Genomic DNA, 109,037 nt, shown 5'->3' on the forward strand with positions numbered 1-109,037 from the left:
GGATTCACGTTGTTAAATTTTGAATATAGACTAGGAAACCTAGTCAAGAGAGAAAGACTTGCTCAATATAAATATACCGTTATCTATATTATATGTTATAATAATTATAATATATTATAGGAATCTGATAAATTAAAGATTTGATACTATAAATATTTATTTTGTTACACGTTTTTTTAAGCAATCCTATTTTAGGTACTGTTGCGTACTGAAATATTAAATGAATATGATGAGTCATGTATATTACTTCCTCTGGAGTATATGTTTGTTATATTCACAAAAAAATACACTAAAAAAATTTGATATCGTCTAACATGATTTTATTTTCTTTTTGTCACTTTTTTTTTTATCTATTCAAACCACTAATAGTATTTATTTATTTTATTTTTTCATTTCTTTTGTTGTCCGGTATCTTATAATCCAATCACACACCGCTTTTGAATTACATTGCAAAAAATCAACTAAAGAAAAAGAAAAAGAAAAAAGGTGACCTTGAAGTTAACGTAAGGACAGCTCCAATCTCCAAAGAATATGGTTCTTCTTCTCTTTATAAATTAATTCTCTAATTTAAATTCTAGAATTCTCAATTTTTTGTTCCATTTTCCTATAATAATAATTATTTATTTATTACTACCGTAAACTCTTACACACTCCGCTTTTCAAGCACAAAACATCCATCGCGCTCCGCTCCGAGAGAGAGAGTCGCTAAACCTCCGATTGGGCACAAAATAAAAAAAAAAAGAAGAAAAAGAAAAAATCCAGAGAACAAAGGAAAGAAAGAGAAAGAAGATTTAGAAAGAAAGGTGTAGTAGAATAATCGTTAGGGTGGGACATTCATGTAATGCATCAGAAGAAATCAGAGGTTCAGATCGGAAAAGAAAGCGTAGGCGTCTCTTCCGATTTCAATCCGCAATTCCAAAAACACCCCTACCACCGCCACCAGCAATTCTACCCCCAAATCGAAATCGATATATCTCCCCAATCCCCACCGCAGCCAACCACACCTCCTCCTCCTCCTCCTCCCCCTTCACTCTCCAAACAGAAACACATCTTCAAGCCCCAGAACGCCGCCTTCTTCTCCGTATCCGTCGCCGCTAAGAGCGCCGCGTTCCGCGCGCTGCGGCGCGTGAGGCGCCAGCGCGCGTTGCTCCTACTCGCGGTCCCCTTCCTCTACCTCTACTTCCTCATCTCGCGCTCCTTCCTCCTCGACCTCCTCTCCGCCATCGCCTTCTCCGCCGCGCTCGTGTTTTCTCTTAACCTCGCTTTCCCTTTGCCTCTCCGTTCGGTTCGCCTCAAGGCGGCGAAGAATTCCGCCTCCCGTCCCGCGCCCGCTCTTCCGGTGTTCTGGACGATCGGGTCGAGGCCGAAGACGGAGAAGCGCGCCGCGGCGTCCGGGTGCTGGGTGCAGGTTTGTTTGTTTATGTATTCATAAATGTTATGTTAGTTGTTACATTCTTTGTTTTTTTATATTCGTTAATTTGTTAGTTTTTATATTATAACTCGTGTGTGTGGCTGGGTGTAGGTGTTTGGAAACGGCGACGTTTACGAGGGGGAGTTTCATCGGGGGAAGTGTTCGGGGAGCGGGGTGTATTACTATAGCAGGAGTGGGAGGTACGAGGGGGATTGGGTGGACGGGAAGTACGATGGGTATGGGGTGGAGACGTGGGCGCGTGGGAGCCGCTACCGTGGGTGTTACTGGCAGGGGCTGAGGCACGGGTTTGGGGTCTATAGGTTTTACACCGGGGATGTCTATGCTGGAGAGTGGTCTAATGGGCAGAGCCATGGGTCTGGGGTTCACACTTGCGAGGATGGGAGTCGCTATGTTGGGGAGTTTAAGTGGGGGGTCAAGCATGGCCTTGGCCATTACCATTTCAGGTTAGTTTCTAAATTTTAATTCAATTCCAATTCTCTCTGCCAATGCTCATTTTGGATCGTTGTGTTCCTGTTTGTGCATGCTTGCTTCCACGTCGTATCGTATAAGAATAATCAATTGAAAATTTAGGATGAGATGATGTTAAAGCCTTAAGGATGATAGCATAGATAGGAATAGAATGAGTCAGTTTTGCTGCAACAGTATTGACAGCCAGTTAGGGAGTGAGAAACAGAAATTACAGGGTATATATTAAATATTGAGGGTAACTTTTGGTTTTGGAGTAGAGTTTGAGAGGGAAATTTCCTGGAGCTGTTAGATATTTGACTATATTTCTTCTATTTCATCTTCCTTCTTGATTCTGCAACCATTTTTATTCAGATTCAGTAAGGAGAGTGATATTCAATAAAAGCCCATCCTTTTTTTGTTTAGTTTATCGTTTTTGGTACAGTTTCTGTCAGACTATCTGTTCTCTGATGATTGCACTTGGGTAGATACTGGGTTGAACATCTGAAAATATACCGACTGCTTTTCCCTCAGCAAATCCCCAACATTGTGGTTAGTATCAATGTCTTGGATCCGTGACATGTAACAATTGGTTCTTAATCATGTTATGCATCAATGTGTCCTGATTTCTGACAAATGCTGGAGACCTTTCTTCTGAAGAATAACTATTACGTCCTTATTGTTAACTTGAATTAGAAATGGAGTGTCTTTGTCCTTTTTCTTTGCCTACCATGAAAAGTTTAAATGTTGCATTTTTGGTGGAACTAATTACATCTGTTTAATTAGAAATGGAGATACATACGCGGGTGAATACTTTGCAGACAAGATGCATGGTTTTGGCATATATCATTTTGCGAATGGCCATCGTTATGAAGGAGCCTGGCATGAAGGCAGAAGGCAAGGACTTGGAATGTATACATTTAGAAATGGTGAAACCCAATCTGGTCACTGGCAAAATGGAGTCCTTGACATTCCAAGCACACGGAACACCACTTCTCCAGTTTCTCCTGTTGGTGTCTATTATTCCAAAGTACTCAATGCAGTGCAGGTTCATTCTTTATGTTAATGAGTTATTTCCTTTAGTTATGTTAAATATTCTTTCCTGTTGGTGTCTATCATTTTATGTTTGTCGACATGGTGTCCCAGGAATATCAGTCTGGAATCAAACAAGTCTGTCATTTCTAGTTGCTATGAATATATTATTCCAAAGATTAGTATGATGTCCCAGTCTTTCGCTGATTAACTTTGCTTGGGTAGTATTCTTGATAGGGTGTGCTTCCCTATTAGGGAGGTCTATGTGAGAAGGAAGACAAAAAGGAGTTAGGCAATCATTATTTGTACCTTTTTCGGATATATTATCTTTACCTTTTTAGAAGATCATAATCTTTTCTGTTATTAGGGAATTCTTGTTTTTGCCTTTTCTGTTATTTGGAGATCATTATCTTTATCTTTTTAGGATTTAATTAGGATATTTATAAATTACACTAATTATAATTAGGATTGAGGATGAGGGCGAGCCCTGGTGCAGCGGTAAAGTTGTGCCTTGGTGACTTGTTGGTCATGGGTTCGAATCCGGAAACAGCCTCTTTGCATATGCAAGGGTAAGGCTGCGTACAATATCCCTCCCCCATACCTTCGCATAGCGAAGAGCCTCTGAACAATGGGGTACGAAGTTTTATAATTAGGATTGAGGATGGGAGGTAGAAACTATATATAGGAGTAGGAGATAATATTTAGGAGGGGGTGGGGGGATATTTGAAAATTGTTTAGGAGGCTCTGGGTTCCTCAAATTACCTGGGTTATATTGTTTCTTTTGTTTCTTTATCATCAATATAAATCAGTTCTGCTCTTCTTAATTTCTTGGTTCAGGTTGCATCAATTCTCAATTATGATTATTACATGATTCATTCCATTTGTGTGTTTTGAAAATTTATGTTATTAGCAATTCAGGGTTTTGGTTATCCCTTGCCTTTTGCTTTTAATTTTTGTAGTAAAATTATTTCATTGTTATATTTAGCCCTTGATTTTGAGTAGGGAGGAGTTGATCATGGTTGAGGTTTAAGGTATAATAGATATTTGGTGCCATTAAGCATATGTTTCACTTAGAATAGGTATTAGTTAAGTATTTGTTTCAATTTGAGTCTTTACTCTTTAGCTTAGAAATTGCCAGAAGGAAAATTTTATTGAAGTTGAGGATACTGTCTACTTACAGATTTTTGTACTTGTCTTTTGTGCATAAAATTAGGCTCAATCTTGTCAATGGAAAGAGAAAAAACAAATTGCAGACAGTTATATAATTTACAGCATTGAGAGTCAATTTTCACTATAAATTTTGTGTTTATTTGTTTAACAAATAGGAAGCAAGACGAGCTGCCGAGAAAGCCTATGATATGGCTAAGGTAGATGAAGGGGTGAACAGAGCTGTAGCAGCTTCTAATAGAGCAGCCAATGCAGCTAGAGTAGCTGCTGTAAAAGCTGTACAAAAACAGAATTATCATGTTAGCAGTGAAAGCTTCTCAATTCCTGTTGTGTAAAGAGTATCTCAGCTGCTTTTATATTAGAAGAGAAGCTTGAGATTGTAGAAGAAAGCAGCTTCACTAGGTGGCTACACTAGTTTAAGCAGCTTCATGCCGACTGCAACATTTGCTTTTGGCATTATGCTTTCTTTGATTTGATCTTTTTCATTATTTGCTCCTAGCACCTTACCACCAGGTAGCTGGCTGGAAAAAAAAAAAGAAGCAGATTTGTTATCTGTATCTGCTGTGGTCCTTGTATAGAGGGAGGAAGGGTGATGGCATCCATATGGTAAAACTATCCTATAGATAACTTTTCTTTTTTCCACTTTTTGTAAATTTATGTAAATGCTGGTGTGTTGGTGAAACCTACAACCGGCTACTGTTGTATAATGGCTTGGTAAAATAAGGAGAGGAGGAACATACACAATAAGGGTTTTTTTTTTTTTCCCTAACTAAGTTATTTGGGTTAGATTTGGGAATGATGTTTTGTAAATTTAATTAACTGAGAAAAACAGTTTACCAATCTTAATAAATAAGTTAAATGGTACAGATAAATAGTCTAGTACTTTGTATGGATAATTTTCTCCTTGATTGGAAAGTTGGATGTTCTTGATTGTTGATTTGGGTTGCCTTGAAGCACATTACTGTGATTTAAGTGCTACGAGTGTCACACTGTGCTCAGAGAGGATGTCACAAGAGATAATTGAAATTTTATGAAAAAGGGCAGTTGTCACCAATTTTATTAAAATTTTGAAAAGTATTTATTAACTAAAATAAAAAATTCTAATTACCTTTATCTTATTTTATTTTATTTTTTCTAAAATATTTTTCATTTAATCGAAATTCTAGTTTTATTGACTTTATAATTTTTCTTAACTAAAATTTACGTAATTAAATGTAATTAAATAAATTTTATTAATTAATGTATCATGTTTTTTTTCTTTTTATATTTGAGATGAAAAGAGTATAATATAGGTATAAATATTTACATAAAAAAGTTATAGATATAAAAATGCAATTTGAATTCCCGAAAACTATATATAATGCAGCTTCTTCAGCTCCCGAAAAGTGACCGAATGTGACACCCAGAAGGTCAAACCCATCTTCGAATCAAATTCTAGGAAAGTACCAACGCGTCGCTCCTTTTGGCTTTCAGAAACAAAAAGCTTTTGCGTTCGATTTGTTTCTTCCTAAAGACTAATATTCTCATTCTCCCCAAAACCTCTGCTAGTTTTTGGTTTTGCTTCAACACCCTCGTCCTCCTTCTTCTTCACACTCCCCCAGAAATCCCAATTTTGCCCCTACCCTCTTCCCCAATTTACCTACGATGTACAGCAACATGCTGGTCAACTGCTCCAACTGCCGCACCCCTCTGCAGCTGCCACCTGGCGCGGGATCCATCCGCTGCGCCCTCTGCCACGCTGTCACTCTCATCGGCGATCCACGCGCCCTCCCTTCGCAGCCACCGGCCTCCACCCACGCGCCTCCTCCTCCGTCCTCTCCCTACAGCCACGCGCCGCCCCCGCCCAACCCCCACGGCCGCAAGAAGGCCGTCATCGTCGGCATCTCCTACCGCTTCTCGCGACACGAGCTCAAGGGATGCATCAACGACGCCAAGTGCATGAAGTACCTCCTCATCAACAAGTTCAGCTTTCCAGAATCTTCCATCATCATGCTCACCGGTACGTACGTCCCCCTCGTCTTTCTTTCGCTTCGATCGCTTAGTTTTTGTGTTCTAGATTCCACATCAACTAATGATATTGATATTTTTTTTCCTCCGGAAATGTTGGTTTATTAGTTATGTTAGGAAATGTCAGTTGGAGGATTTGAACACACGAACTCCGATCTTATCCCTAATTAAAGTATATAAGTTGGGGAATAACCCTCGCCTTACCTTACTAGCCAATGTTGTATGGATGAGTTAGGTCCAAATCCAAATTCTAAGATTTTGTTTGCTTCTCGAAAAAGCAACCGACAGAATGGCAGAAATTGGGATTTTTTTTCTTCTTAAGAGTGGATTTTGTTCTTATCAATAATTCAGGTTTTAGTAATTTTTATCGATTAATTTCGTTTTAATTATTTAATTCGTGCTAATTGAGGGATTTTCTAAATGCGGCTTCAATGCAGGAATTCTTCTTTTTGTTGGATTTCAGAGTAAACAATTTTTTAAAAATTTCGATTAGGTAGTATTAGTTTAGGATAAAACTTAAATGCAGTTCTTTAAATAAATGTTTTATCTTTCAATCATAGAAAGTGACATTAATTTATTCTCTTGCTCAAAATCTCTGCTAACGGTATCCATCCACTCCAATTTTGATGTGTACTTTTGTTCAATCTTGCATGACTTCATCTTCACCACGTTTGGAATTGCATATCCAATGTACTTATTTGACTAGACGTTAAAAGAATGCATTTTAAGTGTTCAGACATATAATTTATCAGATCTTTGTTGTATTTTTATTGAATTTGGTTCATATGTTAGTTTATACGATAAGTGTTTCAATACTTTGTGTGGATGCAATACTCATATCCATCATTATCTAGTCCTCACTTTGATGCTTTAAACAATTTGCCTCAAGAGTATAGTTACAGTAGCTTTTATGAAAATTTGTTATCAGAAACTCCTATATGGTTGTTATGAATAAAATAAATATAAAAAATTGAGTTAATTACTTAGTTTAGACTTCACATTGAAGAATGAAAAAATTAGATACAGCTCTCTTCCTTTTACAGAAGTTACAATACAACTTATCTTCTGGTAACTCAAACGAAGATTCATTAGCTATATATGTGATTTAATTGATTTTACCTCTTGGTGTGTTATGAAATTCTGATTTCATGGTTATTCATATAAAACGAGAAAATATAAAGTGTAAATGCATGATTTTTCTCCTTATCATCCAAATGTTGGAGAGTTAAATTCACTTATGTGACACACTCAATTTTTGGTGAAAGAGGAGGGTAATTTTAAATAATAGAAAATGTCATCATCACTTTTTTTTTAAGTTTCTATCAAAAGCTTTAGGGAGGAGGAGGGGAAGGAGATGATTCCTGTGCTAAATTTATCATACATAAGGAAGTATTTATACTTTTTACTCACAATAGTATCTGACCTGAAATCCATGTACATCTGTTATCTTCATTCTTGGTTTGACTGGTTCAGACAACAGTCACGCCATCTCACTAAGCAACTCTTGTGTTGTGCCCTTGAGGATTTGGGCAAAATCTTATTACTAGTTTCAATTTTACATGCATTTACACTTCTAACAATTAAGTAATTAAGTCAGTCCTTTGCAGTTTCCTGTTTCTCAAATACAATTTTAAGTTGTTGACTTCATTCATTTTCATGAATGTTAATCAATCCAAGACACTGGTGCTTATTGGCCAACCTTCGTGGGATAATGGATAGTAGGATAGCCACTATACTGAAGTTTATAATACAAATTAAATAATTTAAACTATGCACTTGTAAATGCTTAAAAATAAAAATTCTCAAAATTGAAGACATTCATAACTAATAGTAAAAAATCATAGTCCTAAGGTACACTGTAATAACAGCAGATACCTCCCAATTTTTTGCTACTTTGAATTGTCTATCTGAATACAGTTTAGGAATAATAAAAATTTGAGGAAAAAAACATAGACATGCTGAGAAAGAAGGAAAAAAAAAGAGAACAGAGCAGAAGAGGCTAGTGGGTTGGCCTAAAATGCTGCAGGAGTACTGAGGGTTGGCCAGAAACACATAAGAGAGCTGTGGTATAGACAGTTTGTGTTGAATAGAAGAGACACGGGAAAGAAGTTTCAAACTCTACCCAATGGAAAAAGGGGGAAATTGCAGAATTATCCCCAAAAGATTGGATGAACAATTAACAATCAGGTGAAAAAGAGGGTTCTTTAACCCCTTGTTACCAATCAAGGTCACTAATACTGTAGCTGCTAATTCATATGATTCGGGATTTTGGGGTATGACAGGTCCTCCACAAAATCACAACGCGATGGATTTCGTATAGTGGATCAAGGCCATGATGCAAAATGATGCCTACAATTGTGGCACTATTGCATGCAATAAATAACTGTGTTTTCATGTGATTATAACTTTCACTAACTGTCCAACATATTTTCATTGTGCATTTTTATAAACTCAGATAAAATGTGAAGCTCAAAATAGATAAAAGATATGACAGGAAATTTTAGTTATCACACATTGGAGATTGGTACAACTGTTTAGATGCATGCTATGTTTTCGTTTTCTATAAATCCTATAGGTACATAGAAGAAAAAAACACGTCAAAGCACTTGCATACTTTTTCACTTTAGAGGAGCCAAATGCAATATTAAAATTTGACATGCAGGGCATATTTATGATTTAGTCTAAGAATTTGGAAGACTTAATTATGCTATGCTACTTTTGTTGAAAAAAATAAGAAATTCATAAAGCATATATACTAGTACTCATCATTTGAATTTCAAAATGCAGAAGAAGAAGATCCCCATGGCCCCAAATTTCCAACGAAGCACAACATCAGGATGGCAATGTATTGGCTTGCACAAGGATGTCAACCTGGAGACTCCCTGGTTTTTCATTATTCTGGTCATGGATCACAGCAAAGGAACTATAGTGGTGATGAAGCTGATGGATATGATGAAACTCTATGTCCCCTTGATTTTGAAACACAGGGTATGATTGTAGATGATGAGATCAATGCCGCACTTGTTAGACCTATTCCTCATGGAGCTAAGCTACATGCACTAATTGATGCCTGCCATAGTGGCACTGTTCTAGATTTGCCATTTCTTTGCAGAATGAACAGGTTACCTTCTAAAGAAAGTCTGTTATAGTTTCTGCATGGTTTAACTTCCTGAATTTTGGCTCTGTTGACTTTAGCAATGTGATGGCCAATGAAAAATTCTTAACAATGCAGTGACACTTTATCTAAAGGAAACACATATCTTCTGCTAAAAAATAGAGTTAAGTCTTCAAGAATACTTTTAAATCCTTCTTATTATGTTTTCACAATAATAAATTTATGTACTTTTTTTGTTTAGTACTTTATTAGTATTATGAGGATTAATAGTGCGTATGAGAACATGAAGGTGGATGTCTGGATATGTAACTTGAGATAAGTGTAGCAAATACTGTTTGCCTGAGAAAGTTGGAGTGTCACTTATTGAGTAAAAAATGAGAGAACCTGAGGTGGTTTGGTTACATGAAAAGGCAGATTGACAAGATTTGATGGTGTCTGTCCATTGAACTATATGTAGCTTACTCTACTTGTGTGATAAAGCCTGATTTTTATTATTTTAATCTTCTTTGCTTACTTGTATATATTCCTTGAAAAATAGAGTCCAACATGGGAGAAGAGTTTAGATGAAGGCAACTAAGATATGTATTGTATTTTGCATTTTCTTTCTTTTTCCTGGGTTTATAAATATAGTTTTCACTTTATTTTATTTCTTGGGTGTAGTCTTTATTTCCATAGAACATGTGTAGTTCTGTGGTAACTTGATAGAAACGCAGAAAAAATAAGATTGAAACTAGAGAAAAACTGAGAAAGAACCAGAAGAACAGAACTTTATTGACAAACAGAACAGGAAATGTAGAACAGAATTCTCCTCAAGGGTTTCCCCTTCACCAAGGATCTCTCCACCTGCAGAATCTATCAAATTCAAGAATACTTCCCTCTAATCTGATTTCCCCTATTTATAACCAGTCTCTTCTAACTAACTAACTAATTAACTAGTCATTATTGACTCTCATTATAAACCCTAACTTACCTTTTATTCACACTTTGTTTATATCTTTGTAACAGGAGTGGGCAATATGTATGGGAGGACCATCGCCCTAGATCCGGTGTATGGAAGGGATCTAGTGGTGGAGAAGTTATCTGCTTCAGTGGATGCGACGATCATCAAACTTCAGCTGATACATCTGTAAGTTTCAGCAATTTCAAATTGATTTGTCTCTTGACTGTTTCAATCTAGACCTGTGAGATCTTTTTTCTGAACATATGATCATTATCCCTCTAAACAGGCTCTATCAAAAATTACATCGACCGGGGCAATGACATTTTGCTTCATCCAAGCCATAGAGCGTGGCCATGGGGCTACCTATGGCAGCATTCTTACTGCAATGCGCACTTCCATCAGAAATGTTGGCGGCGGCGGCGGCGGTACCGGGGGTGGTGATGTGGTAACATCCCTTCTCTCCATGCTTTTGACTGGAGGGAGTCTCAGCGGTGTCGGTGGACTGGGACAGGTAATATAGTTAGATTTGACAGTTACCTGATCTGCTGATCATATTACAAAAGTTTTGACTGTTTTATTTATGTCAATTGCTCGATGATTCGAACTCATTAGTTCATGTATACCACCTATATCAGTGCCTTTTATGTTTGTGTCCACTTTGTTTCCTATTGTTAAACTGACTTCTGCTATTGTTTCTTCTTCCTATTTCCTTTTGTTTCAACAGGAACCACAGTTAACAGCTTGCGAAGCATTTGATGTGCATAGAAAACCTTTTTCATTATGATACTCAATATTCTTTATTCTGCAATTTGTTTTCCTAGGCTCTGCCCCTGTATACGACTACATTGATTACAATGATTAATATATTATAAAGTAGAGAGGATTCTTTTTTCGTAAATCACTGAGGATGTGTTTGGATGAATTTATGTCTGCCCTTGAGAATGTGACATGCTCTTGTAATAATGACTTTGGTTGCTGCTGCAATCCTTGGACGAAAATGCTGATTCGACTCAGATTTGAATTCCACATAAGAGGTGAGCATCTTAACCCTGGATAAATTAGGAGGTGTGCGTGTGACCCCAATTTTACTTCGTGAAAAGTGTCAATAATGACTTGAAAGTGATGGTCTCGTACTGATCATACATCATGTGCATAAATTTGATGTAATTACTTGTATAGTATGTTTTTGGAACAACAAATCTTAGGAATTGATTTGATAAAAGGTATAAATTATAAATTAATTTGATTTGGTTATTATTTTGATCAAGTTCTGTGCACTTAATGATTGACTCTAGTATGATTGGGTTTTAGTGATTTTTTTTTTTAATTTTTATTGAAGTGAAAGTGTTTTAAATTGACAATTTAACCTTGCACCCGTTGTATATTCTAAAATAAGAGTATTACGATATGTTACTTTAATATTGTACATTTCATCCATTTAATTTTATATTTTAATATTCGAAATACGTTATTTAGCTGTTCTGGATTTATACGAAGATTGCATCTGGAGACAAATGTCCGTGCAAATAAATTGTTAATGTGCATCAGATAATAAGTGTTGCATAAATGAAATACCGTAGGATAGAACTGTGAATTGGATGGACTAGGGAGTTAACAAAGTGGAATGATAGTTTTAAATATGAAGTAAAAAAACTGACTAACGGAATCATCATTGTGTTGCAGTATGAATTGAAGTTTGAAACGACACGTTACAATGTGAATAGAATACAATTTCAAACTGAATTGACATAATTACCGTTATTCTGAAAATGAGAAGAAAACAATATTAATTAATGGAAATAAAACATTTTATAAATGTTACTAGAAACTTTCGAATACTTTTAAAAAATATAAGTAATGCATTACCTTTAATCACGATTTCGTCTTATAGGGTTAAACAATGTTGATATATGAACATCACTGATAAAATTGTTGTAATTTATTTTCTTATAAGATTCTCCTTTGCCAATAATTTATTATAAATATAGCATAAACTTTTTTTTTCTTTTATATTTTGGGCTTTGTTTGGTGAAATTTTATAATACATCAGTTGAAATTGAAAATAAAAAAGCTAATTTAGTTAAAAATGAAAATTAGCTTATTGAATTGGAAAAACACAGTAAAATTATTTGTTGATCCAGTTATTAAATGTAAAAATATAAGAAATTTAAATGATTTTTTATATATTATAATTACTTTGTAGGTAAAAAACATGTTTTTGGGTAATCATACCTTTTTGTTTGTTAATGAATTTTACACTCTTATGTTTTTTGTTTTAAAATAAATTATTTTATTAATAATTAAAATAAATAGTATAATTAATTTTGCTAATATCTAATTGTGCTTTTGCTATGAATAGTGTGTTTGTTTCAATCCTCGATTCTCATCAACTACTGGGAAAGTGGATCTCTGACACATTTCCACACGTATGGCTCGACTCCTTCCCGGCGTTGGAGATGCCGGCGGATTAAGTTTAAAAATGTCAATTCTCATTTTAATATATTCTTTCAAGTATTACAAAATTGAAAATACAGTAACTAATCTGGACCGTTGACTATTTTAATTTAAATCCAACTATACAAAATTCATGACTCACCGGTGAACCACGTAGATAGATACTATACATTATAATATTATTGCCCTAATTCATCATGCATATTTTGTTTTCCCAAATGATGATACACTTTAAAAAAAATACAAAACTATAACTGATATTAAAATTTAATAATTAAGGTTGTAATAAAATACATGTTTATAATATAAATTGTGAAAGTTTTTAAATATAATTCGTTATTTTAAATTATTATTTTTCTAGTTAACAATCATATTTTTACATTTTTCTTTTATAATGCTTCTCCTTTTACGAAATCAAAGAATATATAAACATCTAACGAAAATGGACTAATTAGAGATTCAATAGAAGTCTAAAGTGGTGAATTTAATAGGGGGAATCGAATGCACGAAATATGATTTGTTAATTCGTAGGCAGCTAGCAAGGCTTTCTTGATTTATTTAATGTTGTTGATATTTCTTCTGAAGCATGTCAGTATTTCAATCAGCAGTCTATCAGCCAACCAAGTGTCTTTTCGTATAGAGAAGATCATCCATAATTCACATAATTAATTAAGCAATAAGTTACACACACAAGGACGACCACAAAATGCTTGGCTTTTGTTCATACACGTAGACGATTTCAGTTTTTTATTCATTTTTTAGTGAAGCATGTCAAGTGTATCAATTAATCACCCATATTTGGCTTTTGTCAGTTAATTGTGTTTCCCTTCTAATGATAAAAATAAATCTTATCCTTAAGAAAGAAATTAAAATAATTTTTTTTATTGGTACACGTAAAATTATGTTGCTCATGAGTTAACCAACAAACTAACATACATTAATTATATATACTACTATTCATCAATATCAATATCATAATAATTTACCATATCATAAATTCAACATTCATATATAAATCATAATTATGAACCATCAATAATTAAGCATAGTAAGACATTTAACACCATAAGGATGTAACACTTTTTCTTTTATCGCATTTCTTAGTCTTTCTAAAAAAAAACAATTGATCTTATTTAAGCATAACCTAGCAAGAAAATAAATAAAAATGTTGAATTATTCATTACATTTCAATCAATAAAATAAAAAAATGCAATTAACTTCAATTATTTTTAAAACAAAAGTTTCCAAGCTTCGTTTAACCTGACATTCTAGTGTAAAGAAAGTTATTTTTTTTTTGGTTTGGTATTAACATAAAAGTTAAAAAGAGATATTAATAAGGATATAATTTTATTAATTTTTATTATTCTTAATTTTAATATATATATATATATATTATGATTTTATAATTATTAATTAAAGAAAAGATAAAAATATTTTCATAACTCAAATATAGTCTTATATATTTTCCTTTTTGAAATACATATTTTTTGAGGAATATTTTTTCATTAATCACCTTATTTATTTTATTTTATTGTTTTATTCATTAAATGGTAACAAAAATATTTCAACATTTTTATTTAGTTTCTTATTAGATTAACTTAAATAAGATGATTTTTTTTTATATATTTCTTTCTTTTCAAAAAGACTAAAGATGAAATTAAAAAATATAAGAAAACGTTGTAATAATGTTATCTACACATTTTTTTTTGCTTTTATCACACATTTTAATTACGGTACAATATATATGTAAATGGAGGGAAGAATCATCAGTTTTTTTTTTTTAATACGTGTAGATGGAGAAAAGAATAGTGGATTTACTTTTTTTTTTCTTTTAATCTTAATTAACATTTTGGCATTTTTTTATTTTATTAATTATAATTTTTTTATTAGTTGTGCATAAGGATAAGGTGTTGATTTTTGTCCTTAATGAGCATGATCCAACACCTGCTCATGCGAGAATTTCTCTGAAGTATATTGTTGGCATTATTTTATTCTTCATAAAAACTTTGTTTCTTCTAGCGTCTCCATTGATGAGTGTTTTTATTTTTTTTATATCCATTTCCATTGTAATCTGAATATGGGCTGTCTCCAAGAGTACATTTATGCATGCATTGGTTAGATGGACGGTCTACTGTGACTTGAGTCTTCAGGTTGTTGCCTACTTGCCTTGTAGGTGATATTTGTGGTCCATGATACATGCATTGGTTAGATTTGATGGCCAAATTTCTTGTTAATGTTTATATTGTTTTTATTTTATTAAATAAACTACTATATATATTATGTCATGTATTATATTATAAAATAAGAGTCAAAACAAAAAATCTCATCCTTATTAACAAAATTATGTTATAATTACTATATTACCTATATTAGGGTCGAAATTAGTTTGTGAATAAATTTTATTCTTAAAAATGTTTTTTCTTTCAAATTTGAGACACTTTTATTTTTATTCCTTAAATTAAAATTTGTATTTTTTAATTTCTCAAACTCGAAAAATACTGTTTTCAGTCCCTCCATTAAAATGGTGTTAACGGAACTTGCAATATGACAAACTGTTTTACATTATGTGAAATTGTCAAGAATTATTAATTTTAGAATTTAAATTTTAAATACAAATTTTCATTTTAGGGAAAAAAACAAAAGTTTCCCAACCTTATCCTATTCTTCATAATAAAATTTTCAAATTCAACATTAATTGAATTAGTGAGATTAATTGAAACTAGAACCATCCAACTGGGCTTTGCACAGACATCACAGTGAACTAAGAGAAAGAGAGTACGTGAGAGAGAGCAAGTGTAGTGGTAAAAATAAAAAATACTCTAACTTCCATTGCATGAGTAACACTTTTTTTTTTATCACATTTCTTAGTCTTTGAAAAAAAATACAATTTATCTTATTTAAGCATAATCTAGCAAGAAAATAAATAAAAATGTTGAATTATTCATTACATTTCAATCAATAAAAAAATAATGCAATTAACTTCAATTATTTTTAAAATAAAAGTTTCCAAGCTTCGTTTAATCTGACATTCTAGTGTAAAGAAAGTTAATTTTTTTTTAGTTTGGTATTAACATAAAAGTTAAAAGGAGATATCAATAAGGATATACTTTTATTACTTTTTATTATTTTTAATTTAATATATATATATATATATTATGATTTTATAATTATTTATAAAAGAAAAGATAAAAATATTTTCATAACTCAAATAGAGTCTTATATATTTTCCTTTTCGAAAGCTATAAATATTTTTTGAGGAATATTTTTTCATTAATCACCTTATTTATTTTATTGCTTTATTCATTAAATGTTAACAAAAATATTTCAACATTTTTATTTAGTTTCTTATTAGATTAAGTTAAATAAGATGATTTTTTTAAATATATTTCTTTCTTTTCAAAGACCAAAGATGTAATTAAAAAAATATAAGAAAACGTTGTAATAATGTTATATATACATTGTTTTTGCTTTTAGCACATATGTGTGTGTATGTATGTAAATGAAGGGAAGAATCATCACTCTTTTTTAATACGTGTAGATGGAGAAAAGAATAGTGGATTTACTTATTTTATTTTATCTTAATTAACATTTTGACATTTTTTATTTTATTAATTACAAATTTTTTATTAGTTGTGCATAAGGATAAGGTGTTGATTTTTGTCCTTAATGAGCATAATCCATCACATGCTCATGCGACAATTTCTCTGAAGTATATTGTTGGCATTATTTTATTCTTCATAAAAACTTTGTTTGTTCTAGCGTCTCCATTGATGAGTGTTTTTTTTTTATCCATTTCTGTTGTAATTTGAATCATTGGCTTCGTGTCCAAGAGTGCATTTACGCATGCATTGGTTAGATTTGATGGTCAAATTTCTTGTTAATGTTTATATTATTTTAATTTTATTAAATAAACTAATATATATATCATGTCATATTTTATATTATAAAATAGAATCAAAAGAAAAAATTCATCCTTATTAACAAAATTATTATAAAAACTACAAAAACACGAAGGCAAGTACTGCAGGTATATAATAATATAAAAATATTTAAAATTACTGTCATAAATAGTAACACTAAACTTGTAGAAGCTGTCCACTAATGGAGAGCTCTCTTTGCCTAGCTTATAGAGAAATTCAAATTTTCTCTTTAAAAATACTTGTAAAGAAACTTATACAAATATTAATAACCCTAATGACAAGTAGTCCAATACGTACGTCTATAAATAGATTCTTCTTCCAACGTTGCTTATTCATGCAACTGAATAATTAAGAAAAGCCATTTCCATAGCAGCCTAAGAAAATGAAGAGCACTAGCTTGTTCGCTATCTTTCTACTTTGCGCCTTCACCTCATACCTACCTTCCGCCACCGCCCAGGACGTGCTCGACGTGGATGGCGATCCGATTCGGAACGGTTTCATATACTACGTTTTGCCGGCAATAAGAGGAAACGGTGGCGGAATAGAACGAGCCGCACTCGGGAAAGACACTTGCCCTATCACTGTAGTGCAATCTCCCAATCCAAACTCTAAGGGGTTAGAAATTAAGTTTGAATCTGCATACCCCGCCTATTACATAAACGAAACCCTAATTTTGCAAATAAAGTTCAGTTACCCACAGCAGTGTGAAAGAAAGAATCCTTGGTGGGCCATTTCTAAGGATATATCTGAAGGACCACCTGCTATTAAACTCTCTGGGTTCCATGGTACTGAACTCGGTTGGTTTAAAATTCAGAAAGCTTCCAAATCCTGTGACTCTAATGACTACAAGCTTGTGTTCTGCCAGTATGATGAGACCTGGTGTTTGGATGTCGGCATTTACGTCGATCGTCAAGGAAACAGGCGTTTGGTGCTTGCTGTTACTGGTGAACCGTTTTTGGTTCACTTTCACAAAATTAGTTCTTCAACTGCATGAAGCAGTACCACACTGGCCCAAAAAAAAAAAATCATGTGCTTAATTTCTAGTTGTGAGAGACAATTAAGTGTATGACCAATAAAATGGTTTTGTTGTAGGACCAAGTCTGAGAGACGCCAAGCACCACATGAATAAAATAACCAAAGCTTGGTTTGTATTGTAGCCTTCTCTAATGCTATTGGTCTGGTTACATCATCTTTAATCTCCCTTTATATATGCATATGTTTATTATTTATTGATTTATCCATAAAAGATACCGTGCTAGTAAAACACCAAAGTACGGTACAATTTAACTTTCAATTTTTTATTTTATCTTTAATTTAATTAAAAGATTTAGTTGTCAGACAGAACGAAGGGTGAGATAATGATGATAGATCATCCATGGGCCGCCGTTAATAGCCTTATTCAGTCTCTAAGTCAAAGTTAACCCTACAGAATCCATGTCTAAGTCTAACAACCATAAGGTCAAAGCCTCCGTCAATTTTCAGATGCGATTTCAGTTTATTCCTCATTGTAATAAACCCTATTTTCAGAGTAACTTGAGGATCACGAACTTCCTCCATATATGGTTGACATAATTTTTCAAATATTTTGAGATGCTGCTTTCATTCTCAATTTTTATATAAGTGTCTCTCAACTTTTAAAGTAAAGGGTCAAATTTGTTATAGACCTTATTTTATGTTAGGCTGGCTTTGAGTGCCAGTTCCAAAAGGATATGGAAGGACAGGTCAGGAAATAAAACAATTCGAGGGATGATTTGCAATGCTTCGGTTTACTCTTAATAAAGAAGAGGTAAGCTTTTGAAAGGTAAAGGTTATATTATATATGTTCATACATCCTGTCTACTATTACTATGCGGAGACCTTTGCTTTTTCTACTATTACTATGCGGGGACCTTTTCTTTAAGAATTACGTTTTTTTAATTTATACATAAGAATTACATTATTCAAATCCTTAAAATGATTTATTAGATGTAAGTAACATTAAGACTTTGTGTGCGTGCACTTAATTACTTCTGCTTAGGTTCTTATATAGATATAAAAAGAGAGAAAGGGAGAAAAAACAAAATAAAAGTGAGATGAAGAGAAGTTAAGTGTATAAATATAATTACTAATTCACCTGCAAACAAGCTAGTTTTTATTTATTTAATTTTGGCACAGATCTTTTTTTCTTCTTAATTTTTATTCAGGAAACTAGCTAGATTGATGAAGTATATTGTTAGCATTCCCTTTATTTTATTCTTCATAAAACTTTTTTTCTTTTGTTATGGGTTCTCCATTGAGCTCCTTTAATTAGGTTCACATCTCCATTGTGATCGATTTTGAATCGTATATTCTCTTTGTGTCTCGAAAGCGTGGATTTAGGTACATGCATTGGTAGGATTGACGATCTATTGTGTCATGACTTGACCCTTCAAGGTTGTTGGTGATCTATTGTGTTCCATGGTTACATTTGATTGCCAATTATGTTAGATATGTATATCTACATTTACATTTTTTATTATTTTATTAAATAAACTACAGTATATATAACCAAACTGAACAAGAAAGCCTTTCCCAGCCGCTTTAGAAACGAAGAGTACAACGTTGTTTGGTCTCTTTTTCCTACTTTAATTTGCACCTTCACGTCATTACTCTAACGACTATAAGCTTGTGTTCTGTCGAATTGACGCGAGAACATGTGGGGATATTGGGATTCATGTCGATGATGATGGAAACACCCCGTTATTGGTTCAGTTTCAGAAACTAGATCATCATCAACTGCATCAAGCCCCACTGGCCTGAAAAATCATGTCAGTGAGACACAAGTGTAAAACTGAATAATATAAATGCTCTGATTGTAATAAATAAATTATTGCAAGACTAAATAAAATAATCAAAGCCTTATGCTTAATTTGGTTGCGAGGAGTTATATATCTATATTTTTTAATTAAACTTGTACCTTCTTGGAAGCTATTTTACATCTTTCTCACTTTACATGGGAGATATGAGCTAAATTAAAGTAAAATTAATTGTTTAATTGTTTTTACAACTTTTGAAGATTAAAATTTATTATTATTATTTTTATCTTTCAGATACAACTTTATTAGTTTCATACACTTTTAGAAGTAAAAATGACTATTAAAAAAAACAACACCTGTCTTAGAATTGACATTGATAATAGAATTTCTGACAAGATGGTGGCTTATTATCTCCAACATTGTTCAACTCTTAGAGGAAAGAAGTTCAGGAACTTTTGGCATGCAGTAACGGACTAACTTGGTTCATTTAGTATATTCTATTATGTCAGCATGCCACGTCAACTATCAGCTAGAAACTTAACCAACAAATAAAATAAAATATACAAATTTCTTAAAAATAAAAGATAAAATATGTTAAATTAATCTGTTGGAATTAAAATTTAGTATAAAGTGAAAAGTAGGAAAAAAAGTACAGTTAAATCTTAGAGTTCGTGCAATCCACTTACAAGGAAAAAGCTACACCTACCTACATACAATTCAATTTAGAGTTAGCATTGTGTATATTTTATTGACTTAGATATAATTTTAATCTTTTAAATTTAAGATAATTTTAATTTTGATAACCCAATTAAAAATGTTTTTTTAATCTCTCAAATTTAGAAAATATTATTTTTAATTTCTAAAGTGAATTTGAAAACTAAAAATATGTAAATTTTTAATTTTTAAAATGAAGTTTAAGAACTAAAAATAACACTCCTCATATTTTAAAGACTAAAAGGGAGCAAATTTTTAATTGACGTGCAAAAATTAAAAGTGTCACTAATTTAAAGTACTAAAATCCTATTTAAGTTATTTTATTTTTCATAAAAGTTTTCTTTGTTTTGGGTTCTCCATTGATTTTTTTTCCATCTCCATTGTGAATTGAATCATTTGCTCTGTGGTACCAGTGCATGTAGGGACGCTGATGATAATTAATCAGTTTCTTGAATCTCACCTACAAGAATAAAAATTACACCTACACTACTATTTTATGACATCACACTTACCACGGTTAGATGTAAAACGTCGTAGAAATAATAGCGGTAACATTATTGTAGAAATAATAGTGTGGTACACCTTAATTTATGTCATGATTTGAGTACTCCTGAGGGTCGTTGGAGACATATTAATATGTGGTCCATGGTTGCATGTATTGGTTAGATTTGATGACAATTTTGTTGTTAATGTTCTAATTTATATCTATATATAATATACAATAATTTTATATTTTTAAAAAAATAACCAAAACAATTTTTTTTATTAACAAAATTATGCAATAATTACTTTATTAACTAACATAAAAGGATAATCTAACTTTTGCAAAAAGTTTAATTCATAATTTATGGGCCATCCAAATTTCATTTGTTTCTTGGTCTTTGATGAATTTGAATTCATAACACACTTTATCGTCACAACATAAAATATACTAGAAAAATAATACATAAATTTTTAATAATATACCGTACTCCATATATCCTCTCTCTACTTAAATTAGAATAAATATCTTAAATAACACTCAAGAGCATTAGATTTATATATTTCATGAATATATTTATTAATAGTATTTTTTAAGGACAGAAATTTCAAAAGTTGTTAAATTTAAAGATGTTTGTATTTGTTAGTCATTTTAGTTCCTATATTCACATGAGTATCAATTTTATGATAATTTTGTTCATGCATGTCATGTATGCGAGTTTTTTAACGTTAACAAATAAAAGTTTACGGTGAGACAAATTTGTCTCATTTTTTATACTTTAAAATATTAAATTTTGTTTTTCATTTTTAAAGAAAGATTTGTGAGTGCCACACACTTTGAAGAAAGAAAATAACTATTCACCCCAAGAAAAAAAAAAACAACACCTGCTTTGGTGCACGTCAATTTATGCCATGATTCTAGAGTCTACACGTGCGGTGCATAATTTTGGAATTTTTTTAAAAATACACCTTCTCTCTCATCTATTTTCTCAATATACACCATTTTGAAAATGAAATCTAGAAATGCACCTCTTTGTGCTGCTGGTGAGAAGTTAGGATTTGAGAACCCGACTTCTCTAGGGTTGTTGTTTTTTTAATATTATTTTTTTTTGTTTATGCCATTTAATTTTTTTTAAAATGATAATATTTTTTGTTTAACAATTTATTTATAGAAGAATACATTACATTGTAAATAAAATATATAAATAATAATATTTTGTCTAAGGAAAAACTGAAGATCAAGGTAAGTTTGGAATTTTTTTTTTCTTGTTATGCTCTTGTTGCTAGTAAATTTCATATTTTTTTTCTAGTATATATCCTGTTCCACTGATCTCTTTCATATTCTTGTCACATTAATTCGTGTGATAGTAAACCATAATCACAATCTTGGGATTGTAATATGACCCTAAACCTTCTAGGTGGTCTAGGTATTTGAAGTAGGATTTGCATCTTTGTTACAATAAATGTGTGGTTGTGTCTGTTGAATTCATTAACAATGTGCATATTTGATTCTTGCTTACCATTATTCATTGCCTCGGAGACGATTTCAAAATATTGTGAGCTGAAGTTGATCATTTCTTGGTTTGTCAACCTCTAAGAGCAAAATTATTTGTGGTCTTGAAGTAAGTCTTCTCAACTAACGAAGACACTGACAAATGTCTTGTGCTTTTGAACATGGAATTGACTGACTTATACAAATTTATAGTCATATGTCCCCAAAGTCTCCTCATCGAAGCATTGTACCCAATATTTTTTGGGTAACTGATCAAGCTATTCAGCTGTGCTTGGCTTGTTCGCACTGATATCCCTAAGGTGTCGGCAATGCATCTTTTTTGCATATGTGTATCTTGTAAATATTCAATCAATTTAATATGTTATGAGACTTGATTTAAAGTAAAGTTTAACAAAAAAATAAAATATTATAGATTCTCACGGGCCTACATGAGTGGTTTCTTCAAATTTTTGCAGTTCGAGTATCCACAAAGGAAATTTTGTGTAATGTGGTGTAGGAAAAAGAAATGGGATGTGTCCTGACCCCACAAGTTACTTTGGGTTGTTGTAGGTGCTTATAATTGAGGGGTGCCCATATGAAATGAGAGAAATGTTACCTTGAGAAGTAACGTGTCTTCTCAAATTCTTTAGAAAAAACCAAACCCCCACGCTGAAGTTGTCTATCGTTCTACAATGGCGTAGACAATCGGGAAGATATGGTTAGCATCGTCTTGTGATGTAACTATCAATAATGTGTCAGTATACTTCCCATAAAGTCATTTATCATCCACTTGTACAATGAGTTTGCAGTATGCAAACCCATTAATGCATGAACCAAATGATCACACGTTTACACATTTTTTGCCAGGTACCATTTCTTTTCTTCAAACACAGCTGTTCGAGCAACGACCACAACCTTGGGAACACAAGATTGCAAAGCTCCCAAAACTTTTGGCAGCTTGGCACATGATTCTTCCCAATTTCCATGAGTTATCTCCAATGCTCTTTGCTTTGCTAACCAATGTCTCTTTGTAGGATGGAGTATAATTCATGAATGCTTTGATCTCTTCAATCAACATTTTGATGGAGATCGGTAGGTTCATTTTAACAATAAGTTAGATGATTTGCGCTATAACGTGTTTGTTGAGTTACCGACGATCCTGTCTGAGCATTGGTGCATGACAAGTGTGATGACCTCTGATACTATTGATAATACATTTCTTATGTCTCTTTGAATTGCATGTACCTAAGCTTCATATACAACCATTTTTATGTAATTTACACATAAAGTTTAGCCTTCTCTGATAAGAATATATTGTTTTGCAATCAACATGATTTCTAATGTTGTATTCTTTGACTGTTTGAATACATTGTGCTTCTTCATCGAAGGTCATGCAAACCTTAAGTGCACTGGTTAGTGGTTGTACACAATCTTGTTGCTAAACGAAATGATGTTGACCAATGCATAATTCAATTTTGGATTTTGCACAATTTTTTCTAGCAAGCCTCTGCGATCGTCATTGTTATGTAGTCGTGGTAAAAAGAAATGTGTTTGGCCATGATGAAATGAAATAGGGACACGATATAACAATTAAACAACTATTTCAATAAACCCGAGTAAGGAGATGATTGTTAATTTTTTGAATCAATTGTCTTAACATAATAGACTGACTCACATGGTGGTGAATAACATTCAATATTTCTTTAGCTAGAGCCATGAGTGGTGTTTGTGGGATGTGAGTGGAAAATTGTGAGTTAGGAACATAGGAAACTTTTGTGAGAATGTTATTGTCTATTATGTGTCATGAAATGGTAAGATTACATATAGGGTGAGAAAGTTTGGTACCGAGGGTTAGGTGAGAATGTTAGATAGGAGAGTTAGGTGGGAATGTTGTTGCTTGTGATGTGTTGTGAAATGGTAGGATTACATATAGGAAAGAAAGTTTGGTACTGAGGGTAAGGTGAGAAGGTTAGATAAGAAAGTTAGGTGGGGGGTTTGGTAGGAGAGTTAGGCGAGGGGGTTGGGTGGAAGGTTTGATAGGAGAGTTAGGTGAGAAAATTAGGTGGAAGACATAGATAGAAGAGTCAGTGCATATGAGTGAACAATGTGCAGCTGTGCACATCAAAGACGACAATCTATCCGTTGCATTATGATTGTTGACCGCACTATTCCACATTACACATCGAGCTCACACGGATTATTGAGATTCACATCAATGCGATTATCGGTGCATGTGAGTGAACAATGTTCAACTGTGCACATCACAAATGACAATTTTTTTTTGCATCATGACTATTCACGACATTGTTCCGCATCACGCACTGAACACACACAAATTATTGAGATTTGCATTAATGCGATTGTCTGTGCATGTGAGTGAATAATGTGCGGTTGTGCACATCACAAATGATAATTTTATTTTGCGTCATGATTGTTCAAAGAATTGTTTTGCATCGTGTGTCGAGCCCATGTAGATTATTAAGATATACATTAATGCGGTTATCAAACATTTATGATCATGTTATTAAAGTTAATTGAAAATAAAAACTGAAAAGCATGGAACAACTACGATTACATAATAAAGACTAACAAAAACTTAAACACAATATAATAGCAAAATATGTTAAATTATTTATTCTAATTTCAGGGAATTGTGTAGCTTATGCTCCTCCGCCGAACTTAGGTCATTAACTTGAGAAGACTATAATGAATTATGAACATCAACTTTAAGTTCCATACATATTACACTTGCCGTATTTGTAAATGTATCGAACATGTGCCAACCACCTTCTTCGTCAATAATTTGAATTGCCCTATACTCAACACGACCATTGAATTGGTATATATGACAATGATACCAAAGTGTAGTAATTATAGGCATAATATGATTATCTCTAATTGATGACAATATTGTGGTGATTATGTTTGGCAGCATCATTGTTGGATTCGATGGTATCGATTTTGTTTTCTCACTTCTGAAAATAGCATTTGCACTTGAACTGTGAATGATCTCACCGTTGATATAAATATACGCACAAATTGGCTTCGAACTCATTTTGCTTACTCTTTTTTTTTTCCTCGTACAATTTGATTTGATGCAACTATGCATAGTCTGTGGTGATATGATGTCTTTATATATACAATCAATCATGGGTCCATGGTTCACATGAATTGAAATCTCGATGTGTGACAGTAACATAGTCGTGTTAATACGCTTTTGAATCTTGAGGCCTTACAATGAGACAAAGTGTAAATGTGCTTTGAAATCTCGACATAGTTTATATTATAAATAGATGTGAGGTGCATGTCAATATCATATTTTCATTGCCCGATTTGTACCCGATTTACCATTTAACCTCGTTGTCATGGCTCATATACCTCTATTGTATCATTAACACGTTCACCGTTCATGTACCACAGATTACACCATTATTATCATCTACCGGGTACCAACATATTGCCCTAATCGAACAGTGCATAATTGATCTTGCATTAATCACTGCATTGGTTGAACGATGAAGGCCTGAAACACACACCTTTCACCTGCCATGGGGTGAATGTATCGCCACACTCGAAGATGTTGCATTGCATCTAGGAGTTAGGGTCGATGGTCATGCTATAATTGAACCTAACTTCTTACATTGAGATGAGTTATGCAACGAGTTACTAGGCGAAGTCCCTCCAGATAATGCACGTAAGAAAGCCGCACTGAAGCTGACATGATTGCTTAGCATCTTGTGCGCACCATTGTCTGAAGAACCAACAATACACAAACTATAATGTAGGTGTGGTGCATACATAATGTACATGATTGGTGGTGCTTTAATACCTAATAAATCTAGAAATAGAATTCATCTAATGTATTTGAACCTATTACATGACTTCAAAAACATAAAAAAATATAGTTGAGGTTTTACTTGTTTAGCAAACTTGTACAAAAAACTGCGTTAGGCATCATCCAAGGTTGGTATAGTTATGGGTGGTTATACCCTACTATTACAGTCATGGGCTTGGTACCACATGCCTTTTATTGCATCAAGAGTCCCATGGCCCGAAATAACTTACCCACTTGCTGAAAGGTTATTAGAAATAGTGAAATCTAAATTTTTAATTTCAATGATGCACATTATAACATTACAATGAATAGTAGTTTTATTTTGTTTACATTTCAAATGGAGTGGTGGTACATTAGAACATAGGGACACACCTCATGATGACTTGGTCCAGTATAAATCTCCTATAAATTATATGGAGAGTCATCAGGTATAATACTATCATAAACTACACCATGAAAGTAATAATTAACAGTCTAGTGCGTCAAGTAGTAAGGTAAAATCACAGTCTAAAGTTATAACACTTTGCAATTTACCTACATCTATGAAAAAACAATAGATGTTTCTCCAACAAAACTGACATTTAATAGATAATTCACAATTTAAATTCAAGTATGAAAGTAAAAATGAATGTCTGGTGCACCAGGTAGCATGATAAAATCATAATCGAAATTCACAATACTATGTACTATATCGATAAAAGCAAAATTAAAATAATGACATGTCTCAGTAAACATCAAGAGGGCAAATACTCAAACAACTATAAATAACACCAAACACCCTCAATACAATCACACACTTTCACATAACATACCTTTACAAACCATATTCAATCTCAATACTATGACATTCTTTGGAGAAATAAACACAGATCATTTCTAACTCGAGATTAGCATTCGCTTTTTCAAATGGATCAATCATTCACAACTAAACTGGTGTTTATTCTCAATGTCCTGCTCTAATACCAATGCAAGTTCTTGATGAGTGTTCTTTTGTGACACTCAAGAGTAAAATGCAACACTCTTTGACTAACCAATGGCCAATTAGTGAATGAAATCTATTACCAACAACCATCCATAAATGTAAATTAACAATCTTTTTTTCATTCTCTGCAATTGAAAAATGATGATGATGATGTTTGCACAATGTTAATGTGCAATGAGCATACCCATGTGTTGGTTCTATATAATTCTTATGTACCATTAACAGAATACTCAGCAATATAAATTCCACCTATTTCGATCCATCATCACTCTTACTCAGGATGCAATCTTGTATTACAACGACAAGTAAAAAATATCACGACAAGACAATTTTTTGGGTTACTCCTTCACTGAAACAAACCTAATAAGATTTGAAATTCATTCAAGATGTAGCATAGAAAAACTCAAGGATATCATCAAGTAAATTTTGCCTATAAGGGTTTGTCTTATGGAATTCAAATTGGTCAGACAATTGTTCTTTTGATAATCGGGTCATACAAAATATTCAGAAAAATTAATCGAATATCAAATAATAGAGTAGAAAAACAATGTTGGAAAAAGATATGTCCGCTGCACAACATCTTTCAAACTATGATTAGTTTTATCATTTTCATGTTTGAATTATTATTGTTAGTACATTTCATTATTTTTGTTTTATTATGTTCCATTTATTATGTTTCAATTACGTTTTATTATTTTCAATTGTTATTGATAGTATTTTTCATTATTTGAGTGTTTTAATTTCTTCATATAATATAATTAACATTTGATAACTATATATTTATTGTGTTCTTTATAAAAAAATATTTAAAAAAAATCAAAAGTTTGAATGTCTTGTATAAATTAATTATTATTAAACCAAAAAATATTATCAAATTTTAATAATTAAATAATATAATGAAATATTATATTTAACAAGATCATTTTCTTAAAAAAGTAAATATTATTTTTAAAAAATAAAAATAAGTTTTTAGATTAATAAAAATTATTTTTCATAAAATATATCATTTTAAATAAATAAAATTGGAAAGTCAAGTAGTGAATTCTTGACTTCTTAGCTTTCTTATATTATGATATGATAACTGCTAAATAATAGTGAATTAATAGTGGAAAATTGGTCTAAAATTAACTTAGAATTAATTATTTAGCAGTTATTTATGCTTCAATTTGGAAAGATTTAATTAATTTCGAATTTTGATTGCAGATATAAAAATTGGAGGTGTAACAAGCAAAAAAGGCAAAAAAATTGAAGAAAAGAAGAAAATTTGAAGAAAGCCCAGCCCAATACGAGCGCTCAGTGCGCGTCACGGGCTAAGCGGGCCAGGAAGTACATGCGCTAAGCGCGGGTGTCGCGCTAAGCACGCCTACATAGGCCCAAAGCCCACTTCAGCAGCTATGAATAGAGAGCTAGTCCAAGGGACAGAAGACACCACCACAGAATCCCCTCTCCTAGGGGTTTCATTTACTTTCTTTCACCCCTCTTCTCATTGTAAAGTCCTTATGACTATGAGTGGCTAAACCCCCTAGCTAGGGCCTGACAGGCCTAAAAAGCCAATGATGTAGGGAGCATTTCAAGAGTTATTAATAAAAAGAGGAATTCTCTCCAGGTTTTTTTTATTTATTTACCGTTCTTTCTTTTTACATCCTGTATCTTGGAACTTGCTTTCTGTTACGGTTTAGTCCACTCGGAAGATGGTAAAGCCTAATTAGGGGTAAGGAATGAATATTTGAATCTATTTTAAGGGTTAGGCCACTTGGGAGGGTAACGCTTAAGAGAACACTAAAAGGAAGAAATTATCGGGTTATCTTTTAGAGGGTTTTCCTTTCATGTTCGTTTATCTGCTTTTCTTTCTTGCTTATTCTGCATCTCGGACTTTGTTTTCTGTTAGTCTTTAGGTCACTCGGAAGAGGGTAAAGCCTAATTAGGGATAAGGAATGGATGCGTGAATCAGTTTTAAGGGTTAGGCCACTCGGGAGAGGGTAACGCTTAATAGAACAATAAAAGAAAGAAATCATTGGGTTAGCATGACTTAATGCCTCAATGCCCATGCTTTAGCAAAACATCTAGAATGTAATCTTAATGCATTTTAGTTATTGAGTCTTCGCAAATAGCATTTGGAAGATAGGTAATTAAGGTAGGCTTGTCATCGTGAGGCATCAGAAGTAGTTATTCCGTGTTTTACTGTTGGGTTTTATTAGGAGTAAGTAGTTAGGCTTAGTAGATTTAGACTTTATTTGAATTTCGTAGAAGTAGTTATCTTTATTGCAATTTAAATATTTTATCTTCTATTTTGATCTTTCAATCTTTTATCCTTTTCTTTTATCTTCTAATTTTATCTTTAAATATGTTATTTTTTCATTTATCTTCTAATTTTATCTTTAAATATCTTATCTTTTCTTTACCTTATCTTCTATCTTTCTTTATCTTTTATTTTAATTTCTTATCTCTTGCTTTTTAATTGAGTTTGCATTAATCTAAGTATAAACAAAGTCCATGTGGATTCGACACTCGGACTTCCGAGAACTTTACTACTTGTAACGATTTGGTACACTTGCCAATGAGTTAACATAATATTATAATGTTAACTTAAATTTAAATAAAAAAACAACCTGAGAGAAATGAGTTTACCAAATCCCCACTTCTCACCACCAGTTAAAAAAAAGGTGCAAGGTGCATTTCAAGAGTTAATTTTAAAAAAGATGTATATAGTAGAAAAATAAAACAGAGAGAAAGTGCATTCGAGAAAAAATTCCCATAATTTTCATATGTACGGGAATCTTTTCCCTAACCCGAGTTTGAGTGTGAAAGCCCCATTTTCTTTTCATTATCAAAAACTAACAGGTCTATAAATAGAATCTTCTTCCAACGCTGCTTATTCACGCAACTGAAAAAGAAAAGCCTTCCACTATTCCATATATAGCAGCCAAAAAAGAATGAAGAATACTGCGTTGTTCACTATCTTTCTACTCCTTGCTTTCACCTCATACCTACCTTCAGCCACCGCTGCTAGTGTGTACGATACGGATGGTAATATTCTTCAAAAGGGTCGCACATATTTTGTGTTGGCAGCAACAAGAGAAAACGGCGGTGGAATAGAATTTGCCGCAACTGGAAACGACACTTGCCCTCTAACTGTCGTGCAATCTCCCAGTGGCGACTCTATTGGGTTTCCAATAAGGTTTTCATATCCATTTATAGAAACGCTTGATGATATCCTTGAAGGCTTTGGTTTGGAGATTCGTTTCGCTTATCGACCGCCGTGTAGCCCCAGTTCTATAGCCACTACTAAGTGGACTATCGTCAATGATGCTGTTAAGCTTACTAAAACTTCATCATCGATAATACCCGGTTTTTTTTATATTTGGAGGGCTTCACCTAACTCTGAGGACTATAAGCTTGAGTTCTGTGATCTTGACAATATCAAATGTGGGGATGTTGGGATTCATACCGATGATGATGGGAGCAGGCGTTTGGTGATCACTCAGAACGATCCATTACTAGTTCACTTTCAGAATACTAGATCATCATCTGCATGAATTAAGGCACCACTGGCATAGCACTGAAAAAAAAATTGGTGCTTTTTTCTTCTAGTGAGAGACTAGTATAAGACTTAAATAAATGCTTTGGTTGTAATAGCATTATTGTATGACTGCATAAAATAATCATAGCTTATGCCTTATGTTGTTGTAATTTAATTCGTACCTTCTCCCCGAAACCTATTGATCTGGTATACATAACACGAATCGATGACAAAATTTTATGAAAAGAAATTGAAATAGAATTGATATTAATGAAATTTCTGACAAGATGGTGGCTTATTACCTCCAACATTGTTCAACTCTTAGAGGAAAGAAGGTTAGGAACTTCCGGCACATCATATGGCATGCAGTAATTGACTAACTTGATTCAATTAGTATATTCTATTATGTCAGCATACCACGTCAACTATCGGGTAGACAATTAACAAACAAATAAACAAAATAAAATATAAAAATTTCTTAAAGATAAAAAGATAAAATGTGTTAAATTAATTTGTTGATGTTAAAATTTATTATAAAGTAAAAAATATGGAAAAGAAAGTACAATTAAGTCTTAGAGTTTGTTGAATCTCACTTACAAGGAAAAAGCTACACCTACCTACTTACAATCCAATTTAGTGTTAACATTATCTTTATTTTATTGTCTAAAATATGATTTTAGTATCTCAAATTTAAGATACTTTTGATTTTGATAATCCAATTAATATTTTTTTAGTCTCTTATTCATAAAATATTATTTTCAGTTGAGAACTAAAAAATGTAAATTTTTAATTTTCAAAATGAAATCTAGCAAATTTTAAATTTTAAATTTTAAAGACTAAAAGGGAGTAAATTTTTAATTGACTTACAAAAATTAAAAGTTCAACTAATTTAAAGTACTAAAAACCTATTTAAGTTATTTCATTTTTCATAAAAGCTTTCTTTGTTTTTGTGTTCTCCATTGAGTTTTTTTTTGGCTCCATTGTGAATTGAATCATTTACTCTCTGTTACGGGTGCATATATATAGGGACACACGTGATAATTAGTCAGTTGCTCGAATCTCACCCACAATAATAAAAACTACACCTACTGCATGTGGTACACTTTAATTTATGTCATGATTTGAGTACTCTTCAGGGTCGTTGAAGATCTATTAATGTGGTCCATGGTTGCATGTGTTGGTTGCAATTGATGACAATTTTGTTGTCAATGTTTCTAATTTATACCTATATATAATATACAATAATTTTATATTTTTAAAATAATAACCAAAACAACCAATTTTATTGTTATTAACTAAATTATGCAATAATAACTTTATTACATACCCAATATAACAAGGATTATCTAACTTTTGCATTGCACGGAAAAACTTTAATTCATAATTTCTCGGCCATCCTTAATTTCATTTGTTTTTTGGTCTTTGATGAATTTTAATTCATAACACACTTTATCCTCAAAAATAAAATATACTAGGAAAAAATACATAAATATTTAACAATATACCATCCTATATCCGCTCTCTATTTAAATTAGAACAAATATCTTAAATAAGACTCAAGAGCATTTTTAGGAATTATATTAAAAAACATCATTTTACAAGTTTTTTCTTCATCATCTAGAGCATTTTTAGGAATATTTTTTAATCTCTCATACCTTTCAATTTCTATTTTTTTTTTACCTTTTATCGAGTTTTAATACTTTTAAAAAAAATTATTAATAGCTAAAAAAATATTATGTCATTATATAACTTTTTTTTATCATAAATCTAAAATATAATATATATGTTAAAAAATTGTTCAATTATATTTATAAAACATTTTTTTTTATTAAAATACTTATAAATCTAAAATGTCATGTACATTGAATAAGGATGATATTGGTGCCAAGTAATCTCCGTCAAAAGTGATTACTAATCTTTGTTGGAAATTGTGAGCAGGCATGAGATGTGTATTCTTTTTCAAACAAGATTTATTTTATATACAAAGATTAACTAAGATTTAAATCCTAATTCACTTAATTAATTACTAATCTTTGTTGGGAATTGTGAGCAGGCATGAGATGTGTATTCTTTTTCAAACAAGATTTATTTTATATACAAAGATTAACTAAGATTTAAATCCTAAATCACTTAATTAAGAGACACAGTCATTACCGTACGATTATTATTGCAAAAGGTAATACACACAATAAATGTTTCTATAATAAAGAAGAGTCACTAATATAATAAGTCTTTTCTAAGTCGGTCATCTTTTACCTTCTAACTCAATTTTCAACCGTCTTAGATGAGCATGTCGTAGAAGGGTGTTACCTCTACAACGATGATTATTGAACCGTCTTAGAAAGTTAAGTATTTTAAGACGGTTACGCAAATAATTGTCTTAGAATTTATCATTTTCGAAGGCGATTTTCAGACATAACCCATCTTAGTACCATCTCTTTTCAAAGACGGTTATAAAAAGAACCGTCTTAGAATGATAGTCATACTAAGTCAATTGCTGTCAAAATCGTCTTAGATTGAACATTGTTTTGTTGTCTTTCTACGATGGTCATATTTATAACCGATGTAGTTTGTCACCAATACTATGTCTTGTTGTCAAAACCATCTTAGATTGAGCTGTATTTTACGACGGTTATATCTAGCCGATGTAGTTTGCCAACACATTCTAAGATGGGTATACAATAACCGTCTTAGATTGGAAACTTTTTTTTTTATTTTTTATTCGGTTTTTTTCCTTGTTATGTTATCTTTTGAGTAACAAATGAAAACTGCACTGGAAATCTAAAAATCATTTTCAACAATTATAAAATCAATTTATTACATATTACCACAATTTACATCATAAATTAATGAGACAAATATTCTATGCTTCATGTTTGAAACACTACTATATACATATCCTATCTAATAGGACAAGCATGAGTTTGGTCTCTTTGGTGTCTCCAAAAAAACAAATGTATCCTAATTAAATACAAGACATTTATAACTAATAAATATGTAATAATAGTTCCAAGAAGTTGAATAAAGAAGGTAGACACCATAGGCTAAGAAACAAGGGGACCCAACTGATAATGCTTGAGATGCACGCTCACTCCCTGCCAAATGAACAAAATTCTGCAGAGAAAAAAAAAACAAAAATAATAGTAAAATGATCTATGATATGAGTTAGAATACAACCAACTCAATGTAATAAAATCTCCATTATGAGTACAATACCTGAAAAGTTTAACCAAGGTCCATAGTATGAGTTAGAATACAGCCAAGACCTTTATATCTCCGGACTTCACTTTTCTGATTGACTGCATTTTCCCACATGAATCTTATTCCAGCAATCTGCAAATGTGAAACATATTAAATGGTAGAAAAATCCAAATCCAAAAAGACTAACCAACTCCATGTAAGAACTTCAAAGATGCTTGAATACATGGCAATAACCCATACAAATCATCAAATAAATAGCAGTTTTTGAGATTAAGATACCCATTCCAAAAATCATGAGAGAACGAAAAGTAAGATGCTTTTCAAACCACCTTTATTTTGTTAATCATCATTTGAACATATTAATACAAGAATGACCATAATGAAAAAGCATGTACAGAGGTAAGCATGACTAGCATTTAGTCCTTGACATTTGTTGCTATGTCTCAACTATAAAATGGTCAATAATTACAGTTAAGGAGCATAATCAGTAAAAAAAAACAAAAAACCAACAACATATAAGCCGTGATGTTGGAGGAAATCAAAATACTCATGTTGGAGGAATAGAATCTTGGTTTAACCCTATAGTCTGCCATGCATCTTCTTTTCTTGTTCAGTTGTTCTATGTACTACAAAGTGAGTTGTTACAATCTGCACTACACTTAAGTTTTATGCTTGCCTTTTTCAGTTTCAAGTGCTGAAAATTCAGCAATAAATTATTCAATTAGCAACAATTTTTTTAATCAGATTCCAATTTTTTTTGCTAATTTGACAAACATTTATTTTATCATTTAATTTGTATCCTTTCCTGATGTCAATGTCAATAATCATTAACATACCCAGCATACATCTCTCAGAAGTTGAACCAACATAAAGCACCAAGTACAAACACCTACATTATCAATTAAGACTATACATAATCAAAACATGAAGATCTTTTAGTAGTATGTATACTACATAAATGGAAAATCCATGTTTACCTTCTTAGCATCATTTACAAGGATATGCAACCAGACACACAACAGTTTCCCCATCCACGGGCTACAACAGTAGCATTAGATGTCATGCCACCTCTAGCAGTCAAGATTCCAGTAGCTGCATGCATACCCCCAACATCCTCTGGACTAGTCTCATTCCTCACCTTCAACAGTTCAAGAGTGCATTAGCATTTAATGATTGCTAATGGGTGGTTTGTTCAACCCAATCATGAATGATACTAAATCAAGGACAGTATTTACATCCTAGCCATAAAAACTCCAATCTTACGCAAAGAAGTTTTCACCTAAGTCAACTTTGGATTTTCCCAGCTAAAAGAGGACAGGTGCCTCCCCAAGAATAGCTTTTGTGATAGTCAAAGTCCTTTACCTATATTATTAATTAGAAGCCAGGCATTCAGCTGCTAATAATAACACTAACTAAAATATGAAAGCAAAATATGCATTTTCCTTACCCTTTATGCTTCTAAGATAGCACCACTGATGCAAATGCTCAATAGTCAAATGTGAATAAACTTATAATTAGAGATAAGTCTTATAATGGTTTATTACCTTATTTACAAAATAGAAGATCATGAATTTAAATCTTATCAATTTTATTTTTATTTTATTTAATCTCATTCTAAAAAATTAAGAAACACAAAAGGGAAAGTGTTAGAGTATCTCGAACCAAGAAGCTAATTGGGGTTCTTGATATTCTTTTAACATACAATTAGAAATAAAAGCCTTATCAATATGATTAAGAGATATATTTATCTTACACTAAATTGAAAAAACACATACAAAGTTGCACTGCAAATATAAAATACCAGAAGCGCATTATGAGTTTTTTTCTTAAATGTTTTTAGTTGCACTGCTTTAGTTCTTATTATTAAGAAGAATATAAGATAAGATGGGAAAAAGTCTCAATACATGCAAATCTAGCTCAAATGAAGATGAAAGAAAGAAGCATGATAAATGACGACAGCCTGTCTAATGCTTAGAACAACAAATCTTAGGAATTGATTTGATAAAAGGTATAAATTATAAATTAATTTGATTTGGTTATTATTTTGATCAAGTTCTGTGCACTTAACGATTGACTCTAGTATGATTGGGTTTTAGTGATTTTTTTAATTTTTTTTTATTGAAGTGAAAGTGTTTTAAATTGACAATTTAACCTTGCACCCGTCGTATATTCTAAAATAAGAGTATTACGATATGTTACTTTAATATTGTACATTTCATCCATGTAATTTTATATTTTAATATTCGAAATACGTTATTTAGGTGTTCTGGATTTATACGAAGATTGCATCTGGAGACAAATGTCCGTGCAAATAAATTGTTAATGTGCATCAGATAATAAGTGTTGCATAAATGAAATACCGTAGGATAGAACTGTGAATTGGATGGACTAGGGAGTTAACAAAGTGGAATGATAGTTTTAAATATGAAGTAAAAAAACTGACTAACGGAATCATCATTGTGTTGCAGTATGAATTGAAGTTTGAAACGACACGTTACAATGTGAATAGAATACAATTTCAAACTGAATTGACATAATTACCGTTATTCTGAAAATGAGAAAAAAACAATATTAATTAATGGAAATAAAACATTTTATAAATGTTACTAAAAACTTTCGAAGACTTTTAAAAAATATAAGTAATGCATTACCTTTAATCACGATTTCATCTTATAGGGTTAAACAATGTTGATATATATATGAACATCACTGATAAAATTGTTGTAATTTTATTTTCTTATAAGATTCTCCTTTGCCAATAATTTATTATAAATATAGCATAAACTTTTTTTTCTTTTATATTTTACGCGTTGTTTGGTGAAATTTTATAATACATCAGTTGAAATTGAAAACAAAAAAGCTAATTTAGTTTAAAATGAAAGCTAATTTAGTTTCAAAAGAAAATTAGCTTATTGAATTGGAAAAACACAGTAAAATTATTTGTTGATCCAGCTATTAAATGTAAAAATATAAGAAATTTAAATAATTTGTTTATATATTATAATTACTTTGTAGGTAAAAAAAAAAACATGTTTTTGGATAATCATACCTTTTTGTTTGTTAACAAATTTTACACTCTTATAATTTTTGTTTTAAAATAAATGAATTTAACTTTTCAATTTTCTCTTTTATTATTCTTGTCATATTCTTTTAAAATCATATCATTTTCATAATTTTTAAAATTAAATGTTATTATTAAATATTAATACTTATTATGTAATATTATTTTAATAAGACAACACAAGCATAGTTAAAAGAAAGAACTGAAAAATCAAATATAGGGTGTTTGTTTCAATCCTCGATTCTCATCAACTACTGGGAAAGTGGATCTCTGACACATTTCCACACGTATGGCTCGACTCCTTCCCGGCGTTGGAGATGCCGACGGATTAAGGTTAAAAATGTCAATTCTCATTTTAATATATTCTTTCAAGTATTACAAAATTGAAAATACAGTAACTAATATGAACCGTTGACTACTTTAATTTAAATCCAACTATACAAAATTCATGATTCATCGGTGAACCACGTAGATAGATACTATACATTATAATATTATTGCCCTGATTCATGGTGCATATTTTGTTTTCCCAAATGATGATACACTTTTAAAAAAATACAAAATTATAACTGATATTAAAATTTAATAATTATAGTTGTAATAAAATACATGTTTTTAATATAAATTATGAAAGTTTTTAAATATAATTCGTTATTTTAAATTATTATTTTTCTAGTTAACAATCATATTTTTACATTTTTCTTTTATAATGCTTCTCCTTTTACGAAATCAAAGAATATATAAACATCTAACGAAAATGGACTAATTAGAGATTCAATAGAAGTCTAAAGTGGTGAATTTAATAGGGGGAATCGAATGCACGAAATATGATTTGTTAATTCGTAGGCAGCTAGCAAGGCTTTCTTGATTTATTTAATGTTGTTGATATTTCTTCTGAAGCATGTCAGTATTTCAATCAGCAGTCTATCAGCCAACCAAGTGTCTTTTCGTATAGAGAAGATCATCCATAATTCACATAATTAATTAAGCAATAAGTTACACACACAAGGACGACCACAAAATGCTTGGCTTTTGTTCATACACGTAGACGATTTCAGTTTTTTATTCATTTTTTAGTGAAGCATGTCAAGTGTATCAATTAATCATCCATATTTGCCTTTTGTCAGTTAATTGTGTTTCCCTTTTTTAATGATAAAAATAAATCGATATTAGTTAAGAAATTAAAATATTTTTTTTTATTGATACACCTAAAATTATGTTGCTTGTGAGTTAACCAACAAACTAACATACATTAATCATATATACTATTATTCATCAATATCAATATCATAATAATTCACCATATCATAGATTCAACATTAATATATACATCATAATTATGAACCTATCAATAGTTCATTAAGTATAGTAAGATGTCCAATACTATAATTTCTTATTATTATCTCTTCAAAATCCTCGTATGAATGTGAATTACACGGTATTAATCATAAAATTAATTAACTTTATTCCTTTCATAAAAGTACATAAAGCAAATGAATTTAGAGTTGGATTCCATTTGAAGGGTCATTTTAAAGTATTTTAAGACTTATAGCTCGCTTAAGCTTGCGATTATTGATATGTTTAAGCGAGCACATGATCCAACTAGCTCATCCAATAGCATGCTTAAGGAATCCCTAAATATACATGTGTATGGTGTTGACATGATACTTTGATAGCCACATTAGCAATCCACTAATGGCATTAGATGTTTGGACCAAAACATATGTTTTTTTATTTTGCGTGACAAAAACTAGACAATTTTTGGAGCAACAGAAATTGAATTTCAGTTATTTTAGAGGAAAAAACACATATTTGCCCAATATGTTTTATTCATAACTACAAGAAAATCATGGATTAGTGAGGGAATGTTTCCTTGCAAATCCTCGCTAATTGGTGGCTAATCTATTTAACAGGGATTAGCAAGAGAAAGTTTCCTTGCTAAAGTCAAGTCGCTAATTAGTGACAAACAAAAGTCCCTTGCTATTCCTTTGCCATTTTTATCATTGTTCCCTCCAAATGACGTCTAATCCGCCTCACTCAACCCTCCTTCCCTTGCTAAATTCCATCACGATTTCTTCACTAATGCCTCTTAATTAAAGCTGTCACAAGATACCCCTCACCCTCGCTACTTTGTCGCTTTTTAGTTGCAATTTACTACTATTTTATTAGTTCCATGGTATTTCGGCGCTGCTTGCTTACAAAATCTCCTCGCTAATCCTTGGCCATAGCCTCACAATAATCCTTTGCCATAGCCTTACTAGATATTCATTGCTTTCCTTCACAAATTGCACGTTAATCCCTCGCATTTTTTGGTAGGTTATCTTGTGAATCCCTCAAAATTAAGGTCAAAATTAGTTTGTGAATACTTTTTAGACTTATATATGTTTTACTCTTTCAAATTTGAGACACTTTGGTTTTTGTTTCACTAAATTAAAATTTATATTTTTTATCCCTCTAACTCAAGGAATACTTTTTTCAATCTCCCCATTAAGATGATGTTAACTGAGCTCGCAATATGACAAACTGTTTTACATTATGTGACAATTTTTAATTGTCAGAATTACTGATTTTAGAATTTAAATTTTAAATGCAAATTTTAATTTTAGAGAACAAAAACAAAAGTGTCCCAATCTTATCCTATTCTTCATCATAAAATTTTCAAATTCAACATTAATTGAACTAGTGAGATTAATTGAAACTAGAACCATCCAACTGAACTTTGCACAGGCAATCACAGTAAAAAGAGAGAGAGAGAGAGAGAAAGAGAGTACGTGAAAGAGAGCAAGTGCAGTGGAAAAAATAAAAAAAAATACTCTTACTTACATTGCATGAGAAAGTAACACTTTTTCTTTTATCACATTTCTTAGTCTTAAAAAAAATTGATCTTATTTAAGCATAACCTAGCAAGAAAATAAATAAAAATGTTGAATTATTCATTATATTTCAATCAATAAAAAAATGCAATTAACTTCAATTATTTTTAAAACAAAAGTTTCCAAGTTTAGCCTGAAATTCTAGTGTAAAGAAAGTTAATTTTTTTTTTGGTTTGGTATTAACATAAAAGTTAAAAGAGATATATTAATAAGGATATACTTTTATTAATTTTTATTATTCTTAATTTTAACACACACACACACATATATATATATATATTATGATTTTATAATTATTAATTAAAGAAAAGATAAAAATATTTCATAACTCAAATATAGTCTTATATATTTTCCTTTTCGAAATACATATTTTTTGAGGAATCACCATATTTATTTTATTTTATTGTTTTATTCATTAAATGATATATAACAAAAATATTTCAACACTTTTATTTAGTTTCTTATTAGATTAACTTAAATAAGATGATTTTTTTATATATTTCTTTCTTTTCAAAGGCTAAAGATGCAATTAAAAAATATAAGAAAACGTTGTAAAAATGTTATCTATACATTTTTTTTCTTCTTTTATCACACATTTTAATTACGGTACAATATATATGTAAATGGAGGGAAGAATCATCAGTTTTTTTTAATACGTGTAGATGGAGAAAAGAATAGTGGATTTACTTTTATTTTCTTTTAATCTTAATTAACATTTTGGCATTTATTTTATTTTATTAATTATAATTTTTTTTATTAGGTGTGCATAAGGATAAGGTGTTGATTTTTGTTCTTAATGAGCATAATCCAACACCTGTCATGCGAGAATTTCTCTGAAGTATATTGTTGGCATTATTTTATTTTTCATAAAAACTTTGTTTCTTCTAGCGTCTCCATTGATGAGTGTTTTTTTTAATCCATTTCTGTTGCAATCTGAATCATCGTCTTTGTGTCCAAGAGTTCATTTATGCATGCATTGGTTAGATTGACGGTATACTGTGTCATGACTTGAGTCTTCAGGGTTGTTTCCTACTTGCCTTGTTGGTGATATTTGTGGTCCATGATACATGCATTGATTAGATTTGATGGCCAAATTTCTTGTTAATGTTTATATTGTTTTTATTTTATTAAATAAACTACTATATATATTATGTCATATTTTATATTATAAAATAAGAGTCAAAACAAAAAAATCTCATCCTTATTAACAAAATTATGTTATAATTACTATATTACCTATATTAGGGTGGAAATTAGATTGTGAATAAATTTTATTGTTAAAAATGTTTTCTCTTTCAAATTTGAGGCACTTTTATTTTTTATCCCTTAAATTAAAATTTATATTTTTTAAGTTCTCAAACTCGAAAAATACTCTTTTCAATCCCTCCATTAAAATGGTGTTAACCAACTTGCAATATGACAAACTGTTTTACATTATGTGACAATTTTTAATTGTTAGAATTATTGATTTTAGAATTTAAATTTTAAATACAAATTTTCATTTTAGGGAAAAAAACAAAAGTTTCCCCAACCTTATCCTATTCTTCATCATAAAATTTCCAAATTCAACATTAATTGAGCTAGTGAGATTAATTGAAACTAGAACCATCCAACTGGGCTTTGCACAGACAATCACAGTAAAATAAGAGAAAGGGAGTAGATGAGAGAGAGCAAGTGTAGTGGTAAAAATAAAAAATACTCTAACTTCCATTGCATGAGTGACACTTTTTTTTTATATCACATTTCTTAGTCTTTGAAATAAAAAATACAATTAATCTTATTTAAGCATAATCTAGCAAGAAAATAAATAAAAATGTTGAATTATTCATTACATTTCAATCAATAAAATAAAAAAATGCAATATATATATATATATATATATATATATATTATGATTTTATAATTATTGATAAAAGAAAAGATAAAAGTATTTTCATAACTCAAATATAGTCTTATATATATATATATATATATATATATATATATATATATATATATATATATATATGTATGTATGTATAAATGAAGGGAAGAATCATCACTCTTTTTTAATACGTGTAGATGGAGAAAAGAATAGTGGATTTACTTATTTTATTTTATCTTAATTAACATTTTGGCATTTTTTATTTTATTAATTACAAATTTTTTATTAGTTGTGCATAAGGATAAGGTGTTGATTTTTGTCCTTAATGAGCATAATCCATCACATGCTCATGCGACAATTTCTCTGAAGTATATTGTTGGCATTATTTTGTTCTTCATAAAAACTTTGTTTGTTCTAGCGTCTCCATTGACGAGTGTTTTTTTTTTTTTTTATCCATTTCTGTTGTAATTTGAATCATTGGCTTTGTGTCCAAGAGTGCATTTACGCATGCATTGGTTAGATTTGATAGCCAAATTTCTTGTTAATTTTATATTATTAAATAAACTTAAATATATATATATATATATCATGTCATATTTTATATTATAAAACAAGAATCAAAAGAAAAAAAATCATCCTTATTAACAAAATTATTATAAAAACTACAAAAACACGAAGGCAAGTACTACAGGTATATAATAATATAAAAATATTTAAAATTACTGTCATAAATAGTAACACTAAATTTGTAGAAGCTGTCTACTAATGGAGTGCTCTCATTGCCTAGCTTATAGAGAAATTCAAATTTTCTCTTTAAAAATACTTGTAAAGAAACTTATACAAATATTAATAACCCTAATGACAAGTAGTCCAATACGTACGTCTATAAATAGATTCTTCTTCCAACGTTGCTTATTCATGCAACTGAATAATTAAGAAAAGCCATTTCCATAGCAGCCTAAGAAAATGAAGAGCACTAGCTTGTTCGCTATCTTTCTACTTTGCGCCTTCACCTCATACCTACCTTCCGCCACCGCCCAGGACGTGCTCGACGTGGATGGCGATCCGATTCGGAACGGTTTCATATACTACGTTTTGCCGGCAATAAGAGGAAACGGTGGCGGAATAGAACGAGCCGCACTCGGGAAAGACACTTGCCCTATCACTGTAGTGCAATCTCCCAATCCAAACTCTAAGGGGTTAGAAATTAAGTTTGAATCTGCATACCCCGCCTATTACATAAACGAAACCCTAATTTTGCAAATAAAGTTCAGTTACCCACAGCAGTGTGAAAGAAAGAATCCTTGGTGGGCCATTTCTAAGGATATATCTGAAGGACCACCTGCTATTAAACTCTCTGGGTTCCATGGTACTGAAATCGGTTGGTTTAAAATTCAGAAAGCTTCCAAATCCTGTGACTCTAATGACTACAAGCTTGTGTTCTGCCAGTATGATGAGACCTGGTGTTTGGATGTCGGCATTTACGTCGATCGTCAAGGAAACAGGCGTTTGGTGCTTGCTGTTACTGGTGAACCGTTTTTGGTTCACTTTCACAAAATTAGTTCTTCAACTGCATGAAGCAGTACCACACTGGCCCAAAAAAAAAAATCATGTGCTTAATTTCTAGCTGTGAGAGACAATTAAGTGTATGACCAATAAAATGGTTTTGTTGTAGGACCAAGTCTGAGAGACGCCAAGCACCACATGAATAAAATAACCAAAGCTTGGTTTGTATTGTAGCCTTCTCTAATGCTATTGGTCTGGTTACATCATCTTTAATTCCCCTTTATATATGCATATGTTTATTATTTATTGATTTATCCATAAAAGATACCGTGCTGGTACAATTTAACTTTTAATTTTTTATTTTATCTTTAATTTAATCAAAAGATTTAGTTGTCAGAAAGAAAGAACGAAGGGTGAGATAATGATGATAGATCATCCATGGGCCGCCGTTAATAGCCTTATCTGCATCAGTCTCTAAGTCAAATTTAACCATATAGAAGCCATGTCTAAGTCTAACAACCATAAGGTCAACGCCTCCTTCAATTTTCAGATGCGATTTCAGTTTATCCCTCATTGTAATAAACCCTATTTTCAGAGTAACTTGAGGATCACGAACTTCCTCCATATATGGTTGACATAGTTTTTCAAATATTTTGAGATGCTGCTTTCATTCTCAATTTTTATATAAGTGTCTCTCAACTTTTAAAGTAAAGGGTCAAATTTGTTATAGACCTTATTTTATGTTAGGCTGGCTTTGAGTGCCAGTTCCAAAAGGATATGGAAGGACAGGTCAGGAAATAAAACAATTCGAGGGATGATTTGCAATGCTTCTGTTTACTCTTAATAAAGAAGAGGTAAGCTTTTGAAAGGTAAAGGTTATATTATATATGTTCATATACATCCTGTGTACTATTACTATGCGGGACCTTTGCTTTTTCTATCTTTATTTCTTTGAACTATTCATTAATTCCTTAACCTGTTCAAAGAATTACATTAATTCACATACTATTACAAGCTTGTTATTCCCGGTTAATAGTGTAACTTAAGAATTACGTTTTTTTAATTTATAGATAAGAATTACATTATTCAAATCCTTAAAATGATTTATTAGATGTAAATAACATTAAGAATTTGTGTGCGTGCACTTAATTACTTCTGCTTAGGTACTTATATAGATATAAAAAGAGAGAAAGGGAGAAAAAACAAAATAAAAGTTAGATGAAGGGAAGTTAAGTGTATAAATATAATTACTAATTCACCTGCAAACAAGCTAGTTTTTATTTATTTAATATTGGCACAGATCTTTTTTTTCTTCTTAATTTTTATACTGGAAACTAGCTAAATTGATGAAGTATATTGTTAGCATTTCCTATATCGGCTCTCTATTTAAATTAGAAAAAATATCTTAAATAAGACTCGAGCATTTTTAGGAATTATATTAAAAAACATCATTTTACAATTTTTTTTCTTCTTCATCTAGAGCATTTTTAGGAATATTTTTTAATCTCTCATACCTTTCAATTTCTGTTTTTTTTTTACCTTTTATTGAGTTTAATACTTTTAAAAAAATTATTAATAGTTAAAAAATATTATGTCATTATATAACTTTTTTTATCATAAATCTAAAATATAATATATGTTAAAAAATTGTTCACTTATATTCATAATTTTTTTATTAAAATACTTATAAATCTAAAATGTCATGTACATTGAATAAGGTCTTTTTTTACGGATTATGATATTAGTATCAAATAATCTCTGTCAAATGTGGTTACTAATTTTTGTTGGGAATTATGAGTAGACACAAAATGTATATTCTTTTTCAAACAAGATTTATTTTATACACAAAGGTTAACTAAGAATTATATCTTGAATCACTTAATTAATTAAGAGATACAAGTCATTATCAAAATATGATTATTATTGCAAAAAGTAATACACACAATAAATGTTTTTATAATAAAAAAGAGTTATCAAAACTAGGTAAAAGTTATCATTCAATGATGTTAAAAATAACATTTAGTAAAAAGAAAAAAGAATTTAATGAATATAATCTAGTTTGTTAACACATACTTTAATTTGTAAGTAAGAACCTAAATTTAATCCGTTCAAAATATATTTTTATGAAATGATAATCACTCAAAATCTCATCGGGAAGTCAAAGACTTATATTCATCTATTTTTAACTATTCATGAAACAACCATATCTACACACATAGTCTATTACTTATTCACGTGGGACGATGTATAATTTTCGTAGGTACGAGAATCTTTTCCCTAACTAGTGTTTGAGTGTAAGCCCACAATTTCCCTTTCATGTTTATCTAAAACTAGCACGGTCTTATAAATAGATTCTTCCGTCGTTTCTTATTCACAACTGAAAAAGAAAAGCCTTCGATATATAGCTGCCTTCATATTTTTAAATTTAATTCTGTATAAAATGGACTATGATATAAGTGAGGGTAATTAGGAGTTTAATTATTGTTTTCATATTAGCTGATGAAAAGAGAAAAAATATCACATAAGTGAGGGTAATTAGGAGTTTAATTAAAAACATTAAAATGGTTTCTAAAATAAAATATCCCAAAGTCCACACCTAAAATTTTAAAAAATAATAAAAAATTTAAATTAACCAATTTTGGTCACAAGTCATTAAACCAGGAATCTGATAACCAGAGCATGTATGAACTAGAAATCATCAATCAGAGTATTTGAGAATAATTATAGTTCAATAGTGTCTCAAATCCAAAAATTCAAGCAGACAAGTAACTTGGTCCAAGCATCATCTACATATCTGCAATGGCATTGACATATTTAAATGGCGAAAAATAGAGCATTTTCCATGGTTTACCTCAACACGTGGCTGTCCAGCAAGAATGTTTGCTACTGCATTACCTACTACAGCATGACCAGCTTCATGCTGTGCAACTAGAGCCTTCTCAATTCCTCTCAACTTCGCAGTCTTCTTTTCTATTCCCTGAAGTAAGTAAGGCCTGGTCATAATTTTCAAGACATTCCACCTAACATAAGGTGTTGGCAGTATTTTTTCATAATGTACACATATAATGATAATGATATGAGTATGAGCACTAAAATCAGGTTTTGATTCATAACCTGTAAGCTTATCAAGGATCGACATCTGGAGTCACACAAAATGTAATCGAAAGAGCAGGCACCTTACATATTTTTTTACATATCTCTTCAAATTGTTTCTGCCAAGAAACATAAGACGAAAACATCAATGTGATTATAAAACAGCACAAGCCATGATTTCACTCACAACAACTAATGAGCAAAACATGAAAGGTCCAGTATGAACAAAATTGTGCAACTCTAGCAAGCAAATGACACCAAAGTGGAATTTTTCCACGGTATAAGAAATATCTCATGAAGGGAAAAAAACAAGGTTCTTTCAGGTTTAAATTTCTAAAAGTGAGTAAGGCTGGAAAAATAGTACATGATATATCTCATTACTACATTGTCGTACTGTTTCATTTTTAAAATAAGGGCATGATGAAAAAGTGGCAGCAATAACCAATAATGGCATGGTTAATGTATACCTTGCAGTGTAGACCCCTCCCTGCTGCCAGAGCAGTCACTCCACAAACTGCTAAAACCAACTTATTTTGATTGGTTAGAATGACTCTTAATCCCCCTGCAACATACAGATTGTTATGGAATGGAGTTCATCTAAACCAGTCAAGCAAAAACACTGATGTCAGTAAGTAATCAGGGAAAAATGAATAAAAAGTTATAGGCTATAGATTAAAGCCAATGGTTCACTGAGTACACAAAATTATGAAGGTAGAATAAGATAATATAACATGTCACTCCAAAAATTAATGTTAAATGCCTTCTTTGAGCTTGAATTTGTTCTTTTGTTGCACGTCGTGTCTGATTAATGATTCCTCTTGCAGATTCACTAGTTCTTGGTTCCTGGCTCGATGGTATTCATTTTCTGCCTGACAAAATATTGATGTGCTCATCTTAGTGGTGCAACCAAAGCTTAAAGATGAAGAGGAGGAAATGAAACCCAAACAGTTAATCACCTCACCAAGCATATTAGAGACAACATTAAAACAAAATACGTACTATTAGAGTGAATTACTTACCCAAAATCATACATCAACAATATTTTTTCCTTCTGGGAAATAACCATCCAACAACTCCTCTGCTATCATAATCGACACTACTTTTCTGCCTTCACAAAACAAATGCATTCAAATTTGTAAGCACTTCAATGCAATTAGGGGTTTGATATCAGAGAGAGAGAGAGAGTAACTTTACAAAACTATTTTACCTTTTCAACATTCATTCTCGCTTCCACCCCACAAACCATCTGAACACACCTCAGCGAATCTCCACTACAAGCATACCATCGCCCTCTCTGTAACCGTCTCAACCTCTATGCATCCCCAACCAACATTAATCATCACTCAATCTTGAATCAAACATGAACTAGGCCCACACAACACCAAGACAAGCCCATTAACAATAAAGCCTTCATCAAATGCAAGCAACAAAGAGAAGGATGAAGTTACAAGTGACACAAGGGAAACTCGCCGCTACCGGTGATTGACAATCATCGTGCGCAACAACACCATTTTCTCTCTCCTTTGCTTTGACTTATTCGCATTTTCCCTCATTCATGATCATTGCAGCGCACGAACGCACATCAGGTGTAGCCTTGTGCAGCTCCAGTTCAGTTCCGTCTAGAGTGAATAAGTTGTGGGTTTTTTGGGGATTAGGGTTTTTTGCGGTTCCACCGGAGGAGAGGGTTTTTTGCAGTCCCAGGGAGAAGGTGGAGAAAGGGTAATGGGAAGAGGAGGAGATCGTAGACAGCGAGCGAGTGGAGAGAGGAACAAACGCAAGATTTGTGGAGAGAGAAACGCGACATTAATTGTGGAAAGAAGAGGAACGGACGCGAGAATTAAAATTACCCGAATTCAAAGACGGTTTTTGTGAAACCACCTTTAAAATATTTACAATATCTAAGAGATTGTCATCGTTATACATACTAAAACGGTTTTTTACGACCGTCGTAAATATTGTGTCGTAAAAAAGTATTTTTTTAATAGTGTCTACTACTTTAATTAATTTGTGCCTTCACCTCATACCTACCTTCAGCCTCTGTTGTATTTGTGTATGACATGAATGGTAACAAGCTCGAAAACAAAGGCTTTTGCTATATATACTATTGGATGCTAATCTTAGAGGAGGTGGAATAGAAGGAGCATTAAGAACCTTTTTCTCCTAGTGAGAAACAAGTGTAAGACTAAATAAATGCTTTGGTTGGAATAAGTAATAACATTATTGTGAGACAAAATAAAATAATCCAAGCTTATGCTTTCGGTTGTTTTAATTTACTTTGTACCTTCTCCCATGATGACTCTGACGACAATAACTATAAGCTTAAGTTTTGTGCACGTGAGTAAGACACGTGTGAGGATATTGATGTTTGATTATGTCGATCGTAATAAAGGAAACATTCGTCTGGGGTGGTGACTGAGAACGATCCGTTGTTGGTTCAGTTTCAGAAAGTTAGATCACTGCATGAAGCATCATTGACCATGGAAAGTCATGTGCTTCATGAAGCAAGTAGACTTCCAATCTTGACTCTTGTGTGTATAGAGAAAACAAATTAGTTGAAAGAAGTTAACCTACCTTTGGGTACATTCAAATTTCCTGAAAGGGATTATATAGCCTCCATGAGCAGTCCGAGATACTCGTACAAACATATGTCAATAAAAAAAAGATAAGTATGAAAATAAATTGTATAAAAAATAATTCTACAAAAACTAATATTATGAAAAGGATAAACATTGAAAATTTAAAGTTTAAAAGGAAAAGCAAAGCACGTGCGTTGTGGTATTTGTCAAAGATTTTTAGAACCTTATGACTCGTCTAGTGGTCATTGAATAAAATGATACGATGAGATGCATCGAATAATTCCTATTCCATTTTTATTTTAAATAAGTGCCACTAACACCTATTATATTTTATTCCACGTACTTCCATCGTCCCTTATCATATTAATCCAAATTTCTAAGCTTATATATTGACTATAAATAGATTCTTCCAACATTACTTATTCACGCAACTCAACAACAAAAGCCTTTTTTTTAAAAAAAAAAATTCCTTTAAAAAATGAAGAATACTATCTTCTTCGCTCTCTTTCTTGTTTGTGCCTTCACCTCATACCTACCTTCAGCCACCGCTGATACTATCTTCGACATAAATGGTGATTTTGTCCGAAACGGTGGCACATACTACATCTTGCCAGTTATAAGAGGAGACGGAGGTGGAATAGAATTCGCCGCAACAGGAAACGAAACATGCCCTCTCACTGTAGTGCAATCTCCCCTTGAGGTCTCTAAGGGTCTACCACTAATCATTTCATCACCATTCGAAATCCTTAGCATCCAAGAAGGCCTTATTTTGAACATTGGGTTCACTTTTGTGCCCCCCTGTGCCCTAATTCCTTCTGAGTGGACTACTGTTAAGGGTTTACCAGAAGGACTCGCTGTTAAACTTACTGGGTATGAAAATAAAGTGCCTGGTTGGTTTAAAATTGAGAGAGTTTCCCTTGAATTCAATGACTATAAGCTTGTGTTCTGTGCAACTGAAGATAGCACGTGTGTGGATATTGGGGTTTATATTGATGGTGAAGGAAACAGGCGTTTGGTGGTGACTGAGAATAATGATCCGTTATTGGTTCACTTTAAGAAAGTTGAAGTTGAATCATCAGCTACTGCTTGAGGTGGCCTTAAAAAATCATGTGGTTTCTCGTAGTGTAAGACTGAATAAATGCTTTGGTTGTAATGATTAATTCAAGACTGAATAAAATAAGAATAGTGCCTTTACGAATTTCTGTAACACGAAATATGTAATACGTGTAAAGATGGAGCTATATTCAATGTCCGTTAATTCCGTATAACTTTTTTCTAAAGTCACAATAATATAAATTATATATAGTTCAATAGAATGTCATATGAATTACATTAATCACGTCAATCAATTAGATTTAATTTTGTTTATAATTCAAATTTGAGAATTTTATAGTAAATTTTATATTTTTGATTTTTAATTTAATATTTTATTAAAAAAATCATTTTATCATTGATCTTTTAAATTTAATTCCTAATTTTCTAATTTTGAATCTGGTAGCTTTCATCTTCTTCTGACTGTTAACTCGCCACCGATGACGTGCCTCCTACTTTGTCACTAACCAGGATCCACCTCGTACTTCTCCATAATCTTTTTAGGTTCGGGTTTTGAGTGAAAGTTGGCGTAGTCCTGTTCCACACCGCAGCAACACACTGCTCTATACAGGAACGTAACTAAAGCAGTTTTATGAAGCGTAGAGGAAGCACTGGACCAAGTGTGCTTTCTGTTTTGCTTGTTATTTTACCCTGTCATCATTTTATTATTATTGGAAATTTGAGGCCGTTGTACTATCCACATCATATAAAGAAATCTGACATCACACTCTAACCCAAAACTTTAAGGCTCGAGTCTTTTCTTTATTTATATGGCATTCAACCTCTTCACTTCTACTCAATGTGACACATCACCAATTCACGTTAATCATCCAGTATTCCTATTGCCTTGTTTGGAATTACTTGAGGCTAGGCTGAAGTTGTATGATCTGTTGAAATGGTGAACGTTTTAGGTTTAGAATTAAGATTAAAGTATTTTATTTTTAAAAAAAAAATTAAATTAAAAATATATATTTATAAAAAGTTTTTTATATTTTAATTAAAATAATAAAAAATAAACTTACCAGATATAACAAAATAAGTTACGCCATATTTTATGATTAGATAATACGTAATATACATTACTTATTTTAAAGTCACATGAGAATAAGGAGTATTGAGCCGCCTTAAGTCCTGCACGCAAACAACTTAATTAAAGAAAAAATGAGCCGCCTTAAGTCCTGCACGCAAACAACTTAATTAAAGAAAAAATGAGCCGCCTTTCTATCACCAATAACTAAACATATTTAAATTATGGATAAATAGTTATTATGGTTAAGTAGTCTGTGTTTTTGAATGTGAAAAAAATATCACAATTTCATTTAGTGGTAAATTTATGAAATTATTTTATTATTAAGTTGTAATATTTAAAGATTAATTTAATATTAAATTATGTTTTTTAAAAATTTATTTAAAATCAAATTATAAAATGTAAAGACTAATTTATCATTTAATTATGCATAACACAAAATTATTACATTTTTACATATTTAATGATTAAATTAGAATTTTATTTTTGTACTTTCAGATATTAAATTATCCCTTGTATATATACATACAAGAGCAAAATAATTATTTATTCTTAAAGATGAAATTAAAAATGTAAAAAAAGTTAATTAGTTGAGGAAAGAATGCACCCTGTGCATATTGCACGAGAAATTTTGTAAAGTAAATCAAATATTTGCAGACATTGGCACATACACGTCATGCACATCGTTGGCTAGCCTTGATGAAATTTTGTAAAGATCAGAATACTCAACTATGGTTCACCAATGCCCATCTAATTGGGAACTTGGAGTTTAGTAGCTGTTGGAAACGGTGCGAAAACTGGCAAGTACGAAAACTAAATCCCAGGTGCATGAAAAAAAATGAAAACGAAGACTTTCATTCATTACTATCCACTTTGAAAGTTTGTAAAGTTTATTATCACATGTGCAAAGGGGACAAATCGATTGCATTACGTCAAGTTCACTAGACTTAAGCTCAAAGACTTTAATTTATTATTATTCATTTTAAAAGTTCATTTCACAAGTTAATATATAAACAATTAAATCAAAATTATTCTAAATAATAGAAGATTTTATCTTTTGAAATATATTTTTAAAAACTCTAAAACACAATAGTACGTAGCATCAATAATTAAATAAATATGACTGTACACCCAAAGCTTAATAAATATAATATATAGTACATTTCCTAAGGAAAATATATTTCCTTGAAAATAACTTGTTGAGTTAATCCTAAGCAAATTAAATATATTTTGCTAGGTAATTCTTTTTAATTATTTGAGTTGCAATTTTTTTTTATTTAAAGAAAGGAGGATATTAATAAATAACTCAAACGATACATCAAGAGGGAAGCGTTTTATCATTTCCTGAGGGGACCGCAAATCATGTACATGAACCTGAGATAGATAGGCAAGTAGATAAATAATATATCAAATTCAACCAAGCGCCTGACTTTTAGACTATTTGAATTTTTCTTTCTTTCAGAAAGTGGCTTATTTCATTTCAGTCAAGAGAATAGCATGGATAAATAAAATCAAAACTCAGAAGTGTGATGATGAGCATATAATATATATGCCGACTCCAAAGCGTCCTTGATCATTAAAAATGGTCTCATCATGAACGTTGCGTTTCAGCTCATCATCAGCTCATGGAAGAGTAGAGCTAGGGCTAGGTTGGGGGTGTTTGCTACGTGCATGTTGCATGGCAAGAGAGATGGACTATATATTATTAAATTATACATGAACACCTAATATACCAATTAATTGACACGGAGTGAAAGAGATAAAAGTGAAATATATATATATATATATTATGATTTGATATAAAGAGAGAAATAAAAAAAAGAAATATTTATTAAGTATTTAAAAAAATATAAATGTCCACGTATCATCATCGCTCATTCATTCTTAGCCATCACTGCCAACTCTACTTCCTGAATTTTTGTTAATTTTTCTATTGAAGCATGTTACGTAAGGCTTGTACTCTCGTGTCGTAGATGATCACCCATCTCAATCCAGATAATATAATATTATACTACAACACAATTGATTGAATATAATATATTATACTATAGCACTTTTGTTAGGCGTGGTTAGCTGGCATCCTCTTCTAAGGCATTAAATTACACACAATATTTATAGGACGATTCCTGATTTTTGTTCATTTTTCTAGTGAAGCATGTGACGTGTATAAATCAACAGGCCATCACCCATGTTTGTCTTCTGTTCATTTTTCTACTAATCAACGTTGGAGGTTGCTAGTTGTGGGCATCTTCTAAAACATTCGTACTGACCCGAGATATATAAAATAAGAGTGTTATTCAAAAAAGTTAGGCCGATCAGTTTGATATATATATGCAAAATGAGTCAGATTAATAAAATTTAGGTCTAAAATCTGCTAACCTGTGGGCAGACTTGTGGTTTTGATTTTGATCATGTCCATGTCTCGAACCTAAGACCATTAAGATGGTGTTGTAATTTAGGTCGAGGACAGGGCAGACTTGTGGTGGACCGGGTAATTTGCTATATAACTCAAATTTAAAACAAGAAAATATAAAGTTTGCTGATTATTAAATAGGAGTATTATTCAATAATTCGGCTGAGCAATTTTTTTTGTTTGTTATAAAGGACACTTATTTCTTACTAGAGGTAATATTATTGTTCGAAAGGGTAGCAAGACTGTTATGACAAAACTTTCCTTAGAGCATTTAATCTAGTTACATATGCAACTTTGATATAAATAATGAGAAAGATTAATAGATCGAAGAGAAAAAATATTATAGATTAATAATTAATTAATTTTTTTACATGTTATCTAATCACAATTTATTATATATGATAAATTTATTAATTTTAAAATAATTCAAATAATAATTTATAATTAAATGATAATTTAATACTATTTTATAATTTCGGTTCATAAACATTAAACTTTTAATAAAATGCTATAGGTTTCAGAGAGGTAACTTGTGTGGGTTGACTTCTGGATAGTCGGCTAATTCACTAACTCATTTTTTTTTTTAAATATACAGAGCATCTAAAATTATGTGCAATACTCTACTTTCTTTAACGTTTTCTTTTTTATTTAATCAATAGGTCTTGCTTTGGTTTTTCAGCTTCTTATTTTTTATCTATCAAAAAGGTATTTGTATCTTTAAAATAATCGGGAATTGAAAGATATGTATTTTCTAATGAACTATCTGCCCCAAAAATACTATCTGTAACAAAAAAATGGTCCCAACTTAAAATAAGTAAGAACAAATTTTATATATATTTTATGTTCTAGTGTATTTTTATTTTGGACATTAATTTTTTAATGTCTTACAAACAATAATAAATAATAATAAGAATTTTGAAATATATAGTTAAATTTAAAATAAACCTTAAGAATTTATTTGATATAAATGTTATGTTCAAGTGTATTTTTATTTTGGCCATTAATTTTTGAATGTCACACACACACAAAAAAACAAAATTATTATTATTGCACACACACACACAATTATTATTATTATTATTTATAAGACAACTTTCTCAATCTCTATATAATATATCATATCTTAGATATAACTAAATATTTTTTTAAAGAAATTAGATTCACAAATTTTAAAAAATAATTACAAACATTAAAAATATTTAATTTAGACAAATCCTTCCAACAAATCGGTCTAATTAAAATCTTGTTTATAATGCATTCGTAACATGATTTGGAACAAAAAAGAGTTTTATTGAGTGATTTAATTTCTTAACTAAAACCCTTGTTTGTTTGTATAAATATTATATTAAAAATATATTACTTTCAAATGTTGCTTAAAATTAATTATGAAAAATTACCGGAAATTGAATGAAATTTCATTCAATGTTATTTTCTCTCTAGACTATACTTTTATTTACCTGCATTGATTATATATATACTTTTATATATATATATAAGAGATTATAAGAATTTTTGGTGTTAGTATGGAGAACATATAATAATATTTTTTTTGTTGTATAAATTATGAGAGATTTGTGTGATATAAAAATGAAATATGATTGATTGAAATTTTACTAAATATTAATAGAAATATATCAACAAATTGTTACTTATCTTTGAGTACCTTCAAATCTCCCAGAAGAGATTGGTTTGAATGACGAAAAATACTCATTACAAACATATTTGTATAAAAAGGTCAAAAGGAAAGTGAAAATAAAATTTATAAAAAATTATGCTAAAAATATATTATCGAAGGATAAACATTGAAAATTAAAAATTTAAAAGGAAATGAAAAACACGTGCTCTGTGAGATTATTCAAAGTCTTAAAACCTATTAGCTTGTCTAGTTGTCTTTTATTATACTATATTTCTCATTTGTTCTCATACATCATTGAATTGACGATCATAGTTTGTTTGCTTGCTCTCAACGAAATCGAATATAATATAATAGAATTATATGAAATTAAATAAAAAAATGATGGCATTTTTATTTGGTTATTTTGTAAAAAAAGAGAGTAAAATTTGTATTTATTATTTAAAAACTAGATGATAACTATTTAAATTTAATATGTATACAGATATATAATTTTTTATTAAAACTTTCCTCTTTTAAATTTTTAACGAGTGTCTTAAGCTACTGATTAGCAAAACCATACAAGTTGGATTCCTTTGAAAAAACTATTAAACGTAACTGTACGTCTCTCTTTTGAATTCTTATCCAACCACATCCTTCGTAACTTTTTCCCTAAATTTTTATCCTACTAAACTGCATCTTCCTTTAAAAATTATTCCACTAACCATTTTATTTATTCGATATCTCCGTACATTTCCACTTGCTTGGATCATCCCTTTTTATATATTTATTCAAGTTTTCCCCTAACCAGTTCAGCTCATCTATAAATAGTGTAGACTCTTCCAACGTTGCTTATTCACACAAACGGAACAAGATAGATATATAGAAGAGCCTTCCATATATAGCCTCCCAAAAAAATGAAGAGTACTACCTCTTTGGCTCTCTTTCTACTTTGTGCCCTAACTTCATCATATCTGCCTTCAGCCACCGCTGATATTGTATTCGACACCGAAGGCAATCCTATTCGAAACGGCGGCACATACTATGTGTTGCCAGTGATAAGAGGAAAGGGCGGCGGAATAGAATTTGCCAAAACCGAAACAGAAACATGCCCTCTCACTGTTGTGCAATCTCCCTTTGAGGTCTCAAAGGGTCTACCACTGATAATTTCATCCCCATTTAAAATCCTTGACATCACCGAAGGACTTATTTTGAGCCTCAGTTTCACTTATGTACCCCCCTGTGCCTCAACTCCTTCTCGGTGGACCGTTATTCTCAAGGGTCTGCCAGAAGAACTCCATGTCAAACTCACTGGCTACAAAAACACAATAGATGGTTGGTTTAGGATTCAAAGAGCTTCCTCTGAATCCAACTACTATAAGTTGGTGTTTTGTACATCTAATGATGATAGTTCGTGTGGGGATATTGTGGCTCCCATCGATCGTGAAGGAAACAGGCCTTTGATTGTGACTCATGATCAGAATCATCCATTGTTGGTTCAGTTTCAGAAAGTTGAAGCTTATGAATCATCAACTGCATGAGTTGGCCTTGAAAAATCATGCACGTGCTTTCCGGAATTATTCCGATACTTTGGTTACTTGTAAGACCGAATAAATAATGCTTTGGTTGTAATAAATTATTATTATTATTATTATTATTATTATTATTATTATTATTCCAACGCTAAATAAATTAAATAAGGATATATAATGCTTTATTTTTATACATGTAGTTAGTGCGCCTTTAATTACGAATTACCTGTTACATCAAATGTGTATATGTAATGCATATTCTACTCGCACGATTTCTGTGATTGTCAAACAAGATATTGTTTCGCAATTTTTTTATTAAGGTTTTTGTCCAATCTAATAAAAATATGAGACCTTCGAGCGAGAGATCGATATTTCGTAGGAAATAACAATAAAATAATCAAAGCATATGTCTAAAGTTGAGTATTTGATTAATTCCAATTATTTCTTGTTAATTATCTTTCACATTCATCATATAATAAGGATAAATAATTATTTTAGTTTCTAAATGCGTAAATTTTGAATGTCTGATGATAAATTGATTGATATAATGACAGTTGAGACAGTCTGTAGTTTCATTAGATGTGTGTAGCGTCTTGATTTTTTTTTTGTGAAGTATATATAGTGGGGAATTCCCAAACCAGCACTAAAAATCGTGAGAAAACACACATGAAGAGACATGTTCAGATTTTTAAATTTCAGCTTATTGATTTCTATTGTCATAAATTTATTGAACTTCAAGAATCCCAAATTGAATATATTTAAAATTTTAACTTAAGGATTTGCAGTTTTTTTTATAACAATAAATTAAATTAGATGATAGGAATCTAAAACTATTTAGCTATATCATAAAAATATAAGTTCATCAACTTTAGCCCCGCAGATTTTTTTTTTTTTTTTTTGTGAGTGTGTAGATTTTAAGATTTTCGAAATTAAACTTTAGAACTTTCAGGTAGCAGCATAATTAAGATTTTACCAAGAGACACGAGACCAATCATTTTAGTCTACGTACTTTTGTTACAAGTAATTAGATAGGTATATATTATTGGTGCACGTATGCGGTTGGGTTGGGGAAGAATGCACGTTGTGTTTTATTTATTCGAGGGAAATTTATGTGTACAGCTTTTGATGATTACATTGTAAATTTCTTTGGTGGAAACCCCCTCGGTTATTACCTATGTTTTCTTATCTGAGTTATATAGGATTTAACTAAAGGAAATTTTTGTACTGTGTAATTACGTGGTACGTCTGGTACCGGTTGTTATATAATATATACTTGTTTGCCGAAAAAACAAAGTAATTAGATAGGTTTTATTGTCTTGTGACTCTAGTGGACCAAACTGCACACTAAGAGAATATTGGTGTTAGTGTATTTTTTTAATAAGATTAATTAAGTTTTTAGTTTTTATGAATTTTTTAAAATTTTAAATTTTAGTTCTTAAACAAAATTTTAACTGATTAATTAAAGTTTCTAAGACATTATTTCCGATAAGGTTTTAGTTCTCACTGTCTATTTACATCATTGAATGATTATGTGTCATTATTTTTATCGTTATTTTATTGTCATATCTGAGAGTTTAATTTGTGTCCATTAAAACAGCCAATAAATATTTGCTCGAGCTTTTTAAAAAGTTTTAAACAATTTCGACTTGTAAAAATCGCCAGAAATTCTTCATTACTTCAACAAACCATTTGATCCATAAATCAACAACAACCACGATAGCCAAAAACAATAAGAGAAACACTGGTAGCTAGTCCCATTCAAGTTCAAAACATGAACCTCTTTTGCTAGTAACAAAACAGGTGCAGAAATTGACCACAAGAAACACATTCAAAAACACAAGAAACAGGTAGATCTCTCTCACACCCATTAGCAGATCTCACTCGCAGACCCTCAGAGAGCGAGCGGCGTGAGGCTCACAAGGGTTTGGGCGAAGGAGGAAAAAGAGGAAGATTGCGACAGTGGATGAAGATGGTGATGATGAGAGGATATGTTTTGTGTCACATTGGAAGAATTTGAGGATGACACGGTGGGCTCTCAGATATGTGAAGAAGATGATGAAAGGGGATTTTAATCGTAACTTTTTCTTTGGTTACATATGCTTTAATCAATAACTTATAAAAGATATACTATTATTCAGGTATACTTTAATATTTTCAAAATAGTTTTCTAACTTAATTTTATTATACTTCAAACCTTTCATCTTAAGAATCTTCTTAACCAAAAGAAAAAAAAACAACTAAATCCTCAGTTTTCAGCACCAAAAAAAAGTTCTTAGTTTTGAATCTCGCAGACGTCCCCATACCATCGAAACCGGGCTTGAAGTAATGAAATAATTTCTAGTGATTTTTTAGTTGCAAAAAATTGTCTAATATGTTTTAAAAGCTTTAACAAACATTTAAGGCTCTTTTTAACAGGAACGAAGTAAACTGTCAGAAATCATAATAAAATAGTGACATGTTCTAATTTAATGGTGTAAATAAATAGCAGAGACTAAAACCTTAACTAAAAAAAGTCTAGAGACTTTGATCATTCAAAATTTTATTTAGGAATTAAATTCCGAAATTTAAAAAGTTTATGAATTAAAAATTTATTTTTTTTTTTTAAGGATCTTGTTAATTAATGTTTTTAAAAAATAAAATATTTATTGTAAAAATTATAAAAAAATATAAAAAATTACGAATATTATAATTTTTGCATTCCAATAAAATAATAATTCTTTAATTAATACTCTAAGAACACTAATTAACACGGCTTTAGGAATCCAGATTAGGTTATGTTTTTGCCCCAAAGGTTGAGAAAAAATAGTTGCTAACCGAATATACACAAGTCCCAGCCAAAATAGCAACATCTACCCTTCTACAAAACATATACATCTTATAATAGAACCTCCCCCTATATTAAATTATGAGGTCAGTAAATATCGCCCCTGCTAGCAAACATACTGCCTTTCTTTACTGAAAATTCAATTAGGAGAAGTTTAGTGTATAAACCTAGGATTAACAACTGCTGAAAAACTTTTAGAAGTTATTGCAGAAATTCTAATCAAGGGACAAACCTTCAATCATTCCCTTAAGTGGTAATCGATTGATTTTAGTCGACAAAACATTGAATAGAATTCATACTAACAATAAGAGATAACAAATTTACGATAATATTTGAGCGGATAAAGTTGATATTCTATAGATAATTCAATAAAATTAAATTATAAATTAAAGTAATAATAATAATAATAATAATAATAATAATATATGCTTAATTCAACATAAAATTTTATTATTTTTTAGAACTTCTTTTAAAATAAAAATATTTCAATGAAACAACTTAAATAAAATATATATTAATATTTCTTGAAATATAACATAAAAAATTACTGATAAATGTTGGATAAAAAATATTAACATTTTTTAATATTCTGTGTGTGAATAGTATCAATTTTATTTCGTGTTTAAAGCTAAAATTTTATATATCTATTACAATATTGAGGACAAAGGATAATTTAAATATTTTTTTATTAACTTGATAATGACTTTACGTTATCAACATATAAAGTATTTATGTTAATGCCTCCCCCCCCCCCAAAAAAAAAAAAAAACTATTTATGTTTATGATTAAATTCAAATAATTTCTAAAATACACAAACAATAATTTTACTAATTATATAATCTAAAAATATGACCTGTGCAATCGCACGGTAGCCTACTACTTATGTATATATGATAACTAGTTTGTATAATATTTTGACCGTTTGTTGAATCTCACCGGTAAAGAGAAAGCTAAACCTATATCAGAAGTATGGGGTGTGTATAGGTGGAATAAAGTGGGAAATAGAGTGAGAAAAAAATAAAAGAAGAAAAAATTACTAAATGTGAGAAATGATTCGAAGAGAAGGGTTCATAACACACTTTTTTAACATTTTTAACACAAATTTTAGTTATTTAAAAATTTATTAAAAAATTTAAAATAAGAAGAGGAACTCTTTAAATAAATCTAACTTACAAAATTTATGATTTTTAATAAGTTTTCACCAATAAAAAATGTCATAAAAATATGTTAAAAAGTATATTATCAATATTCTCTTTATGATAAATAAAAAGAAAAAAAAATAAAAGTTAAGTGAAAATGAGATTGAAGTGACTTTAGGTGTGTATAAATATATCAACCCCGCCAACAATTTATTTAATCCAAATATATTGAAGTATATTATTCCATAGCCTTTATTTATTTATATATTTATTATATAAAAGCTTTATTTGTTCTAGGTTGTTCATGAAATATTTTTTTGGTTTTATCTCCGTTGTAAGAAAATCATGTGCTTTGTGTCGCCACTCACTATTGCAGCTTTTTCATGCATTGGTCAGATTGACGGTTGATTGTATTTTTGTTTTTTATGGTTTTGTGTTATGACTTAAGTCTTCATCTCTTTATCTCTTCATCAGGTTTGTTGGTTACCTAATATGGTCCATGGGTACATGCATGGTTAAATTAGGTGGCCAACTTTGTTGTGAACGATAGAATTTTTTTTTTATTAAGTAAACTATTTTTATATTATGAAATAATAATAAAAAAAAATATTTTATCATTATTAACAAAATCATATTAGTTAATTTGTTAACTCTATAATAAAAGAAATACTGTAACATTCACATTACATGGTAACATCTTTCCACCCTTTCATTTGTTTTTTGTTTGATGACTTTTTTTCTTGTTTAAATTTATTTCCCTTCTTTTAAATTTGGAATACATTATCATCATATATAAACTAAAATACTAAAAACAGGATTACACAAATGATAAATAATAACACAAATATTTATAAATCTAGCTGCAATATATTTAAACTAGCTATATTGATATTGTAAAATAAAACTAGCTGCATTGATACTGATAAAAAAATATCATGTGCTTTCTGGACTGATGATGCAGTATACTTTTGACATTGCCTTTATTTTATTTTTCAGAAAAGCTTTCTTAGTTCTGGGTTCTTCATTATTTGTTTCCCATCTCCATTGTGAATTGAATCATTTGCTTCGTGTCACAAATACATTTAGCTAGGTACATGCATTGGTCAGATTCACGGTTTATTATGTCATGACTTAAGTTCATGGTTGTACATTACCTGCCACGCATGCATTATATTGGTTAGATTTGATAGGCAAATTTGGTTGTCAACAATATAAATATAAATAATGTTTTTATATTATGAAATAACAGTGATCAAAACAAACAGTTTTATCTTTATTAACAAGATTTTGTTTTTGTTTGATGACGTTTTTTAATGTTTACGCTTTCCCCCTTCTTTTGAATTTAGAACACTTTATCATCATAAAATCAAATACTAAAAAAATTACATATTTCATAAATAATAACACAAATATTTTTAAAAAATCTGAAATAATAATGAACAATATTACATATTATCACGAAAATTCATTAATAAAAATATTATATAAATAAAATGTAATAGTAGTTATATGTAGGAAAAAAGTACTGCACGCATAATATATACAAAAAAGATTAAAATGAACTATTATAAATAATAACACTAAATTAATGGTGAATCATATCAAAATAATGAAAAAGTAAATAAAATTTGTAATTAACTTCTATATGTATTACACACACACAAATAATAAATAATAGTAAAAAAAAATTATGATAAATATTTACCATCTCATAAAGATATTTAAAATAATGATAAAAATATAGATTATTTTTTATGCAACTAGCTAGCCAAAAAGAGAACACGGGTATATATAAAAAGAGTACCTTTAAATTCTACTGTACTTCCTTTATTCCTGAAGTTTTTATATCAAGTGGACATACGTGAAGATTTTAATTATCAGTCTAAATATTTCATTAGCACTTAATACTTTTCTGTTTTATTCCTATCCTATAAGTAGTCCCGATTCTCCCAACATTGCTTATTCACACAACTAACTAAGAAAGTCTTCCATAGCCCCCCAAAAATGAAGAGCACCATCTTCTTTGCTCTCTTTCTCTTTTGTGCCTTCACCACCTCATACCTACCTTCAGCCATCGCTGATTTCGTGCTCGATAATGAAGGTAACCCTCTTGAAAATGGTGGCACATATTATATCTTGTCAGACATAACAGCATTTGGTGGAATAAGAGCAGCCCCAACGGGAAATGAAAGATGCCCTCTCACTGTGGTGCAATCTCGCAATGAGCTCGACAAAGGGATTGGAACAATCATCTCGTCCCCATATCGAATCCGTTTTATCGCCGAAGGCCATCCTTTGAGCCTTAAGTTCGATTCATTTGCAGTTATAATGCTGTGTGTTGGAATTCCTACCGAGTGGTCTGTTGTGGAGGATCTACCAGAAGGACCTGCTGTTAAAATTGGTGAGAACAAAGATGCAATGGATGGTTGGTTTAGACTTGAGAGAGTTTCTGATGATGAATTCAATAACTATAAGCTTGTGTTCTGTCCACAGCAAGCTGAGGATGACAAATGTGGGGATATTGGGATTAGTATTGATCATGATGATGGAACCAGGCGTTTGGTGGTGTCTAAGAACAAACCGTTAGTGGTTCAGTTTCAAAAACTTGATAAAGAATCACTGGCCAAGAAAAATCATGGCCTTTCTCGCAGTGAGTGAGACACAAGTGTGAGAGTACTAAATAAATGCTTTGGTTGTACGAAATCATTACACTAAATAAAATAATCAAAGCTTATATATGCCTTCCGCTAAGGCCGAATGCAAAGAAATTGGTTCTTTCTCGTTATCTTTTGCCACTTTTACTAGTACGTATTAATTACTACTTAATCATCTTTGTTTACGGCTTCATTATATCCCAAAATTACAAATCTTAATTAATTATTTTTCTACACACTGATGCAAGGGATGGATTCTTTTGTCACAATTTATAATTTTTGTTACTAATACTTGTGTCTTTAAAATTTTACTGACGATTTTTTAGAAATTATACATTAAAAATTGTTTTGCATGTCATTATTGTTAAGTAGTTTTTTAAAGTTAAACACGGCATTTTATTTCCACTATTCATCACATTTTGATGATATGTTAGATGTTGCGAGCATTTTTATTTTTCTGTAGAATTCAAATGTTGTTCTGTATTTCTCACTCTAACATTGCATGTAGAAGACCATCCATTACGATTTATTAAAGAATTAAACAAACTTGACTCATAATTAGTTTTAGACCTAAATATGTGTTTAGTCTTTCAATATATGATTTTGGTCCCAGAATTTTTTTTTAATCTCTTAAATTCATGGAGTATTTTCAGTCCCCAAGAATGAATTTGAGGGATTAAAAAGAGCATTATGAATTAAATCATTTGCTTTGTGTCATGATTGCATTTAGCTAGGTCATGCATTGGTTAGATTTGATAGACAAATTTTGTTGTCAACGATATAAATTTACTTTTATTAAATAAACTTATATATATATATATATATATATATATATATATATATATATATATAATATCTTAATTCGTAATTCCGTCCCAGCCTTTCACTTTGATTTTCTTTGATGACTTTTTCTTTAAATATTTCCCCTTCTTTGAAATTTAGAACACTTTATCATCATAAAACAAAAATACTAAAAAATATTACATAAATCATAAATAATAACAAGAATGTTTATACATCTGAAATGACATAATATAAAATTATTATCACAAAAAGTATTGAATATATATAAAATATTATGAAAACTAAGTAAAAAGTATATCATGTACGTAATCATGTCACTACAAAAAACGTAAACATTTGTGGCGGTTAAAATTCTGTTTTTATTATACGGTTAAAATATTATGACAACTATTGCAATGTCGTAATAGCATCCCAACTCCCAAGTTGGCCGTCTGGAATATTTGGTGACCATTGACATCCCAAAAACGTGATTATTATATTTCCCCGTAAACTAAATAGGGAGATACTTAAATTAATTTTCTATTTTATTTGATTAATTTAAAAGTTTCTAAATTAAATATCCGATAAAAAAAATTATTTCATCAATTTGTATTCTTTTTTGTTAAATTAATAGATAAGTTAAATTAATGCTGAAAAGTTAATTAGAAATAAAAACTCTGATATTAAAACCAAATTAAAATTTAAATTCATTTCATCACGTATTTAATGATTAATTATTCCATGTTTCAATTATTTCTATTTATGAAAAGAATTCGCATTATCACAAATAAGTGTAAACGAGCTGAGATTTTGTGAATTATTGATACTCCACTTATTAAATGTTTGGTCAAATTTATTTGTTAATAGATAAATAAATTAATACTGGATATTAGACTTGATTTTTTAAATGAGTTATAAGATGAGTTTGTTTAAACTAAAAGAAAAAAAAATCAGAAAAAGTGTTTTAAAAAAAAGTATTTTTAAGAAGAAAATAAATTATGAAAATAAATTATACGTAATTAGATTATTTATAAAAAAATGGATACATCACTTAATTAAATTACACATTTAAAGTAATCTAATTATCTTACTTTTGAATATTCCTTATTACGAGTTCCAATCCCCTTATCGAGCTCATTGGGAGTTTGCGCAACAGTGAGAGAGCATCTTTCGTTTCCAGTTGCACGCACTACTAGTCCACCGCCACTTCCTCATGACCGGCAACTCAGAATATTCGTCACCATTTTGAAGAACATCACCATCATGTGTCGAGCACGACATCAGCGGTGGCTGAATTAGGTACAAAGTAGAAAGAGAGACAACATGGTAGTGTTCTTCATTTCATAGATTGCCATGGAAGGCTTTTTTTTCTTTTTCAGATGCATGATTAAGCAACGTTGGAAGAATCTATTTGTAGACGTGGCTGTCACAATGAGAGTTCTGGATAATATGAATCTGGGGCTGGATTTTTTTTTTCGGGATAGGGTAAAGATGAGTGAACACCCACATGCTATTTGAAACTTTGTAAATACCATAAATGATTTGATAAAAATAAAACAAAGAAAAAATGGATATCAAATAGATATTTATAATTAATATATGAGTATTTATATATCAATCATTTTTATTTTACATGAATTCATACAATAAGATGTAATTAATATATGAAGAATATGGAGTGAGCTAAAGTGTTGTTATATGGTATGATAGTATGAGTTGTTATATGAATAGCACAAGCATATATTTTAAGTTTCACATTTTAATTACTGAATAAAAACCGTATGCGTCATAGTTAAGGCATGCATCTTCACATATTGTACCCATCTTACTAATACTATTCGCAAGCGTCTGTAATATTCGGTGGTCATGAATCATGATAGCTATAGGATTGGATGTATATCCATGTTTTATCTTCATATTACAAATTGCATTTGGCACTTATAAATAATACTCGGGGACCATCTAATTAAGTTGACACATGTAGTAGTTTTTGGGGACCATTAACTGTCATGGCCCGAACGTGTTTATTGTCCTGAATAAAGTAAATGCACTGATTTATATTGTATTCTATCTTATTTTGGCTTCATACTCAGTTAGGTCCTTAGATTTTTGGCTATGCAGTGCAATTGAATCCTTTTGTTTTCTAATTTTATCCAATTTGATCCTTTCCGTCAAATTGAATTGATGTCCGTTAGCTAATGAATCCTGACCGGGCAGTGGTGGAGGCCACGACAGAGGATTGTGGCGTCGATTTCGAGAAGGTGGTGTGTGGATTTGGAGTTGTCAATTAGGAGTGCAAGTTTGTTTTTGTCTACTTGAGCTTCTGAGGTTTTACGTTCACGGTGGTGGTGGCGGTGTCGATCATCCTTGCTTAGCTAGTTTTGCAAATATCTGCATGCCGACGGAGTGTGCAATGACATGGAGCCACAGTCTGAATCCTATAATATTCTGGTTTAATTTCTTCACCACGAGTAGTTCATACTTGATAGATGGTGGGAGATGGTAGAAAGTTGAGGGAATTGCGGAGGAAACGAGCTCGGGAAAGAAGAACAGAGATGCTCATGGTATGGTATTGCTGACAGTGATAGAGGTCTTCTTTCTGGGGTTGAACATGGAAGGGAGGGGAGTAAAGTAAACACAAAATGAACACCATTTGTAATTAATCGATGACGACAATGATTCATCACGTGATAGACATCTACTCAATTTGACGGAAAGGATTTAACCGGATAAAATTAGAAAACAAAAATACCCAATTATAAAACTAATAAATTTAATTGAGTATTTTAAATAAATTAAGAAACCGGATAGAGTATTGAACGATATTATTGTTTTACTTCTCCTTTCATCCCTTATCCAAAAACTCCCTTTATAACCACAACGTCTATATATAGAGTCTTCCAACATTGCTTATTCACACAACTGAACAAGATAGATAAGCCTTCCACAGCCTCACAAAAATGAAGAACACTACCTCGTTCGCTCTCTTTCTACTTTGTGCCTTCTTCACCTCATACCTACCTTCAGCCACCGGTGCTTTTGTGCTTGACAGTGATGGAAACCCTCTTGAAAATGGTGGCACATACTATGTGCCAGCACCAAATAACTGCGGTGGAATAGAATACACTACATCAGGAAACGAAACTTGCCCTATCACTGTTGTGCAACATCACGACCCAACCTGTAAGGGGTTTCCGATAACGATTTCGTCCCCGGCCCGAATCCGTTACATCTCCGAAGGCCTTAATGTGAACATAGGGTTCACTTTCAGACCCCCTCCGTGTGCCCCCTCTTCTTTGTGGACTGTTCTCAAGGATCAATCTGAACACCCAGACCCCTACGAAGGAGTAATATTGCCTGTTAAACTTAATAATGAGGACAACAGCAACAATACAGTTCCCGGTTGGTTTAAAATTCAGAAACTTCCCTTGGACTTTATTACAACCTACTACATTGTGTTCTGTCCACTTGACCAAAGCCCATGTTGGAGTGTTGGCTCTAATTTCGACCAATACGGAAACAGGCGTTTGGTCGTGGCTCAGTTTGCGCGGCGCCAAGACATAGAGTTTCAGAAACTTTCATACGCATCAAGATCAACTCATTCTTCTGCATGAAGAAGTACCACTTAATTGCCCTCAAGAATCATGTACTTTCTCCTAGTGAGTGATCTTGTGTAAGGCTAAATAAATGCTTCATTTTGTAATAAATTATTCTATGGCTAAATAAATTAATCAAAGCTTATTATGTCTCCAGCGTAGAGTAGTATATAAACTGTATATAGTTTTTGATTGAATTTAATTTATACCTTCTCGGAAGCTTGACTCCATCCATCATCCTTGCACGCCATGCACCATGCAGTCCGTTATGCTTTTCTGTTATTTCTTTTTCGTGTAGTTTGTTACAGCATCAACGTATGATGCCTATATATAACAATTATCGTGTAATGAAAGGACACATGAATAAGAACAATTTCCTTTCTTATCTCTTTTCTTGGAGGCTCCTAGTCCTCTAATTCTAGGATTATCTTTAATTCATAACAAGCTGAGTCAAAGACTACATTCATTTTCAAGAATTTCAAATGCTTCAATTTAAATTTCTTCATTTTTAAAATTTTATGTTTGGATAAAAAAAATAGATTTTTTCATTTTTAAAATTATGTATAGATAAGGAAATTGAATTTCTTCATTTTTAAAATTTCTTATTTTGATAAAATAATCAAATGCATTCTCTTTTAAAATTTTATATTTTAATAAAACAATTTTTTAATAAAATAATTATTTTTTTCATTAATAAATTCTATGTACTATTTATCGAGTGTGATATTTCAATAAATATGTCAGTATGTGATAATAATAATTTTTTACTAAATATTTTTAATTCAATTAATTAATTATCAAATTTTTATTTGTAAATAATTTTTTGTTTTAATTAAACCTATCTAATAATTTTTAAAAAAATAAGACCAAAAACTAATGAAATATTTTTGTCAGATAATTAAATTTTAATTAATCCAAGTTTTAAATCCATAAAATAAAATAGAAATTACTCTTTTGAATCAATAGAAATCAACTTAATTACTTCTTTAAATTTACTTTATGCAGGACAATATAATGAACATAATTTTGGCATGTGAGCAAGGATGGTCCCCAAATATTACAGTTGTCAACTTTTGTGGTACCCAAACATTTAAAGTGGAGCCAAATGTAATATGTTATGTGAGGCCAAAAAATGGGTAACAACCAAACCCACGACTGTCATGGACCCCAAATATCACAATGGCTTCGTTTATTACCATCTAATTACCAAATAATGTTATCTGTAGTGTGAGGCCAGAAAATGTGTAAAAACCAAAGTTAGCCACATGACGCGACTGCTAATTGTCACAAGTGCATCACACGAGTTAGTGGATGAAGATAATATTTTTATAGAAATAATTAAAATATAATTAATATCTAAAACAGTTTAAATGTAATATAATTCTGGAATTATAAGTATGAGAATCTAACTTAGATTTAGATTTATTGTGTAAAAGAGAATATTTAAATTTCAAAAAAGGACATATTAAAGTAACCAGGTAAAAGAAAATTCAAATGTTTAAATAAAATATAAAATTCGATACATGAATTTAATGAAAAAAATATAGAAAGAAAGAAAAATATATAATTTTATTATAATTATTATAACAATGAAATAGAGAAAATATTAAAAACACAAACAAATAGTAATCTGATTTTAATTCATTTACATGAAAAGTTAGAAACTAAAACGCTTTTTTATGTAAATAATAATAATAATAATAATAATAAGTTATGCTTAGATAAAAATACATTTATTTATATTGACTTTTACAAAATAGATAAAATAATATATTTTTTATGTTAAATTTATACTCTATATAGTTTAAGTATTTTTCTCTAAATTCTCATACATTTTTATAAAAATTGTGTTTGTGTAAGATATATTTTGATCACGTGGTATATTTTTAGGATAATGATTAGTAGAATCAAATTATATTAACCAAGTAATCTTGAACAAAAATTGGCAATCATAGTCACATGTTTTTTTTTTTTTAAAAAAAAAAAGAATCATAGTCACATTTGTAATATGTAGTTTTTGGTATTAGGAAATTAAGCGTCAGCGAAGTGCTTTATGCCCTTGCCCTTGATTTTATTTGTGCTTTAAAATCATTTCCATTCCTATAACTTTGTCCATTTTAAGTACCAAATCAAAATTGTTGCATGCTATAACAATTCATATAACTTATCTCATTAAATTCCAATTATTGAAATGAGTTGCTATATAACTATCCTTATTCACTTATATTTCAAGCTTTGCGTGAATACTAACTCCTAAGCTAATAATTATTAATTAAATCGTTATTGCATGCAATCCTTTAAATCTTTTTACTCAATTAATCCATGCATGAGTTAATTTCCTCATCTGATTCAAATCCGAGAAATTACGTGTATGTGTGTGTGTGACAAATGATACAATAAAAAGAAAGAAAGAAGAAAAAAAAACAATAAGTTTTGACAGAGTATTTATTTAATAAATAAAAATGTCTATATATATAATTGCACTCAGAAATTAAAACAGTTGCAAATGAAGGATAATAAGCTTTGATTATATTATTTAGTGAGACAATAATTTAATAATTACAACCAAAGCATTGATTTAGTCATGCACTAATTGTCTCTCACTCAATGGCAGGAAGCACAAGATTATTCTTGGCCAGTGGATCAAATTTCTGAAACTGAACCACCAATGGTTTGTTCTTAGTCACCACCAAACGCCTGAATCCCTTATCATCAGTATAAATCCCAATATCCCCACATGTGCTATCCTCAAGAGGCACTGGACAGAACAAAAGCTTATAGCCGAGAGGGTAAGCTTTCTGAATTTTAAACCAACCTTCTACTATATCTCTATACTCAATTTTAACAGCGGGTCCTTCAGCTAGACCATCCACAATAGCCCACCAAAGAGGAGTGGGGACACACCGCGGTAACACTTCAAAGTTATCGAATGAAATCGTCAAAGGAAGGCCTTCTGCGATAAAAGGGAGGTGGAATGGAGCTCTAAAAGTTGCCGCATACCCCTTATCGCGCTCAATGTGAGATTGCACGACAGTTACAGGGCATCTTTCATTTCCAGTTGCAGCTAGTGCTATTCCACCACCGCTTCCTCTTGTAACTGGCAACATGAAATATTCATTTTGCCAACCGTTTCCAAGAGGATTACCATCCATGTCCAGCACCACATCAGCGGTGGCTGAAGGTAGGTATGATGAAGTGAGGGCACAAAGTAGAAAGAGAGCGAACAAGGTAGTGCTCTTCATTTTTTGGGAGGCTATGGAAGGCTTTTCTTTTTCAGATGCCTGAATAAGCAATGTTGGGAGAATTTATTTATAGACGTGGTGGTGCTCAGATAGACAGCTCTATCTGGATAATATGAATCTAGGGTTGGAATTTTATTTTTTTTAGGATATGATTGTAAAGATGCTTAAACACCCTCTTACTATTTGATACTTTGAGAGATAAGTGTATATATAATATGTTATATGATTGATTCGATAGGAAAACAAAGATAAAAAAAAAATAGTGTCAAAATGATATTTATAGTATATGGATGTCTAAATAAATATTATTTACTCTTTTTTACATCAATTTATACAATAAACTATTTTATTAAGAGAAAGAAAGAAACAGAAAAAATACATAGGATGTTACATATGAAAAGATGGAATTAACTATAATGTTGTTATGTAAAGTATTATATGAGTTGTTATATGAATAAGAATAACATTATTTCCATCAAAAAGGAATAACACATGTATATATTTTAATTACTGAAAGAAAACCGTACTTATCATAGTCTTAAGGCATTAATTTCATTCCTAGCTCAAAAAATTAATTTTGGTATATTGAGATGACAAAAATGTAGCAGCACGTAACATGAGACATGACTTCCGGATACACGTTTTTTTAGAAAGGAAACCACATATTATTATTCACATAAAGATACAGAGACAGGAACAAGATTTGCCATAGTTTGAGCGCAGCAGATTTTACTATACAAAAAAAGTTGAAATATAATGGAGTCTTTTTAAGGGAAGATGCATGCACCTGTAATGCAAAGAGCACGGTAAGTTAAAAGATATGAGTCTTTGTATGAGGAGGTGTATAAAAGTATATTTTAGTAGACAAAAAGGGTTGAAATATCCCTGGTATTTTGGTTCTTTTATTTGCTGATTTTAGTCTTGCGAAGTGTTTTTTTATTGATAAAAAATAGTGAAGCCATTTAGAAATGTCACGTCAAATGTTCCAACAATTTTTTTATTAATTAACATGTTTTATTTTTAAGCAACTAATATTAGTAACCGTGTGTATAAATCACATGTGAAACAACACATAAATAAATCAACCGACAAAGGCTTGAGTTACACGGTAACTTTTTATTCGGATATATAATATTGGTGTGAATTTTTGGTTAATTTTATTGGTGATTAATTTTTATTAGAGGATTTTATTAATCATCTACAGTAAAGTTTTTTCTTCAACTAATTTTTATTTTTTTATCTATCAAGTTTAAATTCAAGATCTTATTTAAAAATATTAAATTTAATATTTTTCGAACCAACAATTTATTGATAATGAATAATAATTAATACAAACAAAATAATATAAATTTTACTAAAACATTCTTTTTATGTTAATTATCAATGGTTAATTATATTAATGCAATTTATATTATTATTATTATTATATATTATAATAATATATCATTATATATTTCAATATATATTCAGTTGATCATTAAAAAAAAAGTGTCACTATCATTCCTCCAGAAAACAGTTAAGCAACTTGTGTAAAATAGGACATGCCAAATATTCCCATGAAAAATTGATTAAGTAATATATTGTGTCTTATTTTTAATTGACTCGCATAAACAACTCTGGTGTAGATGTTGTAATATCGTTATGTTTTATTCTACCTCCTTTCATTTCTTTCCACATTTATCCCAAACTAACCAGCACATCTATAAATAGATCTTCCAAGGTTGCTTATCCATTCAAACAGAACAAGAAAAATAAAGCGTTCCATAGCCTCCCATAAAAATGAAGAATACTATCTTCTCTGCTCTCTTTCTACTTTGTGCCTTCACCACCTCATACCTACCTTCAACCACCGCGGTGGTCGATACCAACGGTGATATTCTTCAGAATCCTGGCACATACTTTATCTTGTCCGTTTTTCGACCCGGCGGCGGAGTAGAATTCGCCGCCACTGGAAACGAAACTTGCCCTCTCACTGTTGTGCAGACTCTCTTCGGGAGGGGATTTCCAGTAATCTTATCGTCCCAGTTACGAATCCCTATCATCGGCGAAGGACAACTCTTCAGCATCCTGTTCCGTATTGTGCCATGGTGCGCCACCACTCCTTCTAAGTGGACCATTGTGGAGGGTTTACCAGAATCACCCGCGGTTAAACTCACTGGGTACGACAACACAGTGCCTGGTGAGTTTAAAATTGAGAAAGCTAACCCTTTCCATAACGACTATACCCTTTTGTTCTGTCCAGCTGGCGAAGAAAGCAAATGTGGGCATATTGGGATTCATTTCGATGATGATGGAAACAGGCGTTTGGTGGTGTCTGAGGAGAATATATTAAGGGTTCAGTTTCAGAAATTTGGATCATCAGCACCGGATGAGGCATCACTGGCCCTTAAAAAACATCATGTGCTCTCTGTCAGTGAGTGAGTGAGAGACAAGTGTAAGACTAAATGAATGGTTTGGTTGTAATAAATAAATTTTTAATTGCCAGACTAAATAGAACAATCAAACCTTATTCCTTTTTATGCCAGATTATGTATGGGTTGCATCTCTTACATGGAGTTCTTAGTTTCTTTTTCTTCTTCTGTTCTGTTTGTTTTCTTTGCTGTTTGTTGCTTTCCTTTTCTAGCTGATGTATCCAGAGAAAGCTCATTCCTTCCATTGCAAATAGTTTAATTTCTGAGCAATGCTATATAAATATTTTTATATATTAAATACTCTATAAATATCTTCTTTTTTTTATCATTTTTCATACATACGTTTTTTCTCTTAATTTTTTTCTCCAACTGTTGAATAAAGTTCAATATCAACTAACTTTTTCTCTTTAATGTCACTTGTACCAGTTTGGAAACTATTTGCTTAGTTTACTTGTCAAGATGGAGATATAATGAATTATAATTAATTGTACTTTTGTCATTTTATTGTTGTCATTTTATAAATTTAGTCCTCTTAATTTTTTTTAAAAAAATTTGATTTAATAATTTTAGTTGTATAATTTTGATCTATTAATTAACTTGACATTTAATATTTAATAGAAATGTTATGTAGTAGAGTGTTTTGTGAATATTTCCATCAAATATTAATGAAAACTTAACATGTACGTGAATCAAAATTATACAATTTAACAATTAATGGAAGATGAACTAACAACGTCTAACATGTTGGATAAATATTGAAGTTTTTTAAGTAGGTTGTCAATAATTCCATTGAGGTTTTACGATTGATTCAAAACGATATCATTCTTGAGCGTAACAATTTTTTTAGCGTGCACAATCTAGTTTTAGTTTTTAAAACCGATGGGGTCGTTGAATTTCCTCAAAATCAACCAGGTGTGGCCAATCAGGTAATAAGGCTTCATATATATATATATATATATAAACTAAACCTAATCACTAAATACTCAAACTTTTGCTTGTACCCATCTTGTTAATTAATTAGCAGTCACGTGACTCCATTTTGTATTATCTTATTATTCGCAAGCGATTGTAATATTTGGGTACCATCATATTTGTAGGTTTGGTTGTATCCATCTTCTGGCCTCACATTACAGATTACATTTGGAACCACTTATTATTATTATTATTGGCACCTATTTTAAATATTTGGGGACCATCACCCCTCGCATGCCAAAGACATGTTTAATGTCCCCAATAAGATAAATTTTTAATGTACCCATCTTATGCTTCGTTCCAAAATTCGCAGTTACGTGATTATCGTGTATCCATCATATTAGCAAGCCACTGAGAAATTTGGAGGACATGATAGTTGTAGATTTGATTGTTCCCAATTACTCATGCATCCATCTTCCAGCCTCTCATTACAAGTTACATTTGGCATCTATGCAATCTTTGGGGACCATCACCGCTCACATGGAAAAAACGTGATTATTGTCAAGCACACCCTAAATTTAGGGAGGTAATTAAATTGATTTCTATTTATTAAGAACAATATAGTTTATTTGATTAATCTAAAGGTTGGTATAATTTAAAATTCATCATTAACTGATAAAAAAATCATTATTTATAATTTTCGGTAAAATCATATATAAGACAAGTTAAATTAAATCTGAAAAGTTCGTTAGGAATAAAAAGTTAATAATAATTAATATTTTTTATTAATTGAATGATAATCATTTAATAAAATTAGTTATTGAATTATTTAATAAATATAAAATGACATCTTTAATTAGTTGATTACAACTTAAAATTCATAATGATACATATTCAAAATATCATCACTTTATAATTTAATTTATTATCTTAAAAATTAAGATAATTTTAATTTTTTTATCACAATTAAAGAATCGATATCCAATACGAGAATGAATTAGTAATGTGTTATATTCTATGCAAACACAAATGGAAAGACAAATGGAGCAAATGGAGGTGCAAATGAAAAAAAAATATTGTGTTGCAGTTATTTGATTTGATTTTGTTATGTCATGTGAATTGTAGGATTTAATGGATAGTTGTTGTTCTCATTCAATTGAAAAAAAAATCAATGATCTATTTAAAAATTATCATAGTTGTCAAGTCTTTTATCGACCAATGTTTTTACCTTTACAGACCATCTCGCCTTCAATTCGCAGCTTTACATGTTCTAAATTCATTATTCTCAACTTGCAGAGGTGAGAATAATGGTCTGCAGATGTGAGAAGATGAACTTTCGGAAGCTTGATAATTTTTAATAGGATATGTAAATTATTTACCATTTTTAAAAAGGTTCCCATATTATTCTTATTATGATTGAATTAGGTCTACAAACAGATCATTGATCCAAAACTTGCTTTATATCTGGTCAACACGTCTATAAATAGATGCTTCCAACGTTGCTTATTCACACAACTGAATAAGATATAAGCCTTCCATAGCTGCCAAAGAAATGAAGAGCAGTACCTTGTTCGCTCTCTTTCTACTTAGTGCCATCTTCACCTCTTACCTACCTTCAGCCACCGCTGGTGATTTGGTCGACACTGATGGGCTGATGGCAACCCTCTTGAAAATGGAGGAACATACTAAGTTTTGTAAACTATAATAATAAACAGCGGCGGAATAGAATATGTCGCATTCGGAAATGAAACATGCCCTGTCGCCGGAGTGGACGATTGTGAAGGATCAGCCAGAAGGAGGACTCGCTGTTAAACTCACTGGGTTTAAAAATACAGTTATGTTGTGGTTCATTTCGACCAATTCCGGAACAGGCGCTTGGTAGTGATTGAGGTTCAGGAGCTGCAATGGGTTGTGGATTATGTTTCGGAAACTTGAATATGCATCCGGATTAACTCTTTCATCTGCATGAAGCACACAAAACATTGTATGTAGTTGGATCATAGACACCTTGTGATAAACCCTAGTAGATTGTGATGTTCATCATTTTTCTCACATTTATAGAATGTGAGTGTTTTTCAAGAATCTATGAATATGTAGATTAACGAATGTGGAGTCAAAGACGATATAGCTCCAGGACATGGAAACTCACCTTAATCACATGAGGGGTTTTCGAGGCTTTTTCACCAATGATGGTATTTTCAGTCATTTTTGTCTCATCATCAGAATCAACTTGCGATCAAAGTGTTATTCATGTTATTCTTCTGATACAATACTTACCTTATATTGTGCATGCAAAGACCCAACTAAATAAAATTTTCTTTGTGTATGATACATAAAAAAATATATTTGTCCACCATAGCCTACGCCGATAAACTTATATGAGACTTACTTTTTATTATTAAACTTGATATCACAAAGTTATGACAATTATGATATGTCAAAGTTATGAGATGACTAAATATATATTTTTTCATCTAGTCTTGGTTGTGTCCTTGCATGCATCTTATTAAGTATTAGAATGCGACAATGGATGAAACTTTGTTCGCAATAAGGGAAGATGTTAATTTTAGTGACGAGACAAAGATGACTAAAAAAAAACCCATCATTAGTGAAGAAGCACGGGAAGGATCTCATGCATGGACGAGACAGTTGGCTCAATGAGACTTCTATATCATTGTTCAAGACCTAAGCAAAAAAATGACTTTGTGGGGGGAGAAGGCACCATGATTGGACAATTTTGTGAAGCAAGAAAGCCTCATGGACACGCATGCAACATTGTCTATAGTTGGACCCTAGACACCTTGCGACAAACTCTAGCAGATTATCACGTCCATCATTTTTCTCACGTTTATAGAATGTGTGTTTTTCAAGGACCTTTGAATATGTTGATTGACAAATGTAGAATCAAAGATGAGGCAATTCCAGGACATGACCCACCGTAAACGCATGAGATACTTCCAGGGCTTTTTCACCAATGATGTTGTGTTTAGTCATTTTTGTTTCGTCACACCAAAATTAACATTGCTCTCAATTTTTTTAAAAAAAAAAAACACTTGCAAATGAAGGGATAAGCTTTGATTATTTTATTTAGTCTGACAATAATTTATTACAACCAAAGCATTTATGTAGTCTCACACTTGTCTAGCTCTCACTCACTTCTAGGAAGCACTAGATTATTCTGGGGCCAGAAGTGATTATCTTTCTCAAACTTAACCTCTAGTGGATCATCATTTGTCAACACCAAACGCGCGTGATTTTCATCATCGACATGAATCCCAATATGCTGACATGTGCTACGCTCAGGCTGCGTACAGAGCACAAGCTTATATAGCCCGAAGTTAACACTTTCTCAATTCCAAACCAACCATTTTCTCCATTTGGGGGCGCACCAATTTTAACTGCGGGTCCTTCTGGTTGGCCATTAACGACAGTCCACTCAGAACGAAGGGGGACACAAGGCAGTATAACTGCAAAATTACCGAACGTCATGTTCACAGGAAAGCTTTCGCCGATAAAATAGGATCGATATGGGGATGAAATAATTGTTCCAATGCCCTTATCAAACGGATTGGGAGATTGTACAACAGTGAGAGGGCGTCTTTCTTTTCCAGTTGCGGCTACTCTTATTCCACCATATGATGACACTACTGGCAACACCTAATATGTGCCACCATTTTCAAGAGCATTACCTTCCGTGTCAAGCACGACTTGAGCGGTGGCTGAAGGTAGGAGTGAGGTGTAGAAGGCAGAAAGTAGAAAGAGAATGAAAATGGTAGGGCTCTTCATTTCTTAGAATGCTATATGATTGAAGGCTTTTCTTTTTCATATGCATGAATAAGCTTGATAGCAATTCAGCATGCACTAAGTAGCTACAGCATTCCTAGTTAGTTAAACAACATCATTCTGTTATAATCATTTCCAAGTCTATTAGAACAATTAATATAAGTATATCAAGCAGTGGAATGAATAAAAAAAGGAGAACAATTACCTCAATTAGCTTTCTTTAATTCCTTGTAGCAGTAGAATAGAATAGTTATTAGTATCAAAGCTTCATAGAGAGAATCTATTTATAGACGTGGTGGTCACAAAGGAATCAAGTTCTGGCCGGATAAAGATGCAAAGACTTGGATTTTTTCTTCTTCAATAAATTATTTAATTAACAGGGAAAGAGAGAGAGAAAAATGGACCTAGCTTTTGCTGTCCTTTTTGTTGTTATTTCGTGTTTATCTTTGTATTATCCCTTTAAAATAATGTAGTTTTAATTTAAAATAATGTCATTTTAAAAATATAATTTTTAAAATGATATCGTTGTAAAGAGACAATACGGGAATAGTACAATAAAAAACAGCAAAAAGCCAAATTCCCAACAAATATAAGATAGCTAAAGTATTATTATGTAAAATATTGTAGTTGTAGGGTAAATTATTATTTTTGTCAAGAATATGTAAATGGTAACATTATATTTCCTAAAATAATAAAAAAAAAATTATTTAGTATTTGACTTAGAAATAACAAAGTACACCAGCTGGATGTAACCTATCACCACACGCAAAAATAATAATTACTTATTGATTGAAACTGAGAATGAGATTGAATATTTATATTTGCTGTAAGGTTATGATATATATATATTCAATGACGATGATTCCATGTAAGGTTATGATATATATATATATATATATATATATATATATATATATATATATATATATATATATATATATTATAAAGGAAGAATATTTAGAAGATAATAATGGTACAAAATGTAAAAATAATAATAAGTTTGGAGCATATTTCAAATGCTACATGAAACAGATAAATAAATTTATAGGTGAACTTTTTAGACTTTTTAGTTGTACAGAATCTAAACTTGAGGTTGTTTGTTTTTTTCTTAAAAAATATAATGTTCTCTAAAAACATTATTTTTTGGGAAATGTATTGTACTCATATATTTTTCATAAAATTATTCTTATTGAATGGTGAAATTTTGAATTTTTTGAGTTAGGAAAAATGTTTCAATACAATAAAAATATTGCTTCCTATATAGTATAAATAAAAAAAATTGGAAAAACTCTACTAGAATTAAATGTCAAAACTTTTGATTTTCATACAACATACATAAATATTTTCATAAATGTTTATCTCCAATTAAACAGAATTTACATATTCCTAAGATTCATGACTCATAAGATTCATGATTTCCATTAACTATAATGTCCAAACATAGAAAATTTTCTTTCAACCAAATACAATGAATAATTTCTTAAGGAAAAAACTGCATAATTTCACACTAATATATTATACATATGTACTTTTACCATGGCTATTTGAAAAGTTGAAAACGTAAAATGTAAGGATTTGACAGAAATCATAGTGAAAACTTCGTATATTGTTTTGTCTAATGTTTTCTGTACCAAATATGATTGGGGGCCATGAATGCTACATTGGGCTCTTTTTATTGTTTGAGTTCATCAAAGAGTATTATTGCTTTGGGCACCAGCTCAACTGCTGGTACACCCAGCATGTTAAATGGCAAAAATATCTTCATCCTTTTTTAAAAATTAAGCTTTTGAAAATTTGCCCCCTCCCTGACACAATAGTATCTAGCCCATACCTTTGGTTGTTTCTCCTCCAGGCTTCTTCATCCCCGTTCGTGTTTCTGTCGTGCCATTGCCTCTTGTTCTGCCGCTTCGCCATTAGTGTAGTCACTGTCGAGGTAAGTTGGTTTTCATTTGATGGACGGACACAAATTGGAAGCTACACATGGAAAACTGCTGCACTGATGTATGTGTATGACAATATGAATGATGCGTCAAGAAATATACTATATGAGAGTAAAAAATAAAATGGGACTAACGGTGATGTTATAAAAAAAAAAGGTTCCAACAACAAATGATGATATATAAAAAATGTCAGGTCATCAATGACTAAAATAAAAGAACAATATATTTTTAGGGATATAAATAAAATAGAATATGTTTGTAAGGATTAAATAATAAAGTAAATAACTAAAGGAAAAAAAGTGACATTTTTGCAAAAAGATATTTAAGCGCTAAGAAAAAATTGATTATTGGTAGATAACTTGAAAAAAAAATTGGTTTTTCTTTTTGTTTGAATGGTTTTTTTATTACGTTATGTTTATCTTTTTATATTTATACAATAAACGGAAATTAATTGTTTTTCATATGATAACTATATTCATTAGTTTCCTTTTAAGAGACCATATTACTATGACAATTTGACTTGAAAAATGCTTCCATCTGCATTAATTTCATGTTCAGGTTTAGTTTGCCTAACACTTTCATATTAATCCTGGTTGTAGGCCACCTTAGGTCTATTTGTGTGGAGCTCCAATTAGTTATTTAGAAAATCACTACATCAATCTTTTAAATCTTATATTTGTATCCCTGAATTTCATTATCAAAATGTCTTTTTTCTTTAATTCTATAACAATTATTACTTTATCTGTCATTAATTATAGTTATCAATAGCCCGTCTTCCAATAGTTATCAAATTTTAGTTGTTTAATATTGCTCATCAATCATAATTAATTAGTTATCAATTAAATGTTACTTGTTTAATATTTTTACTTAAATATGACATTTTTTTACTTTAGTTATTGTCTTTTTTTATTTTAATCTTTACAAATATTATTTGATAATGTGACACAATGATGATGTCATTAGCATTTTCGTGGAAACACTACGTAACAACATAGACTAAAATTAAAATATATTACATGAATTAAGTTAAGGAGTAAAAAACTTATTTTATAAGAATCAAAAGATTATTTAAGAACTATCTAATTGTTCATCATAAACCACCAAATTCACTTTGTCACTCTAGCCACGGTCCTTAATAAATATACAAGATATAAAAACTAAAATTCAAGAAAATAAATTAAAATGGATATTTAATATAATTTCTGATGGAGATATGCAATTGTTCATGGTAGTAATCCCTGTTCTCAATTCAACATCGGGGGCCAAAGTTGAGTTGTACTTTATCTAAAAAACGTGTAATTTCATGCTGGCAATATATATATATATATATATATATATATATATATATATAATTGAATTTGGATCAAAATTTACATCCTGTTTAAAAAAGAAAGAAGATATATTAATAAGCAGTAGAGTATTACTAACAATGAATCAATTATAAATTATCATATAAAATAAATTTGTTAAGCTTTACGAGAATTGTTTTAAAATTATACAAATAATATTTTTTGTTCCGTTGATAATATTTAAATATTTGTAAATGGTTTATGCGCTGAATTATAATCTCTATTTGTAAGTGTGAACTTGTTAAGATAGAGCTTGAAGAGGCTATTGAAATTTTTTGTTTTGTCGGTATCCTGTTTTGTAGAACCTATATATTCAGAAAGAGCATTCATATTTTTATAGTTTGATAGAAGTTTTTATACATGGACATTAAAATCTATTTTAATAGTTACACACAAAATAATTTTTTTCTCAAAACATTCAAATATTTTCTTAAAAAATCATTTGTCTAATAGTTGTTATAAAAAACCTCATTACTTTAAAATTAATTTTAATCATAATCAACTCTATATATTCACATTAATCTAAAATTATTCATAAAAAACATTAATCTAAAATTAGTTTGAATCATATATCCAAACACACACATCAGTTAGCCGAAGTTACTCATTTAAAGAACCATTTCCCTTGCTAGTATCGTTTGCGTGGTTAGAGTTTTTGTAAAGGTACAATAATTGATTGTTTTTATTTCATTGATAAAAGAAGCAAGTAGTAAAGCTGTAAAAACAACCAATGACTGTTGGACCTTGCGGCTAGACTTGTAGTTGTACCCATCAGCTTCATGCCTCACAACAGTTGGCACGTGTGTAATATATTAATGTAATAATATTGGTGTTCTACCCGTACATATGTTTGATTATAGAATCACAAATAATTTTTATTTCAATATTATATAAATATAGAAAACATAATATATATATATATATATATATATATATATATATATATAAGAAAATTGTATTACCCACAAATATTTGTGATAAAATCTATCATACACATAATAAACAATAGATATTTTAAATGGATATTTATTTTTTTATGGATACAAGTATTTTTTTTATCGGAGTTAATGAGTGGGATATAGATATTATAGTATATATATATATATATATATATTTTATGTATTTTTAATTTATTTATATTTATGTTTTTCTTTGAATTTATACTTTGTGATATTGTAATCACCATAAAAAAATGTGTTATTTATGTTGATGATTCTAAAATGATTCTTTAAAGAATCGTTTTAGAAAATATGACGGTGACATTTTTATAATAAACAAGAAGACAACAACAACATTTTCACATACCTGTTTTTGAATAGTAGGCAATGACAAATTTGTAAATTTTTGCTTACCATACAAAGATTATTTAAACCCAAAAATCGTCTTTGTTTGTTTAGTGATTTAAGCATGTGATTATTATCCTTCATTTAGTCGCAACCTAGCTAGCTTTGAATCTCGTTCACTAATCCCCAAAAATGCCTTGTCTATACCTTAGCAGCCCACTACGTCATCTCCCGTGCCCTCTGTGTTGACGTCGCAGCCTGCTCCATCATTTCTGGTACCGCTCCATTGTCATCTTGCTTTCACTACTTAGTCGAAGTGTATAAGTAGTGGTTCTCGAGAAGTTGGGCCCCAATTTTCCCAAATTAGGTATGTCTCCTAAATGTTGTACCTATTAAAGCAAATTGCAGGTTAGATTATGTTTTTAATTAATTCATGCATCACTCATGATTCATGATTCGGGGATGTGGATCTTAAGTGATCTTCATAGTTGATATAAACAACATGAAGTTCTCTAGTCTTAAAACAAAAGAATCATCTATGTTGATATAAATGTGGCTTAAAAAATATTGTATATGTGTTGGTGGTTCATAGAATTTGTTTTAACTATGTCTGTGTAAAATATATTGTAATGAATCATTTTGATTTTAAGATCGGCATATTTTGGATGTTTATGATGATCAACTGTTTGCCAAACAATGCTATTATTGTTTGCTAATAACACTGGGTCAGAGATGGAGATAAACTAATTTAGTTACTAGTGTTGTCATTCGTGAGTTTAATCTAAAAAATTTCCATACACTTTAGCTTTTTATTTTATGCTCTAGGTCTATAGAGGAATAGTTTAAGAGTGAACGGGTCCTTTATGTCTTCATCCATCTTTAGAAACCCTTATAATCCTACCTATCCTCAGTGAAGTCCACGACTTTGATACCACAAAGTTGTATGAAAAAGTCTTACTACATAATGTTAAATTGCTCCAAATAATTTCTAAGAATGTACGCATTCATTTCAAACACAAAATTATGAAGCAAGAAACATGGGATACATAACACAACTTCAAAACCAAGTGTCACGACTGATAAGTTACTTGGTAGAAACTGTATGAATCATTTTCCTTCACATCTCCAACAAACAACTATTGTGGCCATTAAAATTGAAAAAATGGCTATTATGACTGTTGAAATTGGAAAAACGACTATTGTGATCATAAAAAAGAAAGAAAAGAAAGATATCGATGCCATCGAAGTAAAGAAAGAAAAGATGGATATTGTTGCCATCAAAGAAAAAGGAAGGAGATGGATGCTGATACCATCGAAGAAAAAAAATACTTATATAATATATGATAAGGATAAATTGAAAAATGTTGTCCGACAAAAAGGTTAGTAGTTAAATTTAGATTGTATTTATGAGAATTCACCTTTATGCTTTGAAATAATGTCCTCTGGATTAAAAATGATGAAATCTTAAGATCTTTTAAAAGAAATTAACTTTTCTGAAGGAGATTAACATGGAAAGTAAAGAAAATCGAAAACCTACTTATAATAATATACTCCAAACTTACTATTATTTTTACATTTTATACTATCATTGTCTTCTAAAAATTCCTCGTTTATCTTTATCTATATATATATATTACTTTCATGGTGTCACTAAAAAAATGTTATTATCTTAATTTTTAGAATAATAAACTTTTTTAATAAATTCATCCGCGCAAAAAATTGTAAATATATAAATATTCACTCTCGTTCTCGGATTCAAAAAATAAGTAATTATTATTTTTGCTTGTGAGAGTAGCTAGATTCAGCTGGTCTACTTTGTTATTTCTAATTCAAATACTAAATATATATATTTTTTATTTCAGCAACTATAATGTTATCATTTACATATTCTCTGACCAAAATAATAATTTATCCTGCAATATTTTACATAATAACACTTTAGCTGTCTTATACTTGTTTTTCATGTTTATCCAGAACTCGATCACTTTGTGACCACCACGTCTATAAATAGATTCTCTCTACGAAGCTTATTAACGCATCAGAAAAAGAAAAGCCTTCAATCATATAGCATTCTAAGAAATGAAGAGCCCTACCATTTTCATTCTCTTTCTACTTTCTGCCTTCTACACCTCACTCCTACCTTCAGCCACCGCTCAAGTCGTGGTTGACATGGAAGGTAATGATCTTCAAAATGGTGGGAAATATTATGTGTTGCCAGTAATAGAGTCATCATATGGTGGAATAAGAGTAGCCGCAACTGGAAAAGAAAGATGCCCTCTCACTGTTGTACAATCTCCCGATCCGTATGATAAGGGGATTGCAACAATTATTTCAACCCCATATCGAGTTCCTGTTATCCGCGAAGGCTTTCCTTTGAACATTACGTTCGGTAATTTTGCAGTTATACTGCCTTGTGTCCCCCTTCGTTCTGAGTGGACCGTCGTTAATGGCCAACCAGAAGGACCCGCAGTTAAAATTGGTTCGCCCCCAAATGCAGAAAATGGTTGGTTTGAAATTGAGAAATTGTTAACTTCGGGCTATAAGCTTGTGTTCTGTACGCGGCCTGAGCGTAGCTATTGTCAGGATATTGGGATTCATGTCGATGATGAAAATCACGCGCGTTTGGTGTTGACAAATGATGATCCACTAGTGGTTGAGTTTCTGAAATATGATCCCTTCTGGCCCCAGAATAATCTAGTGCTTCCTACAAGTCAATGAGAGACTATATAAATGCTTTGGTTGTAATAAATTATTGTCAGACTAAATAAAATAATCAAAGCTTATCCCTTCATTTGCAAGTGTTAATTTTGGTGTGATGAAACAAAAATGACTAAACACAACATCATTGGTGAAAATGTTATTTTCGCTTGTGGGAGTAGCCTAGATTCAGCTGGTCTACTTTGTTATTTCTAATTGAAATACTAAATCAAAAGGTTTATTATATCAGGAACTATAATGTTACCATTTTCATATTCTCTGACTAAATTAATAATTTATCCTACAATATTTTACATAATAACACTTTAGCCTGGAAAGATATTTGTTGAGAAATTGGGATTGGTAACTTGGAGTTAGTACCATGATTAATTAGTTGTTCACCATTGTCAGACATTATATTGAATTTCATTTCCTTGAATTTTATTCTTTGGCTCATCTCCTAATGTACCAAGACAGAGACCCAAACCTAACAAGACCAATAGCTTTCATGAGGGTGCAGGTTAAATTAATACGTGTATATACTGTCATGCCGGTTCAAAAAGTAATTTTACTTAATACTAGCTATTAAGCTTGAAATTTTTTTCAAATCAACAACAGTTATAATTAAATACATATACACTAAAAAGAGTTATGTAATTATATAAATTTCAATAATTATTTTCTTAATTAATGGCTATAAATTTTCATTTCATTTTCTAAAGTAAATCCCTTCTTTAAAGAATAGTGTTACTTTAATCTTTTTCAAGTTTTTCTAAAGAAGAAAACAAAAGTCATTAATAAAGTAAAAGATTTCATTTTATACGGTTGTATATAGAATAAAAAGCTATAGGATTTCACGTTTATACGGTTGGTAATTCAGAATCTCATTTTGCCCATGTAATTATGTTAAAGCCAAGTTATTTTTTTTAGCGAAACTAAGTTGAATTTATCCCCACTTATCTATCGTAATAATTCAATAAATGATTTTGTATCTTGAAAAGTTCAAAATATAAACTTTGAATGAAAATGTATAATCATTTTAATAAAATATTTTTTTTAGTTTTTATATTAAAAAATTTGTTATTAATTATAATTTATAGGAAAAATCTGATATCAAAATTCATTTAAGTTTAGTAAAATATTGTTTTTAGTTTTTATATTAAAATAACATTTTTTATTAAATATAATTTATATATGTGATAATAATAATAATGCGATTTTTTTGAGGAACTCATCAGCATGTCACAGTATCCATCCCCATTGAGTGAGCAGTGGGACCTCTTCTTGTTTGAGGATCCCTTGGAGACTGGTTATAGGGTTTACCTAGGTGACGACGAGTCGGGTTTTTACAAGTATTGTAACTTATGTGATTCTGGGGTGGGATATGATGATGCATTTTTCTTTTTATTTTCGTTGTATTCCATTTTCTCGATGTACTTAATAACATGTTTAATGGAAATGATGATATTTTCTTCATTCATGTTAGTTAAGCGTTTCACATAGGAATATGAATGATAATGGATAGAGTTGAACATGCATGCATAAGGCCTATGGGAGAAAATTCATGTATGTTATCCGTTGGATATTCATTTGAAAAATATCAAACAACTTTTTAGATACATATGGATACTTCAAATTTGTAAGAAATAAATTATTTTTTTAAAAAGTAATTTTCAACATCAAATAAAACCAGTGAAATTAAAATCAAGAGCAAAAACAACATTAATATAGTATAATTAAACATGAATTAAGTATCTCTTAAACATAAATCTAAAGTATAAATAAAATTACAATATGGTAAAGTATAAATTTAAAGAAAAACATAAATATAAATAAATTGAAAACACATAATATATAATGATATTTTTATAACTTCACAAGTAATGAATATCAATAAGTACATATACTATGATATCTTTATCTCACTCATTAACGAGTAGATAAAAAAAAAAAAACACCTGTATTATAAAAAATGAATATCCATTAAAAATATTTATGACTTAAGTGTATGATGGAGTTTTATATATATCCACAAATATTTGTGGGTAGTACAATTTGTTTTTTCATCCCTTCCATGCATGAAAATTCTTACCCAGATTTCATAACAACATTAAAGAGGAGTCTTAATTGAACTAAAACTAAAATGTCTATATGACAAGTTTTAGAGTCAATGTGAAGATAGCTAGCTGTTAAAAAATATATTAATCACACACACACACTGAAATAAAAATTATTTAATCAAACATATGCACGGGTGGAACACCAATATTATTATATATATTAATATATTGAACATGTGCCAACTGCCATTTGTTATGTCAGACATGATGAAGCTGATGGGTACAACTACAAGTCTAGCCGCAACGTATGTCGTGGTTAATTTTGGTTCTTGATTTTCTTGGTTGTTTTTACAGCTTTACTACTTCTTCTTTTATCAATGAAATAAAAACAATCAATTATTGTACCTTTACAAAAACTACTCTAACCACGTAAACGATACTAGCAAGGGAAATAGTTCTTTAAATGATTAACTTCGGCTAACTAATGTGTGTGTTTGGATATATGATTCAAACTAATTTTAGATTAATGTTTTTTTATGAGTAATTTTAGATTAATGTGAATATATAGAGTTGATTATGATTAAAATTAATTTTAAAGTAATGAGATTTTTTATAACAACTATGCATTGGATTTTTAAACTAATGTGAATACATATGTATAATTTATTAGTGTGAAATTATGCAGTTTTTTCCTTAAGAAATTATGCATTGGATTTGGTTGAAATAAAAATTTCTATGTTTGGACATTATAGTTAATGGAAATCATATGCATGAATCTTATGAGTCATGAATCTTAGGAATAGGTAAATTCTGTTTAATTGGAGATAAAATATTTTGAAAATATTTATATATATTGCATGAAAATCAAAAGTTTTGACATTTAATTCTAGTACAATTTTTTATTTACTATACAGGTAACTATTTTTTATTGTATTGAAACATTTTTCCTAAATCGAAAAAATTCAAAATTTTTCTTTTCAATAAGAATAATTTTTATGTAAAATATATAAGTACAACACATTCCCAAAAAGTAATGTTTTTAGAGAACATTATATTTTTTAAAAAATAAAACAAACATCCTCAAGTTTAAATTCTGTAAAACTAAAAAGTACGTTCACCTATAAATTTATTTATCTGTTTCATGTAACATTTGAAATATGTCCCAAACTTATTATTATTTTTACATTTTGTATAATTATTATCTTCTTAAAATTCCTCCTTTATCTTTATATATATATATATATATATATATTTCACAGTGTCATTGTCATTAAATATCATAACCTTACAGCAAATATTATTTAAAATTATAATTTAACTAAAAAATGTTATTATCTTAATTTTTAGAATAATAATTTTTGTTGAATAAATTCATCCCCACAAAAAGTTCTAAATATATAAATATTTACTCTCATTCTCAGTTTCAATAAATAAGTAATTATTATTTTCGCTTGTGGGAGTAGCCTAGATCCAGCTGGTCTACTTTGTTATTTGTAATTCAAATACTAAATCAAAAAGTTAATTAATTTCATTTCTAATTCAAATACATAATAAAAAAAATTTATTATTTCAGGAACTATAATTTTATCATTTACATATTCTCTGACCAAAATAATAATTTATCCTACAATATTTTACATAATAACACTTTAGCTGTTATATACTTATTTTTCTTCTCTCTCTTTCTATCTTAGTAGGGTGTGTGTTTGGATATATGATTCAAACTAATTTTAGATTAATGTTTTTTATGAGTAATTGTAGATTAATGTGAATATATAGAGTTGATTATGATTAAAATTAATTTTAAAGTAATCAGATTTCTAATAACAAATATTAGATAAATGATTTTTTAAGAAAATATTTGAATGTTTTGAGTAAAAAATTATTTTGCGTGTAACTATTAAAATAGATTTTAATGTTCATTTATAAAAATCCTAATGACATCATCACCATGATTTTAATGTTTGGAGTGTTTGTCTATAAAAACCAACCTACAATACTTGTTGTATAAGATATGGACTTTGGGTGTTCTCATCCTAACCACTGACTAAAAGGAAATAGGGGGTTAATAGTGAAAAATTGAAAAATATTATTATTATTAATCGGGGAAAAAAGGAAATGAAGAGAGTAACTCTTCTTTGAGATGCTTGTTGGGGTTGAAGGTCGAATCGGTTGAACCACGAGACACTTCAATACCTTTGAGCGTGAGACATTCACACAAAGGTTGAACCGATTGAATCGACAGCCTCGGCCTCGCCAAGCCGGAGACATTCACACAAAGGTCAAACCTGAGCGTGGCTGCGCTCTCCATTGTCGAAAGCCTGACGCGTAGCCCGGAACGCCGCGAGGATCTTTCCGTAAGCCGCGAGGATCTTTCATATGGAAAATTTATAGCCATTAATTAAGAAAATAATTATTGAAATTTATATAATTACATAACTCTTTTTAGTGTATATGTATTTAATTATAACTGTTGTTGATTTGAAAAAAATTTCAAGCTTAATAGCTAGTATTAAGTAAAATTACTTTTTGAACCGGCATGACAGTATATACACGTATTAATTTAACCTGCACCCTCATGAAAGCTATTGGTCTTGTTAGGTTTGGGTCTCTGTCTTGGTACATTAGGAGATGAGCCAAAGAATAAAATTCAAGGAAATGAAATTCAATATAATGTCTGACAATGGTGAACAACTAATTAATCATGGTACTAACTCCAAGTTACCAATCCCAATTTCTCAACAAATATCTTTCCAGGCTAAAGTGTTATTATGTAAAATATTGTAGGATAAATTATTAATTTAGTCAGAGAATATGAAAATGGTAACATTATAGTTCCTGATATAATAAACCTTTTGATTTAGTATTTCAATTAGAAATAACAAAGTAGACCAGCTGAATCTAGGCTACTCCCACAAGCGAAAATAACATTTTCACCAATGATGTTGTGTTTAGTCATTTTTGTTTCATCACACCAAAATTAACACTTGCAAATGAAGGGATAAGCTTTGATTATTTTATTTAGTCTGACAATAATTTATTACAACCAAAGCATTTATATAGTCTCTCATTGACTTGTAGGAAGCACTAGATTATTCTGGGGCCAGAAGGGATCATATTTCAGAAACTCAACCACTAGTGGATCATCATTTGTCAACACCAAACGCGCGTGATTTTCATCATCGACATGAATCCCAATATCCTGACAATAGCTACGCTCAGGCCGCGTACAGAACACAAGCTTATAGCCCGAAGTTAACAATTTCTCAATTTCAAACCAACCATTTTCTGCATTTGGGGGCGAACCAATTTTAACTGCGGGTCCTTCTGGTTGGCCATTAACGACGGTCCACTCAGAACGAAGGGGGACACAAGGCAGTATAACTGCAAAATTACCGAACGTAATGTTCAAAGGAAAGCCTTCGCGGATAACAGGAACTCGATATGGGGTTGAAATAATTGTTGCAATCCCCTTATCATACGGATCGGGAGATTGTACAACAGTGAGAGGGCATCTTTCTTTTCCAGTTGCGGCTACTCTTATTCCACCATATGATGACTCTATTACTGGCAACACATAATATTTCCCACCATTTTGAAGATCATTACCTTCCATGTCAACCACGACTTGAGCGGTGGCTGAAGGTAGGAGTGAGGTGTAGAAGGCAGAAAGTAGAAAGAGAATGAAAATGGTAGGGCTCTTCATTTCTTAGAATGCTATATGATTGAAGGCTTTTCTTTTTCTGATGCGTTAATAAGCTTCGTAGAGAGAATCTATTTATAGACGTGGTGGTCACAAAGTGATCGAGTTCTGGATAAACATGAAAAACAAGTATAAGACAGCTAAAGTGTTATTATGTAAAATATTGCAGGATAAATTATTATTTTGGTCAGAGAATATGTAAATGATAACATTATAGTTGCTGAAATAAAAAATATATATATTTAGTATTTGAATTAGAAATAACAAAGTAGACCAGCTGAATCTAGCTACTCTCACAAGCAAAAATAATAATTACTTATTTTTTGAATCCGAGAACGAGAGTGAATATTTATATATTTACAATTTTTTGCGCGGATGAATTTATTAAAAAAGTTTATTATTCTAAAAATTAAGATAATAACATTTTTTTAGTGACACCATGAAAGTAATATATATATATAGATAAAGATAAACGAGGAATTTTTAGAAGACAATGATAGTATAAAATGTAAAAATAATAGTAAGTTTGGAGTATATTATTATAAGTAGGTTTTCGATTTTCTTTACTTTCCATGTTAATCTCCTTCAGAAAAGTTAATTTCTTTTAAAAGATCTTAAGATTTCATCATTTTTAATCCAGAGGACATTATTTCAAAGCATAAAGGTGAATTCTCATAAATACAATCTAAATTTAACTACTAACCTTTTTGTCGGACAACATTTTTCAATTTATCCTTATCATATATTATATAAGTATTTTTTTTCTTCGATGGTATCAGCATCCATCTCCTTCCTTTTTCTTTGATGGCAACAATATCCATCTTTTCTTTCTTTACTTCGATGGCATCGATATCTTTCTTTTCTTTCTTTTTTATGATCACAATAGTCGTTTTTCCAATTTCAACAGTCATAATAGCCATTTTTTCAATTTTAATGGCCACAATAGTTGTTTGTTGGAGATGTGAAGGAAAATGATTCATACAGTTTCTACCAAGTAACTTATCAGTCGTGACACTTGGTTTTGAAGTTGTGTTATGTATCCCATGTTTCTTGCTTCATAATTTTGTGTTTGAAATGAATGCGTACATTCTTAGAAATTATTTGGAACAATTTAACATTATGTAGTAAGACTTTTTCATACAACTTTGTGGTATCAAAGTCGTGGACTTCACTGAGGATAGGTAGGATTATAAGGGTTTCTAAAGATGGATGAAGACATAAAGGACCCGTTCACTCTTAAACTATTCCTCTATAGACCTAGAGCATAAAATAAAAAGCTAAAGTGTATGGAAATTTTTTAGATTAAACTCACGAATGACAACACTAGTAACTAAATTAGTTTATCTCCATCTCTGACCCAGTGTTATTAGCAAACAATAATAGCATTGTTTGGCAAACAGTTGATCATCATAAACATCCAAAATATGCCGATCTTAAAATCAAAATGATTCATTACAATATATTTTACACAGACATAGTTAAAACAAATTCTATGAACCACCAACACATATACAATATTTTTTAAGCCACATTTATATCAACATAGATGATTCTTTTGTTTTAAGACTAGAGAACTTCATGTTGTTTATATCAACTATGAAGATCACTTAAGATCCACATCCCCGAATCATGAATCATGAGTGATGCATGAATTAATTAAAAACATAATCTAACCTGCAATTTGCTTTAATAGGTACAACATTTAGGAGACATACCTAATTTGGGAAAATTGGGGCCCAACTTCTCGAGAACCACTACTTATACACTTCGACTAAGTAGTGAAAGCAAGATGACAATGGAGCGGTACCAGAAATGATGGAGCAGGCTGCGACGTCAACACAGAGGGCACGGGAGATGACGTAGTGGGCTGCTAAGGTATAGACAAGGCATTTTTGGGGATTAGTGAACGAGATTCAAAGCTAGCTAGGTTGCGACTAAATGAAGGATAATAATCACATGCTTAAATCACTAAACAAACAAAGACGATTTTTGGGTTTAAATAATCTTTGTATGGTAAGCAAAAATTTACAAATTTGTCATTGCCTACTATTCAAAAACAGGTATGTGAAAATGTTGTTGTTGTCTTCTTGTTTATTATAAAAATGTCACCGTCATATTTTCTAAAACGATTCTTTAAAGAATCATTTTAGAATCATCAACATAAATAACACATTTTTTTATGGTGATTACAATATCACAAAGTATAAATTCAAAGAAAAACATAAATATAAATAAATTAAAAATACATAAAATATATATATATATATACTATAATATCTATATCCCACTCATTAACTCCGATAAAAAAAATACTTGTATCCATAAAAAAATAAATATCCATTTAAAATATCTATTGTTTATTATGTGTATGATAGATTTTATCACAAATATTTGTGGGTAATACAATTTTCTTATATATATATATATATATATATATATATATATATTATGGTTTCAATATTTATATAATATTGAAATAAAAATTATTTGTGATTCTATAATCAAACATATGTACGGGTAGAACACCAATATTATTACATTAATATATTACACACGTGCCAACTGTTGTGAGGCATGAAGCTGATGGGTACAACTACAAGTCTAGCCGCAAGGTCCAACAGTCATTGGTTGTTTTTACAGCTTTACTACTTGCTTCTTTTATCAATGAAATAAAAACAATCAATTATTGTACCTTTACAAAAACTCTAACCACGCAAACGATACTAGCAAGGGAAATGGTTCTTTAAATGAGTAACTTCGGCTAACTGATGTGTGTGTTTGGATATATGATTCAAACTAATTTTAGATTAATGTTTTTTATGAATAATTTTAGATTAATGTGAATATATAGAGTTGATTATGATTAAAATTAATTTTAAAGTAATGAGGTTTTTTATAACAACTATTAGACAAATGATTTTTTAAGAAAATATTTGAATGTTTTGAGAAAAAAATTATTTTGTGTGTAACTATTAAAATAGATTTTAATGTCCATGTATAAAAACTTCTATCAAACTATAAAAATATGAATGCTCTTTCTGAATATATAGGTTCTACAAAACAGGATACCGACAAAACAAAAAATTTCAATAGCCTCTTCAAGCTCTATCTTAACAAGTTCACACTTACAAATAGAGATTATAATTCAGCGCATAAACCATTTACAAATATTTAAATATTATCAACGGAACAAAAAATATTATTTGTATAATTTTAAAACAATTCTCGTAAAGCTTAACAAATTTATTTTATATGATAATTTATAATTGATTCATTGTTAGTAATACTCTACTGCTTATTAATATATCTTCTTTCTTTTTTAAACAGGATGTAAATTTTGATCCAAATTCAATTTTATATATATATATATATATATATATATATATATATATATATATTGCCAGCATGAAATTACACGTTTTTTAGATAAAGTACAACTCAACTTTGGCCCCCGATGTTGAATTGAGAACAGGGATTACTACCATGAACAATTGCATATCTCCATCAGAAATTATATTAAATATCCATTTTAATTTATTTTCTTGAATTTTAGTTTTTATATCTTGTATATTTATTAAGGACCGTGGCTAGAGTGACAAAGTGAATTTGGTGGTTTATGATGAACAATTAGATAGTTCTTAAATAATCTTTTGATTCTTATAAAATAAGTTTTTTACTCCTTAACTTAATTCATGTAATATATTTTAATTTTAGTCTATGTTGTTACGTAGTGTTTCCACGAAAATGCTAATGACATCATCATTGTGTCACATTATCAAATAATATTTGTAAAGATTAAAATAAAAAAAGACAATAACTAAAGTAAAAAAATGTCATATTTAAGTAAAAATATTAAACAAGTAACATTTAATTGATAACTAATTAATTATGATTGATGAGCAATATTAAACAACTAAAATTTGATAACTATTGGAAGACGGGCTATTGATAACTATAATTAATGACAGATAAAGTAATAATTGTTATAGAATTAAAGAAAAAAGACATTTTGATAATGAAATTCAGGGATACAAATATAAGATTTAAAAGATTGATGTAGTGATTTTCTAAATAACTAATTGGAGCTCCACACAAATAGACCTAAGGTGGCCTACAACCAGGATTAATATGAAAGTGTTAGGCAAACTAAACCTGAACATGAAATTAATGCAGATGGAAGCATTTTTCAAGTCAAATTGTCATAGTAATATGGTCTCTTAAAAGGAAACTAATGAATATAGTTATCATATGAAAAACAATTAATGAAAAAAGTTTATTATTTCAGGAACTATAATTTTATCATTTGCATATTCTCTGACCAAAATAATAATTTATCCTACAATATTTTACATAATAACACTTTAGCTGTTTTATACTTATTTTTCTTCTCTCTCTTTCTATCTTAGTAGTGTGTGTGCGTTTGGATATATGATTCAAACTAATTTTAGATTAATGTTTTTTATGAGTAATTGTAGATTAATGTGAATATATAGAGTTGATTATGATTAAAATTAATTTTAAAGTAATGATATTTTTAGTAACAAATATTAGACAAATGATTTTTTAAGAAAATATTTGAATGTTTTGAGTAAAAAATTATTTTGCGTGTAACTATTAAAATAGATTTTAATGTTCATTTATAAAAACCCTAATGACATCATCACCATGATTTTTAAACCTTCAATTTCAAAAAATTATCTTTATAACCTCTCTTAATTATTTTTGGCAGAACTTGGATACTCATTTTGTCATGATTTTTGACTATAGAATGGACTTTAAAAAAATATTATTCAACAGCATGATTTTAATTACTTTTGAAATAAAATAAAGATGTATCTTCGCCCACTGTATATAGATAAGTGGTGTCTGCCGTCTGGTGTGATGCAGGCAAAATTAATAAGGAGTCACGTGATGTGGCCATACTTGGCAAGCGAAGCAAGTGTGATATTTGGGGTCCATGAGAGTTGTACACGACTACAGCTTATGTGGCCTCACATTACAGATTAATATTTGGGAACCATCACTGCATGTCAAAGATTAATTATTTTATCATAATTGAGGAAATGGTATTTAATATGAATCAGAATAAAAGAAAGTAATACCATAGAAACATATTTCAAAAGAAAATGTTTATTGAACCCCAGTATACTAGTTTACACCTTGAGAATTGTCTTACAAAGATGGAAATTCTTGCGCCGATAAGTTGGCTTCCTTTGGAGTTGAGTCTCGGTCGCCTTTTTTGTGAAACTCTGTTCTAGTTTTTTATATTAGGGAAGAGTTCCCAATTAAGAAATAAATTGATGTATATGCCTAACTATAGATTCTCTTAATTTTGTACTAGTGTTTTGGCCAAGTCTCCCTATTCTGTGTATCTTTATTTTGTCCTAATGTATCAGTAGAGAAACAAGAAGAGAATTAATGGAAAAATATACAAAGAATATCTGAGAAGAGAGATTATGAAAGAAAATTATTTAATTAAGAGAAAAGTTTCTTTGGGTATAAGTGTTATCATTTTTGTAATCATTGAGTAAAATATTTAAGTTTATAGAGTGATACATTTTTTGGAGTGAGTTACAATTTTATAATAATCATTTATGTGATAGAAAAATATTGTTGAGATTATGTTAAATTTTTATACAATATATTTTAAAAAAATATATGAATATTTTTTTAACAATTAGATTATAAGTGCAGAAGCATATAACTTAAACCGATAATAATTTCATATATCTAATTAATATTTAAAGATAGAATATTACTTTTAAAAAATCTAAATCATTTATATAATAAATTATATTAAATAAATTAAACCAAAAATTTGTAATGAGTTATAAATATAAATAGTTATGAAATTGTAAGTTGTAATACAATAATTCAATATTTAATTTTACACTTATCAACTATTTAAATAACTAAAAAAATAACTATTTTTCCCAATACTTTTCATTTGATTAATTATGAACACATTATATATCGCATTATTTAAAACAATAAATGAAATGATTTTCTTATCACTTAATTATATTTTAATTGAACCATCTTCTAGAATCTAGATCAGTCAAATAAAATAGAACTTGATTTTTTGTTGAATAAAAAGGAGGCACACTTTTTAACAATAATTGAAGCTACTATATGCATGGGACCAAATTGAAGCTACTTTATGCATGGGACCAAATTGGTTCATTTTTCAAAACTTGCGCATGAGACATAAAGCACGTTTGGCATTGCATTGTTATGGTCCTCGATCATTACAGGTGTCAGCTTTGATGAACCCAAACAATAAAAAAAGTCCAATGTAATCAATCATTCATCGCCCCCAATCATATTTGGTACCGAAAGTATTAGACCAAACAATATGCGAAGTGCTCACTATGATCTGTATTCACTATGATTTCTGTCAAATCCTTCTGCTTACATTTTCCGTTTTCAACTTTCCAAATAGCCATTGTAAAAGTACATATGTATAATATATATTAGTGTGAAATCATGCAGTTTTTTCCTTAAGAAATTATGCATTGTATTTGGTTGAAAGAAAATTTTCTTTGTTTGGACATTACAGTTAATGGAAATCATGAATCTTATGAGTCATGAATCTTAGGAATAGGTAAATTCTGTTTAATTGGGGATAAACATTTTTGAAAATATTTATATATATTGCATGAAAATCAAAAGTTTTGACATTTAGTTCTAGTAGAATTTTTCCAATTTTATTTATTTATTTACTATATAGGTAACAATATTTTTATTGTATTGAAACATTTTTCCTAACTCAAAAAATTCAAAATGTCACCTTTCAATAAGAATAATTTTATGCAAACTATATAAGTACAATACATTACCAAAACAATAATGTTTGCAGAGAACATTATATTTTTAAAAAATAAAACAAACATCCTCAAGTTTAGATTCGGTAAAACTAAAAAGTTCACATATAAATTTACCTTTATTGTCTTCTTAAAATTCTTCCTTTATCTGCATCTATCTATATATAAAGATTGATATTCTTGCGCCGATAAGTTGGCTAGTTGAGTCTCGGTCGCCTTTTTTGTGAAACTCTGTTCTAGTTTTTTTATTAGGGAAGAGTTCCCAATTAAGAAATAAATTGTATATGCCTAACTATATATTCTCTTAATTGTGTGCTAGTGTTTTGGCCTAGTCTCCCTATTTTGTGTATCTTTATTTTGTCTCTCTTTTGTGGAATTAGATGTTTAATTTGTTTGCTTCACATGCAGTAGCCTTGCTGGTGAACTAAGAACACCATAATTTTTTAACAGAAAATTTATGCATGGAGAGAGAGAGGAAGAAATAAAAGAGAAAAAAGATATATATATATATATATATATATATATATATATATATATTATTCATCTAATAACCTGTATACTATTTTACAAAACAACACCTTTTAGATTTTGATCTTTATTCATCGTTTTTTTATGGACAATTGTTAATTTTTAATTTATTAAATTATTTTTATTAGTATAAGTAATTTGAATTCATGACTCTTTTTTTTTCAACCATTAAATCAATCTCATATACGGAGTAAAACAAAAACAACAAAATTAAATGAGTCTTATAACTTCTTTTATCCCTTGTTGTTTATTTCTTTTTCTTCTATCTGTTATAATTAAAATGTATAAATTAATGTGAAAAAAAAACTTCATACTTATCCAGAACTCCCTTTGCAATCAGCACGCTGCATGTCTATAAATAAATTCTTCGAACCTTGCTTAATTAGCCACGTCCGCAACTGAAAAAGAAAACCCTAAGAGATGAAGAGAACTCCTATCTTGTTCCCTCTCTTCTTTCTTCTTTGTGCCTTCACCTCATATCTACCTTCAGCCACCGCTGATGATGATCATGTGTACGACACTGACGGCGATAAGCTTCAATACGGTGTCAATTATTTCGTGTTGCCAGTGATAAGAGGAAATGGCGGTGGAATACAAGTAGCAAAAGCAGGAAACGAAACTTGCCCTCTGACTGTGGTGCAATCTGGCAACGAGCTCTCTGAGGGGTTACCGATAAAGATTGCATCTCGATCAGCAGGAGTCGCTTTCATCACCCAAGGCCAGCTTTTCAAGAGCATTCAGTTCGGTGTGTTTCCATCCACACTCAGACCAGGGTGTCCCCCAAGTCCAATTCCTTCTAAGTGGGACCCACCTTCCAAGTGGACTATCGTTGAGGGTCTACCAGAAAGAGGACTCGCTGTTAAGCTTGTTGGTTACCAAAATAGAGTGTCTGGTTGGTTCAGTATTGTGAAAGTTGCTGATGACGCTTCTTCTTCTTCTGTGGGCTATAAGCTTGTGTTCTGTCTATGGCCAGAAGAAGAGGTGGCGATTCACTTATGTAAGAATGTTGGGATTCGTACCGATGGTAAGGGAATCAGGCGCTTGGTGCTGTCTGAGAACACTCCTTTAGTCGTTCAGTTTCAGAAATTTCGATCTGCACTGGCCCTGAATAATCATGTGCTTTCTGCCAGTGTGTGAGAGACATGCTTTGGTTGTAGTAACATTGGTGTCTTACTAAATAAAATAATCAAAGCTTATGCCTTTTTGCAAATGTTTTAATTTCTGACATGTTATATATAGTCATTTCGTCTCAAATGTTATGTGCCTCGATGATTAATATTACTAATTGTACAAGTGAAAACGACTTATGTTTTTTAATAAATATTTTAGGATTTAATTAAATACTGATATTGGATATGAAAGAATCCATTTATAGCCTGCTTGCTGGCAGCGGATAAAATAGGTGAGTTGAGCAAAATACTCCAGTTTTTTTAAGTTTGGTTTAAAAAAAAACTGATTTGCATATATAGCACCAAACACTTACTCGCTTCAAGTTTAGAGGATGTTTGAGAATGTTACAAAATTGCATTGAAATAAAAAAATAATTTTATGAATAGATCATAATTTTTGTTTTTGGGCTTATTTTATTTTTATCAACCGTAAACCAAACATGCGTAGCTATATGGAATAGCTTCAGTTTTTTTTGCCCCATACGCGCATTCCTCCATGTTCGACGCGGAACCAAACAGGTGCTTACTAGCTAATTGGAAATATTATAATTTGGGGATATTTTACTAGAATTATATAATTTTAACCAACCCTGCCTAGGCCTGCACCATGCATGGATGATATTGAACTTCTTAATAATTAAAAGATCAAATTAAATCAAATAAATAAATTTTGAATCAAATTATACCACATGTCTCAAACCAATTATTATTACACTAAGATGTCATTGCGTAGGCATGCATAAGAATAATACATAAAGAACACCATAAAAATTATATAATTAATTAAGTGTTGTTTAAAATTTCAATTGATGTCATAAAGTACCTAAAGTTTGGAAAGAGTTTGCTGCCATTTGGACAATGGCAAGTGGGCTTTGTCCCTTATTACTATTAGCATTAAGGCCTAATATTAGTTTCAGGGGGAGAGGGGGGCAATTATATTTTGCTAGTGTGAATGAAAAGTGATTTAACTATCCTGGGGTGATACCTGCTGGATACATGTTGGAAAGAAAAAAAAAACAAGAGTCCCACTAAATAAAGATAAGTTAAAATATATAAACTAGAAACAATCCTCACTTCTCGAATTAATTTTTAAAGCTTAAATTCATACTTAAATTTATTAAAAATAAAATAAATTTAAAATATATAAATGAGGGATAATTCTTACCCTTTAAGTTAACTGTAACTCACTAACAAAAATAATTATTAACTATAAGATGTATTATAAACTTTGTTGTTATTATTATTATTACTATTATTATGATTTATTATTATTTTAAAATTCATTTTAAAAAAACATGGTCTATTTTTCTATATAAATTAAAATCAGACTATTTATTTGTGTTTTTAATATTTTTTTCTAGTTAATAACTGTATATATTGTTTTCTTACTTTCTGTATCTTTTCACCTAATTAATATATTGAATTTTATAGTTTATCTAAACCTTTGAATTTTATTTTACCTGATTACTTTAATTTGTCCTTTTCATATAATTCCAATATTATCTTCTATGTATGCAATAAATCAAAATCTAATTAAAATTATTAGAATTTTAATTTCAAATTATATTATATTTAAAATGTTTTATTTATTTTTTAATTCATTTAAACTGTTTTGTGTATTTATATTTTAATTACTTTTGAAATAAAATAAATATCTTCGTCCATTGTATATCTAACTGGTGTGATATTGTAGCCGTCATAACAATGGTTAGTTGGTAATAAAGGAGCAAAATTAATTAGGAATGCCCCACTTGGCATGTGAAGCAACTGTGATATTCAATTATTCATATTTGGGGTCCATGATAATTGTATACACATCATGGCCTCCCATTACGTATTAATATTCGGGGACCATCGTAGATGACACCTGCACTGCATCCAGAAAAACACGTTCCTTGTTCTGCATAAAGTAAATCTAAGGAGGTAATTAAATATAGATTTCTATTTATTTAAAAGAACAATTTCTATTTTATTTGATTCATTTAAAACTTGGATTAATTAAAAATTAATTATCTGATGAAAAAATATTTCATTAATATTCAGTTTTTTTTCTGTAAATTTTTTAGATAATTTAAATTAAAACCGAAAATTTAATTATAAATGTTTTATAATTAATTGAATTAAAAATATTTGGTAAAGTTAGTTCTTGAATTAGCTTATAGGTGTAAATTTACATATTTAATTATTTTGATTACAACTCAAAATTTCATAATTATAAGTATTTAAAAATAATTTCGTAATTATTCTGAATATGATTTAAAATAATTTTAATTACTTTTTATCATAATTAAGGAAATGGTATTTAAAATGGATGAGAATAAAAGAAAGTAATGCAAAAGAAAAAAGAAAAATTTCAAGATGACATATAATATAGGAGCATATTTTAAAGGAAAATATTTCTTGAACACCAATATACTAGTTTACAACTTGAGAATTGTTTTTTTTTTCTTAAAAAAAGATAGTTTTATTTTTTTCACAGAGATGGAAATTCTTGCGCTGATAAGCCGGCTTAAGTTTTTCTGTCAGGGGAGAGTTGCTTAGGAATATATTGTCTATGCCTATAAGTTTTCTTAATTTTGTGCCGGGATACACACACGCACGAAAAAAAATCTGTAAAAAAATGAATTGAATAACTAAATTTAAATAATAATAATAATAATAATAATAATATGATTTAACATATTTTAAGTTCCTAGAATTTTTTTTCTAGTCTGATTTTTATCCTTCCAAAAAAAGTTGTTACTTTAGATCCTTGAGATTTTTTAATATTATTTTTTAGTCTTAAATTTAACTCTAGTTTGTTTAATGTTGTCATGGTTAACAAGGTAATAAAGAATATTCAAGTAACATAACTATATTACTTTAAATGTGTCATTTAATTAAGTGATGTATTTTTTTATAAACAATGTAATTACATATAATTTAATTTCATAATTTATTTTTAATTTGTAATATATTATTGTTAAGTAATAAGATGCTCAAGATCCTCAATTTTGATTCCTACATGATATACATTCGTATAAAGAGACATAAACTTTAAGTATATCTAAGTTTCGGGTTAAGATAAATTAATCTCATAACGCTAAAAAATCAAAACTTGTAAAGATACTTTGAAATTTTATCAAGGAACCAAAAAGTCTAATTACGGCGGTTAAAAAAATAATAAGAACTAATAAAATTCTCATCAGCAATTTAAATAAATTACTATTCACCGGTTGTTAATGTTGAGATTGTAAATTTAGATTATTGTTGGCCTGTTTGTTTAAGTTTTTTTTTTAAAAAAAAAAACAAATGTTTTTCAATTATCAGTTTCATTTATTTATTTATTTACTAAAATCATCAGTTTTCTAGCTATATTTTATGTGTTTGTCTAATATGTTTTATAAACAAATATTTTTCTGTTTTTTAAGAAGCAAAACCTTTTTTCTTCATAAAAATGTTTTTCTAAAGAACACTTTTTTCTTTCTTTTAGTTTAAATAATTGACCCTATAACTCATTTAAATAATCAAGTTTAATATCATGCTTTAATTAATTTATTTAATTAACAAATAAGTTTTATCAAATATTTAATGAGTCAAGTATGAATAATTCACAAAAACTCAACTTGTTTACACTTATATATGGTAATGTGATTTTTATTATAAATAGAAATAATTGAAACATGGAATAATTAATCATCAAACATGTGATGAAATAAATTTAACTTTTTATTTAGTGCTAATATCAGAATTTTTATTTCTAATTAACTTTTTAGCATTAATTTAACTTATCTATTAATTTACCAGAAAAAACTATACAAATTGATGAAATAAATTAATTATCGGATATTTAATTAAGAAAATTTTAAATTAATAAAACAAAATAGAAAATTAATTTAAGTACCTCCCTATTTAGTTTATGGGGGAATAGAATAAGCACGTTGTTGGGATGTCAATGGCTACCAAATATTCCAGACTATCAACTTGGGAGTTGGGATGCTATTACGACATTGCAATAGTTGTACCAAAGGAAAAGAGGCAATTGTTGTACCTCTACAATAATTTCAACCACGTGAACATGCAGTACTAGAGAAATAATTCATTAACCTAGAAACGTGTTTAAATAAAATTAAAATAGGAGACAAAAAATGTAGCAATTCGTAGAACTAACTTAATAGTAAATTGACCATTCGAGGACCAAACCACAAACAGTTGGCTGAGTTTTAGAGCTTCTATCAACCATAATTTTGGCCAATCCGAAATTTACTTGCACAAGAAATCAAATCTTATGGCTGAGTAGTTATTTTTATGTATTAAAAACTCTATTAACACATTATTATTATTATTATTTTACAATTTGTTAACACAAACACACTTATTTTTTAATATAAATATGTCAATAAGTTATATTATCGGTATTAATTATAGTTTATTAACGTATTCTTAGTTTGTTTATATTAACAATTAAAATAGTCTATTTATTTTATAATAAATACTAATAAATAGTTAATATTTTTAAAATGATTAACAAAATTATAATTAAAAATTAATAAAACTAAAATTACCTATGGAAAACCTTCGTTCGCAACATGCCTATATCACAGGTTTCACGATAATACTTCTTTGAATCTGGAGTCACAAATCAACTGCAATGACATGCTAAATACCACCAACCATCGTTATTTATTGAGGGTAACATAGTAGCTAATACCATAGGGTATGTGGTAGACAACGGCAATGATGGGGAAGCATTTGCAAAGGAAGACGACGACGACATCCAAGTTGCAAATCGTCACTGCGGTGATGCCGACGGTTTTGCAACTGCTCCAGTGATGGGGGTGAGGGTTTTTGAACTATTTTTTTTTCTTTTTAAAGATTAGTTACAAAAGTTGTTTGAATTAGAGGTTGGATTCGGATTTTTGCAAGGTGGATATAGGCAAGGGAGGTAGGGTTACATGTGTGATAGCGTAGTTGTTGTTAATGTGTTGAAAAGATTGATGGTGTGGTTGTTGGTGGGTGGGTGTGGCTGAAAGTGGCGAGGGTTGTGGTGGCCACGGGAAGTAAGATGATACGGTAGGTGTCTTAAATTTTTTTTATTTCAATAATTAATTAATATAGACTAATATTATAAAATAATTATATTAATTATTTATTATTAATGTAAAGTAAGATATGAACTTAATTGAGCCGTCACACATAATTTTTTTTTCTTTCTATCTCAAGAGTTAAAATTTTATTAAGAAATAAAAAAAATTCTTGAAGAAGAATCATAAAATCATGAATTATTACAAATTTATTTAAATTCTGTTGTATTTATTTGATTAGTCAAATTTAGGTATTTCTAAAATTATTATGATAATCTAACATAATTTCTACTATAAAAGAGTTACACGATTGTTAGGTACCAAGAAGCTATTGTTAGAACTGCTCCTAAATTCTACGTATAAAAGAGTTACAGGAAGATAAACATAAAATTGATATTCTTCATTGATACACCATAGAGTGTAAACCTTACAATATTATATTCTTCATTTATTTTAGGTTTGTAGTAACTACAACTACAACCAAATCATGTTTATTTATCATCATCACACACATGTCTCTCGCCACGAGAAAGTAGACCATTTCTCATGGTCGATCAATGCTTCATTAGTGTTCACGCAGAAGATGAAGTAGGCTGATCATCAGTTTTCACCAGCACAAACTCAAACGCATAGTCCCAAGTCACACCCAAAAGGTCGTTTTGTTTATCATCTTTAATAAGCCCAATAGTTCCGCACCCGAGTTTGCCAACTATACAGAACGAAAGCTTATAGATATTGCGAAAAGAAGCTTTTTCAATTAGAAAGTGACCATTCTCCGTGTTTTCGTAGCCAGTAATCTTAACCACGGATCCCTCCGGTAGACCCTCGACGACGGTCCACCCAGAAGGAGTGGTGGCACAATCCGGAACACCAGTGAAACTAAGGTCCACTCTTCCAATGGTGACGAAAGGAGTACGGAGCATGGATGAAATCTTCACTGGTAGCCCAGTCGACCCAAAACTGGAAGATTGCACAACACTGAGAGGGCAAGTTTCATTCCCCGTTTTGGCTAGCTCTACTCCACTGCCCATATATTCCATAATATAGTATGAGCCACCGTTTATAACCGGATGGCCATCAAGGTCGAAGACTGGTTGAGCCATGGTTGAAGGTGGGTATAAGGTGAATGCTGAAAGAAGAAAGAGACCAAAGAGTTTTGTACTCCACATTTCTTTGGCTGGCTATATATGGAAGGTTTCGGCTTTACCTTAGTTGTGTGAATATAGGCAGGCCAAGTTGGGAAGAATCCTTTTATAGACGTAAGTGCTATGGATAAGGCACATTTTGGATGGATAAAAAAAAATGAAATATAGACATAGAGTATAGTTACTATTAAACATGTGAAACAGGATAACACGGATACAATGATATTAGTCATTATTATTTAAAATAAAATAAAACAGAAATTATATAATGAAAGTATTCCATTTTATTTCTATTTTAGGGAAAAGTTTGGTGCCCACCAAACTAAACGGGGGTTGTGGATCGAGGGAGTGCTTATGAGTTGATGTAAATTTCTTATATTTGTCTTTTCAATATCTACTTATGAAAAAAAACTGAGTTGGTGGATTTTTTATTTTTTTTTCTGTAACAAGCCAAATTATATTAAATAGGAACACATGGGAGATGCCACAAGGTGTGTAACTATTTGTGTTTTTGTGTTAAGAGAGCATCTCTTGTGTTATCACTTAGTTATTAATTATAATAAAAAATTGAGTTATATCAACGGAACTGATCAGTCTAGTGAAAGATATTAATCTTTCATAAAACAGTGAATTAAGATTAATTAAAACATTACAGATTTTTGCCTCACGTAGAAAAACTGGCATGATTAATACAAATTATCACAAATTGTTTTAATTGTGGTGATTTAGAAAGCAAAAAACTGACACTGAATATTTTAATTGTGATGATTTTTATACATGAGGAACCAATTTGTGATGTTTTGTAGATAAGAGGATAAAATTCATGAAAAAAATTGACAACAAAAAATGCGACATTTTGAAACTTTGGCGAGGAAAAAATACAGTATATCCATATTTGATAATACTTTAAGAATTTTATGAACCTTAAAATTAAATTTTTTATTTTTACTCATCATACATCATGTTTTTTTCCAACACTATATCCATATTTTTAATAATAATTTTATTTTTTAAAATTACATGCATAATTAATTTATTTAATATATGGTTATTGCAAAGTATTTTTAAATTATTTGTTTACTAACATTATAAATCAAATACAATAATTACTGCATGCATTGCATAAATACTATTGAATAATATATTTCATTTTTATATTATAGCAGTACAATACTTACGTTTGAGATAAAAGCATTTGAAAATATAGAAATTAAGTTTTACTGAAAGTTATAGTTCGCTTTGGATTTTTTTTTAATTCAAACACCTATAATTTTCTCATTTTGAAAATTGATATCATCATTCTTATGGGAAATTTATTTATACATAAATTGAAATATAATTTATTTGAGTAATTAAATATATATATATATATATATATATAATAATAATAATAATAATAATAATAATAATAATAATAATAATAATAATTTTTTGAAAGCAGTCTATTCAAATAATACCATCTTTAACTTTATTTAACATTTTTATAATGAAATAAAACTATTTATTATTTATTTTTACGATAAATATATATTTTTAAAATAATATATGAATATTTTTTAACTATAAGTTTAGCAGCATATAACGTAAACCGCTAATAATTGCATATATCTAATAAATATCTAAAGATAGAATATAACTTAAAAAAATCTTAATCATTAATATAATAAATTATTTTAAACAAATTAAACCAAAAAGTTGTAACGATTTATAAATATAAATAGTTATGAAATAGTATGTTGTAATACAATAATTCAATATTTAATTTTGCACTTATCAACTATTTAAATAAATAAAAGAATAACTAATTTTTGTAAATACGTTTCATTTAATTAATTATTAACATTATATATCCCCTTAACTTTTCAGATTTAATCAAAACAATTAATGAAATGACTTTCTGATCAGATAATTAAATTTTTATTAAACCATCTTCTAGATTAATCAAATAAAATAGAAATTACTTTTTTGTTGAATAAAAAGAGGTATTTTTTTATAGACCAAATTGAACCTACTTTATACATTGGACTGGTTCATTTTTTAAAACTTACGCACGAGACAAAAGACACGTTTTTGGCATTGCATCGTCATGGTCCTCGAATATTACAGGTGTCAGCGAACAATTAAAAGAGCCCATGTGATAATTGATGGCCCCCAATCATATTTGGTGCAGAAAATATTAGACGAAATAATATACGAAGTGAACCATGTGTATAGATGTATAATGTATCCACTATGATTTCTGTCAAATCCTTTTAGGCTTACATTTTCCTGTTTCAACTTTTCAAATAGCCATTGTAAGAGTACTTATGTATAATGTATTAGTGTGAAATTGTACAGTTTTTTTCTTAAGAAATTATGTATTGTATTTGGTTGAAAGAAAATTTTCTATGTTTGGACATTATAATTAATGGAAATCATGAATCTTATGAATAGGTAAATTCTGTTTAATTGGAGATAGTATTCTTTAAAATATTTATATATATTGCATGAAAATCTAAAGTTTTGACATTTAATTCTAATAGAATTTTCCAAATTTTTTTATTTACTATATAGGTAACATAATATTTTTATTGTATTGAAAATTTTTTCCTAACTTAAAAAAAATCAAAATTTCACCTTCCAATAAGAATAATTTTTCGCAAAATAAATAAGTACAGCGCATTCACTAAAAATAATGTTTTTAGAGAATATTATATTTTTTAAAGTAAATCAAACATAAAAAAAAAAAAAAATCCTCAAGTTTAGATTTTGATAAACTAAAAAGTTTTCGGATAAATTTATCTGTTTCATGTAGCATTTGAAATATGCTCCAAACTTATTATTATTTTTACATTTTGTACCTTTATTGTTTTTAGCTGACTTTGACTAAGGTTAATTTTATTCAACCTTTGTTAAGATTGTTTTTTTTTTTTTTTACTTTAGTTAGGGTTAATTCCAGTCAACATCAATTAGAATTATTTTTTATTAACCTCAATCAAGATTGTATCGACGTCGATCAGAATTGTATTTGATCAATCTCAATGAGAATTGTATTCAATCAATCTCAACAGAGGATATTTTCGATCAACTCATCTATGATTAATTGTGAATAATTTCGATTATGATTGTTTTGAGTGACGTTAACTTAAGTATTAAAAAAGTATGTTATAATATTAACTTAAAGGCCACAGACTAGTGCTAGTCCTACGGGCTTTTGGGGGCTTTTTAGCCTGCATGCTTTTTAATGGGGGCTTTCGACCCTACAAGCCTATTGGCACGTGGGCCAGGGTTGGATCAGGTCGGGCCGAACCATTTTGATGGTTCTATCAAAATCTCACCTTCAACCCTAGTCAAACTCGTTCATTCAAGAATTAATAATGATGCAAATTCATTTTGGCTATCTAGTATTTAAGACCCATTTATGCTTATAGTTTGAAGTGCTGCTTGGAGATTTCTGATCTCGGCATTGATCTTCTTTGCAGGAAGTGATTGGGTTTTATTTATGGGTTTGATTTTGAAGATGAAAAGTTTGGTTTTTAGCTTAGGGAAGAAATATTTGGAAGTTTTAACTGTTAAAATGGTATAATATCTTTCAAACACATTAGGTAAGGAATTTTTTATGATTAATTTTTAACTATTAAGAAATTACCTGTTAGAAAACATAGTAAAATAATAATAAAATTAATGCCACATTATCATTTAAAGGTCAAAATAGATAGATGAACTAAAACTTTGCATGGAAAAAAGTTGAAAGACTGATCTGTTAACGAAAAGTTTAGGAGTATGTATTAAATT

The 109,037-nt window shown here is 30.1% G+C and overlaps 15 protein-coding genes, 2 long non-coding RNA genes and 1 pseudogene across 22 annotated transcripts; 12 read left to right on the forward strand and 6 right to left on the reverse strand.

Annotated features, from left to right (window-relative positions):
• The first annotated feature begins 633 nt into the window (after window positions 1-633).
• LOC114423634 (phosphatidylinositol 4-phosphate 5-kinase 5-like) lies at window positions 634-4,964 on the forward strand. 2 transcript variants are annotated; one of them, XM_028390465.1, is made up of 4 exons: window positions 634-1,408; window positions 1,523-1,875; window positions 2,663-2,906; window positions 4,234-4,964. In XM_028390465.1, exons 1-4 carry the CDS (start codon window positions 842-844, stop codon window positions 4,408-4,410), a joined length of 1,341 nt encoding a protein of 446 aa, XP_028246266.1. In that variant the 5' UTR covers window positions 634-841; the 3' UTR covers window positions 4,411-4,964. The 2 variants fall into 2 exon arrangements, with proteins under 2 accessions (XP_028246266.1, XP_028246265.1); XM_028390464.1 differs by having other exon boundaries at window positions 635-1,408; window positions 2,663-2,924.
• Window positions 4,965-5,436: 472 nt separating this feature from the next.
• On the forward strand, window positions 5,437-11,383 carry LOC114423635 (metacaspase-1). The gene is made up of 5 exons (XM_028390467.1): window positions 5,437-6,074; window positions 8,870-9,203; window positions 10,203-10,323; window positions 10,424-10,648; window positions 10,862-11,383. Exons 1-5 carry the CDS (start codon window positions 5,720-5,722, stop codon window positions 10,919-10,921), a joined length of 1,095 nt encoding a protein of 364 aa, XP_028246268.1. The 5' UTR covers window positions 5,437-5,719; the 3' UTR covers window positions 10,922-11,383.
• A 5,447-nt stretch (window positions 11,384-16,830) lies between these two features.
• LOC114423637 (kunitz-type trypsin inhibitor KTI1-like) lies at window positions 16,831-17,700 on the forward strand. The gene has a single exon (XM_028390469.1). The coding sequence runs from the start codon at window positions 16,894-16,896 to the stop codon at window positions 17,503-17,505; it is 612 nt and encodes a 203-aa protein (XP_028246270.1). The 5' UTR covers window positions 16,831-16,893; the 3' UTR covers window positions 17,506-17,700.
• Window positions 17,701-29,486: 11,786 nt separating this feature from the next.
• On the forward strand, window positions 29,487-30,483 carry LOC114423639 (kunitz-type trypsin inhibitor KTI1-like). The gene has a single exon (XM_028390470.1). It carries the CDS (start codon window positions 29,722-29,724, stop codon window positions 30,322-30,324), a length of 603 nt encoding a protein of 200 aa, XP_028246271.1. The 5' UTR covers window positions 29,487-29,721; the 3' UTR covers window positions 30,325-30,483.
• Window positions 30,484-33,139: 2,656 nt separating this feature from the next.
• Window positions 33,140-34,901, reverse strand: LOC114423640. Its single transcript, XR_003668877.1, has 3 exons — window positions 34,487-34,901; window positions 33,525-33,641; window positions 33,140-33,422 (listed from the first exon to the last, which is right to left on the reverse strand). It is a non-coding gene; the product is annotated as an uncharacterized LOC114423640 (long non-coding RNA).
• Window positions 34,902-42,209: 7,308 nt separating this feature from the next.
• On the forward strand, window positions 42,210-43,086 carry LOC114423641 (kunitz-type trypsin inhibitor KTI1-like). The gene has a single exon (XM_028390471.1). It carries the CDS (start codon window positions 42,274-42,276, stop codon window positions 42,883-42,885), a length of 612 nt encoding a protein of 203 aa, XP_028246272.1. The 5' UTR covers window positions 42,210-42,273; the 3' UTR covers window positions 42,886-43,086.
• Window positions 43,087-44,959: 1,873 nt separating this feature from the next.
• LOC114423643 lies at window positions 44,960-48,624 on the reverse strand. 5 transcript variants are annotated; one of them, XR_003668881.1, is made up of 5 exons: window positions 47,383-48,623; window positions 47,114-47,271; window positions 46,926-47,014; window positions 46,374-46,775; window positions 44,960-46,025 (listed from the first exon to the last, which is right to left on the reverse strand). It is a non-coding gene; the product is annotated as an uncharacterized LOC114423643 (long non-coding RNA). The 5 variants fall into 5 exon arrangements; XR_003668880.1 differs by having other exon boundaries at window positions 44,960-45,806; window positions 45,928-46,025; window positions 47,114-48,623; XR_003668879.1 differs by having other exon boundaries at window positions 46,374-46,818; window positions 47,114-48,624.
• A 274-nt stretch (window positions 48,625-48,898) lies between these two features.
• LOC114423642 (kunitz-type trypsin inhibitor KTI1-like) lies at window positions 48,899-49,750 on the forward strand. The gene has a single exon (XM_028390472.1). It carries the CDS (start codon window positions 48,961-48,963, stop codon window positions 49,570-49,572), a length of 612 nt encoding a protein of 203 aa, XP_028246273.1. The 5' UTR covers window positions 48,899-48,960; the 3' UTR covers window positions 49,573-49,750.
• A 5,702-nt stretch (window positions 49,751-55,452) lies between these two features.
• Window positions 55,453-56,301, forward strand: LOC114423644 (kunitz-type trypsin inhibitor KTI1-like). The gene has a single exon (XM_028390474.1). It carries the CDS (start codon window positions 55,544-55,546, stop codon window positions 56,165-56,167), a length of 624 nt encoding a protein of 207 aa, XP_028246275.1. The 5' UTR covers window positions 55,453-55,543; the 3' UTR covers window positions 56,168-56,301.
• Window positions 56,302-61,702: 5,401 nt separating this feature from the next.
• LOC114423647 (trypsin inhibitor A) lies at window positions 61,703-62,904 on the forward strand. The gene has a single exon (XM_028390478.1). The coding sequence runs from the start codon at window positions 62,126-62,128 to the stop codon at window positions 62,777-62,779; it is 654 nt and encodes a 217-aa protein (XP_028246279.1). The 5' UTR covers window positions 61,703-62,125; the 3' UTR covers window positions 62,780-62,904.
• A 3,415-nt stretch (window positions 62,905-66,319) lies between these two features.
• Window positions 66,320-67,310, forward strand: LOC114423649 (trypsin inhibitor A-like). Its single transcript, XM_028390479.1, has one exon. It carries the CDS (start codon window positions 66,519-66,521, stop codon window positions 67,170-67,172), a length of 654 nt encoding a protein of 217 aa, XP_028246280.1. The 5' UTR covers window positions 66,320-66,518; the 3' UTR covers window positions 67,173-67,310.
• A 2,351-nt stretch (window positions 67,311-69,661) lies between these two features.
• On the reverse strand, window positions 69,662-70,446 carry LOC114423650 (kunitz-type trypsin inhibitor KTI1-like). Its single transcript, XM_028390480.1, has one exon. It carries the CDS (start codon window positions 70,394-70,396, stop codon window positions 69,755-69,757), a length of 642 nt encoding a protein of 213 aa, XP_028246281.1. The 5' UTR covers window positions 70,397-70,446; the 3' UTR covers window positions 69,662-69,754.
• Window positions 70,447-72,114: 1,668 nt separating this feature from the next.
• On the forward strand, window positions 72,115-73,051 carry LOC114423651 (kunitz-type trypsin inhibitor KTI1-like). Its single transcript, XM_028390481.1, has one exon. The coding sequence runs from the start codon at window positions 72,176-72,178 to the stop codon at window positions 72,815-72,817; it is 642 nt and encodes a 213-aa protein (XP_028246282.1). The 5' UTR covers window positions 72,115-72,175; the 3' UTR covers window positions 72,818-73,051.
• A 3,728-nt stretch (window positions 73,052-76,779) lies between these two features.
• Window positions 76,780-77,572, reverse strand: LOC114423653 (annotated as a pseudogene).
• Window positions 77,573-82,189: 4,617 nt separating this feature from the next.
• On the forward strand, window positions 82,190-84,879 carry LOC114423652 (trypsin inhibitor B-like). The gene is made up of 2 exons (XM_028390483.1): window positions 82,190-82,441; window positions 84,049-84,879. Exon 2 carries the CDS (start codon window positions 84,154-84,156, stop codon window positions 84,790-84,792), a length of 639 nt encoding a protein of 212 aa, XP_028246284.1. The 5' UTR covers window positions 82,190-82,441; window positions 84,049-84,153; the 3' UTR covers window positions 84,793-84,879.
• A 4,932-nt stretch (window positions 84,880-89,811) lies between these two features.
• LOC114423654 (trypsin inhibitor B-like) lies at window positions 89,812-92,501 on the reverse strand. The gene is made up of 2 exons (XM_028390484.1): window positions 92,250-92,501; window positions 89,812-90,642 (listed from the first exon to the last, which is right to left on the reverse strand). Exon 2 carries the CDS (start codon window positions 90,535-90,537, stop codon window positions 89,899-89,901), a length of 639 nt encoding a protein of 212 aa, XP_028246285.1. The 5' UTR covers window positions 90,538-90,642; window positions 92,250-92,501; the 3' UTR covers window positions 89,812-89,898.
• A 5,754-nt stretch (window positions 92,502-98,255) lies between these two features.
• On the forward strand, window positions 98,256-99,104 carry LOC114423655 (kunitz-type trypsin inhibitor KTI1-like). The gene has a single exon (XM_028390485.1). It carries the CDS (start codon window positions 98,307-98,309, stop codon window positions 99,021-99,023), a length of 717 nt encoding a protein of 238 aa, XP_028246286.1. The 5' UTR covers window positions 98,256-98,306; the 3' UTR covers window positions 99,024-99,104.
• A 5,393-nt stretch (window positions 99,105-104,497) lies between these two features.
• LOC114423656 (trypsin inhibitor DE-3-like) lies at window positions 104,498-105,349 on the reverse strand. The gene has a single exon (XM_028390486.1). The coding sequence runs from the start codon at window positions 105,285-105,287 to the stop codon at window positions 104,691-104,693; it is 597 nt and encodes a 198-aa protein (XP_028246287.1). The 5' UTR covers window positions 105,288-105,349; the 3' UTR covers window positions 104,498-104,690.
• Window positions 105,350-109,037: the final 3,688 nt, after the last annotated feature.

The sequence above is a fragment of the Glycine soja genome, chromosome 8, assembly GCF_004193775.1.
Source record: "Glycine soja cultivar W05 chromosome 8, ASM419377v2, whole genome shotgun sequence".
NCBI lineage: Eukaryota > Viridiplantae > Streptophyta > Magnoliopsida > Fabales > Fabaceae > Glycine > Glycine soja.

Bases quoted from the DNA above. Each gene is read 5' to 3' on its own strand.
- LOC114423635 (XM_028390467.1), top strand. From the start codon at position 5,720: ATGTACAGCAACATGCTGGTCAACTGCTCCAACTGCCGCACCCCTCTG. The intron at 6,075-8,869 runs GTACGTACGTCC...TTCAAAATGCAG, and splicing joins TTCCATCATCATGCTCACCG to AAGAAGAAGATCCCCATGGC. The intron at 10,324-10,423 runs GTAAGTTTCAGC...CCCTCTAAACAG, and splicing joins AAACTTCAGCTGATACATCT to GCTCTATCAAAAATTACATC.
- LOC114423650 (XM_028390480.1), bottom strand. From the start codon at position 70,396: ATGAAGAGCACTACCTTGTTCGCTCTCTTTCTACTTTGTGCCCTCACT.
- LOC114423639 (XM_028390470.1), top strand. From the start codon at position 29,722: ATGAAGAATACTGCGTTGTTCACTATCTTTCTACTCCTTGCTTTCACC.
- LOC114423651 (XM_028390481.1), top strand. From the start codon at position 72,176: ATGAAGAATACTATCTTCTCTGCTCTCTTTCTACTTTGTGCCTTCACC.
- LOC114423642 (XM_028390472.1), top strand. From the start codon at position 48,961: ATGAAGAATACTATCTTCTTCGCTCTCTTTCTTGTTTGTGCCTTCACC.
- LOC114423634 (XM_028390464.1), top strand. From the start codon at position 842: ATGCATCAGAAGAAATCAGAGGTTCAGATCGGAAAAGAAAGCGTAGGC. The intron at 1,409-1,522 runs GTTTGTTTGTTT...GGCTGGGTGTAG, and splicing joins CGTCCGGGTGCTGGGTGCAG to GTGTTTGGAAACGGCGACGT. The intron at 1,876-2,662 runs GTTAGTTTCTAA...CTGTTTAATTAG, and splicing joins CTTGGCCATTACCATTTCAG to AAATGGAGATACATACGCGG.
- LOC114423647 (XM_028390478.1), top strand. From the start codon at position 62,126: ATGAAGAGCACCATCTTCTTTGCTCTCTTTCTCTTTTGTGCCTTCACC.
- LOC114423652 (XM_028390483.1), top strand. From the start codon at position 84,154: ATGAAGAGCCCTACCATTTTCATTCTCTTTCTACTTTCTGCCTTCTAC.
- LOC114423649 (XM_028390479.1), top strand. From the start codon at position 66,519: ATGAAGAACACTACCTCGTTCGCTCTCTTTCTACTTTGTGCCTTCTTC.
- LOC114423655 (XM_028390485.1), top strand. From the start codon at position 98,307: ATGAAGAGAACTCCTATCTTGTTCCCTCTCTTCTTTCTTCTTTGTGCC.
- LOC114423637 (XM_028390469.1), top strand. From the start codon at position 16,894: ATGAAGAGCACTAGCTTGTTCGCTATCTTTCTACTTTGCGCCTTCACC.
- LOC114423654 (XM_028390484.1), bottom strand. From the start codon at position 90,537: ATGAAGAGCCCTACCATTTTCATTCTCTTTCTACTTTCTGCCTTCTAC.
- LOC114423641 (XM_028390471.1), top strand. From the start codon at position 42,274: ATGAAGAGCACTAGCTTGTTCGCTATCTTTCTACTTTGCGCCTTCACC.
- LOC114423644 (XM_028390474.1), top strand. From the start codon at position 55,544: ATGAAGAGTACTACCTCTTTGGCTCTCTTTCTACTTTGTGCCCTAACT.
- LOC114423656 (XM_028390486.1), bottom strand. From the start codon at position 105,287: ATGTGGAGTACAAAACTCTTTGGTCTCTTTCTTCTTTCAGCATTCACC.